Raw genomic sequence first — 114996 nt, 5'->3', positions numbered from 1 at the left:
ATGTGATTGAATGTATTGTCCGTTAACTATTTTTTAGTTTTATAAAATTGAATAATTTTTTGGTAGAAAATCTAAAAATTGAATATGTAATATATATATATTTTTTATTTTTTGTATAATAATAATTGAAGTGAAAATATTTTTTTATTTATTTGTTGTAATTTTTATTTGATCAATGATTTTTTTTAGCAAATATATTGTAAATTAGAATTAAATTATATTATGTTATATAATTTTATAATTAATTATTTTACTAAATTTATATAGATAAAAATTTTAAAAAGTAGATTGACTTGTAAAAATGACAAAAGAAAAAAAATCAAAACTATAAGAAAAATAGCAAGAATTTTTTTTTTTTTTAAATAGTAAGATTATACTGAAAACATTAAGGGGCTAATTGGTAGTTAATTCAAAAATATAATTTTAGAAAATTATTTTCAAATCAAATGATTTGAAAATAAAGAAAACAACAATTTGTTGTTTTCTCTTTTGCTGAAGGATTTTAACTTAGTTTTCAAAAATGGTTTTTTTTATTTTCTAAAACAAGTGTGCCAATCAAGTTTTCAATGTTGTTTTCATTTTTTAAAATCTGAAAATGATAAAACTGTTTTTGAATCCCCTACCAATCACACCCTTAGTTTCTTATGCATATATATGTTTTATTGTATTCAATTAGGTTAAAGAATTGAACTTATTTTCTCTCGTGGTACTCTTCTTTTCTTGATTTTTGTATTATTATTGTTGTTATTTTAAAAAACAATATCACATTAATATGTATGTAATGTTTGGGTGCACATTTTGAGTGCACATATTATTAGTATATTATATTATAGATATTTCCATTATTCATTGGTTGATTTGATTTACGACAACAAGATTCACCTATAATCATTAATACACATAACATACAAAACAAGTACCAAGAAGACAATATAATAGAAATTAACAAAAAAAAAAACATAATTAGCACAAAATATTTATACTGGTTCAGATCAAGAACGAATCCTACATACATTTAATTTGAGAATTTCACTATGCTTCGCTAATAATCAAAGATGACAATATACACTCTCACAACAGCTGAAAGTATCAATACTACTAGGGATGGAAAAATGGGGCAGTGGGTCGGGGCGGCTTTTCCTCGGTTTGTTCGGGTAGAATTTGGGACGGGGCGTCGACTCGCCCTGTTTACTCTTATTGTTTTTACAATCAATAAGTAAAGATATCAATTTTATAAAATGAAGTATAAATTTGATTGTAATTTTTTTTTTCTTTACAATCAATTAGTAATGACATACGTAAAATACATGTCTAGTATAAATTTACATGTAAATTTGATTTACGCCTAATAGTTTTTTAATATTATAAACCTCATAGTTTATAATAGAATAAAAATTCAAAATGAAGTTCTAAAATAAAATTTATAAAAAGCTCAATTAATTTAAAACAATTGATAAAGATATATGCTAAAAACTTTCATTTTTTTTGAAATATAAGTAAAACCAGACCAGGTATAACCCGCCCCGACTCATTAGAGGCAAGTATGACCCGACCTGCTTCAAAACACTTATCGGGACGGGGCGGGACAAAGTCTTATAGGGTCGGAGCAAGTCTCTTACGGGGCAGGACCGACCCTCCCCATTTACACTCCTACACTACAATGCACTCCTCCTAGTTTGTCATCGTGATGATCTAAGTTGTGGGGTTGGTAGAAATAATTTGATAATTAGTTTAATGATTTAATTATGTTTTATAGGAATTATTATTAGAATTTATACCAAAATATATAATATGCCTAAGGTTTAGTCAGATATAATACATAAATTTATATTTTTATAATTTTCAAATTTTGTGATGGTATTGTAAAATAACATTTTATATAATTTCAATCAAATTTCTTGCAACTATCTTAATAAAAATCTCAAAATATATTATGTAAATTCAGGGTATAATATGATATACCATATTATAGATATATAATAATGATTTGATTATGGTTGATTAGAATAATAATAATTCTTAGGCCAAGTTTGGATTAGCTTTTTTTAAGCTACTTTTAGCTTTTAGAATTAAAAAACACTTTCGGGAGTGTTTGGATAAAAAAGAAAAAGTTTATTTTTAATGGGAAATTTGAGTTTTTATGCTTAATGAGGGGTTCTAAGTAAAAAAAATGTTAGGCATTTAAATCATTTCAAAAAAATGCCAATTCTTTTGACAATACCCAAAATACCCATCCAATAATTTTTTTCATCCACTTCCTCTTCTCTCTTCTCTCTTCCCTTTCTCTCCCTCAACCCATTCCTCTCAACTTTCTCTCTAGAAAAAAAATCCATGGGTAAGGTAAAATATAAGAGAACTCAATGTAATAGCAAATATTCCTCACTTAGGACACTAAAATACTGCATTTCGAATAAATCGGGGCATGATTTTTGGGTTTTTTTTGCTATTTTTTTTTTCAGATTTGAAAATTTGAAATCTGCAGAAAATCAACGTGGTTCAATGGTGCTCGATGCCAGCTCGATGGGGCCTTCAAAATCAAGATTTTCATGAAAAAATCGATGGTGGTTCGATGGTGCTCGATGCGATTCTTGCAAGATACGTAATTTTTCACTTGGGTGTCCGTTTGGGGTGATTTTTTTTATTTTGGATATTTTTTCAAGATCTACACGTTTGAGATGTGTAACACATTTGGGAAATGTAAATCTTGAAAAAAATGCAAAATGAAAAATGCAAAACATACCTTATGTTCAAGATATGTTTTGGTATGTTTTCAAGTTCTAAACTTTGAAAATGTATATGTGAACATCTAAAACGTGTAGATCTAAAAAAAATACCCAAAATAAAAAAAAATCACCCAAAACGGACACTCAAGTGAAAAATTACGTATCTTGCAAAAATCGCATCGAGCACCATTGAGAAACCATCGAACCACCATCGAGCAACGTCGATTTTTTCATGAAAATCTTGATTTTGAACGCCCCATCGAGCTGGTATCGAGCAACAATCGAGCAAAGTCAATTTTCTACAGATTTCAGAGTTTTAGATATGAAAAATAACTCAAAAATCATGCCCAACTCGATGGTTGCTCGATGGTGTTCGATGCCAACTCGATGGAGAATTAAAAATCAAGATTTCATGAAAAAATTGACGTTGCTTGATGGTGGTTCGATGGTTGCTCGAAGGTGGTTCGATGGTGCTCGATGCGATTCTTGCAAGATACATAATTTTTCACCCGATTGTCCGTTTGGGGTGATTTTTTTTTTTTGTTTGTATTTTTTTGAGATCTACACGTTTTACATGTTCACATACACATTTTCAAAGTTTAAAACTTGAAAACATACCAAAACATATCTTGAACATAAGGTATGTTTTGTATTTTGCATTTTTTTTCAAGATTTACATTTCCCAAATGTGTATATACACATCTCAAACGTGTAGATCTTGAAAAAAAAATACCCAAAATAAAAAAAAAATACCTCAAACGGACACCCGAATGAAAAATTACGTATCTTGCAAGAATCGCATCGAGCACCATCGAACCACCATCGAACTACTATCGAACCACTATCGAGCAACATCGATTTTTTCATGAAAATCTTGATTTTGAAGGTCCCATCGAGCACCATCGAACCATGTCGATTTTCTGCAGATTTCAAAGTTTCATATTTGAAAAAAATCGCAAAAAAAAACCCAAAAATCATGCCTAGATCTGTTCGAAATGCGGTATTTTAGTGTCCTAAGTGAGAAATACTTGCCACTACATTGAGTTCTCTTATATTTTACCTTACACATGGATTTTTTTTCTAGAGAGAGAGTTGAGAGGAATAGGTTGAGGGAGAGAGAGGGAAGAGAGAATAGGAAGAGGAAGAGGAAGTGGATGGGAAAAATTATGGGAGGGGTATTTTGGGTATTGTCAAAAGAATTTGCATTTTTTTTAAATGATTAGAAGGCCTAGAATTTTTTTGATTTAGGACACCTCATTAAGCATAAAAACTCTAATTTCCCTTTTTAATTTAAAATGCATTTTTTGAGAAGCTAGGATTTGTAGTTTTTTTTAAAAAAAAAAACTTTTTTGAGAAACTATTTTCTAAATTAGAATACTTTTATTATTTATAATTTACTTATAAAAAGATCTTTTTTTATTGATATCCAAACACTTTTGTTTACCCAAAAATGGCTAATGATGACGTGGCAAAGATTTCTCACACGTGGCAAAATTGAAGAGCAAATGTGTTGTTCGGCTGTCGACCAGAGGCACACCGCATCGTCAGGGTTAATTTTTTATACAACCAGGCTGATCGTGAAGCCTGATTTATTTCCTTCTTAAGTTGTAATCTTATAATACCAGCATTGAATATTTCTTTATTATTATCCTTGATAAGCGGTTATTAAGGAAAGATAAAGCCCATTGGCCCATGTAACTCTCCTTGAGCTTATAAATATGCATGAGATAGCTCAAGGAAGGAACTTTTTTCTTTAGCCTTTTGCTTAATATTGATAGAGAGAGCTATAGTGATTGTTCACCGTTCTATTGTAATCCTTTCAAGGTTTATGAAACTCAAAGAACCCTAGTTCTTTGATCACGATTTTAAGGTTCAATAATAACAATACACTAAGTGGACGTAGGTCATTACCAATCATTGGGGCCGAACCGCTATAATTCCTCGGTGTTTTTTCCCTTTCCATTAGATTATCTTTTCAATTGTCGTTTCATACTTTGTCGTATATTTGACTCCGTGTCGTTGGCCAATTCGAGGGTCAACATTTTGGTGCTTTCGTTGAGAGTTGGAATCAAGCTTGAAAAAATCTAATGGCGAAAACATCCAAGAGGACCGGACAGGCCGCTGGCGCTGCATCATCCCAGCCTCCTCCCCCAAATGTGGCTGAGGATGAACCACATTTGGAGTTTGATGAGGAGGAGATAGATTCTGAAACATTGAAGGCAACGCTGGGGGTGTTGCAGGATGAGCTGGCCAATCTGAGGGCCAATCAAGAGAATGTTGTTGAGACAATGGCGTTGCAGCAAAGAGAAATAGAACGCCAGCGTCAGGAGCTGAGTGAACGGCAAGCTGAGATGGATTGTCGGCAGAGGGATGTCATGGCCACCCTTGAAGCAGCCATCCAGCTGGCTAGGAATCAGGCTGCGCCAGCCTCCCAGCCAGATCAGCCACCAAACGGGCCGCCTCAAAGGGGTCCCAATCCTAGTCCTCCGATCAAGCCAGCGAGCCCTCAAAGGCTGGAGCAGCCGCCTATGGCTCAGGATGATGTCCCACCTAGGGATCCTGAGCAGCAGCCTCCATCTTAGGCTGGTCGAGGCAATCCCCAGCGCCCGAGGCAGAATAGGGCCGAGCAACCGCCCCGCAGCCCTAGATGCCCAGGGGATGAAGAGCTGAATCTACCGAGCAGGGGGCAGCGTCCTTCTGCTAACATGAGGAACTCCAAGATAGGCTCTGCGGTCAGGGGCCCCCCACGGCATAACAATGCATGGGGACCCACCGACCAGCGCGGGCCTCCCCCTGACACTCGAGAAATGCCAGCCCGAGGAGGCAATAGCGTGAATAGTCGGTCACGCCATAGTCAACCATAATTCAGAGATGGCCATGACTACAATGAAGCCGATTTCGGCAGAAGATATTCTGGTCGGAGAAACGAAGAAAGAGGTGGAGGCAGGAGCCCCCAACTTAGAGAGAACCGACCAGCGGGCCACAACGCTAGGGGGCAGCCCAGGTAGCAGAACGTCTTTAGTCGACTGGGAGCCAGCGAGCAGAGACGAAGAGACGATGATCTGAGGGACGTACTTAACGACTGCCGTGAAAGGCACGATGAGTACGCTCCCCCGGCACCAGTGGCCCCAGCAATCCCAGAAGCTGTTTAGGCTCAGATCGATGCCCTGAACCAGGCGGTGCAGCAGCTGGTCGGGGGGTGAACATCCCATATTGAGTACGATCGGAGGAGAGGCACCCCCTTTGTACAGAGGATTGGTGTGGCTGAAACCCCCAGTAAATTCAAGATGCCGACACTGCCAAATTTTGACGGGTATGGAGACTCGGTATCTCACGTTAATAAGTTCGAGATACAAATGGATATACAAAAGGTGTTAGAAGATGTCCGCTGTTGCATCTTCCCTGCAACACTGTCTAACACCGCCCAAGAGTGGTTCTTCAAGTTCCCTCCTGTTAGTATAGTAGCATGGGAAATGTTCGTAAAGGAGTTTTACAAACAGTTCTATGCGGGCCGCGTACACCCCACTGAGGCCAACCAGCTAGTCGAGATACGCCAGAAGGAGGGAGAGCCCTTGAAGGAGTATGTTCAGCGCTTCATGCGAGTTGCAGCTGGAGCCAAGACTATGGGCGATGAAGGTAAGATGATGGCCCTAACTGCTGGGGTTAGGCGCCATTCACCCCTTTGGAGCAGCCTTAGAAAGAATGGGGTAAGGAGCACCGAAGAGTTCTTAGATCGAGTTGATCAGTATATCAAGCTCGAAGACGCGATTGCCAACGAAGGGAAATCGCCAACGAAAGACAAGGGGCCCAAGGAAGAACCCGCCAAAGCCGCCAACGGGTCGGAAAAGCCCAATGGCAACGACAAAGGCAACGGGAATGGCAACGGAAGGAACGGGGGAAAACGTGTGAACAATGAACCCTCAACTTCTGAGAGTAAACGCCCCAAAGGTAGCCAATACGAGCCAAGATTCACCAAATACACAGCCCTTGTCGAAAGTCGAACTGAGGCCTACCAAGCGACCAGCTCAAGCGTTCCTTATAAGCGACCCGCAGCTATAAGGAAAGATATCTCCAAGAGAGATACGACAAAGTTCTATCGTTTTCACAACGACTACGGGCACGACACCAACGAGTGCAATCAGCTGAAAGACGAGATTGAGTTCCTGATTAGGCAGGGACATTTAAGAAGATATGTGCGAGCCGCATGAGGGTTTCAGCGAGAGGCTCAAGGTGGCAACGAGCAAGCGCCAATCCCGTGAATAGACTCAGATTTGATAGATAAAATTTTGTTAATATGATCAAACTGTCATCAGTTATTGATTAGTCCGTTTTTAGCATAGTTTTAACATGTGTTTAGGGTAAGTTTGAGTCATTTTGGTGGAGTGTTATGCGGTATTATGCTTGTTTTGGTATGTTTGCAGGAAATAGGAGAAGAAATTGTGAAGTTTGGGAAATGACTGAAAAATCAGCTGAAATTGGGAAATTTGTGCTAAAAGTTGACAAGAAGAAAATAGAAGACTTATTTGTGGAGATAATTGTTCGTTTTGGAGTTTGGAAACAAGTTTTTGGAAGAATTAGAGGGGTCGCAGCGCTTGAATGAAGAGCGGCGGCGCAAGGGAGAAACAGAGAAGGCAAATTTCTAGAATTTTTGAAGGGTCGCGACGCCTGAGGGAAGCGTTGCGGCGCTCGCTGAAGTCAGAGAAGGGGATGCGCTAGGCATAGACGCGCGCCGCGGCGCTTGGATGCTAGGGCTGCGGCGCGTGTGGCTGATCGTGACTTTCAGAAGTGTCAAATTTGTTAGATATTTTAGGGTTTTTGTTTAAATACGTTTTAAGAGTTAATTATTCTATTCTATTGATAATTAGAAGTGTGGAGAAGTCATTAGAGGCAGAAGGAGAACATTGAAGACCTAGAGTTTGATTTCTTATTTTCTTCTGTAATCTCTTACTGGATTTCATGTTCATATTTAATTTGATTGATTTCATTATGTCTGCTTTGAACTAATCTTGTTATTAGGGTTTTAGTGGATTCTTCTTGAAACTTTTGATATCTTAAATGAAATTTTCCTGAATTTCTTTCTTCTGCTGTGGATTATTTATCATATGCTTGTGAATGTTTGATCATCATTTACATGTTTATATGATTTTAACCTAAACTCTGAAAAGAGAAGGATAATTATGCTATAGATAAATAATCACAATTTTATATTAGACGAAAGTACTTTTATGAATTGTGTAGTTTAGGGATTATGTGTTTAAAGCCTGCAATATATTGATTTACCACAGAGACGTAGGAATTAATATATTGTAGAGAATTATAGATCCTAACAAGACTATAATTTATAATTGTAATCTACTACCACAATAGAATTAAGAAATCTTGAGAATTGGTTAGAAATCATAAGTGGATGGTTGATGATACTAAAGCCCTAACTTTTGCATATATTGAATTAAATCAAATTTCATCTCTGCATTCCTTTTAGTGCTTAGTAGGTTTCTTAATTTTAGTAATAATTATTTTATTTATCAATCTGAAATTATTATTCAAGTCAAATAGAATTAGAGGTTAATTATTGGTATTTAATATCAGTCTTCGTGGGATCGACACTTGACTTATCATATATTTCTTGATTAGACCGCGTATACTTGCGTATAACTTTTTGGCGATCAGTTATATGTAATTAAGTAATTAAATTTAAATTTGGAACTTACATAATTGACAGCAGTTTGATTAAATTGGTAAAATTTTATTAATTAAATTTGAGTTTAGGGTATCAAATATGTACGATTTTAAAATACAGGGTACCATATGAGCATTATTGAAAATAGAGGGTACCAAAATGATACTTTGCAAAAACACAAGGTATCAAATGGTTACCTACTCAATTAAAGATAATAATAATAATAGTTATTATTATATATTGCAGGAGTTGATAGCTTGGAAATAGACATGGATCAGCAAAAGGTGAGAGTGAGTGGATACGTTGACCAAAGAAAAGTGTTAAATGTGGTGAGAAGAACAGGAAGAAAGGCTGAGTTTTGGCCATTCCCATACGACAGTGAGTACTATCCCTACGCCTCCCAATACTTGGACGACTCCACATACGCATCGTCGTACAACTACTACAGACATGGCTACAATGACTGTAACGACCCGAATTTGCTAATCAGGCTTAGGGGCCTTGATTAGTGTGCCTGGGGGGCAATAAGTGGGTTAATGTGCTTATATGTGAATTTATGTATTTATATGATTATGATGCATGTTTAATTGAGTTAAATGTGCATGTGGGCCCCGTCTGGATATTAGGGGCATAAGTGTGATAAATGTTGTATATATGTGATATGTCTGTATAGCATGATCCGAGACAGTTCTGGGGAGCGGGTAGCCGGAGTGTCACAATGGGGTTGAGATTCGGACTCGGGGCGAGTCGAGGGGTAATTTGGGTATTAGATGAGTTATGGGGTTATCGGGACGTGAAAATAAATATTTGAAGATATATTTGAGGATAGAATGTCTAGGCGGGAATATTAGGGAAATTTACCATTTTGCTCTCGAGGACGTTTTGGTACCCCGAGCCTTGAGGTAACCTTTTAGACTTAAGTCAAATAAAACAAAAAAAAGGGAAGTGTTTAGAAACTTGAGAAACCGACCCATATCTCCTTCTTATTGAAGATAGCTCTTGTTTTTCTCTCTCCTTCACTCTGTAAGACAAAACTCAAGAAGAAACTCAAAGGAATTGCCTAGGAATTAAAGGGATTTCAGCTGGGATACTCTAGGAACTTGAAACTTAGGGATTGAGGATCAAATTCAGGGACAAATCTATGTAAGGTAAGCTCTAATTACTAAGGTTTAGTCTTAAATTTCTGCTGGTTTTAGGGGATTGCATGTTAGCTAAGCTTGATTTATCTTTGGGTGTTTTAGCTGAGTTTTGGAGCATATTTTAATGAGGTTCTGATGTTGTTTTTCTGCTGGAATAATTGTGCTGGATATCTAGGAATGTTAGCCAAGTTTTAGGATGAATTGGCTTGAGGAAAGGTTTAGAAAATGGTGTGAAAATCTGGGTTCGGTGTAGAGCGCCGCGGCCCGCGTACGCGTGCGGCCATGGGAGGCCGAGAAGCTCATGCGCATCGCGGCCCGTGTGGGGGTCAGTAAGGTGCTAGCCTCTGTTTCGAGGCTAGCCGCGACTCTTGTGGGTGGGGCCGCGACCCTTAGTGCCAGTTTGAGTTTTTAGGGTATTTTAGGCTTGGGAACTCAAGGGGGTAAGGCTCAGGATGGATTTTGTCAACCCGGATTGATAGAATTCAAGGACCCGGAGGTTAGGGTTATGGCTCGAAGTTATTTATTGGATTAGAATTTGATGGATGGACATTGTTAATGTGTTGTGACTAGGGTTTCGGCGAGGCTCACGTTAGAGGACTGTGCTCGAGGCATCGGTGCTTAGAAAGCTCGGAACTCAGGTAAGAAAACCCCTGTTCCCATAGAGCTTGTGTGCAGGGCTGAGCCCAATGTGTTTAAATGGAATTGATATGCAGGGTCGAGCCCAACATGTTAGAATTGCAGGGCATAGCCCTTTATCTGTTTATGCTAGAATTCTGTAGTTGTTGTTATATCTTGTATGATATTATGTGAGTGATCGGCAAGAGCCGGGAACGGTGTAGACCGAGAACGGCATCAGGCACGTTGAGTGCAAGGCCGAGAACGGCAAGGGGCCGGGAGCAGTGTTGAGCACGTGGAGTGCGAGTTTCCAGTGCGAGTAACTAGAAGGATACCTGGGATATCCTTACGGCATGGTCCGCGAACCCATGGCTTGGTAAACGCCTGGGATGGCTAGGCCGTATGTGTTTAGCCGTTGGTGGCCTGTTATTATGCTTGACTTATGTGTTGCATATGTTATCTGTTTGTGGGTTTTCTTGCTGGGCTTCGGCTCACAGATGCTCTGTGGTGCAGGTAAGGGTAAGGAGAAGATCAACCAACCATGAGTACAGCAGGCGTGAGGCGGCGTGTACATGTTTGGCCAGCCTGGCTGCCACAGCCAGAGGATTTTGGAAGATGCTTGTAAATGAACTTAGATTTTGTCGTTTAGCCGACTTAGTACAGTTTTTATGTTGTAAATGTCTCTAAACTGTATTTTGGGATCCCAAGTGTAAACTTTTATATTTATCTATGGAAACTATTATTTCTTGAGTCTTTTCTTTGTTTATGGCTTGAGTACACTATTTGATTTTAAACCTTGATTAGCGAGTTAAAAGCACGTTTTTAAACTCACTTAGTAACGGCTCTAAGGGAGTAGGGCGTTACAATGAGAGTGTTCGTGGCTACTTTCCCGACCAAGCCTACCAGACTGTCGATGATCACACCGTTCATCTCTTTAGCGATAACAATGTTCATGCTTATTGCATTATTATGTGATTAATTAATTAATAATAACATTTTTGGGATGAAAAAAAAACAGTCTCCTATCATGTAAAATATATAAGGAGCTTTTTTTATATATATACTTGTTTGGTTTGAATTCTGTGTTTTGATAAGTTAGTTTTTGGATCCTGTATGTTTGTAAAGTGGTTCAAAATAATAGACCCCAGAACCTGATTTCGATTAAAAATTTTGGACTAAAATCATAAATAATTCACCAAACTAACAACCCAGAACAAAAACAGAATTATTCTACTTGACAACTTTGTTGTTATGTTCAATTTTTTATTCATCAAATTTGGTATCATTCTGCCACTCTTGCAACATTCAAGAAGAGGCAGGGCTCGCCAAGCGCCGACCTACTCTCCCATCGCGAGAAGCCAAATGATCCCCAGATGACCGCGTCAAATAAAAGAGCCCTAGCCAATCGCCCTAACCAGACGCCCAAGACGAACGAACACACATCACAAAGATCTGCTAAAGTCGCCCTCAGACGTAGCTGATCCTCGAGCCTCCTCGCCGGTCGCCAGTAGCTAGTTGCCGGTCGTCGAAACACCATTCAAATCACACATTTATTATTGTAAAAGTTTGTTTATTCTTAATAAAAGATAAATATTGTTTTAATTTCTTATGTAGCTAAATATTTTCTTTATAAATAGAAATAATAATTTTTTAATAAAAATTAAAATTATGTATTATATATTATTATAATAATGGTATTTTATAATATTTAAATTTATATTAATATAATTATTAAATATCGTTGGCATATTCCTATAATCTTGAGAAATTTGCGGCATTAATATCTCTTCTAATTTTAAAAGTCTAATAAACCTTTTCTAATTTTAAAAATATTACAAAAAAGAAGTAACAATGAAAAATTTAAAGAAATTTGAACCCTAGATTTGGGCTCGAAATTTAGCCCGTATTAGAAATCAGGTTGGCAATATGGGCTGGCTCGTCAAAAGCGTCTCAGCCTGGTCCGAAGATATCATGTTTATGGGCCGTGTTAGGTCTGATTTATTAAAACGTGGGCCAGTACGACACGACCCACGTTTTTATATGAACCGGCACGATATGACCCATATTTTTCGGGCTTTTTATATGGGTCACGAATTTACAGATATTGGTATTAATGCTGCAAATTTTCCAATTTCAATTCAAAGTTTATTTTTGTAAAAACGTCATATGTTTTAGGATGATGTTGACATGTGTCGTATGACTCGCACTTCTCAATTTGTTGTCGTATTTACCAATTTGTTGTCGTATTTAGTCAAAGTTGCAGAGATGGTAGGTAGTGGAGTAGTAGTTGTTAAGTCCGCCAGAACAAGGTAGTTCGTTCAACTACAAACTCATGCTCTTCTTCAGAAGCTCCTCCTCTCTCCTTCGAAACTCTCTCCACTTTCTCTCTCTCCAATCAATCGCTTGCTCTTCCTCCATTTCCATGGCCGCCACAGGTTTTGCTCCCAATTCTTATCATTCTATCTAATCGAATAATTGTTTCGTTGCACAGAAAACCTCTCATTCAATTTATTTTCCTTTCTCAGTTATGGAATCCGAATCGCCATGCACATTGGTTCTACATGGTAAATCCACGGCGGAGAATGATACTGCCAAATCTCTTAAGCACAATAACACTCTGAAGCTCCCTGAAAACGGTGGCGTTTCAGTTCTTCTGCACTCGGAGTTGGATAAACCTTTGGAGGAGGACTCGTTCGGAATCGACTCGTATATGAATTCTCTCTCAACCTATAAGTTTGGAAGGTTTATCCTTTGGTCTCCGCGGTTATCTTCAACGCACGACGTTGTTTCTCGGTGAGTTTTTCCTACTTTCAAATTTTCAATCTTTGTTTATTCAATTCCTGTTTTGGTGGTCAGATATTGAATTCTGTTTTAGTGGTGGACAGAAATTTCGATGAGATTCCGACGGGTTCGGTTTGTGTGGCTGATATTCAGTACAAAGGGAGAGGTTTGAAATGTTAATTGATATTGTTTTGTTTGATAAAACGAATGAAAATGGGTAAAGAAGTAACGAAAGATGTTAATTTTTGCAGGGCGGTCGAAGAATATGTGGGAATCACCTAAGGGTGGTCTACTGTTCTCTTTTACATTGCAGATGGAGGATGGACGAGTTGTGCCTCTTGTTCAATATGTGGTTTCTCTTGCTGTGACAGAGGCTATTAACTATCTTTGTGATAAAAATGTAAGTTTTGACCTTGTAATCATGAAACTGAAATGCCTAATCTTTTGATGATGAAATTGATAGTTGGTTTATATGCAAATTCATTAGTAAACATGGTAATGTATTGGCTTAGATGAATCATTTCAGCGTGTTCGGACACTTTGACCTCCTTTAAGGGCAATATGACATCGGGCTTGCTTAGCAAACTATTTTTTTTTTTTTTTTTTGGTTATTCTTTAAGTTCCTAATCAGCCAAATATGAAACCTTTCGGATAAAACCTTTAGTATCTATATATCTGATTGAGGTTCTCAGATTATTTAGCTATAGGACTCTTTGTAAGTTATATGCTTGGGCCATTCATACCAGGAATGATCAATTATTTCGCATTCCATGAATGTTGGATTGTATAGCTTTCAACTTGATATGCTTGTATACTTATTTCAGGGTTTACCATGTGTTGACGTTAGAATAAAATGGCCCAATGATCTTTACTTGAATGGCCTCAAAGTTGGAGGAGTTCTCTGCACTTCAACATATAAGTCCAATAAGTTTAATGTCAGTGTCGGTAAATGAACTCTTCCTATGTGCAAAACTATCCATTTAACGCATGCCACCACAAACCTAAAATGTTCTTTTCTTTATAAGTTTTATTACCTACTTTTTATTATTAATTTTTAGGTGTCATCACATGCACTCCATCTCAACAAGAAGACAAAAATAAATTGCATAGTTTTATTTGCACTTGCACTTGTACTTGCAGGTATAGGTCTGAATGTTGATAATGAGAAACCGACAACATGTTTGAATGCATTTCTTAAAGAGCTGTCTAGTTTGGATTACAAGTTCAGAAGAGAAGATATTCTTGCTGCCTTCTTTTGCAAATTTGAGAAGTTCTATGATATTTTTATAAGTCAAGGTAATCCATCGTCATGTCGATTTCATCATCAAGTCTATTGTTTCAATAAGTGATATATCATTTTTTACAAGTCAAGGTAATCTATAGTCATGTAGATTTCATCATATTATGCAGGCTTCCAGGCGTTGGAGAACTTATACTACAAAACATGGCTGCACAGGTGAAAAATCTTGATCATTTCTTTCTTTTCAAATTTAGGCTGGGTTCATAATATTATATAAATGCACACTACCTTTTTTCAGTGTATGTATTTGTGGACATTGGAGCCCAAGAGGCCTGGTTATAAGTTGTAATAAATCTTAGTTTGAGGATAGAACTCAGGTTCAAGTTTCTTCATTTCACCATTTTATCTCATGTGGCATTGGACCTCAATGTGTGAATTTTGTTCTTTACATTCTTGATGTTATGCTTACTCGGTAACCAACATAAATTGTAAATTTAGGCATTCTTTTCCCTTGTGTGGTCTGCATAAACTGAAGATTGGAGATTGAAACCGAATAGTTTGTTGTAACAGCATCATCAACTCATTTTATTTTTCCACTAGTAGCTTGTTTTGTGCTTTTGTAGTCAATGATTTTGTATTGTGTGTGCAGCGGGCAGAGGATTATTGTACAGGAAAAGAATCAAGACCTCGTGGTAGAAAATGTAGTTACAATTCAGGTACACTTTCAACAATTACATATGGTATTAGCATTTACATTTTGTAATTTGTCTTATCAGTGTCTAAGTTCAAAATAGATTTCCTTGAGTATTGTGTTTTTAGCATCTAAAAGTATGCATCACTATACAAGTGTACTCACACATGCATTTCTCTTTTGTAGGGTTTGACCTCCTCAGGATACTTGTTAGCTGTTGGAGATGACAATCAAATGTGTGAACTTCATCCTGATGGGAATAGGTACCCTTGTGATTTCATCTGAGCTCTAGTTAACTTTATCAATTTCATCTCGTTACCCTTTGGCACCACAGAACACTCTTCACAATGATGTAATTGTTTGTCATCATGATTTCCAGTAGATATGGACTTTAGGAAAGTTCTCCAAGAAAACCAAAAATTGCTAAAAGAATTTCCGAGCTAAGAATCTTGAGGGTTATTCAATATGCCATGAAAATATGTTCGTAATGCCCTAGTGCATAATGGACTTTTTGATAAACAAGGTTTCCTAATATTACTTTTACTAAAGTAGCAAGCAAATATTATCTATATTTTCTGTTCCAAGTTTTCGTTGTGGTCCTAAGGTGCTGACTTATAAGAGAGAATGTTTTAGTAGTATTGGGTATGTAATAAAGAGAGTAGTGGGGCGAAAGGAGAGAGGTATGGGAATTTTAGTGGTTTGTTAGGAGAGGCCAGGCTCTCGAATCTCTAGCGGTGGTCCTTTCTTTATTATTGTTTTTCCTTTGTTCGAGTAATACAAGCTATTTTCCTAATGGAACTGCTATTATATTAAGCTTCAGATTCATATTTGTTCTTGATTAATTGCAGCGTTGTGACTATTGGGTACTGTTAGATACGTAACATTATGATTATGATCATGATCTCGGCATAAGTAAAATCATGACACTATTTTCATTGTGCATATGTAGTTTTGACTTCTTCAAAGGCCTGATTAGAAGAAAGCTTGAGTGAGAAAACATCCATGTACAACTTCAACCATTCTGCTAAAATGTGGCTGTCTCGTGTGCTCTCACGTTTTCAGTTTATTATGTATGGTGTCCATTTATTTTGCTGGAATATTATATGTGTATGTGTGTGTGTAATTGGTTGATTAAGGACACAAGTTTCGGGTCTAAGATATCAGTTTATCATAGAAATGTAGTTATCAGTCATTTTAAATATGTTTAATTAAAAACTTAATATTTAATTTATTTTTCATTGTCGAAAAGGCTCCCTGATCAACATGTTAGATTTGATTTATTAATTAATTTATTCACTTTTGTTATCACTATTAAAATTTTGTGAATTGGAATGGTGATGATATATTATGTGATTCTAGTGTAAGTGGAGTGGTCTTGTGATAGTTGGAGTTGTGAGAATATTTGATATGAAGTTGGTTATGTAAATACGTTAATTTAATATAGAGATTCCCACTAAATTAGATCCTCCCATTGATATATTTATACCAATGAGGACATGGTAAAAATGCCAAATGAAACAATGTGTGGTGGAAATCCATTGAATTAGGTCAAACAATGTATGAATATTACTAAGGATAGTAAGAAATAATCATATATCATTTGGTTTACTGAAATTATGGAAATTGAATCAACTTTTAATTCTAGGAATACAACCGCAATTGATGCAATCCAATATTAAGTCTCTTATAATTCAATTTAATAATATTAACCCACAATATGTGCCACCTAAAATACAAAATAACAATATTCTATAAAATATGACTCTGTGGTTAGTTTTAATTACACAGGTTAAATCCAAATGACTCGTTTAGCGAGTTAAGTACTATTTAAATTATACAGTGTAACAGTTTTAGATTAGGAGGACGTTACATTAATGGTTGACGTTACAATATCTACCAAGACAGATTCAGTGGGATTTGGAGCATACTTTCCTTTGGAAAAACAAGTATTGGCGGCTTTATCAAAACATCTATTAGGTAACTTGGAGTCCGGTTATCTTCGGTTTAAACTCATCTTGAGCTTTTAAAAAATTTATGTTAATTTCTTTATGGGTACATAGGAACCCTAACCAAGGGAATTACCTTGTGTTAGGGTTGTTGTGTTTGAATAGTGACCTTACTTAAATTCTTGTATTTGGATAGTGGCCTTACTTAAATTCTTTCTCTTTTAATTATTTCATTTTTATTTTTTTCTTTTGGATTTTATATCTTAAACTCTTTTGGTTTGTTATACAAGGGTTTGATAAGCCTTTCAAGAAGCTCGGGCACTATTAGTGGCACTTATCCGGGCTCAAAGAATATGACTTAATTTTATGTAGTTTCTTTTCACTCTCTATCTCTTGAATTGGCGCTAAACAATAATTCAACCTACAAAAATGAACTAGGAATAAATTGTTCCAATATAATAAAAGTTTTATTGGCTAATTCTTCGAGTATATCTTTTTCTCATGTTGGTCGTAAGTTTAATATAACGACTCATGGATAAGCTACGCATGTCTTTTGGGCTGGACAATAAGTTTTGCTTCCTCATTCAATTTATACTCTATTTTTATTGTAATCTGAATAGAAATAAAATTTATGCTAGCTAATTGTAAATAGTTGTAGAAATTGATAATCAAAATGGACAACTTTAACCATTCTCAAGAAACTCGAAAACCAAAATCTCCTAACTTGTTTTGACCTTTTGGTTATTAATTAAAAACTTGAAATAGTAAAAAAACAATTAAACCATATAATATTACAGCAAAAAATTTCATGTTCAGCATTAATTTCAAGTCTTCTTTCTTGTGGAAGCTCTCTTACTAGTTCCTTCCATTAACTCCTAAAACAATCCTAATCCTAATCAAAATATGATTATATTTTAAATATCATTAGAGATAATAATAATAATAATAATAATAATAATTATTATTATATTATTATAGATATTTATGTATGTATATATGATACAAAATATATGGTTTGCATTATTTTTTTTAGTAATAAACAAAAATATACATTAAATATTTATCTCATAAAGAAAATATTTAGTATTTTTTTTCAATTTTAAAATATTAATCCAATTAGAATGTTCTTTACATTAGCATAAGAAAGCCATTTCCTTGTTGATTGGTCAATTTTTTAAAGAGTATATGATTTAGTAAACTTTTTTTGTCCGAAAGTGACATATTTGAACCTTATTTTCGGTACTGCAAATTATTTGAAATTTTCTTAAAATTTGCAGAATATTCTAAATAACTACAATGTACACGATCATAAAAAAATTCGCCAAAAATACTTCCCTAACCAAAAAACACCAGAAGGGTACACCGATGTGCCCCTTTTAAAGAGGTGTATCTGAGAATTTGCCAAAAACAGAAATGGTAAACTAGCAACTCAAATTCAAAGTCCATGGCCTTTAGCCAAGTAAAACTGATATTAATTCAAAAAGAATAAACCAAAAATGAAACATATAATGGACTTACCAGCACAAACAAACAATAGGAGTCATTTAAAGTCAGACACATAATCTTAGTGTAAACACACCAGAGCCACAGCAGTCAATCAAGACTAGCTACAATCACACAAGCCACATCTTTAGTGGGTTCAAATTCAATAGCTTTGTCAAGAGTGAGTGTCTTTTAGTTATAAGATCAAATTGCAGAACAGGCCATTCATTGTTTTTATCTAGCTAGCTAGAGTGGATTTGTCAATAGTCAATGAAAACGGAAAGTGAAATCAACATCACAATTAATTATTTCAAACACTCGAGCACTTGCCATATATTAGTGGAGCAAATTAAACCTCTGTTTGGCTTTTTTTGGCCTAAGAATAAGTTGATTCATAGAAAAAAAACCCCTGTATCTTTGACCATCTCTATCAGTTAAATATACATACTCTACACTAAGTTCTATTGTAAGGACTCTCAGTGTTTACAACATGTGAATAGTTCCTGTGAATAGTTTTCGATGTGATTTTTTTTTTATGACAGTGTATATTGTAGCTATTTAGAGTATTCTGTAAATTTTCAGAAAATTCTGAATAGTTTACAGTACCGAAAACTAAGTTCATTGTTGCACGCGTGACTAAGTTTTTTTATGCGTGTGGAAAACAACATATTTGAACCTAGTTTTCGGTACTATAAACTATTTAGAATTTTCTAAAAATTTGCAGATACTCTAAATAGCTACAATATACACGGTCATACAAAAAATCACGCCAAAAACTGTTGATAGGTCGAAAAACACTGAAAGCACGGACTTAGAGTGAATCACTATACAAGAATTATCCTCCTGTATATATATATACAAATACACAGAGTTTTTCATTTCCTAAAATACCATGAATCCATAGAAATATATGGTCTTGGCTGTATATTTACTAAGCTAACATCAACCCATCACAGATAATCATCGCTAACAGCCAAATATATATATATATATATATGTCTGTATGTATGTATGTATGTGTGTATGTGTTTGGATATAGACATTATTGTTCCGCTAAACGATAGTCAACTTCATTCTCCAAATCTTCTTGATTACTGACACTCAATACTCAAGTCTTCGTATCACAGCGCATTCACACAGTCTACAAGTACAAGACTTGGAAAGATTATATATTTATATATTCGTTCTTGGAAGCCTTATGATCCCATCTTAATTAACTTCTTGCCAGAAATATGAATAGATTTACTCAAACTGCTGTGTTCTTGGTGATTTTGCTCTACTCAAACTCAGGAGAGGTTAGAGGAACAAGCTTGATCAGATGCAAACAAGTTGAAAGAGAAGCACTACTCAAGTTTAAAGATGGTCTGGATTCTACTCCTCTTCTTTCTTCCTGGGGCAGTGAAGAACACAAAAGAGAGTGCTGCAACTGGGTTGGAATTCACTGCCACAACAAATCTGGTCATGTCACCAAGCTCCACCTCTCTCCTTCAACTTTTGGTGAAAGTGATGATGAGTACTACACATTGCCTCTTTCAGGTAAATATATCAGTTCTTCATTGGTTGAGTTGCAGAATTTGAGATATTTTCAGCTCAGTCACACTGAGTTGAATGTCACATTCCCAAGTTTTATTGCTAATCTCACCAGACTATCATACCTTGATCTTTCTGCCAACTTCATGAGTGGGAAAATCCCACCTCAGTTTGGAAACCTTTCAAGGTTGCAGTTTCTTGATCTTAGCTCTAATAATTTGATCATAACAAACTTGGATTGGCTTTCTTCCCTTTCTTCTTTGAGACAGCTTGACTTGAGTGGATCAAACTTGAGTGAAGCCAAGAACTGGATTCAACCAATAGGCAAACTTTCTCACCTAACAAATTTGAAGCTGAGTGGTTGCAGTCTTCAAACTCCAACACCTCCATTTCTGTCCATTTTGAACTCATCAACATCTCTTTCCAGTCTTGATCTTTCTTTGAATGAACTATCTGTTTCTAGTCAACAATGGTTGTATAGCTTCATGCCCAACCTTCTCCATCTTGATCTTACTGGTAACAAGTTGAGTTATCTTCCACAAGATTTTGGAGATTTGACACCTTCTTTGACATACCTTGATCTTTCTTCTAATCACATAGAAAGTACTATTCCAAATACTTTTGTAAACATGACTTCCCTTGAATACATTTCCCTTAGTGGTAATCTCTTAAAGGGTAACATTCCTAATGGTTTTGGGAACATGGTTTCACTCACATATCTTGATCTGAGTTTTAATCAGTTAGAAAATTCTATTCCAAATGATTTTGGGAACATGACTGCCCTAGAATCTATTGATCTTACCTTTAACAATCTCAGAGGTGAAATAACCAGATTTATTGTCAAAGAAACACAACTCTTATCTTTGACAGAGCTGTGGCTTCAGTCAAATCAATTGCATGGACTTGTGCCTGAAAGTATTTCCAGTCTGAGTAATTTGGAGATTTTGGATCTATCTGTGAACTCATTTGAAGGTGTGATTAGTGAAGCTCATTTCTCAAACCTCTCAATGCTATATCATCTGGATTTATCATCTAATAAACACCTGCAATTCAATGTCTCATCTGACTGGATTCCTCCTTTTACTTTACAAAAGCTTGGGCTCAGGAGCTGTGAGCTGGGGACTCAGTTTCCAAAGTGGCTGAAAACTCAAAACAGCCTCTGGCAAATAGATATCTCCAGCTCAGGAATCTCACAATCCATACCTAAATGGTTTTGGAATCTCACTACTTCATTATCTTTTGTGAATGTTTCTAACAACCAAATTAGTGGAGCTATAGAGGAATTTCACCCATCAGAAATGAGATTTGATGATGTTGATTTGAGCTCAAATCTCTTTCATGGTCCAGTACCAATGTTTCTATTCAGAGTGAGAACATTATATCTTTCCAAAAACAAATTCTCAAGTCTAAACTCCATGTGTAAAATCACTTATCATTACTTGAACATTCTTGATATCTCTGATAATCAATTGATTGGAGATCTTCCAAACTGTTTGTCAAAACTCAAAGACATAGAATATCTCATTCTGTCAAACAACAAGCTATCAGGAGAAATTCCCAGCTCTATTGGCAACTTATCATTGATTAAATCACTGCATTTGAGTAACAACAATTTTAGTGGGAAACTGCCTTCTTCCATGGAAAAATGTGGAGAATTGCAGGCTCTTGATGTTGGACAAAACAGATTCATGGGGCCAATACCTTTGTGGATAGGAACAAGTCTTCAAAAGCTTGTTATTCTCAGCTTCAGATCCAATCATTTTGATCAAAACATGCCCCTAAATCTCTGTCAATTGCTGCATCTTCAAGTGTTGGACCTTTCTTTCAATAACATCTCTGGAAGCATACCAAGTTGTATTGGTAACCTTAAATCAATGAAAGTAAATGAAGGTCTCAGTTCTATTTTTCTCAGAACTAATACTTATGCTTTCAATAGTACAATGACAGACTATAGTGAACAACTTTTCTTGACTTGGAAAGGAACTTTGTCTCGGTATGAAAATACTCTTGGACTTGTGAAGGTTATAGATCTTTCTAGCAACATTTTGACAGGAGAAATTCCAGCAGAAATCTTTGAGCTCAATGGTTTGGTGTCTTTGAACTTGTCAAGAAACAATCTAAGTGGAAAAATTCCTACAGAGATTGGTCAGTTGGTTTCTTTGGATGCTCTTGATTTGTCAAGGAACCACTTTTCTGGGAAAATTCCTTCGAGTCTTTCGAAAGTGGATCGTCTCAACACATTAGACTTGTCCAACAATAACTTGTCTGGGAAAATTCCAACAGGCCCTCAACTCCAAACTCGAGATGAAGCTGCGTATGTTGGGAATCCTGAACTGTGTGGATCTCCACTTCATAAGAAATGTTTAGATGAAGAAGAAGAACATCAGATTCAGGTTGGTGATCATGTAGAAAATGAAGATGATGAGTTTATAACCATGGGATTTTTTATCAGCTTAGCACTTGGTTTTATTGTTGGATTTTGGGGTGTCTGTTTCACTTTGATCTTCAACAAGTCTTGGAGATATGCATTTTTCAAGTTCTTGGATGTAGAAAATTGGATCAAACCTAATAGGAGGAGTGTTAAGGCTAAGAAGGTAAACATATGCTCATTTCCTTTTCAGAACTTATTTGATATTATTCTTTTTGTTTTGCTTATATATTCATCTCTGGCAAAATACCATTTTGGTATATGTGTTTTTTTCGAATATGTGATCGGTTTTTGTGTTTTGTTAAATGATAATTTTTATATTATGTTTTACGAAATGAATCAAAATAGTATTCTAGACCTGATTTTAGTAAAAGAAAAATTAATTATAAGATCAATTCTCGGATCGTTAGTGATGCGATGGCTTCAGAGAAGCAAAGAAAGTGGTCGAGGGACTGAAAATGAAATATTATATTTGAATTTTTTTTGACTAAAATTGGGTATAAAGTATTTGATCTATTTTGTAAAAGTTTGAATTGTCATTTAACAAAACACAAAAGTTGATCACGTATTTGAAAAAAAATCAGTAGTCTTTTTCGTTTAGACAACTTACTTGTGAAGATTATGCATTTTGTAGGGGACAAAACCACCTTCATTTATGGAGAGTTCAACATTTGTGGAGTTTTCCTCAAAATAATTTGTAATGTCAAGATTATTATTTTGGATATTTTTAGTGTAATTGTAGTACTATAATCTGTAATAGCTTTATCTCTGTTTTAGATTGTTCTATTGAATGTTGCACAAACTCATTTTGAGTATTGTTTACTTGTAATGTAACAAGTTTTTCTCATAATATTATTTCTATGTTTCTTTCTTTAAATTTTTTTTCTTTTGTCAAATCAACACTTTTTAAAATACATTAAAGAATATAGAACTTTTCAAAAATATTTAAACAATTAATGTAGAATCTTTACAATACAAAAATACTAGCTTTCAATAACTATTTAGAAATTTATATGGTAGGGGATTCAAAAACAGTTTTATTGGTGAAACTTTTTTGTGTTATCAAGTGAACAGTTTTCAGCGATATTTTTTTTATGATCATGTATATTGTAGTTATTTAGAGTATTCTACAAATTTTCAGAAAATTCTAAATAATTTATAATGCCGAAAATTAGTTTAAAAATAAGTTATTGGATGCGTGATTAATTTTTTTACGTGCATAAAAAATAACATGTTTTAATCTAGTTTTCGGCACTATAAATTATTCGGAATTTTCTGAAAATTTGCAGGATGGTCTAAATAACTACAATATACACGATTATAAAAAAAATCGAGCCCAAAAATTATTCCCACAAAAGAGCCATTTTTAAAGCCCCTTCCTATAATATTTATATGATTTATATCAATAAAATTTTATTATTATAACAAATTACACTTAATCCAATAATATTTATAAAATACCAAAAAAAAATTATTAAAAATGCTCCTAAAATAATAATAGGAAGGAAGGAATCTGACTACCGGCTATGGAAGCGCCACGGGGACGCCATTTACTCCGGCCTTTACTACACTTCTCCCCGCCATGGATTCTCCAAAGCCTTTAACTTTCCTTTTCCTTTCTCTTCTTCCATTCAAACCCTTGTTTTTCTTTTCCATTTTCTCGGGAAAATCGTGATGAGAGTTACACACAAATGGATCACTACGAGGTACTGGGCCTGAGCAAGAACGCGAGCAAGGACGAAATCAAGGATGCGTTCCGGCGATTGGCCGTCAAGTTTCATCCCGACAAGCATTCTGGCTCCCCCAAGGCGGTCAGAGACACCGCCACTCTCAGATTCAAGCAGGTCTCCGAGGCTTACCAGGTCCTCAGCGACGATCGCAAGCGGGCCGAGTACAATTTCCGATCCCGGTATCAAAATTCTGGCGCCACTGGTAATCACTATGGGTATGGTTATGGTTACGGTCATCACAATTATGGTAGCGAATATCGACCCGGTTCAGGTTCTGGTATGGGCTCCAATGGCTTCGTTTCCAAGTTTGAGAATGTGCTTCGCTACTTAACCACGAGAGCGTTTCTTCTCAATGCCGCCTTTGCTGGGTACGATTCTCACTCCTTCAAAGTTTATTTTTTTGTATCTTTGTGAATTGGGGTCAGATGTTATCTTATTCTAGTGTTTGTGGAATGGTTTTGTGCTGAATTGTATGAATACTTTGTATGAGGCTAACAAAATAGAAACCACCCACTTATCAATTACCTTAATTTTATGATGAGATTCCAATGAAATTAGTTTAGAAACATGAGATATTGAAATTTGACATATGAATGATTGGAATGAATAGCTGCTTATTATGTACAATATGAGGAGTGAGTACATGGTAAAAAGGCTAAATGAAACAGTGAGCACTGTGGAAATCTTTGAGTTTGTTATTGATTATAGTTAAGAATAAATTGGGTTTGAGGTGATAGTTTGGCTTAGATCAACCATTGACTTGGAAGTGACTCTGTAACTTAAGTCTGTACTATTTGTAGAGTGAAATGATTGGGTTTATAGAACATAGTTAGTGGTTTGACTGCTTGTTGTAAGCGCTAGCATGAATTCCTAGTTGGAACTTCTCTTCCCATTGGTAGCTTAGGTTCATGATTTGTAACAAATGGGCTTGGAGAATATTGGAGGCATTATATTTTGTGTTGAACTTTCTTGTTAAAACTGTTGATGCACCGAGATGTGACATTTCTGTTTTCATATTTCACCTTAAATGGGCCAATTTTTTTCTGATCAACAAGTTTCAGCATCACATGCAAGATTGTTTTCACTCGAAATTTGCACTTATCGCTTTCATCACAACTTTATTCCTTCATGCAATTTGATATCTTTTCCTTGTTAAGCTGGTACAATTTCCAGTACTCAGAATGAGAAAAGTTGAAGGGCACCATTTGTACTGCTTTGCTTGCTTTTCAAGTATATTTGATATTTTAAGCAATTATTAATACTCTTGTTTGTTTGACTTAGTTGTTGAGAATCATTGTGCTAGTTTCATTTCATTCAAGCCTCATCTTCTCTTTCTCCATTAAGACTATTTATTCTTCGTACAAGATTTGCGATTCTGTACTATTTCTACAAGAAGTTATGATCGTCGTTTGGCAAATATTTTCTGAACATAGTTGAAGTTTGAGTTGATTTATTAAGTCAGCCTTGACATATATTCATGTTTAGGCTTTGCTAAGCTGAACTACAGAAATAAGCTTGTGATTTTCTTATCTTACAAGTCTTAATTCACTCTGCAGTTTTATGAATGCTAATGTGAACTCTATTTCTTCTATTAAATGTAGTAATGAATTTCAGCAGTTCATTAGTTGGATAAGTTACTGATTTTAAGAAATTAATTCTGTATACATTCAGTGCTTTACTTGGTGGGATGTTCGTAATCGATATGGGCAAGGATGCCTTGTGGAAGACGCGTAATTCTGGGGTATGTTACTCTGCGCTCAACTTGCGTTGCTTTACATTTTACGTTCCAGGTTGTTGATAACGAACTAAGAAAAAATAGCATAGCAATACATTTTGACTTATCCAATTTTTATCTTGCCTTGTTGTTTTATGTGTCACGATCACCATCCTTGCATGGTACAGGCCAAGTGCCCAACTTCTCATTCAGTTTCCATGTTCAACGTTGTCCAATTAATCTCTATATAATTCGGTTGTCTCTTAGGCTGTTTTTGGTTTTATAATATTCTTTAACAGCATAGTACACTCAACCTGATTGAATCTTGTTTCTTTTCTTTGTTTATCTATTGTTGTGTTCAGAAATCTTTTGAAGAAACCATGGAGTCTATTGAGAAAGCCAAAGCTCAGAAGAATAAGACATAAGATGGCTTCCATTTCTGTTGTTTGCTTTCAACTTTTGGCTCCTTTCACTGAGATAATGACATACAAAGATATACATGAAGATGATAAACATCAATAGCATAGACTATAGAGTGTAAACTACAATTCTCTATATTGTATAATTTTTTCTATAAAACTGTAAAAGATTTGTTTTTGTAAATCTACTAAGTGTGCATTCAACCCTCCAATTTTCTTGACCTTAGACTTATTCATGTAAATAGATTATACCAGTTTATGCTATTACTCAGAAGTCAATATTATACCATCTTTAACTGTACTTTTTTTTTCTTTTTCCTATTACTAAAAATTGGAACAGGTGTAAGCTTTGAGACGAGGCATTATCCCAATAGTGTCTCTTGAACTAAATTCATCTAAATTTCAAAATGTTACTTTACATTTCTCAAGACTATGAACAAAGATGACCTATTTTGAGAACTACTCTTTTATTTTCTCTAGGTCAATGGTACCGAAACTGATCTGAATTTTTTCGGGTTTCAGGTATTTTTTGGTTGAGCTGGGCCTGCTGGGTTTTGGGCCAAAAATACCATTTTTTTCAAATATACTATTTTTTTCAGATTTTTTTTAAATTTCGGTCGGGTTCAGGTGTCATCCGAACCCAAAATTACTACATTTTAAACTCGAACCCAACCCGATATATTTTGGGTTCGGGTCGGATTAAGCCCAAAATGAATGGGTTTTCCAAAAATTCGGGTTCTCGAGGTTCGGGTCAGGCGGGTTTTAAAGTTTTGCGGGTCAAATGTTCACCCCTAGTCAATGTTGCTTCTTTCACTGTTGTTTTACCAAGAATGGCCTGTATTAATATCATAAAAATGTGAGATACTTGTAGAATTTACATATCAAGAAATTGTTCCAATTAACTTACATCATAACAATGGTTGATTGGACTAGGACTACTTTTTTTAAAGTTTATGCAAAATAAATGGCTACCTGTAAACTAAAAACAGGAAATAGTACCAAAAACAATCAAACCATTACAACATAAATTTCAGATGCATTTCAAGCCTTTTTTGATTTCTTCCTTGTGGAAGCTCTCCTACTAGTTTTCAAATGAGCAGCCTCAGCAGCATAACTTCTGAGCTTCTGAAGAATTCTTCTTTCGCAGATTCGAAGCATCAAAGAATGGTACAACTTCTTCTCTCTTACGCAACAACACCTCTCTAATGCTTCAATATCATCCTCTAATGAATTTGAACCATAAAGACTCTCCCTAATGTTTGTAACTGACAAAAGAGCATTGCCTACACTTTTGTTCACGAACATGTCTCTGCTAGGTTTTGAAGTTCCTTTCAACAGTTCCATGCCCACTCCTTTCATCAACTGATCTCTCGAAAAAATCACAAATTTCGACACTGCAGAATTCAACTTGTGATATGCATCCTCTGGTAACACCATAATGTATAACAAAATTAGTAGCTCTATTTCAGGCTCTCCATCAAACGAGATCTCGAATTTTTCGTCGTCTTGGCAGTCACATCCAGAGAAACCCATCTTTCTCCACAGAGATAACCTTGTACTAGAAATTAAGGATGAGCTCCATTCGAGTACTATTTCCATGTCGATGTTCACTGTGTCATATGGGTTATCAGGCTCTGTAAATCCATACATTTGAAGTAGTGCAGCATTACCCAATGGGCCATAAGTGTTATAAACCTGTAAATTTCAGTACAAACAATAGGAACTCATGTGGTATACCATAAGACCAATAAGTTGATTTGAGATCTCGCTATCAACCTTAAAAAAAGTAATCTTTCTCGATAAAGTTGGTTGATTGGGATAAAATTGTATCCCTTTGAAACCGTACATGCATCTTTTGATGCATACGGTTCAACACAAATTGCGAAAAAAAAGAATCAATGTGTAGATTATAGTTTTTTTTTTTTTTTTCATCGCAGGCCCTGTCGAACTTGTAATAAAAGAGCTCTTTTTCTTTCATTTTGTAAAAAAAGATGAGTTTTGGTCTGTTTATGTTTCTATTTATTTATATATTTCTTTTCTATAAATAGAAAAATAAACAAAAAAATTCACTAAACTTATAAACAAACTTATCGAACTATCTTCTCATTGAAAATCATATACATCTTAGTGCAATCACACCAGAGCCACAGCAGTCAATCAATGCCAGCTACAATTATGTTACTTAGTTTAAGCTGAAATACATTAGCTAAAGAGCAGCACGACCTCCTCTACCATATAAGTTTAGCCCTTCATGAAAGACAAACCAACAAATCCTAGATATTCCATGATTTCAACAGCCGAATCTTGTGACAAGAATTATGAGGTTCCATCTAAAAACTAATTGGTGATTAGTGGAGCTACACATGTTCTTATTAATAGTTCAATATTCTTACACATATTCCATGTGGGACACCATAGTCTAATATCCCCCTCAAGATGGTGGCGATTTTTCGCTCACCAATCTTGAATCACCTGATCACAAGTGGCCCATTTTGTCAGCACGCTTATTTTTTTGGATCTCAAGTGTCTTTTCGCACTATGCGGATCTCGTGCGGCTTGGCTCACTCTTTTGGATCGGTGTGGATCGAATGCCCTCAATGGAATTGGCTCTTGATACCATGACAAGAATCATGAGGTTCCATCTAAAAACCAATTAGTGATTAGTGGAGTTACACATGTTCTTATTAATAGTTCAATATTCTTACACATATTCCATGTGGGACACCATAGTCTAATATCTTGTAACATCAAATCCAAAATAAATAAAAACAACCCCTCACGTTACACAAAAAACATAGGAGAAAACTCACCTCAGATCCAGCTTTGACATCTTTAACCATAATCATCTCCATAGGTACAGGCTCATCCCCCCAGTCAGAGGGGAAGTCATCTGTGGGAGAAATCGGAGTTGGCTCCAGTTCATATTTTTTGTCATTGTAAGCATAGGTATAGCTATGACCATTCATTTGGCCATCGTCAGCTTCACTATCAGATTCAGAGTCAAAAGTAACAGATGTGAAGTGTACATCCTCAGCGGCTGTTTTATGATTAAAGCTGGAATATGATACAAGATGTTAAACTTAAGTATTGTTATAACTTACGTGCATGTATGACATCAACAAAAAGGGTATTGAAATTTGACATTAACATTAAACTTACAGGTCAACTAAAGGGACCATTCCAGCACCATGAAAGTCATCATCAATCATAAAAGACCGAGAATGAACGAGAGATTTAGCAGCAAAATAGTCTTGCAAGCCAAAGAAGCTGGGATCAAGCTGACAAGATTCCGATTCCAACAGAGGCAAAATATCCACTTCCCAGTCCACACACATAAGAACCTGTTCTTCCTTCACCGTCTACCTACATCTATCTACATATCAAAGCTCTGTATTTTCTAAAAAAACACCATCAACACATTATACAAGATCTTCTGCTTTGGTAAAAAGGGACACACATATAGAGCTGTAAATACGGGCCGGACTTTTGAGCACGGCACGGAACCGGCACGAGCCCGGGAAGCACGAGCACGACACGGCACGAAAAAATATGGGTTTGGGCCAGGCACGGCACGACACGGGCTTAGCACGGCACGGCACGACAAGCCCGAAGGCACGACACGATAAAAAAGCCGATATTTTGACATTAATAATCATAATAAATTTTTATTTGTTAATAATTAATAAATTAAAATGATAATATATGTCTTATTTTTCTCAATGTTTATATTTTTATAATTATATTAATTTATTTTAAGATTTGTTAGTTAAATTTTTAGCATTTATTAGTAGGTATTAAAATTCTGATAATTATCTTTGATATAATTTTGTGTAAAATATTGTTAAAAATTATATAAAAATATCTAAAATTATAATTTAAACAAAGAAATGTATTTAGTTTGGTGGTAAGTTCATTGATGGTTAAAGAGGAGGTGGAGGGTTCAATTCTCAATCTTTACATTTTTTAGCAAAAAAAAAAGTTGGCCTAAAAAAGTTGGCCCGAATATAGAAAGTGGGCCGGCCCGACACGGCACGACATGGGCCGTGCTGGGCCTACTCTTTCAAAAATAGGCTGGCCCGGCCCGGGTCGAATTTATCGGAGGCACGAAAATGTGGGCCAGGCCAGGCCGGCCCACATTTACAGCTCTCACATATGCATGCATAGATAACATAATCTACAGTTCAAAGACTTGCATTTTCCTAAAACACCATCAACCATTACACAAAATGGCATTTAGTTTGGTAGAAACGAAAACACACATGCATAGATACATAGTCTACACTTCAGAGTTTTGCATTTCCCTTAAACTTCCTCAACCCATTGCAGAGGATGGTCTTGGATAAGTAAAATTGCACACAGAGCTGAGAATTCCCTAAGCCAACATCCACCCATTACAGATGATCATCTCTAACAGTCAAAATATATATAAAAGAGCATAGATACATAGTCCACATTTCAGAGTAATGCATTTCCAAAGACACCATCAACACATTGAAAAATATGGTCTTTGGTAAGTTAATATACATATCAGAGCTGTATATTGGCATATCTCCTAAGCCAACACCAACCCATATATCACAGAAATATTTGTGTGATATACATACACTTACAGATATAATTATTATAATAAAAAACGTACCTTGCGGAGCTCGGTACCGCAGAGTAGGGTCTTAACTTCTTGTGGAGTCCAAACGAACGGCAAGCATTCTTGGTAAGGCAGGACATTAAGATAAGGGGCCCAAGGGGAGCGCTGGCCGAGGCTCCTCTCGTACATGATGGCCACCGAGAGGGCGAGGTTGCCATCTAAATAGGAAGCTTCGATGAGGTCTCGGGCGCCAGTGGTCTGGACGGTGAGACAGGCGAGCTTGGGGATGGTGGCCACCACGTCACCTTCGCTGATGTCGCGGAGAGCTGTAACGGATATGCCTTGAATAGGGCAGTCGCAGATTTGGAGGGCGTCGCTGCAGTCTATCCCTTGGGACTTCATCCACCGCTTGAATGCCGAAACTTGTCTGGTAGTGGTGGCGGCGGCCATTGATGATCGTTTTAGTCTAATCTAACCAAGCAGGTTTTTGCGAGGGGTTTTTGAAAAATAGAATGTCGTTTCTTGGGATTTACTGTCGTTTAATGGTCATTTAGTTTTGTCGTTTTATTAATTGGATGTCGTAATATATTAGTAGATATTTTGTGTGATTATGCTCGTGCGAATTTCACTATTGGCCATCATATTATATTATATTGCGAAATTCACAAAAATATTTAAAATTTTAAAAATAAAATACTAATAATACGAGATTTAGAAAAAAAATATAAAAATACATGAGAGTATAATCATAAATATGGAAAAAAAATTAAACAAAATTTACAAATTTACAACACTAATTTTTTTTTTAACTAAAATTTACAAGTTTGTAACCATATGTTACAATTATCGGCATTTTAGTAATTTTATAAAATTCTTTATTTTCCTTTTTTTTTTTTTAATTTAGATTGCTATGTGTAATTTTTCATATTATACTTATGAATTTGGTTCTTAGTTGTTTTTTTTATATTTGCGGCGAAAGTATCCAAATTATTATGTTTGTAGCATTTAAATACCAAAATTATTTTTTTACCAGCAAAAGTATATTCCGTTCATATTTTGTTGCATCTGTCTACTCTAACTGTTAAGTGCATTTGTAACATATTGGTGAAAGTACCCACTTAAATAAATATTCTCGGTGAAAAGACATAATTTACGACATATGTGTGGCAAAAGTATCTTAAGTTATGAAATGTTTACGGCAAAAGTACATAAGTTATATGTAAATTTGACGTCAAATGGTAGACTTAGCGGTAAAATAAACAACTGTAACAAAATATTGATGAAATGTATTTTCGCCAAGAAAAAAAAACTTAGTACTTAAGTGGTATAAACGTAATAATTTAGATATTTTCACCGTAAATATATTTTTTAATTAAATCTCAAAAAAGTAATTACTAAAATGGTTTAATGTAAGTCAGATCACAACTTTATTCCTTGATGGCATTTGATATCTTTTCCTTGTTAAGCTGATACAATTTCCAGTCTTCAGAAACAGAAAAGTTGAAAAGGGCACCTTTTGTACTGCTTTGCAAATATATTTGATATTTTAAGCAATTATCAATACTCTTGTTTATTTGACATAGTTGTTGAGAATCATTGTGCTAGTTTAATTCTATTTGACATAGTTGTATTTTTTGTATAATTTGTAAAAGATTTGTTTTTGTAATCTACTTAGTTTGCATTTAACTCTCAAATTTTTTTGACGTTAGACTAATTCATGTAAATAGATTATGTCAGTTTATGCCTTTTTTTTTTTTTTGAAAAAGAGACAGAGGTCAAAGGAGGTTTTTTTTTTTGAAAAAGAGACAGAGGTCAAAGGAAGTCTCCTCTCAATAACATTAAGAGCTCTCATTTATGGTGGAAGAATACCGTAGTAACAAAAAAGAAACAAGGCCTGAGGAAAACCCTACCCTAAAAAAATTTTACGACCACAAATACACCCACTCTCTACACAAATCTATAGAAAAAACTCCCTCAAAACCTTTCGATCTATACACTCACGTTGCAACCCAAAACCTAATTTTATCTCAAAGAGAGTCCACAGAACAAGATGACTCTTCCAAAAAGTACAGTTAGAGATGGTAAAATATTGACTTCTGGATAACTAGCATAAACTGATTATCATCTCTAGTTATCCGGAAGTCAATATTTTACCATCTCTAACTGTACTTTTTTTTACTTCCTATTACTAGAAATTGGAACGGGTGTAAGCTTTGAGACTAGGCATGCATGATCCCATTCCCAATAGTGGCTTTTGAACTAAATTCATCTGAATTTCAAAATGTTATGCAGAAAGATAACCTATTTCCTGTAATATAATAAAAATGTGAGATAATTTAGTAGAAATTACATGTCAAGAAATTGATCCAATTAACTTAAATTATAATGAAATAAGAGAAATTAATATTTCACTGGCATAATAATGGTTAACTGGATTAAGACTATTTTTGAAGTTTATGCAAAATAAATGTTACAACTTCCCAGTTATATGCACAAGAGTCTAGCATAGCAGCCTGTAAATTAAATATTACTTTAAATTTACAATTTTTAAACTTAAAGTTGTAAATAATTGTAGAAATTGATAATCAAAATGGACTCCTTTAACTATTCTAACCAAACTGGAAAAACAAAAATTCCTAACCTTGTTTTGGCCTTTCAAATTGAAAAAATATTAATTAAAAACACCAAATAGTACAAAAAACAATCAAACCATTACAACAGAAATTTCAGATGCATTTTAAGTCTTTTTTAACTTCTTCTTTGTGGAAGCTCTCCTACTAGTTCTCAAATGAGCAGCCTCAGCAGCATAACTTCTGAGCTTCTGAAGAATTCTTCTTTCGCCAATTCGAAGCATCAAAGAATGGTACAACTTCTTCTCTCTTACGCAACAACACTTTTCGAATGCTTCGATATCATCCTCTAATGTGTTTGAACCATAAAGACTCTCTCTAATATTTGCAACTGACAATAGAGCATTGCCTACACTCTTGTTCATGAACATGTCGCCGCTTGGCTCTGAAGTTCCTTTCAACAAAAACATGCCAATTCCTTCCTTCAACTCCCCTGCCGAATTCACAGAAGTTGACACTGCAAAATCCAACTTGTAATATGCATCCTCTGGTAACACCATTATGTATAACAAAATTAGTAGCTCTATTTGGGGCTCCCCATCGAACGAGATCTCAAAATATTCTGAGTCCTGGCTGTCACACCCAGAGAATCCCAATTTTCTCCACAGAGATACCCTTGCTCTATTGTGTCGGCTAGAAAATAAAGATGAGCTCCATTCAAGTACTATTTCCATGTCGATGTTCACTATGTCATATGGGTTATCAGGCTCTGTAAATCCATACCTGTGAAGTAGTGCAGCATTACCTAATGAGCCATAAGTGTTATATACCTGACAGAAGAAGAAAAGGATTAAAAAAACTTAAAATGTAAAGTACCAAAACCAAACTAGCAACTCATTTTCAAAGTAAAACTGATATTAAATAAAAAAGAATAAACCAAAATGAAACATGTAATGGACTTAACAGTACAAACAAACAATAGGAACTCATGTGGTATTTTCATTAGTTATAGGCTAATGAGTCATTGAAAATCAGACGCATCTTAGTGAGATCACACCAGAGCCACAGCAGTCAATCAAGGCCAGCATGGCCTCCTCTACAATTATTTGCTTAGTTTAAGCTGAAATACAATAGCCGAAGAACAGCATGGTCTCCTCTACCATATAAGTTTGGCCTTTCATGAAAAACTAACCAACAAATCCCAGACATTCCATGATTCCAACAGCCAAAGCTTGTAACATCAAATCCAAAATAAATAAACACAACCCCTCGCATTACACAAAAAACATGGGAGAAAACTCACCTCAGATCCAACTTTGACATCTTTGACCATAATCATCTCCATAGCTGCAGGCTCCTCTCCCCAGTCAGAAGGGAAGTCCGCTGGAGACTTCCTCCCTGAAGGAGTGATCCCTATATCTGAATCATCTGTGGGAGAAATTGGAGGAGTTTGGTCCCGTTCATATTCGTTGTTATCGTCAGTTTCACTGTCAGATTCAGAGTGAGAAGAAACAGATGTGAAGTGTACATCCTCAGCTGCTGTTTTATGATTAAAGCTGGAATATGATACAAGATGTTAAACTTAAGGATTGTTATAACTTACTTACTTGTCAGATATCAAAAAAGATGGTATTCAAATTTGACATTAAAATTAAACTTACAGGTCAGCCAAAGGGACCATTCCAGAACCATGGAAGTCATCAATCATAAAAGACCGAGAAGCAATGAGAGTTTTAGCAGCAAAATAGTCTTGCACGCCAAAGAAGCTGGGATCAAGCTGAAAATATTCCAATTCCAATAGAGGCAAAATACTCTCTTCCCAGTCCTCACGTATAAGAGCCTGGTCTTCCTTCACCGTCTACCTACATCTATCTACATGTCAAAGCTCTGTGTTTTCTAAAAAAACACCATCAACCCATTATACAAGATGGTCTCTGGTTTGGTAAAAAGGAACACACATATGCATAGATACACAATCTACATTTCAAAGTTTTGCCTTTTCCTAAAACACCATCAACCCATTACACAAAATGGTCTTTGGTTTGGCAAAGACGGACACACACATGCATAGATACATAGTCTACACTTCAGAGTTTTGCATTTCCTAAAAATCCCTTAACCCATTGCAGAAGATGGTCTTGGATAAGTAAAATTACACACAGAGCTGTGTATTTCCTATGCCAACATCAACCCATTACTGATGATCCTATCTCTAACAGTCAAATATATTTACAAGTATCATATACATGTATATGTATACTCAAAGATGCATACATAATATAGATATAATCGTATAAAAGAGCACAGATACATAGTCCACATTTCAGAGTTAAGAATTTTCTACTACACCATCAACCCTTTGAAAAATATGGCTTGGGTAAGTTAATTTACATAACAGAGCTGTATATTTGTATAATTCCAAAGCCAACATCAACCCGTCACAGATAATCCTCTGTAAAAGCCAATATATATATATATATGTGTGTGTGTGTGTGTGTGTGTGTGTGATATACATACACTTACAGATATAAATGTCTAAAAAACACACCTTGTGGAGCTCGGTACCGCAGAGGAAGCTGTCAACTTCTTGTGGAGTCCAAACCAACGGCAAGCATTCTTGGTAAGGCATGGCATTGAGATAAGGGGCCCAAGGGGAGCGCTGGCCGAGGCTCCTTTCGTACATGATAGCAACTGAGAGAGCGAGAGTGCCATCGAAAGAGGAAGCTTCGATGAGGTCTCGGGCGCCAGTGGTCCGGACGGTGAGACAGGCGAGCTTGGGAATGGTGGCCACCACGTCACCTTCGGTGAGATCGCAGAGCGCTCTGACGGAGATGCCTTGAAGAGGGGAGTCGCAGAGCTGGAGGGCGTCGCTGCAGTCGACCCCTTGGGACTTCATCCACCGCTTGAATGCCCGAACTCGTCTGCTGCTGCTAGTGGTAGTGGTGGTAGTGGCGGCCATTGATGATCGCTAAGTCTAACAAAGCAGGTTTTTGCTATGAATATGAAAATGACCATTGCTGTCGTTTTTCGTTGTTTACTGTCGTTTTTTCTCATGTGATGTCGTAATACCATATTAGTGGATATTTTTGTGCTAGTGTTCATTTTTATATGACTTGGGTTCTTAAAATTATTTTCTAGTTCATGAAAAAATATATATTAACTTCTGAGTAACTAGGATAGGCTGACATAATCTACTATCATAAATCAATCTCAGGTCAAGAAAATAGGAGAGTTACATACAAATTAACTATGTAGAGATTACAAGAACAAATCATTTACCCTTAATAAATATATATATATATATATATATAAATTCTTCTACAAGGCTTAACTTTAAGTTAATTTTCACACGCCCATACTTAATTTTCAACCTTAAAAAAAAACCGATACACACGCCCATACTTAATTTTCAACCTTAAAAATGTACTAGACAGATTATTTTCTAGACTAATTTGATAATGTCGGCTCCACACGACACGATGCAGTTGGTTCGGTTGAGCGGTTGAGCTTGACTGAGATTGTTAGAATGTGGTTTTATGGGGTTCATAGTAAGAAATATTTTTCTCTAACTGAGATCACAGAGAGCTAAGAGATGAAGCAAAAGAAGAGCTCACCAAGCGTGTAGCAGCGGAAGAACCACCGGCGTCATTAGACTACCGGAGTTGTAGAAGATGAAGAAGGAGAAGCCATTGTTGATCGTCTCGAGCTCTCTGTATTATTCATAGGCAAAGAAACACAAGAGCTGAGCACAGCTGGGTTCTAACAATCAACTTCATAACATAATCCTAAGGACTTGAACAAACTCACTCAACACCAACAAAATATACATATATATATATATTGTGTAATAATCCAATAATCAAAGAGTGGGGACATTTTGTTGATTGTCTTCGTTTACTACTTTTGTGAGCCAAAAGAATAAGATGGCATTTTGTTGAGCAGGATCAAAACCACAGTATATAGTTCTGCAAAACTCGTCAAGAATTGGAAAAGCTGCAGCATTTACCAGTTGGTAAGAAGTCTTTAGAAAAAAAATGATCCAAAATACGAACAAGAGCCAGCCAAGAAGAGGGAGGAGCATGCACAGTAGCAGTATGGCGGTCAGAGTTCCAGGCAAGAGGCAAGAGGCTTATTTAATGAATTGGGCATGATCTTAGCCAAAACTAAATAAATTACAATTTACCTACATAGTTAACATTGGCACACATTCACCTATAGAGTAAAATAACTTACTTCATTTGCTCAGCTTCCTTTTCATCCAACCAAGTCTTTAACTTTTCAGCCTCACTTAACACCTAAAAATTCCTCAATATTAAGTCATATAAAAACTAATTTCTGGCATTCTTAAGAGTCACAATACAACTACAATATATTCATAAAACAAGAGATTATAAACACCCAGGCTGCCAGAGTATGATTCAGCACCTCATCAATTTTCTCTTTAGGAAGCCAAAATTTGTTAGTCTCCCACTTGTGCACAATCTGTGAACAAACAGAAATTGCATGGGGAGGATCAGTACAACATAGCAACAGTAGAAATCCATAAACTTATACTACAACACCTAGTGTAGCAAATGTAAATTTAACGATGTCTTTCAACATATGCAATGTATATTTGGTCTTTCTCTAGGTGCAGCAAACAGAGAATGAAACTTCTAAAGTGAAACAAGATGCTTATCAACCGAATAATCCATATGAAAATATTGAAGGCTCGACCAACTTATCATAATAATGTGAAGTGTATAATATTTGCACTCTTCACGCTTGTAATATAAAGGAGCCGTAATCTTAATAATTTGCACCCAAATCTCTTGAACCAAGAACAAACACACTACTAGAATTTTGAATCAGAACCTGGCCCTCAATAATTTTGATATGAATATTAATTAAAGACTGCAAAAGTTGGACTCTGAAATGGTTTGTACAAGGCAATATAACAGCATAATATTTGTCCTTTGATAGGTTAATGGTGTCCATTGGCCCAAAAGCTGAAAGTCAGCAAATCAAAATAGAACATAATTGCACAGAATATAGAACGAAATGAAATATTGAAAAACATAATTGAAGCACCACTAATAAGCAATTCATATTAAGAAGCATAAATCTATCAAACCATTATAAATTTAAAAACCAAATCAGGAACCCTAATTTTAACATGAAAGCAAATTCTATTAAATGTGAAATTGTAAATTAAATTGAGAGAGAAAATAAACCTGGTTGGAATAGAAAAAATGGATATATATCTCAGATCATTGTACGTAGTCCTTGTGAAAACGAGAGTTTATAGAAGAGACAAAACAAAAATGAAGAAACTCTGCTGCAACTGAGAAAGAAGAGAAGCTTCAGTCCGTGAACTTGATCGACGACGATGCTTAGCCGGCAACGATGTTCAGCAAGCGAGGTGTAGATCGCCGGTGGAGATCCGATTCAAAAATGTAAGAGAGAGAGAGAGAGAGGGGAAAGAGATGAGAAAAGAAAATTGTCAGTCATAACAAATTATAACAAATTAGAGTAGTAACTAAATATCAATTAGTCATTGCAACTAAATATACTTTAGTCAAAACAATATAGACGATATATATGTCTTGTCCTTTGACATGCTCGTAGTGGTCTGTTGTGGTTGTCGGCGGTCTACCAATATTTTGAGTCTGGGTGCGTTAGCAAATGGCGTCTTCAAGCAGGGAGGCGGTGGAGACATTAGCGGATGACTGGAAAAACCTGCATATCGGTGATGAAGATGATCGAGGGGTGGCGTTTGAAGGAAACATAACAAAGGAAGATGAGGTTGATATGCGTTGGTGCCTGGTGGGACGTTTGCTTTCTGATAGAGTTTCAGACTTTGAATCTGTGCGTAATGTAATGGCGTCTCTGTGGCGTCCAGGCATGGGTATGTGTGTGCGAGAGTTGGAGACAAATCGATATCTGTTTCAGTTTTTTCATGAGGTCGATATAAGCCGTGTTCTTGAAGGTTCGCCTTGGACTTTTAATAAACAGCCTCTGCTATTGGAGCGTCTGAAGGAGGGTGATGATCCGAGTACGATTCCGATAGAAGCTTTGGAGATATGGGTCCAGGTCTACGACTTAAGGGCGGGATTCAAATCGGATCGTGTGTTGCAAGCCTGTGGTCAGTTCATCGGTAGTTTTGTGTCCTCATGCCCCAAGAATTACACGGGTACTTGGAAAGAATTCTTACGTGTTCGGGTTCGTCTTCACGCAGATAATCCATTAAAAAGACGAATGAAAATCTTCACATCAAAGGAGGAGTTTTTCTGGGTGACGTTTAAATATGAACGACTGCCCACATTTTGTTTCATATGTGGTAAGATTGGTCATTCCGAACGGTTTTGTCGTAAACTTTTTGAAGCAAGGACAGAAGATATACCGAAGCCTTATGGTCTCTTTTTGAAGGCTCCTGAAAGACGCTCAAACAGGCAGATAGGAGCAAGGTGGCTACGGGACACGGTGGAGAGGCTGCCAGCACATGTCGTCGGGCGGAGCAACCAGTCGGCGGAGAGACCTTCGGGGGTCTTTAATGGCGCGGATTTTGTGGAGAAAACGGGACAAACTGCTCCATTAAGTGAGGAGATCGTGGGGGCTATTAAGAACGTGGAGAGAAATCAGGGAGTTATATCCAAGGATCCTGTAGTAAATATATCAGATAGCATGGTTATTGATGATACAAGTCAAACTGATGGTTTCTGTTTTGTGGACCCGAAAAGAAGGAGAGTCCAAGAGGGTTTAGGAGTGGGTCCCACAGATGGGGTTATTTTGGCCCATGAGTTACAAAACGTAGTGGGCCATGAGTTACAAAACGTAGTGGGCCAGGATTTTAATATTCATATGGGCCAAGATCACCTTACTCATGTGGATCACGACAATCACAATGTCCAAGAGCTGATAGTTTGAATGAGATACATAGGCACATTGTGGTGAAGGATGGGACTCCATCGCACGCAGGCATCGTGGAAAAGCAGGTGAGCATAGGGCCAGACAATTCCTTGGGCCAGGTGGATTGTGTTGTGACTGACCACACAGAAAGCAGTGTCCATGCAGCAGTGGCTCAAAAAAACGGCGTTGGGGCGAGTACCACTGGGTGGTCCCGCCTATCATTATGAGCATTTTGAGTTGGAATTGCCGGGGGCTTGGGAACCCTCGGATTATTCAGTTCCTAAAGGAGTTAATCCTCCAAAAGAGACCCATAGTATTATTTTTATGTGAAACGATGTGTAAAAAGGAGAGGATGGAGGTTGTTAGTAAGGCATTGGGGTTTGAAGGGTGTGTGGCCGTAGAAGCGGCGGGGCATAGTGGGGGCTTAGCGTTGATGTGGACTAATCATCAGGCGATCCAGTTACTCAGTTTTAGCTCTAATCACATTGATGTTGAGATTTGTATAGCTGGACATCCTAAGTTTCGTTTGACTGGATTCTATGGCGAGCCTCGTCGTCAGTTACGTCCTCAATCATGGTCGTTGATTCGTCGATTAGCGCAGGTGTCACTCTTACCTTGGTGTGTTATTGGAGATATGAACAATGTGTTGTCTCAAGATGATAAGAGAGGTGGTAGAAGTTATCCGGCCTGGCTTGTGCAGGGGTTTCAAGATGTAGTGGCTGACTGCAATCTGTTAGATATGGATTTGATGGGATATCCTTTTACGTGGGAGAAGGGTAGAGGCACTCAGAATTGGGTTGAAGTTAGACTGGATAGAGCTCTTATTTGTGGTCGTTGGCAGAGCCTTTTCCCTCACGCTAGATTGGTTAATATGGAAGTGTCGCTGTCTGATCATACCCCCCTTTGGCTTGACATTGGGCTCTCAAAGAAGAAAAGCTTTGTTAGAACATTCAGATTCGAGAACGCTTGGGCCAGGGAGCCTATGTGCCGTCAAATTATTCAGGATATTTGGTTGCGAAATCAAATGGACCCTCTTTATCCTAAAATCAAGTGTTGTAGTACGGCGCTGGCGGAGTGGGGTCGCAATATAACTGGCTGTTTCAAAGAAAGAATAACCCAGTGTAACAAAATTCTGAGGCAGATCAAGGGTAGAAGGGATGAGGAAGCTGTAGTGCGGTATAAGGAGGTACATGCTCAATTATTTGAGGTCCTTTCACAAAAAGAAGTTTACTGGAAACAGCGGTCAAAGCAAATGTGGCTCCAAGCGGGTGATCAGAACACGAAATATTTCCATGCTTGGGCAAACACAAGAAGGAGAAGGAATCAGATTCGGTCTCTAAAGGATGTTGAGGGCAGGTCAGTTGATTGGGACAGTGGTCTGGATAAGCTTATGGTGGATTATTTCTCAGAATTATTTACCACGTCGGACACTTGCTGGGATAGAGTCATCTCAGGCGTTCAGGGGCAGATTTCAGAGGAGTTGAATCATACTTTGATGGCTACTATTGACAAGGACGAAGTGAGAGCAGCCCTTTTTCAGATGCACCCAGATAAATCACCAGGACCAGATGGGTTCAATCCAGGCTTCTATCAGAAATACTGGGATATTGTGGAACCTGATGTTTTGAGCGTTGTGCAGGGCTTCTTTGAGCGTGGAGTGTTTGATGACCATCTGATGGAGACTAATATTGTGCTGATACCCAAAAAGTCACAACCTGAATCTATGAGTGACTTAAGACCAATTGCCTTGTGTAACGTTATATACAAGATTGTCTCCAAGGTGCTGGCTAATAGGTTGAAGATTGTTCTGCATCATGTTATTTCTGAGTCTCAGAGTGCCTTTATCCCAGGAAGACTTATTACTGATAATATATTAGTATCTTTCGAGGTGATGCACTATATGAAGAGGAAAACGGTGGGGCACAAAGGAGTGATGGCCATAAAACTAGACATGAGTAAAGTGTATGATAGAGTGGAGTGGGGTTTCCTCAGAGCTATGTTACACAAGATGGGTCTAAACGAGCACTGGATCAATCTGCTAATGGTTTGTGTTAGTAAGGTGCAATATAAAATCACGACGGAAGGCAAAGAACTGGGTCCCATTATTCCCAGTAGAGGGCTTCGTCAAGGGGATCCTCTATCACCATATTTGTTCCTTAAATGTGCTGAAGGTCTATCTGCCCTCATAGCTGACTTTGAGCGACAAGGTAAAATTAAAGGGTGTAAAGTGGCAAGAATAGCCCCAGTGATTTCCCATATGTTTTTCGCAGATGATGCCTATTTATACTGCAGAGCAACACAGGAAGAGGCTACTCATGTCATGGAAGTCCTGAAATTATTTCAGATGGCATCTGGTCAACATGTTAATTTACATAAGTCCTCAGTGTTCTTTAGTGCTAACACAGTTCCAGATATGAGGAAGGATATTTGCTCTATTTTGAATATGAATGAAGCGTCTGATAATACTATGTACCTGGGATTACCAAATATACTAGGCAGGAGGAAGAGTGCAATTTTGGGATTTCTAAAAGATAGGATGCGTGCTAAAATTCAGAGTTGGGAGAGCAAGTTTTTATCAAAAGCTGGTAAGGAACTTCTTATCAAATCGGTGGCCCAGTCACTCCCATCGTACGCAATGAGTGTATTTCTTATTCCAGTGGGTTTGTGTAAGGATATGGAACAGCTTATGTGTAAGTTTTGGTGGAAAACAGATTCCAGGAACAATCGTGGCATCCATTGGCAAAACTGGGATAAACTATCGATACATAAATCTAAAGGAGGAATGGGGTTTAGGAGTCTTCATGATTTTAACTTGGCTTATCTAAGCAAGCAGGGGTGGAGACTAATTTGTAGACCCCAAAGTTTGGTAGGTAGGTTGTTCAAATCAAGATATTTTGCCAATGGTACTTTTCTCTCAGCCGAACTTGGGAGTAATCCAAGCTATGTGTGGAGAAGCATGTTTGAAGCTATTTCTCTGGTTAAAGATGGAGCCCGAATGAAGGTGGGTAATGGTGGTTCAATTCGTATGGGCATAGACCCTTGGCTGCCGTGTGAAACCCATTCTACACCTAGGGTGTTGGGTTTTATGCCCTTATAAAACCATGTCGGACATGTAGCATGATTTCATATTATCAATAAAAGTAGTAGAAATCATTTAGTTTGACAACCGTGTTGCTTGCTTGTTTTATTACATGATTATTGAAATAATACAAACATTTATAAAATCCTGAACATATGGATAGTTACAATTATAGTGACTAGGTCACAGTGGATTATAGTTGTAATTATATGTTCAAAAGAACGAGTCCTAAGATTAGATCAGTGCATTGGATTTTCACTGATTAGGCAATCTACGATATGATCTACTTACACATTCAGGGTGTGATGTCTTGTCCAAGGCATCGACCAAGTAGATAAGATCGGATGTATTTAGTTATATCGGACTAGGACCGATATTGATTATTGATTGATAAATAAGTATCGTTGTTATCAAATCTAATCAATGTCACAACGTTGACCATATATTAAGCCGATCTTAATTCTGAGTGATAATATTCTGCTAATTATATTATTTAAATCTTTTGACTTGTTCGTTACCAGCTTACCCTACGGTCTAGCCCATACTTACATCTTGGAGATTTATTAGTGTAATTGAGTGGGAGTATTATTCATAGATACGAAATCTATAACTTCTGTATGAGAAGTGAAAAGATGATTTCCTTAATTGCTTTGTTCAAAAAGTTAAATGATTGAGATCTCATTTCTGTGATTAAGTTCACGAAAATATCATTTATAAGGAACTTAGTGGGAGTTAAGGATAAAATACTGATGAGGGGTAAAACGGTAATTTGCACCCGGCTCGTTAGTAAGTCATCGATAGAGGATTGACTGATTGTAATGGTTATAACAATGGATAACGTATTTATGGTTTTGAAAATACGTTCTATGAATTCAAGAGTTCAATTCCGAGTCTATTGTGGAGTCACGATGAATTAATAAGGTAGTGAAATTATTCGTAAATAAATTCACGGTAACTTGTTGGAGCTTGATTTCATGGATCCATGGTCCCCGCATCACCTTTGAGTAAATCATCTAGAATGTCTCAATTAATTGATTTAATTATCAATTAGGATTTTTAAAGTTGACTAGGTCAATTTTGGAAAATTTACAAAGATATGAGATTTAGAGAATAAAAGAGAATATTTGGGTAAATTTATTAATATTGATAAATTGGTATCAATATAAATAAATAATATTAAATCAAGTTTCAAATTATAATTAGTTAATTTGAATAAGGATTTAATTAATTAATTAAAAAATAAATAAATAAAAGGTTTTGAATTTAGGCCCAGTTGGGATTTAAATTCAAAATAAAGAGATTGGGCCCAAGTTCATTTATGGCAGCCCAAAGCTTTTAGTTTTGTTTATTATTTTTAATTAATTTAAATTTAAATAAATCCCATTAAGTTGCCTATATAAGGAATATGATATCTAGGGTTTTTAGTAGCAAGTCAGTCTCAGTTGATTTGGGTAAGTGAAAACCTAGACACTCTAATCCTTTCTTAGCCACAATCTCTTCTTCTTTTCTAGATCTCTATCTCATGTGTTGAGAGCCAGCCCACACTAGTTCTAGGTTGATCAAAGGCTTGGTGAGGAAGACTGTGTTGCTGATCTTGTTCAATCTCTTGATAATACTCTGCTACAGAATGGAATCAAGGGTTAGAGAGATTGAAGGATGGAGTTGTTCCAGTTCCGCTGCGTAATGTAAGTTTTTACTTTACTTTGTATTTGTATCAATTTCATAGGAGCATGTTCTAGGAATTTGCATGTTTGTGTTGATAATATGTAAATTGCATGAAAATAAATAAAGATCCTGCAATTAGTTTTTCCTACATAGGGGTCTCCACGATTCTTTGAAGAATAATCTGGTTAAATCCCTCTTGGATCCGGTCACGAAGGAGTGGGATAAAGACTTGATACTGGACCTATTTCAACCTGAAGACGCCTACCTTATTCTGAGCATTCCCCTTAGTACTAACACAGATGATACATGGTATTGGGCTCTTGAAAAGTCAGGCAATTTCTCAGTCAAAAGCTTATATCGGCTCTTGCAGGAAAGAAGGGAAGATGCGGCTATGGCGGCACACGCAGATCTCTGGGTTAATTTATGGAAGCTTAGAAGTCCTCCCAAGGTGAACGACTTGCTTTGGCGTGCATCAACAGGTTGTCTCCCCACAAGAATGCAGCTTAGCCTGAAGCATGTTGATATTGAGAGGAATTGCCCTTATTGCCCCTCTGAACCTGAATCAATTACACATTGCCTCATCAATTGCCCCTTTGTTCAGAATTGTTGGAGACGTTCTGGGCTGGCTGTTGAAAGCCCCTTCTTGGGTTCGTTTGGAAACTGGTTAGACCACTGCCTGCGCGATAAGGATGAGAGTGAGTGTTAAAAAATTGCCTCTCTGCTATGGAGTATATGGCGTACGCGTAACAACCTGGTGTGGCATCATAAAAAGATGTCTCCAGCTTCTGTTGTCTTCTTGTCCAGCTCAATGCTTAATCAGTGGATCCAGGCACAAAACAAGATTGAGGTGCCACTTGCTGCTTTCTTGACTGATGCAGATGGCGCAGATACATGGCACAAACCATCTGCTGGAGGTATAAAAATAAATGTGGACGCAGCTACTTTCTCCAATCTTGGCTCTTTCAGCTATGCTTGTATTGCTAGAAATGAAGCAGGGAATCCTATTGAGGCAATAACTAGCTGTAAGCAGGGGTCAATGTCTCCAGAACTAGCAGAGGTCATGGGGATCAGGGAAGCCTTAAGTTGGATCAAACAGAAGAAATGGTCGAATGTTACAATTGAAACCGATTGCCTACTGGTGATACAAGCTCTGCGCAGCAATGCTACTATGCCCTCTTACTTTGGTGATATTGTATTCGAATGTAAAAGATTGAGCCAAGTGAGTAGTAATATTTCTATTGTTTTTGTAAAACGGTCCGCAAATAAGGTGGCTCATGCGTTAGCTCGAGCATCTTATGTTCCCGCTGATCGTATTTTTAAGATGGGGGAGATCCCATCCTCTATTATGGATGTATTGTTAAATGAAGTTTGAGAATAAAGATTTTGTTTGATAAAAAAAAAATATATATATATATATATATATATACTTTAGTCACAACAAAATATTGTAACATTATAAAAATTATAGATTTAAAATTTTTTATTATTGCCACAAATAATTTCTTGATAATTTGTCACAAATTATGACTATAAGTATAGGTTGAGTTTGGTAAAAATTTTGGTGTTGTTTGGTAACTATTAAAAAAACAATTTTTTATTTAATTAATTAGAAATTTGACAATTAAACATAAAATAGTGTTTGGTAATTCTATTTTTATTTCTTATTTTTTTAAATTTTAAACAAAATTTATTAAATTTTGAATTTTGTTTGTAAACAAAATTTTATGTTTTTAAAAAAACATAAAACAAAAATATAATTTTGTTTTTAAATTTTTTAAACTCAAATAAAAATATATCTTTGTTTTATGTTTTTTTACTTTTATAAAAATAAAAATGCGTTTGTTGTTTTCTGTTTTTTAAAAATAAAAATAAAAATGTGTTCGGTAACTTTTATTTTTATTTTTTGTTTAAAAAATAAAAAATAAAAAACATGTTTGGTAAATATTTGTTGGAATGTTTATTTTTTATTTTCTTTTTCTAAACTAAAAAATAAAAATATTTTTTGTGACTAGTATTTATTGTTTTAAAATAAAAAATAAAAAAATAATAGAAAAAAAATTATATTAATAATATCCAAATAATCTCAATTTCAAAACTTAATATCTATAAAAAATATCTTACTAACAAGAATATCTATGAACTAACACAATCGAATACTTGATTAATTAAGTAACTTTAATTAAGATAATAATAAGGTCTAATTAAACCAAAATAAGACTCTCGTGACTATTGATTTGGATATTCAATACAAAGCAATTATATCCTCTCATACACTTGAAATTGTTGACCCATCTAAGAGGCCCAAAAACTCTTCAAAATTAACTTGTTGGCCTTTTATTTTTAAGGCATTTTCTTTGCCCTTAATTTTAAACTCTTGTAGACCCTTTATTCCATAGATCAAAAAAGGACTAGTAAACCTTGTGCTGTTCCATAGAAACAAGTTAATGGAATGCTTTTCTACTAATATTATTATCATTACTTCTTCCAAAATAGTTCATATACAGCTGAGCCTATACAAAACAAGGCAAACGACTATGATACTCATTGTTTAAGCCGTTGCATAATGGTGCATACAAACTCTCTAACTAAGAAGAAAAAAAATCCAAAGCTGATTAGTAGTTTGGCTTCTCTAACATCATGGTGCCATTGTTCAATTGTCCATGGCCATTTTCACCTTCTTTAATAACACCTACGGAAGTGAGTTGGCAAGGTTTGACCTCTTCCAACATATGAACTACTGTTCTCACACTACAAGAAAAAATGCTTTTAATTACACTGAAAATGTGTTATCAAATCATACGATAACACTTTCTGATGTGTTAAGACCGACTATGTTATCGTACGTCAGGGTACTTTACATAACACTTTATCAGTGTTATACAGATGCGCTATTGTACTGTCAACGATAACACAATTTCTATGTTATTTTAATATATAGATAAGTGTTGAGTTATGTTATTTAGTATAACACATTATTTGTGTTATACTATACTTTAGTATAACACGTGTTATATTAGCTTAGAGAAACATAATTTTTTTTGACTTACACAAAACTAGAAAAACAAATATGAAAGTTGAAGCCAAATAAGGTAACATAAATAGATTTTTATTAATTACTCAAATGTAATTACAATATTTAGTCTACTAGCCTAGGCTTAAGAAATCATATTACAACATACTTTATGCCCAATTCAGATTCCTTTATCACTAAATACAAAACAAGAAATGTATACAAAAATTAGTGAAATACATTCTTCCATTCTAAATGCCTCAACTACAAATGTTGTCAAGAATTGCTCCAAAGAAATCATCTCAATATACCTGCACATTGTAAAAAAAAAGTCATTTTATTATTAAGAACATAAGACTTAAGCTAATTTTGTTTGAAAATGATTTCAATTAAAAAATAATAATAAAACAGCAAGATGACTGTAAATCTTTTTTTTTAAAAAAAAAAAAGAGAGATGACTGTAAATCTTCAAGAAGCACTGTGGCTCAGCAGCTAAATGTGGATCCTATATAAGCATGAGGTTCATGCATCAGAATGATTCATATAATTTATAACAAAAAAATGATGAAATTGTCAAGTTCTCCAATATGTGAAAAGCAAATAAAATATATATATATACATATAGGTGTGTAGACAAGAGCCAATGGACGCGGACAGAGGAAACAAAACTGAATAAAGTGGTCGCTAGATCAGCTAATTGTGCAGTACCAAATTACATATTGCATGAAACAGAAAATACCTCCATGGTCTGGAAACTTTTTCAATATAATGTCCGCAGCCTTCAACCCCTTCTTATACTGTTTTGTCTCATAAGATTTCTGAAAGAAAAATATGAGATTTAATGAACATTTTGGCAAAAAAAAAGGAGATGGTATCAACTGGATTATGTAAATTAAATTGCCTTTTGCCAGTTAAAAAAAATTATGTGATTTACCGCGTGAACCAACACAAATAGGTAGTACAACATAACTATATAGTAAATACACTGGCAGCTTACTGCAGCAGCCATTCTTTATCAATCCTAAATGAATTTGTTCCTAAAATACTAAAGCCATACAAGAATTTGAATTGATATAATACAAACAATCAAGCTCGTTGGACTTTAATATCGTAGCTAAGTTTTCAGACAATTTTAAAATCTGAACTTAAACCAGAATCAAATGGATAAATATAAAAAATCGACATTAGCATGATAACGCCACGAGTCTGACTTCATTGTCCTTGTTAGGTTCACTAGATAGTAGATAATCTAGTTTTGAGTGCACGAAATAAGAAGTACGCTAAAATTTAGAATCTATCTACTACATTACATCAACTACCAAATATGAAATATAACATTAAAAAATTCTCTATAACCACTACCCAGTTCACATTTCCACTTCTCTATATTCTCCCAGTCAAACACACAATTCTAATAACTAGTCCAATAAAAAAGTTCAAAACTAACGCTTAAATAAGAAGAAAAAAATCACAAATTTGAACATTACGATCCTTCCCCCACTATGCACTTCCGCCGTAATAACCCAAAATTATATTCGATTCGCCAAAATAAACCATACCCAATTGATTCAATCATTTATTTTGTAATAAAAGCACAAAAGCGATCATAAATATCAAAACTTTTCCATGTCTGTCAATTCGTCCAGTATTCAAAAAACAGAACAGAAGTGAAACAATCAACAAACTAGAGTCTCTTTATCTCTCATCAATTTTTTTAACTTAAGCCTCAAAAGTTAAATAAAGCTGTAATATAACAAAGATAACTTTCAAGTATAATTTAAGCCTCAAAAGTTGCAGATAGTGCTAATCATGAGGTATTGATATTAGAGTGTGTAATGCTCAGATAGACAATTCTTTAAAACCAGAAACATTGAAACAAAGTTGTGTCATGCAACTCATATAAAAACAGAATCACTAAAATTGAACATTTATAGCATAAGAAAGAAAATGAATTAATGATATTGTTCGTGAATAGTTCAGTTATACAAGACAAGAAGACCAAATTCAAACCATAGGCCAATATGTGATTGCAAATGACTAGGGCCATGTTACTGAGTTGTTAACTTTTTGGATAGTAAAATGTCTTATGATAACAAATGACTCTGTACATGAATATTAATGCTTTCTTTAGTTTCTTCTTCTTTAGACTATAAGTATCTAACTTTAAAATGTTTCTATATCTGTAAGAGAGCATTGCTCAAAATACAATATTTTAATAATGAATAATAATAATAATGAAAGAGATCCAGGAAAGAAAATGATTTCTCTTTTTTCATCACTAGACATTTTTATGCTTCATTTGCTTAAAGTTTAAGGATAATCTTGATAAAATATATTTTTTATTGTCTAATGAATTATCCAGAAACGAATTGTTTGTTCATTTTCTAACTCATGGATCATGATACTACTTACTTAAAATTCAAAAAATTGAAACTAATCATGCCAAAAATAAAATAAAATATCTTGATGTCACTAATCGATCATAATGAATATATTCAAATATTTTACATATCTTTAATTTTACTTGGGATAAGTTATGCTCAAGTTTTTCACTAAGCTAATGTTTACTTGTGTTTTTTGTTAGTCAATTCTTTTACCACTTTTTGACAAAACTGAAGGGAAAAAAAACAATTGAGACTGACCACTAAATTTTAAGTCGATCATAATGCATAACCAAATCAATGGGATTATTCTATTTGTAATGTCTTTCTCTTTTCTCTTCATACAGTCACTCTTACAAAAATAATGGAAAAAAAAAATCAAAGAATTAGTTTCAAAATCAATAAAAACAGACCAAATCTGATCGCCTTTCACTAAATTACATTTAAAACATAAACACAAAGACCTGTAACCAGTTGAAAAATCATTCTGTTAATGAATGAAAACATGAACAATATAATATATATAGCAGATTACTAATGAATTATTTATACTAATAAGACATGAAAAATCATTCTGTTGACAAGACATGATTCACTTCTGAAAGCACTAGTTGTTAATATTATTTAGTTATGTTAGTTTGTCTGCTGAAGAGTTTGTTATATGGTAGTTAGTTTCATAACTACCCCCTCTGTACTACTCATTCTCTATATAAATAAAGCTCTTGACTAACTCTCTTTAATGAGTTCAATTTAGGCCCCATGAAAGCTGAGAAAAAAAACTGGTCCATGCACTATTTTACCAATCCCAGGAAACATCATTTCATTGTCATGACAAGAATCAAATTGAGGTTTTGCTGATCAAACTATTAAATTTGGTTATAGTTACAAGACAGGAGTACCTGTGTGGTGCTGCGAGCAACCCCGTCCCATTTGTTGTAAGTGTTTCTGATGTTTTCTTTCCATACTCCAAAATCCATACTACAGAAAAAAAGAGAAACTGTCCAACAGTACATGCAAGCTGTTTTTGCTGGAACTGCTTCTTCAGGTACTGCCTGCATTCATACTTGTTACTTGTTTTGCCCTTCTTATTCAACACAGATAATGTTTTAAATTGTTATATCAGCAGATGAAAACTTAAAATATATGATTAAGCATGCTATATATGTTGACATTAAAGGTAACTAAATAAAATGAAGAATAATGACTATAAAAGCTATAATCTCCAATAAATTGCAGAGGTAAAACAATAACATAATGTAAATAATCCCTCCAGCCATCAAAACTAATATTTTATTAACTGCTCATGAAGATTTTACATTAGATCTAGCTCTAGCACAATTTTTTTTTATTTACTTCAATTAGCATTAGCAAAATTTTGACACATACAAAAGTTTCATTAGAGAATTAGATGGTGTGAGTGAATTTCTACATCAAAAGCCCACACCCTCACTAAGTTTAACGTTTAAAGATATGTGTGAGACTTTCTTTTGTCCCCAACAAACAAACAAATATAAAAAACATATATATTCACTTTATTGCCACAATTAGAAGGAATTGACAAAAAGAAAGAATAAAATCGTAAGCACAAAGAACTAAAGCAATGGTCAAGTTGGATTTAGGATTAAGGATTGATTTCTCTGTATTTTAAATACCATGTCAAAAAAAAATCATTCTACTAAGCAAATTGAATATAATGTAACCTAATTCTACCTACAAAGAAAGGCCATCAATACCACATCACTATCATCCTTTGCAAACAAACACATAACCCAAACAAAAAAAAAAGAACTCAGTAATTTCAAAACTAAATAAATACTTAAAAGATAAAGGGAAAAAAAACCAAATTGGAAGAGAATGCTGCTGACTTTTCTACATCTTTTTTTCTTTCTAAATTAATATATTCATTTGTAGTATAGGAGGAACTCGCGAGCTAATACATACCAACCCAATTTGAAAACTAACTAAATAAATGAAAGAATGTGAGAAAATTTTACAAAATTATTAATGTCTTTCTTGACATTCTGATTGTCCTGAATATACAAAGAAATATCTCTTCAGCAATATCAAATAAACAAGAATAAATGTCTTTCTTGACATTCTGATTGTCCTGAATATGCAAAGAACCATTCACTTAACAAGAAAATAAATAACAAACCAAATTATAAATTCATAATCATCAAGAAAAAAGCACAAACTGAATCACATGCATTTCGAAGCTACATAGTATCCCATCAGTTCAATCACCAAGTGGAATTTCTTTCGAGCATTCCAATCTACAACAATACAATTCTCATTGACATAGTTAACTCAATGAAACCTTTTTTTACATATAATATATATTTATAAAATCATAAAAAAACCTACACATGATTAATGTAATCGAGTTCCAAGAAAATCCATGAAACATGTTAAAATTAACACAAGAATAAGTCCATGAGAATCAACACATTAATATATGCCATAGAAGAATGCAAATCTACCAGGCTGTTACAGTGTCACTGATTTGACCAAATCATGTGATAGGCCACCGATCACCTATGTTTACTCTAGGAAGTATAAGGGTAAACGTGAGGGTGAGCAGTAGAGAATAAATGTGAGCGGAGTTAGTTATGAGAGAAAGGTTATTGTAAGGGAGGGTGTACCTACTGTGATGGGGTAGGGATATAAAAGGGGGACTTGTCTTAGTTAAAGGTGTGAAAAAGTGTATTCAGTAAGTGGGAGGGACTAGGCTCTCGGACACCTAGACTTCAATATATATCATTCAATTTTTCTCTGTTCTGTGTTGCTTTTTTTTCTAGTTTGTTTGTTGTTTGGTTATCTGAAATTGCAGGGAAGTCTATCAAAGTGGTATCAGAGCAATCCGACTTCCATGGGACCTAAGAGGGATTCACAGTTTGACAATTTGGAGGTGAGGCTGGAAGAAATTCAGACGGGAGTTCAAAGGGAACTGCACGACGTCAGAACTGAATTTCAGCAATTCCCTAAGGAATTGGAATCGTTGAAGCAAGAAGTGCAGAGGTTGCCGGCTATGGAGAAGAAGATGGATTATCTGGTTGCACATCTGACTGTGTTGTTGCAAGCTCAGGGGAATCAGCAAGCCAATCTCACAGGGGGAAGTCGAGATCGATCGTCTCGGGCAGGGGACGAAGGGCCATTGCGAGATACTGTTCCGTGTCCTACGGGACTGCACAGCCCACCACCGCATCTGGAATCATCGCCACCGCCGCCACCAGTGACCACCATGGACGCCGGCCAATCCGAGGTGAATATGGGCCCAGATTTTCGCCCCCTTCGCATGGAGTTGCCCTTGTTTTCGGGGGAGAATCCGGATGGGTGGGTTTATCGCATTGAGCGTTATTTTTTACTCACTCGCATGACTGAAGCTATGATGTTGGAGACGGCCATAGTCAGTTTAGATGGAGATGCACTGACTTGGTTTCAGTGGGAGAATCAGAGGCGTCCTATTACTTCTTGGGCAACTCTGCGGAGGTTGCTCATCCTTCGATTTAGAGCAGCTCCGATCGGGTCTCTGTCGGAAGAGTTCCTTTCTGTGACCCAGCAGTCGACGGTGAAGGAGTACCGTGCGAAGTGGGAGATCCTAGCTTCACGTGTTCCTGACGTTCCAGAGCACATCTTGGAGGGAAGCTTCATGCGTGGGCTGAAGGATGACATCAAGGCTGCTCTCCATATTTTACAACCTCTAGGCCTGGCCCAAATAATGGAAACAGCCCAGAGAGTTGAGGACGGGCAACAATTGTTTATGGCAGGCCCACACCCGAAGCCCAGTTTGCAGAAATCAGGCCCAAATTTTAATCAGAATTTTAGACAAACCCTAACTGGTTTGTCTACACGATCTATGCCGCCAGCCACTCAGGGAGGACATCACCAATCGTTTCCAGCAGCCACCAACACCAGGCCGACCACCACGCCGCCGTTGAGATCGCCGCCATCATTCCGCCGTCTCACGGAGGCCGAGTATCAAGAGAAGAAAGCTAGAGGAATCTGTTTCAAGTGTGACAAGAAATTCTATAGGGGGCATGAGTGTGACCAACAAGCATTACAGATATTGTTGATTACAGACAAGGAAGATGGCGGGGGCACAGAAGAGTCGCTGCCACAATCACCGGATTCCGGCGAAACAGAGGTGGTGGAGGAGACTTTGGCAACGCTATCTCTTAATTCTTTGGTGGGCATTTCCTCCGCCCATACCTTAAAATTGGCGGGCCACATTGGGCAGCGACCAGTGACGGTGTTAGTTGACAGCGGCGCCACTCACAACTTCATCTCCATGGATGTGGTGTCTCAAGTGGGCATGCCGATTACAGCTACAACCTGCTATGGTGTATTGCTGGGTACTGGGGGAAAGGTGCGAACCGAAGGTGTGTGTGCTCAGGTGGAATTGGATTTGGGCGCAGTACGGGTGGTGACTGATTTCTTGCCTTTGGAGTTGGGAGGGGCAGACGTGATCTTGGGCATCAAGTGGCTGGAAACCTTGGGAAATATGCAGGTTAATTGGAAAACAATGGATATTCGTTTTGAAATGGCAGGAGTGTGGGTGACGCTACAAGGAGATCCGAGTTTGTGCAAATCCCCTATTTCCCTTAAGGCGATGATACTGTCGGCAGAGAAGGAAACTCATGGGTTCTGGGTTCATTTTGGGCACGTGGCCGTGGGACAGGAGGTGGACACTCAGCAGCTGCCACCGATGATTACAGATTTGTTGGACCAGTTTCGTCAAGTTTTTTGCACACCAGTGGGGTTGCCTCCTAGCCGTGGGCGTGAGCACACTATCACCCTTAAGGCAGGGTCGGGACCGATTTCCGTTAGACCCTATCGTTATGCACAAATTCAGAAGGATGAAATTGAGAAGTTAGTGCGCGAAATGCTCAAGCCGGCATCATACGCTCAAGTACCAGCCCATTTTCTAGCCCGGTTTTGTTAGTAAAAAAGGACGGGAGCTGGCGTTTCTGCGTTGATTATCGGGCCTCGAACAGAGACACGGTGGCTGATAAATTCCCTATTCCGGTGATCGATGAGCTCTTGGATGAGCTTTATGGTGCCACGGTCTTTACCAAGTTAGATCTCAAGTCGGGCTATCACCAAATTCGAGTCACATCCAAGGACGTGGAGAAGACAGCTTTTAGAACTCATGAAGGTCACTATGAGTTCTTAGTTATGCCTTTTGGGTTGACAAACGCGCCGGCCACGTTTCAAGCCCTCATGAATGACGTTTTTCGGGAGTACTTAAGGAAATTTGTTCTTGTGTTCTTTGATGATATTTTGATCTATAGTACGACTTTGGAAGAGCATACCCACCATCTTCACTTGGTCCTAGAACGCCTACAGCAACATCAACTCTATACCAATCAAAAGAAATGCCTATTTGCTCAAGAAAAGGTGGAGTACTTAGGTCATATTATCTCTGCCCAAGGAGTTTCAGCGGATCCCAGCAAGATTTCAGCCATGGAAACGTGGCCAACACCCAAGAATATACGAGCATTGAGAGGATTCTTGGGCTTGACGGGGTACTACCGCAAGTTTGTGAAGGGTTATGGTGGCATAGCAAGACCTTTGACGGACCAATTGAGAAAGGATGCCTTTGGATGGACACAAGAGGCGGAGGAAGCGTTTGGTTGTTTGAAGGCAGCGATGTGTTCGGCACCGGTTTTGGCACTTCCCAACTTTTCCGCACCAATTGTAGTAGAGGCGGATGCCTCGGGAGGAGGTTTAGGGGCGGTTCTTATGCAAGACAGCCGCCCTATAGCTTATTTCAGCCATGCTTTATCACCAAGAGCTAAGGCCAAATCGGTCTATGAACGGGAGTTGATGGCGATTGTGCTTGCTATTCAAAAATGGAGGCCGTATTTGTTGGGTCGGAAATTTTTAGTGCGCACGGATCAAAAGAGTTTGAAGTTCTTGTTGGAACAAAGATTGGTGGCAATGGAACATCAAAGGTGGCTTACTAAGCTCTTGGGTTATGATTTTGACATTCAATACCGGCCCGGATTGGAAAACAAAGCTGCTGATGCTTTGTCTAGAGTGTGCAATGACGCTGCCTTGGCTGTCATTTCAGCACCTAACTTGATCTCCATTCCCGATTTGCAAGCACATGTGGCGACGGACCCAGCCTTAGCGAAGATACTTCAAGAACTGTCCCTAGGGAGGCCGTGTGGGGGTTTTTCACTGGTGCAAGGGTGTTTGAAGTTTAAAGGCAGATTGGTTCTTCCTTCATCATCTCCTTTCATCCCTCTCCTTCTACAAGAGTATCATGGCAGCAAAATAGGGGGTCATTCGGGGGTTTTTAAAACGTTTCAGCGGCTGTCAGCGGACTTATATTGGAAAGGAATGCGTCGGGATGTTCAGAAATTCATCACAGAATGTTCGATTTGTCAACAACACAAGTACCTTGCTCAGACCCCAGCGGGTTTGCTACAACCGCTGCCTATTCCGGAACAAATTTGGGAGGATGTTTCTATGGATTTTATAGAAGGATTACCGCTGTCCAACGGGTTTGATTCAATCTTAGTAGTGGTGGACCGTTTAAGCAAGTATGCCCATTTTATTTCCTTGCGTCACCCATATTCAGCAACTACTATAGCCGCTGTTTTTGTTAGAGAGGTGGTGAAATTACATGGGATTCCAAGATCTATTGTCTCCGATAGAGACAAAATATTCCTCAGTCTTTTTTGGAAGGAACTTTTCAGGTTGCAGGGCACGGCGCTGAAGCAAAGCACGGCATATCATCCTCAATCGGATGGCCAAACGGAAGTGGTTAATCGCTGCCTAGAGACGTATTTGCGCTGTTTTGTTAGCCTCAAACCCAACCAGTGGGTACGTTGGCTCCCTTGGGCAGAATACTGGTACAATACATCTTTTCACTCCTCCGCTGGCATGACTCCCTTCAAGGCAGTATACCACAGAGATCCACCTCCTTTGCTGCGATTTGAGCCTGCTAGTACGCGTGTTTCAGAGGTAGAACAGACTTTGCAAGCACGGGATGATATTCTGTCCTTGCTGAAACAAAACCTCCAGCGAGCTCAGCAGAAAATGAAGCATCAGGCAGATAAGAAACGGCGGGATCTTCAATTTGCAGTTGGCGACATGGTTTATGTGAAGTTCAGACCGTATAGGCAGCGAAGTTTAGCGAAGCGTAAGAATGAGAAGCTGGCGCCCAAGTATTTTGGTCTGTACCCAGTAATTTCCAAGGTTGGGGCAGCAGCGTATAAATTGCAACTTCCTCCAACAGCAACTATCCATCTCGTTTTTCATGTTTCTCTTCTTCGCCCAGCCTTGGGACCAAACCAGACAGCAACACAAATGCCCGCTGCAATGACTGAAGAGCTCGAATGGATGCTGGAACCAGCGGCTGTTTTGGAGGTCAGACCCGGCACCAACAAGGAGCAGCCACAAGCTCTCATTCAATGGCGTAACCTCCTAGTTTTTGAAGCAACATGGGAAGACTTCGACGTCATACAACACCAGTTTCCTCATTTTCACCTTGAGGACAAGGTGAAGCTTTTAGGAGGCGGTATTGATAGGCCACCGATCACCTATGTTTACTCTAGGAAGTAAAGGGTAAACGTGAGGGTGAGCAGTAGAGAATAAATGTGAGCGGAGTTAGTTATGAGAGATAGGTTATTGTAAGGGAGGGTGTACCTACTGTGATGGGGTAGGGATATAAAAGGGGGACTTGTCTTAGTTAAAGGTGTGAAAGAGTGTATTCAGTAAGTGGGAGGGACTAGGCTCTCGGACACCTAGACTTCAATATATATCATTCCATTTTTCTCTGTTCTGTGTTGCTTTTTTTTCTGGTTTGTTTGTTGTTTGGTTATCTGAAATTGCAGGGAAGTCTATCATCATGTTCTGCACATTCTTTCACTGAAAACCTCACCATATATCCTACCCTAGAACTTTCCTTTTTTTTTTTTTTCTATCATTTGCATACATGCACACGATGAATTACTTAAGATTTTGATAGTTTAGTATTCTACTAAGTTGTAAACTCAACATTCAATTTCGGCAAGGAACAGTCAACAGTATATGTATTAAAAGAATGATCAGCCATTTCAAAACAAAACAATATCTGAATATCATATTCTTGGATCTGTATCATAGAGAATAGGAAGCTACCTTTGCTAGTATATTATTGAGAAGGTTATTGTGGTGAATCTTTGAATCCAAATTCTGGTAAAAAACAAGGGAAAAACTGAGTCAGCAGAACAGATTTATTTATTGATATCTCAGAGTACTAAAAAAATACTGTACAATATATTAGGGTAACCCTGAAATGTATACCACGTAAGAGACAATTTTACTGCAAGACATACTGTCAAGGCTAGCCAAAAGTAGGAGAATAATTGATAATGTCTCTAGGTATCAGGGTGTTCAATACAAACCTATTAGTTGAATCCTTAACACTTTATTTCCTAAATTTTGTATATAAGGAACAACAGAGCATAACAATACTTCTACTACTTGTCAGTCTGACATCCACTACTGGACCACTTTTGAAGTTTTATGATTAAACCTTCCTTGTAACGTTAATAGTCACGAGCTTGGTATTCTCAATTGAATTCCTAGCATCTAATTTTGCCATTCCACACCACCAAAACCCAGGAAATAAAACCCACAAATGCAGAGATGAGGATTAATTTTTGGTCGGACATTGAATAAAATCCAGAAGAGTAGAACAGAGACATTCAAAATTTTAGAAATATGATTCCGGAGTCACCAGGTCTCTCATTTGCACACTTATTCATATCAGATGCAGATGCTTAATTTCACTGATATTCAGTCATGCATTGTCACAGTTGAAGCCTAAAACTTTCACTCGAAGGCTAACCAAATGTACCTTGCCACTTTGTTACGTTCAGGCAGTAGAAGCTAGTTTTGTGAATTTGAACCCCCACCACTAACACACACTCACCCCTCAACCAATCACTTGAACTATCATCAAGTGGCATCTAATTTATTTCTTCCTTATTTACTGAAAAACAAAATTACATCAAATAGGAAGCAGAAAAGCAGCAATCTTACATTTGGAGAATTACTACGAGTAGAAGCAGTGACCAGAGTTATACCATGCATATTATCATAGACGGGGTTTCCATTCGGGAAGCACTGCAAGTTTAATAAAAATACTAAGCACAGAAAAAGATGTATCTAAACATAGTTCATCGCATTGTCACAGCAAATAGGAATATTTTGAAACAGAGAATAATGATTTCTCCTAGTCAGCTGAACAATTATAACCAATTTTGAAGGTAAGTACTGATGGAAATGTAATCAGAAGTCTAATACACATGTATATGGGAACTTACTAAAAGGTTAACTATTAAGTGGCACAAGAGTAGAATATCGATTTACCTATTAGTGTGCAACCATAGAGATTGAATGCTGGACTCATGCCAGAAGTAACCTGAAAAAGACATAAATATTGGTAATCATTAAAAACAGATATGTAGACTGAGTGCATCCTAAAGAAATATAAGCTAGATAAGATTTTTAGATCAGTTAGAATAAATTTAATAGAAAATGATGCCTTTGTCCCACTCAGAGGTGTAATACCAGTCAATGATCAAGTGAATGTGCTCATCCTATGACCATCCATAGATAAAGCAGACACGAACAAGGTTGAAATTTCAGAGTGGAAGTTCTTTACCTACCACCATTTAATTTTATGGTCAAAAGATATCTAGCTTAAGTGTTTACTAAAACTCTACTGGTTTAATGCTGACAACCCTCATAATGCACCTGATGACCCTGCCAACAAGCGGTACTATTGTAGTAGTTTTAATCAGTGAATACACAAAAAATAGCAACTATGACTATGACAGCAACAACGATAATAACAATTATTATTATTATTATTATTTGTAATGTTGATAATCATAGTATGAGAATAATATTCCAATGGTAAATCTCTCTTATCAACTCATGTGCACAACGAACTGGATTAAAGAGAAAGGGGGTGAGAATTTCTCAGCATACCTTCTTGCCACGCGTTAGACTTAGCCTGATGTGTGTATTATCAAACATACCATTTCATTTCGAATAAGAATTCTAAAGATGGCTTCTTTGACCTGCAATTATACACACATACTGTGCTGGGATGAAGCAACGAGTTTTCTCAAACTTAAGGCAAAAATAAATGAAGCAAATTCCTTTTTATTAAGCCCATGCATGATGTGTATTCACCCTAAATTATTCTGAATCTTTTTCAACTCTTTGAAATATTATATTGAAAAAGTAAGAGGTTAAAATAGGTTAAATGATATGATTCCTTTTTTTAATTGAAAAAGAAAAAAGTACTTTAATTATATTAATTATATTAAAATATATTACAATTCACTTTTCGGAATTAAATATTTAATTCTAATTTTTGAATGGCAGTTCCAAAAAAACATACTTCTATATCAAAAAAACGGATTCGTAAAAATATTTGAAAAAAGAAAGGATATTGGGCAGCATTAAAAGCTTTTCCCCCAAACAAGGATTATAGAACACATCCACACAGACCAATGTCCCTCTAACACACATTCCATTATTGTGCAGTATTGAAATAACAATGTCCCTCTAACACACATTTCGCCGAACAGTTTATGGGCATTACTTAACTGCCTCAAACAAGGATACGTAATCAACGTCTAATTTCAAAACCTAGAGTTGGGAGTTAATCATCTTCACAATTTTCTCAAAAAATATATAATAATCAATTATCATAGAAATACCTCAATCAAAACTTTGGAGAAACCAATTCAAATAAGAATGATAAAGAACAGACCTTCTGCAAGCGAATAGCTCGATCCGACTTCGGTGTCGTGTGAGGGCTTGGGTCCGCGTGGTCGAAGCTTCGATGGCCTCTGAAGATCCCTAGCCGGCGCGTGTAGGGGAAGGTAGCGGTCGGTCTCCACAAAGACAAAGGTGAGAGAGAAAGAGTGAAGGAGAGAGGTCTGGTGGGAGAAAGAGATCCGAGAGAGAGGAGAGAGAATGATGAGGAAAAAGGAGAAGCAAATGAATTGGCCCCAAATGAAATGAAAAAAAAAACTAAGTGTAAGTGGCGGGATGGTTTTATTATTACCGCCCTATTTTCATAAAGTGGCCCATACTCTACCATAATACTTTTTGATGAGTTTATATTCATGTGTTATGGAAATGGGTATTTAGTGTAGTGGCCTCAAGTTAGTTTGTCAAAGTTTGATGACTAATGACATGGATATTCATCATTTTTGATGAATACATTCTGGTGTATATTTAGGTCATTTAGGCTTCAAGTTAGTTTTATACACAAGTATACAGGTTATTTAGGCTTCAAGCAAGTTTTATGTATAAGTATATTTGGGTTATTGAAGTTTAAAGTTTTATCTACTGGACTTGATTCACAGTGTTAACCTTGTATTTTTTTTTTTCAATGGTGCTTTTGTAAGAAATATTTTCTGTCCATACTTAAAGATTATATGCCGCCTAATTGAGTTTTGGTGCATCTTTCTAAGTACATTTAGTGTTTTTTTTCTTTCCAAAATTTAGCTTATAGGGACAGATATACTTTTAATATAGAAGAAAGGAAAGATGAGATAGTATTTAGGAACATGACTGGGCCTCAAGTTAGTTTGTCAAAGTTTGATGATTAATGACATAGATATTCATCATAGGCACTGTGTTTCATGAACATTGCATTCTGAATCTGTTGGTATGGGCAGTGAGGTGAACTGAAGTTGACACCCTACATAGGCACTGTGTGTTTCATGTGTAGCTGTTTTGTGGCTGTGAATATTTATTTGTTTAAGTCTGGAAATATACTCTATCTACAATATCTTCCCAACCTGCCAGCCCAGACAACTTCTAATACAAGTCTTTCTTATTGGAGGCTTATCTAAATGCTTATCTAGTTATCTTATTGGAGGCTTATCTAAACACAAGTCTTGACCACCATTTTTTTGTTAATTCTGCTGGTTTATTTTCTATCCATTTAATAGTCTCTAGTTCAAGAGATTCTAGTGTTATTTTTAATTTAAAAATCAGATTCTAAAATGATAGCCACTAACTAATTGGGTTTGGATCAAAGACAAGATTTTAGCTTGGGTTATGGCAATTAAATCTAATCTATACATATGGAAATAATGAAAACAATATGACTAAATGAAAAATTTAATCTATACATATAATGAAAAATCTAATCTATACATATAAAAACTTACCTAACCATCTATCAATACCAAGTCAAAAAATTCAAACAACACACAATAAGTTTTCTTTCTTATATCACCGCAGCACACAAACAAATTTTCCAGAACCTACTTCTCTAATACACACAAGTTTTCAACCTTCCGTTATCACCGCAGCACACAATTTTAATCTTAGAATCTACTTCTCTATGGATGAATATTTAAGATATTCAAACTCCTCTTAACAATTTTAAGATATTAATAATAAGAGTTAAAAGAACAAATTATGTACCTCTTGCAAATTAACTTTGCAATGCTCCTTGCCAATTGGATCCCCAACCTAAAGAATATAATCAATACTTAAAAAGATTAATACAAAATTAAAATTTGTCAATAGATATTAAAACATCCTTTGAAATCCAAAATTTATCTAATTCGATCTTAAAATTTGGGGATAAAGGCATTTACTTTAAAGGCATTTTAAGTATGACTTAGTATATTCAGTATATACTCTGGCTGAAATTACAGAGAGAAATTGAAAGAGTAAAGGCTGAACTGAAATTTAGAAGTGATAACCAAAATCTAGGCAAAGTAAATGAGAAATGACCAGCAGGGAAAATGAGTTCATCAAGCGTAGCTAATGAGTGAAAATGAGAAATAACCAACATAATATAAGCAGTAAAAAAGAACTTAGAAGTGATATTCTTTCAAGGCAAAGTAAATGAGACAAATTCATCAAGCGTAGCTAAAAATGAGAAATAACCAGCAGAATGTAAGCAGTAAAAAAAAGAGCTTAGAAGTGATATTCTCTCTAGGCAAAGTACAGATATAAAGATTGTAAGAACCCAAATGGTTTTTTTTAACAGACATGCTTTTCTTCTGTAGTGCCACAATTCGAAAACATTGGCCCCCATCTCACCCTAGCTTGTCACAGTAGTTTTGGTAAGGAAAGAATGACATTTTAATAAAACTTGGCATTCCCAACATTTATACCAGTATATTTCAGAGCAAAAAATCAATCAAAGTATCTTGTCTCAAGAACAGTTCAAAATAGCAATCAAAATATGATCTTTAAACATAAACGGGTAAATATGCCCAAATAAAAACTCAAAATAAACTGGTAAAGTTGATAAATGAACTCAAGAAAAGTACTTACTACTTCTAAATGGAGGGAAGCTTCTTGGTCTCTCTCTCCAATTGCTGACTCAATTATTGAAGATTTTTGCTAAATTAAATAAGCTGAGATAAAACAGTTGCACCACTCCATCACAAACCAATCATAATTACAATTTAAGTACAAATTAAGTTACAAACTCATGCATCACAAAAAATATATTGAATATAAATCCATATACATATATAATTGATAAATTACTACCTATTCACATGAGATTTTGGTCCCAATGAGCCCAGGTGTGACAATTGTTATGCCAATGATTGAACCAACTTCATTTCTCAGTGTCTCACAAAAATGCTGCCTTGCTTGCCTAAGTATATATAACAGAGAATACTATAATTTACACACAAAAAATAGGGCATTCTACGGTCCCAAACATTAAGCAAACTCTCATATAGATTAAAGACCAAACATATTAATGGTAAGAGTATCACATGCACCCAAACATTTTTCATGGACAGCTTCTCTGTTCTTATATCAGATAAAGTATAATAAAATTAAACAAATGAAAATCCATAAAAATTAATTATTCCCTTCGCTCATTCACTTGTATCAGCATACATAAAATAATTTCTATTTAAGAAAGCCACTGTGTAGAATAATTAGAGTAAACATATCTTTCTAGTGTTGTTAGAAAGCTAGCTTATAAAGTTAGTTATGGTAGTTATATCCTACACATTGTATAAATGTTCCAGCTGTCTTATAAAGCTAGTTGGGTACTGTGAGGAAGAAAAAAAACTCAAGAGAAGAAGAGTGAAAACAGAGAAAAAAAGCTGAGAAAAAACCTCCAATTGTTTTCAAACAGTTCATTTTTTTTTTGGGCAACTAATTCAAATAAGGCTAAGGCCCATATATATATATAAATATAAATAAGCTTCTTCTCATTAAAAAACTGTGTTCTTTCTTTGTTTTATTTTTCTGTTAAGTTTTCTATGTGTTTGTTAATATTACTCTGATATTGTTATTAAGTAACAAAGTTTCAGGATCTTGAAACTGGAAAACAAAGGGTTTTCCTTCAAAATCAGACACAGGTTTCATGATCAAGGATAGAAGATCAAGATCCTAACATTTATGCAGCAAGAAAGTCAAAGAATGAAGTAGATGAGGAAAACCAAGCAATCAAGATATTTACCAATAGCCTATCAAGAGGTGAAAGCTGCCATAAAATATGGCAGAGATGTGATCTCCTTTGATGATTACTTACTGTCACCAAATCATCAAGGAGAGGTATATGGAAATGACAAGAACTTGATTTTCAATTCCAATATGCTAAGTTGTTTGTTTTTTTTTTCTTCTTATTTAGCTAATTTCTAATTAAATGAACCTGTTGATTCTAAACTTGCAGACTTTTAATGCACACAGTGAGAGGCATCAAGAATCACTCTGCTGCAAGCTTCATGGCTTGTCAACCTCTTACTACAGTGTGGATACACTGTCAAAATAGTCACTGTTCGAGACCTCAGTTTGTATTCTATTCTTTATCAATAAAATTTCAAGGGTATATTTGTTTGGTTTCAGATGTATTTATTCAAAGTGTATATTTGTGGGTTGTGTTTATGAATATTAATGGTACAGATGATTCAAAGAAAATGCAATACAGTTCTGTACACAGTATCCAAGCAGTTGTTTCAACTAGTGTGGAAGATATTGTCTAGTTGGACATGTACTGTACACAGTTCAAAGGTTATGAACAAGTTACAGCAACTCTACCCAACTTTGAGCATTCCTTAACAGTAATTCTTTCTCTTGTTATACTTACAAAAGAAATTTAGGCTGGTTTTTTTATGTTGTTGGTTAGTTTTATGTTGTTGTTAGACTTCTAAGCACTGTAACTAAATCTTCCAAACATAAAGGTAAATAAGAGAATGAAGCCAAAGAAACTGCACCAAATTATCAGCATCAACCACACGTTTTATCTTTGAAATCTTCTGTTTTTTTCTGCTATGCAAAACCGTACACATTCCACTAGACAGACACAGAAACAGAAACAAACAAAAACTCAGAAAAACAAAATGGAAAACATATGGGGACAATACTAAATTCATGTAGATGGATGCATCTTTGGCAAAAGATAATTTATGAGCAAAAGTAAAGCTGGAAATTATAGTATAAAAATAATTGATAAGTTAAAAACCTGGCACATATTTGTATGTGTTCATGCAAATGTTATAAGAAACCTATTTATATAAATTAAAGTTGATGGTACCGTACTAAAAAAAAAGTATATTTGCATATGTTGTAAGAAATGTGCTTGAATTCAATCTGAATATAATGCAGAAAACATGTAGATGGCTTGCCATTATTCTATCACTTTTATAACAAATACATATATAGATACATATGAGAACAAAAGACTTTCATTTATTAAAGAAACAAGCAATCCATAGCATCTAAACAAGAAATGTACATAAATATGCACCTACCAAAAAAAAAAATCTGGTTTATTTTAATGGAACATTAGCAACAATAGCTAGTTTGAATGAGAACCTTTTTCATAGCACAAATCCTATAATTTGTAGATACCTGGAGGTTTCAGAATGCCCTTTTTATTAAAGAACTACATAAAAAGAGATCAATTACCAAAAATATAGTTACCAAAAATTACATGAACCTGTCAAGGGACAACAAAAAGCTTCTCCTTATGTGGCAAGGAGTATAGAGAAAGTTATGAGAGATTTTCTGTGGGAGGGAGCAGATCAATCGAGGGTCGATCATTTGGTTTCTTGGCAAGAAGTCTGTAAGTCTCGAAGTCATGGAGGGCTGGGTATTGGGAATATTGAGAAACGAAACAAGGCCTTTCTTATGAAATGGTTGTGGCGCTTTCCTTTAGAAAGAAAGGCTTTATGGTATAAGGTGGTGAAGAGTAGGTATGGATTAGATGAGGGTCATTGGGATACGGGAGGAGGAAGAAGATTGTCGGTTCGTGGTCCGTGGAGGGATATTGCGGCATTGTATGAGGAGTACAGGAAAATGGTTTGTTTTAAGGTGGGGAAGGGCGATAGGATTCGGTTTTGGGAGGATGTTTGGCTTGGCGAAGATACATTGAAATCTCGCTTCCCGGATTTATTCTTGGTATCCATGGCAAAGAATTGTGCGATTAAAGATTTGGCAGTCTTGGGCGGGGAAGCGAGAGGGGGGGCCTTAGGTTGGAATTTGCGGTTCAGAAGGAACTTGTTTGATTGGGAGGTGACTAATTTCGTTCAATTGATGGATATGCTTCAGGTGGTGACTCTCCCATCGATTTTGGAGGACAGAAGGATTTGGAATCCCGATACCAGTGGAGTTTTTAATTGTAAGTCCGCCTTCCATTCCTTGAGCTATGCTCATTTAGGCCCTGAGTTGGATTGGGCAAAGTTTTTGTGGAGGAGTGTTGCTCCGTATAAAGTTAAATTGTTTGGTTGGTTGTTATTCTTGGATAAGGTGAGCGTTCATGAGAATTTACAGAGGCGTAGACCTTTCCATTATCTTTCGCCGAATTGGTGCGTCTGCTGTAATAATGAAGTAGAATCAGTTCGTCATCTTTTCTTAGATTGTCTCCTTGCAAGGGAGGTGTGGGTAAAAGTACTGACAGAGTTCGGGGTCTCTTGGTGTATGCCTTCTTCTTGTTCTCATCTGTTCCTGTGCCATCTGGGGGGCGGGCGAAGGATGGCTCGTTTGTGGCAGAGTACGGTTTTGGCGATTTATTGGGCAATTTGGCTGGAGAGGAATAGTAGAATCTTTGAAGATGTCTCTTCTGTAGTGGACAACCTTTGGGATAAAATCAAGTTCTGGGTGGCAACTTGGGTGTATAGAACGACAGACTTTGACGGTTTGTCTTTTTTGGATCTTTGTAGGGAGTGGAGTAGTTTATGGGCGCATTAGAGTTTGTTCAGTGTGAGTCCTTGGGTGTTGGTTTGTCAATGTTTGTTTATTTTTGTTCGTTTGAGTTGTTTTTTATTGTCACCACGGTATTCCTCCGCCATAAGTGAGGGTTCTCAATTTATTTGAGAAGAGGTCACTCTCTGACCTTTGTCTCTTTTTCAAAAAAAAATACAGGTACCTATTTATTAAAAGCTAAACTAGAAAGGTTGTTAGCCAAAAACATAGAAGGATATATGGAAAGAAGTGTTACTATCATCTTCCACCACTTCAAAGTCTCAAACAAGTCAAAGCACAGATTCTAAAACAATGCCTCATTTCTCATTTCAAACTAGAAACCCCCACTTTTTCTTGATTTTTTCAATAACTTTTCTGATGTGATATTTATTTTACACATAAGATTATCAATGCAATTTTCAAACATGCTCAATTATTTTCTGTTATAAATATATATCTTATATAAAAAGTATGAAGGAGACAAAACAAGGGCCATCTAAAACATCATCATAATAGTTGCATATACCTCCTTGGAACTGATTTCAGTTCGTCAAGAATTGAAACAACAAGATTTTTTATCACAAAAACTACAAATACTAATTACACTGTTAGTGTAACTACGGATCATATCACAAGAACTACAAAACCTTGTTGTTGTGTGTGTGTGTAATTATTTCTGGGTATAAAAGTAGAGTAAACTTAGATCAACTTATCTGAAACCAGCTGAAGGTTACAGAGAGTTGAGCATATATATCCAACTTATATGTATTACACATAAGAACACATTCACCGTATAAGTAGTACACTTGTGAGATCAAAAGAAAGAAATTGGAGTAAAATATCTGAAATAAAACTGCAAGATTTCTTTTCTTTGTTCAAATGAAAATACTGTTCATAAATACAGAGTTTACATTGCCAAACATCATCATGGAAAGCGTTCACAGCAAGAAAGTGGTTCCATAGAGCCTTCAAGTATATATATATAACTAGATGCTAATTGTTCTAGGCTCATAGTTTTTGGGAGGTATCCCCTTCGTAGCAGTCATTTTAGCTTCGGATAAAAAAAAAACGCATAAAGCACACATGTGCTTCCATAGGGATGAAGTAAGTGGTTCCATAACAGTGACAAATAAGGGCTTTATCTACCAAATCATAATACAAGCAGTACATGAAACAAAATTTAAGCTGGGAAACCTAGAAAAATAGATTATTAGACTAGAAAAATGAGATTTGAAAATAATGAAGACTTATTTAAGCAACGTCAGCACACCCCTATTAAATGTAATAAGGTATAATGAAAATGGGTCAAAAACAAAATCAATAAGAAGTCTAAAAGAAATGAGAGAAAGAAGAAAGATTAACCTTTTCCAAAATTTCCATTTTGTTTCATTTTGATAGAGAGATTTTCAATGCTTCGTGAATGTGAACCCACAATATTCTGAAAAAATGAAAGAACTCTCAGATTTACAAAGTAATAAAATTAAATTAAGTCTCCACAATACAATAAATTACAAAATTAACACAGTCAAATGCTTTCAACATTTCATTTTTCTGTATGGTTGGCCATGTATACCAAGCAAATCTACTCAAATCGCCATGGTTTTCTCAACTAACCTACTAACTACTAAGAGATCAAAAATCAAGTTTAAAAATTTCTTACTGATGTGTCTCCAAGTAATTTGAGCTGTTCTTTGAGGTATTTTGCTAAGCTAGACTCAATCTCCTTATCCTCTTTAGATAATGGACCTATTAACCTATAAAAGATAAAATAGTTACACTAGATCATACTTTAAAACAAGATTTTAATATATATATATATATATCAAATACACACCAGAACTTAGCAAGTGACGAAGCTGCCTAGATTCAACATTTTCCAAAATGGCACCAAGTGAAGAGTAGGCTTCGGCCATTAATTCACAACCGCATTAAGCTTGTCACGAGAGATTTAGGTAATGAGATGAGGGAGAGTAGTGAGGGAAATGTCAAAGATTATATTTTTATAGATATATATATATATTCAGAAAACAGGGCTTATTAATGCAGTGATTCTCAAGATAAATGTAGTCAAAATTTCAAATAAAAAATTATAGAGAAGCAGACTTTACCATATATCTTGAGATTTAAGCTGGCTCCATTTTTTTTTCTTCGTCGAGGCTCCAGTAGGTCGATCTGAGAGTGGAGGTGGTTCGGTCCGAGAGAGGAGGAGGAGGAGGTGGTGACAAGGTTGAGTCTTTACCAGATAAGCTTGAGTCTTTACTTGTTTTCCAGCTAGGGGACGGGAAATGGGTACAGCTAGGGGACAGGAAATGGGTATAGCAGGAAGAGAAAGAGAGAAGGAAAATGAGACAGAAGAGATGAAAAGGGAGTCTACTATAGAAAAGACTTAGGCATATTTTTGGCGCATTTTTTTTTCACTCACTTACCGCGTGTGACTTGCTCATATACAATAATACTTTTTTAATAGTATTATAATGATGTGTTATTGAAATGGGGTTTTGTTGTAGTGTCATGGAGGGCCTTAGAGTTGGAACCTGTGATGTACAATGCACTGCAATTTTCAGCACTTTAAGGGCATCTTCTTTTTGAGCCTCTGATATGGTTGAGTCCACCAAATCAGTCACACTCTCTTGGCTCTTGAATTTTCTATAAACCCAATGAACTGTGTCCTTGTTCTCTCCAAACTCTGGCTCCACTGGCCTCTTTCCTGTGACCAACTCCATTAACACCACTCCAAAGCTATAAACCTCACTCTTCTCATTGATTTTGTAGGTGTATGCATACTCTGAAAAACACCAAAACAAAAACAAACTTATCAATGGCATAACATAACATACTTCTACACTTGTATATATAAAACAATTGGTAAAAATAGACTCTGCAAAATAATTTATTTTCCCCAATTCAATAAAAAAAAAGTTAATTATTTCCTGGAGCAATGTAGCCAAGTGTCCCAGCAATGACATGAGTCCAATCCCCACCTGTTTGAACAATCTTAGCCAGTCCAAAAACAGCAATCCTAGGCTTCCAATTCTGGTCCAACAGAATGTTACTGCTCTTAACATCTCTATGAATATTTGGCCTCTGACAGCCATGGTGGAGATACTCAAAGGAATATTGGACAACTCAAGGAAGCATTACCCTATTATGAAAAAATTATGGAGAAATTGTCATTCAAGGTAACAGGGTTTATGCAAAGTTTGGTTCAAAGTTCCATAATTAAATCTACATCCACCTTAAACAACTTCATGAAGTGTATAATAAATATAGAACAAAGCTAGTAGCACATGCAGATAGTTGTTTGTTGTATAGAGAATTAAAGATGTTATAGCTTTACCTTAAGTAGATTATTATGACATATAGTGGGAACAACTATGTATGATATAAGCTTTGTTTGCTGTGTATGATTATGTGCACAGGAGTTGGGGAACACTATTCATAATTAAAGTGTTTGCATGTTAATAGGCTTTCTCTTTGGTTGGACATGAGAATGAGATTACAAGAAGGTTGTAACTTACTTTGTCTTGCCTGTCAGGGTTACAAGAGACTTGAGCAGCTCTACATTGATCTTGTCCGCAAGTGCACTTTTTTATGATATCAAATCAGACTTATCCTTTACATACATATAGATGGAGTTTATTGGCTTCAAAGTCAAGATGTTCTTGATCTGCAGTCAAGGAAAACAAGACCCAAAACAATCTTTGTTAGTAATTGAGAAATTACATTAGAAAAATACACATAATTGTTGTGATTGGTCCACAAATAGCTAACTAAGTTTTCAGACTATTAAGTCAGTTTTTAACTCCAACATCATCAAATCGAATCGAACTTTAAGCAAATTCAACAACAAAAGTTATACAGATAATTTTAAAAAAATAAATATCCTCTTAATCTATCCAAATGCTAATCAAACTCATGGCAAAAATTAAATAAAATTTCAAAATTCATTACTTCAACTTTCTATATTCAAGCTATTTGAAAAAATAAGTACAGGGGGGTTTTATGATTTATCTCAAAACGAAAGAAAAAGTGAAAAAAAAAAAACTACTTTGACCGTCCTGGGGAGTCCAGAATCGTCGTTGAGCTTCCGCTGGAGGAAGTCCGAGAGCGAAATGCTCGACCCTTTCTCCAAACCTTCCTTCTGAGAATCTTCTTTCGGAACCCTAAAACTAGAAATTCCATAACCACACACAAACAAAGAACGAAAATCAAATTGAAAACTAATAATAATAGAAAAAGAAAACAAAACTGAGTTAGTCTTACGGATTGGAAGAAGGGGTGAGGAGTGAAGAAACGATAGAGCGTTAGCCAACTACTCTGAAAGGAGTTTGCTTCGATTTCATTACTAAAATTTCAATGGTTTTTTTTTCCTTATTAGCTACACAAACCAGAGAGAAAATGGAGGAAAATCACAAACCCTAATCCCAAACAAAATCAGAAAAAGAGAAGAAGAAGAAGAAGAAATCATATGAGGAACAGACGTGTAAGAGATGAGAGAAATAAGAGAGCTGAAGAAAACTTGGAGAAAGCTAGGAGAAGCCATTGAAACTTGAGAAAGCTCTCTCTGCACGAGCTTGGGAGGGTTGAAATAAAAATTGGTTTAAAAAAATTTTAAAAATATGAAAATGGTGTTTTCAAAATTTTTAAAATTTTAAAAAATTAAAAATAATATTAACTTACCGAACATGTTTTTCAGTTTTGTTATCAAATTTTTTATTATTTAATAAGAAAACTATTTAAAAAAAAATTACCGAACAGGGCCATTTAGTGACAAGTATTTTTTTGGTTGTCACTCAACTAAATATCAAGTTTTTTTTGTAGTGACACCAAATTCGAATTATATATTGAAACTTGGATAGAATGAAAGGTCTGTGATATATAAAGATCAAAAGAGATGAGCTGAGTATTATTCATAGGCAAAGAAATACAAGATGAGTTCTTACAATCAACTTCATAACATAATCCTAAGGACTTGAACAAACTCACTCAACACCAACAAAATATATATATATATATATATAATCAAAGAGTGAGGACATTTTGTTGATTGTCTTCGTTTACTACTTTTGTGAGCCAAAAGAATAAGATGACATTCTGTTGAGCAGGATCAAAACCACAGTATAAAGCTCTGCAAAACTTGTCAAGAATTCGAAAAGCTGCAGCATTTACCAGTTGGTAAGTAGTCTTTAGAAAAAAAATGATCCAAAATACGAACAAGAGCCAGCCAAGAAGAGGGAGGAGCATGCACAGTAGCAGTATGGCAGTCAGAGTTCCAGGCAAGAGGCTCACTTTTCTTACATCATCATCATCATCTTGGTCTTGAGGATCTTGGTCTTGGGCAGCAGTTTCTTTGGACCAAGCCAAAACATAGAGTAACAAAGCGACCAAAACTGTTGGCATGATCCTATTGTGTTTTACGAAAGGGGAAGAGCTTTCTGATTGAAACTTCATTTGGACTAAGGTAGCCATCATGGTTATGCTGAAGACAATCATCTTGTGATACGACATTTTCTGTTCTCTCCCAAAATGGCAAAACATCAAGAGACTTTAATAACTAGATGAAGAAGAGTTAGTTAATTTATAATATTAAATAAAAGATGAGTTTCCGGCAAGTATTAAATAAATAAAAAGTTTGTTAAAGACATGATTGGGACATAGCCGCACTTACGGAAATCAGCTATGTATTAAATCTTTTCAGCAACCTTAACCTGGGCCCAGTCCAAATAAAGACATGATTGGAATAGACCCGCGGTAGGTAGCGCGAAAGCAGCTACCGCGGTAGCGGTAGCGGTAGCGCGGTAATCAGCCATGAATTAAAAAGTTTCCAGCAAGTATTAAAGTCTTTCTTTCCGGCAACCTGGGCCCAGTCCAAATAAACTAAAGTCCAAATAAAAAGTCACGCAATATAATGATATTATAAATTATAAATTCTTGCTGGTTTACTATATACTCTGGTTTTGATCCTGCTCAACAAAGTGTAGTAAACGAAGACAATCAACAAAATGTCCTCACTGTTTGATTATATATATATATATATACTTTTTGTTGGTGTTGAGTGAGTTTGTTCAAGTCCTTAGGATTATGTTATGAAGTTGATTGTTAGAACTCAGCTGTGCTGAGCTCGTGTTTCTTTGCCTATGAATAATACTCAGCTCATCTCTTTTGATCTTTATATATCACAGACCTTTCATTCTATCCAAGTTTCAATATATAATTCGAATTTAGTGCCTCTACAAAAAAAACTTGATATTTAGTCACAACTTTTTAGTGACAACTAAAAAATACTTGTCACTAAATATACTTATAGTCATAATTTGTGACAAATTATACTTTAGTCCCAACAAATTATTTGTGGCAATAATTAAAAATTTTAAATCTATAATTTTTAAAAGATTACAATATTTTGTTGTTACTAAAGTATATTTAGTTGCAATCAATAAATTTTTATGACTAATTGATATTTAAGTTACTACTCTAATTTATTATGACTGAGAATTTTCTTTTTGTCACATCTGTTTCTACATTTATGACTAATTTTTTTTAAATAAAATAAAATATATATTTATAAATAAAACAGTAAATAAAATAGAACAATATGTTTGACCCAATATAACGATTGTCTTATAGCTGAGTCATGAGGTCATCAAAATAAAAAACATGTATAAATATATATTCAAAATAGTGTCAAATTGGATGACCACTCTTCGATCTTTTTGCTCACGTGTATTAAATAAAACTAAGTTCAACAAGTAGGGCATGCATATAATATTAAAAGTTTATACAAAAACAACTAAAATGAAAAGAAAAAAAATTGAAGAATACGTCAGCAAGTTCTGTTAATAAATGGGTCTGTACAAGAAAACTGTTTGATTGGTACGGAATGTAATAATAAAGGTGAGAAGAATCTAAAAGTCTTTATATGTTTAGTTTAAATTTTGAGAATAAGAATGTATAGGGTATTCGATATAGAAAGGATATTGTCCCCTCGTATTTTGACTTTTCTTACATACATTATAGTTGAGAAATATGATTGGGTGAGAATATTTGAGTGTGTACACATATATACTTTATATATTATTGCTCAAGAAACATCAATAAAAGAGTGTACACATATATACAAAAGAAAGATTTTGTACAACTACTAGCCTAGAAAATAAAGGACTAAAATAAATATACATTAATAAACACAATAATAGTTAATTAGTCTTAACAGCCCCCCTCAAGCTCATTGGTCTGGGAAGTACAGTGAGCTTGGACCTTAGTGACAGAAATCGTAGAGCAGGTAAAGGCTTGGTTAAGGCATCCGCAATCTCCTGAATGGAAGGTGTGTGACGAATAGTGAGACGTTTGGCAGCAACTTTTTCACGGACAAAATGAAAGTCCAACTCAACATGCTTAGTTCTAGAGTGCAAAACAGGATTGGAACTCAGATAAGTAGCACCAATATTGTCGCAGAGTAGTACAGGAGGCGAAGACAATGGGTACTGCAAGTCAGAAAAGAGAGCCTGCAACCACAATAGTTCAGCAGTGCCATTGGCAAGACTCCGATATTCCGATTCCGTGCTGGACCGAGAGACAACCCGTTGCTTACTAGAAGACCAAGAGACCAAATTCAGTCCATGAAAAATACAGAAGGCACTTGTGTTGCGCCTATCATCCGGGAAGGAGGCCCAATCAGCATCTGTATAACATAGCACACTAGAATCTGTCGAGGATTGATAGTGAAGGCCATAATCAATAGTACCCAACAAATAACGTAGTATTCGCTTGACCGCAAGCCAGTGGACATCAGTGGGCGAATGCATAAATTGGCAGGCCTTATTGACCGAGAAGGCAATATCAGGACGCGTCAAAGTGCAGTACTGCAAGGCACCAACAATGGACCGATATTGAGAGCCATCAACAAGAGGCACCCCGGATGAAATGGATAAACTCTGAGAGGAAGACATAGGAGTGGCCACCTGTTTAGAATCCAACATTTGAGCACGGGCAAGAAGGTCCATGATGTACTTGGACTGACTAAGATGAAGACCAGTAGGAGTGTGCTGAACCTCAACACCCAAGAAATAGTGCAGATCACCAAGATCTTTAATAGCAAACTCACGACCCAAAGTGGTAAGCAAGGCTGAGATATGAGAGGCATTTGGGCCAGCAACGATAATATCATCAACGTAAATAAGTACAACTATATAACAGCCAGGTTTGGAAAGAACAAACATAGAAGAGTCGGAGTGAGAGCTAAGAAAACCTTTTGCCAACAAAGAAGAACTCAGTTTAGTATACCAGGCACGAGGTGACTGCTTCAATCCATAGATAGATTTGTCCAATTTACAACACAAAATCAGGGTGTGTAGAGTCAATGAAACCCGGTGGCTGAGACATAAAAACAGCTTCGGTCAACTCACCATGAAGAAAGGCATTTTGCACATCTAATTGGCGAAGACACCGACTATGTTGTACAGCCAAAGAAAGAATGATGCGGATTGTAGTAGGCTTTACAACCGGGCTAAAGGTTTCAAAATAATCGAGGCCCTCCGTTTAACTATATCCCTTGGCAATCAAACGAGCCTTGTTTCGATCAACCTCACCATTTGGCTTAAGTTTCAACTTATATACCCACTTGCAACCAATAACATGAGAGGCTTCACTGGCAGGAACCAAATGCCAAGTCTGATTTTTATGTAAAGAAGCAATTTCAGCTCTCATAGCATGTAACCACACCTCAGATTTAGCAGCCTCACGATAGGAAGTGGGTTCAGGAGGAGAGGCAACATATACACTCAGTAACAAGCGAGGTTTACGAATGCCAGCTTTAGCTCTTGTCACCATAGGATGCAAATTGGAGGGGAAGGGAGCTGGAGGTGGCAGAGCAGCCAAGGACTCACTTGGCGGAGGCGAATTAGGGAGACAAGAAGGGGTGGGAGGGATAGAAGGTGAGGAGGAAGAAGAGGCAGAAAGAGATGAAGTGATAGAAGGAGGGGACGAAGAAACAGAAGGAAAACGAGCAAGAGGAAAAGGGATAGGGGGCACGGATGAAGGTATAGAAAAGGAGGGAATAGAGGAAGAGGAAGGAGAAGAAGGGAAAGAGTACTCATTGAAAATCACATGACGGGAAACATAGACACGACCAGTAGCACGATGGAGGCACAAATAGCCTTTGTGCTGAGAACTATAGCCGATGAAGACACATTCCAAGCTACGAAACTGAAGCTTGTTTTGATTATAGGGGCGTAAGAAGGGAAAGGAAGCACACACAAATACACACAGCTCGGAATATGAAGGATGCTTACCATACAAGGTAAGATAAGGGGAAGAAAAGGACAACACAGAATTGGGCAGTCTATTTATCAGATAAACAGCAGTGTGAAAGGCATGGTTCCAAAAAGTAAGAGGGAGAGAAGAGTGAGCAATCATGGCAAGCCCGAGTTCAACAACATGGCGATGTTTACGCTCGACACGTCCATTCTGAGCGGAAGTATGTGGACAAGAGAGACAATGAATAATCCCCAAACTCTGTAAAACTTTGCTTAAAAAGAGAAATTCCCCACCCAGTCGGATTGGACCATTTTAATCTTACGAGAAAACTGTGTATCAACCATCTTATGAAAATGTAAAAAACTATTGTAAGCATCATCTTTTGAACGCAAAGCATAATACCAAGTAAAACGAGTATGATCATCAACAATGAGCAAAAAATAATTAAACCCATCAATAGAGGTAACAGGGGAAGCACCCCATAAATCCATGTGTATTAAATCAAAAGGAGCAGTAGCTCTTGAGTTTGACAAATGAAATGGTAATCGATGACTCTTGGCCATTTGACATGAAGAACAAAATGGAGCAGAGCTCAACTTTGGTTTTGCAAGGTTACATATATCTAAAACTTTGTTAACAATAGTAAAAGAGGGATGGCCCAAACGTTGATGCCAAATAGAAGAGTCGGATGTGCGTGTGAGAAAGAGCTGTGGAGACGAGGCATGAGTAGAAGAGACTGGAAGGACGGGCTGGGTAGACACACGATATAGACCACGGTCAAGTAGACCCTGAAGGAGAACTTTCTTGGTGACCCGATCCTTCACAAGGAAACAATGAGGATAAAATTCAACGTAAGCAGAATTGTCACGACACAGTTTAGTAACACTTATGAGACTATGAGAAAGAGAAGGAGCACGAAGAACATTAGATAGAACAACAGAAGAACCAGCAGAAAGTAAGCGTGTATGACCAATATGAGAAATAGGCAATTGCTTACCATCACCAACAGTCACTTGCTCAGAGCCAGGATAAGGAGAAGCAAGGTCCATCATGTTGAAATCTGGTGTGAAATGGTGAGTGGCACCAGAGTCCATATACCAAGAAGCATCCAAAGACGCGTTAGCAGGAGGAGTAGAGGAAGCATCGGTATAGTTGGTAGGCAGAGAATAAGATTCAGAAGATGGAAGATATGTGTTTAGATTGGTGGGAGAATGGGAAGGGTGATAAGAGAAATTGGCTCTATGATAACAGACAAGTGCAGTATGACCCATTTTACCACAAATCTGACATTGGTTACGAGAGGGAGTTGAGGAGGAGAAGGGACGCCAAGGACCCACAGGTCCAGGAGGCTTACCCAGAACACTAGAAGAATGAGAAGGAGGAGAGGGCTTGGGGACAGGAAAGGAGTTTTGGGGATAGGATCTGGGTGAAGAAAAGGGGTTGGGAGGAGATGATTTGTGTGGATAAAAGGGACGCTTGGGTCGATTGGCGTGGGCCAAATTTGCTTGAGTGAGATCCAAAGTGTCAACAGCATTCTGGGACTGAATCATAGCATCAAAACTTATGAGCAGACTGTGTATAGTAGCAAGAGATGGTTGATCCGTTCGCATCTTCAGTGATGTAACAAAGGGATTGTAGTCTCGGCCAAGCCCACCGAGAAGGGCAATTATGTGGTCATTACGAGAAACGGGTTCACCGATAGCAGCAAGACTATTGCAAATAGTCTTTAGTTTCTGAATGTACGCAATGATGGTGAGGTTGTTCTTCTTCAAACTCTGCAGGGCCATTCGAAGTTCACTAAGGCGAGACATAGTGACAGCCTCAAAGTATTCGGCCAGAGCAGTCCAAATTTCAGCTGCAGTAGTATAAGAGACAATCTGGGCAAGCATATTATCTTATAAGGAAGCATAGATCCAGGACATAAGGAGGCGATTATATCGTTGCCACAAGGTGTAGGCGGGATTGACCAAGTGGTTCGTGGGTGGGTCAAGAAACTTCTTCGGAGCAACTACGGTGCCGTCGAGATACTCATCCAATCTTTGCGCAATGACCACATGCAAGAGTTGATTCTTCCAGATCATGTAATTATCGAAATCCAATTTCACTGCAAGAGAGTGATTGAGAGAGGGGAAGGTAAACTGAGAAGTTGTAGAACCAGCTGGGGAAGACAGAGAAGGTGGAGCAATAACAGTAGGAATGGAAGACCCAGTGCCAGAATTGGGTGTCTGTTCATTTGCCATTGAAGGATCGACTGAAGCTCTGATACCAAGTTGAGAAATATGATTGGGAGAGAATATTTGAGAGAATTCTATTTCTATATATTATTGCTCAAGAAACATCAATGAAACAGTGTACACATATATACAAAAGAAAGGGTTTGTACAACTACTAGCCTATACACGTGTAAGCTCAATACAGAAGTACTAGAAAATAAAGGACTAAAATAAATATACATTAATAAACACAGTAATAGTTAATTAGTCTTAACAATTATCATCATCTTCTTCTGCTTTTCTTACGTTATCATCATATTCTTCTGCTTTTCTTACATTGTCGTTATCTTGTTGTTGATGAATCTTGTTGATACTTCTAGTGATGGTGATAGATACTTCAAAGACATTTTGTTTTTATTCTACATGACATGTCATTTGGAAGACTTTTCTTTTTTGTTTTTTAAGGTTGTACTTTGTTTAAGGGAAAGGAATTGAATGAAATGCTTTTTTATTCCATAGAATTGTTTGATTGGTAATTTGAAAAAAAAAAAAAAGAAGATTTTTCAATAGAATTGTCACTACACATTTTGATGAAATTGTTATTACACTCAAATTTGGTGAAAAAACTATTCTATTCTATCATTTACATTATTATATTATTAAACAAATATATTTTTATATTAATTACATTATGACCCTTTATTTATTTTAATAATATTTTTATTATATTTGAAATAAGTCATTCTTTCATATATATATTATATAATATTTTTTTAATAAAATGTGATAATAAAGTTATATATACATTCTTAATGGTAATATATTGATTAGTGGTGAAAAATATACATTTATTGATTTTAATGGTCAAAATAAATTAAGTTTTAATTAATATTTTCAAAGAAGTAATATGATTTATTTTACAAATAAAAATATGTGATTATGATTTAATTTATTTTGTTTTGTAGGATTTAATTGATATTTTTGGCACTTGAAAAAAAAAACCAAATAAAATTAAAGAAACAAAGAAAATGTGGCAATTTTTGAACCACAAGGCACAATCCGAAGGCCCAAGCCCAGCAAAATCTATTTTTTTCTCCTTGCCCAGCCACCAAGTGTCATTGTCCAAGTGCGCCAAGCGTCCTCTGCCAGCCAACCGCCAGCCGCCACCTGGGGAGCCCCTGTCGCGCCACCTGTCCGCCTACTTCAGCATCACCAAGCCCACCACCAACCCAATATACCCATCAACTCTCCTAGCCTCCTTTTCCCTTCTCCAAGCCATTGACCCAGTCAACGTAACACTCCAGCCAGCCACCTGTCCAAGCCATCTTCACATTGAAGTTTCGTCCAACCCGTGGCTTCCATTCCTGCGGCCCAATGTAAACCATCAGCCCATTTGCCTCCTCCAGCAGCTGAAAGCTCCCTCCAAAGGCCCAACGCAGCTGAGGCCCAACTCGCCTCAACCCAGCCGCCCACGTGGCGCCTCCCCATTGGCTGGGAATAGGTCAAAACCCACATCTGCCACCAGCCACCTTCAACTCATATTGTGTGAGTATTGGGCCTTGCAAAATTACCATTTTGAGCTTTAAAGCTCATCTTTTTTTGTGCTTTTGAAAAATGGCATTTTGACCATATACCAAAATAGCTAGGTTAATATTTATAATAAGTGTTAACCGAGATTTTCGGCAACTATATTAATAACTATTATTTAATGAGAATTATAATGAAAGCAGAAGATTAACACGAGGGTTTTACGTGGTTGGGGCGTTAACTAGCCTTAGTCCACGAGTCTATATTATTAGAGCTTGAAGAAGTTTTTACAATAGAATGTCCCTCTATATTTTGACAGAGTCACTGTATCTTCGGTGAAGAGAGAGATTTTACAGTGTTCAGTAGCTTGTATTTATAGGCTTATGGGAACACCGGATCTGGGTCGAGTACGACCCGGGCCCACCAGAGAAATGGATACTCTTGGCCTTCTTAGCGGAGGCCCAATACAAAAAGTTACAACGCACACGAATTCCAGACCAGCTAAGGCCCAATAAGTTGACTCAAGAACTATATCTCACTCGACAAAACGGTGCTTTTGGTATGGACATTTCGAGTTACGAGGCAGATTTAGGGGACAAGACCAGTAAGAGTACTTGGTAGCGCAGACCTGAAACAACGGCGTGCAATCCCGAGGTGGCATTTTCTGTTATGTAAGTTAATTTACATAACAGAGCTGTATATTTGTATAATTCCAAAGCCAACATCAACCCATCACAGATAATCCTCTGTAAAAGCCAATATATATATAATGTGTGTGTGTGTGATATACATACACTTACAGATATAAATGTCTAAAAAAACACACCTTGTGGAGCTCGGTACCGCAGAGGAAGCTATCAACTTCTTGTGGAGTCCAAACCAACGGCAAGCACTCTTGGTAAGGCATGGCATTGAGATAAGGGGCCCAAGGGGAGCGCAGGCCGAGGCTCCTTTCGTACATGATAGCCACTGAGAGAGCGAGAGTGCCATCGAAAGAGGAAGCTTCGATGAGGTCTCGGGCGCCAGTGGTCCGGACGGTGAGACAGGCGAGCTTGGGAATGGTGGCCACCACGTCACCTTCGGTGAGATCGCAGAGCGCTCTGACGGAGATGCCTTGAAGAGGGGAGTCGCAGAGCTGGAGGGCGTCGCTGCAGTCGACCCCTTGGGACTTCATCCACCGCTTGAATGCCCGAACTCGTCTGCTGCTGCTGCTAGGGGTAGTGGTGGTAGTGGCGGCCATTGACGATCGCTAAGTCTAACAAAGCAGGTTTTTGCTATGAATATGAAAATGACCATTGCTGTCGTTTTTCGTTGTTTACTGTCGTTTAATAAGCATTTAGTTTTTGTCGTTGTTTCTCATGTGATGTCGTAATACCATATTAGTGGATATAACCCATTTGTGTCAGTGTGTTAATTTTTATATGACTTGGGTTCTTAAAATTATTTTCTAGTTCATAAAAAAATATATATTAACTTCTGAGTAACTAGGATAAGCTTACATAATCTATTATCATAAATCAATCTCAGGTCAAGAAAATAGGAGAGTTACATACAAATTAACTATGTAGAGATTACAAGAACAAATTTACCCTTAATAAAAATATATATACTACATTGATATATATATATATAAATATATTATCTTCATGTATATCTTTGTATGTGTCATTATCTCAGTGAAAAGGAGCCAAACGAAAGCAATGATGTCGTTCTATATAGGATATATAATAATGTCGTTTTCTTAAATTAGTGTCGTTTTCATGAATGATGTCGTTTTCTCAAATTTGCGCCATTTTAAAAATTTTGTCCAGTATTAAACAAAAATTCCTTCGTTTTTGACCCGATGTTTGTTTTCTTAAAAAAAAAAAAGAATACTATACATACGCTCATACTTAATTTTCAACCTTAAAAAAGTACTAGACAGATTATTTTCTAGACTTATATATACATTGATATATATAAGATGATGTAGCAGCGGAATAACCACCGGCGTCAGTAGACTGCCGGAGTTGTAGAAGATGAAGAAGGAGAAGCCATTGTTGATCGTCTCGAGCTCTCTGTATTATTCATAGGCAAAGAAACACAAGAGCTGAGCACAGCTGAGTTCTAACAATCAACTTCATAACATAACCCTAAGGACTTGAACAAACTCACTCAACACCAACAAAATATACATATATATATATTGTGTAATAATCCAATAATCAAACAGTGGGGACATTTGGTTGATTGTCTTCGTTTACTACACTTTGTTGAGCAGGATCAAAACCACAGTAAATAGTTCTGCAAAACTCCTCAAGAATTGGAAAAGCTGCAGCATTTACCAGTTGGTAAGAAGTCTTTAGAAAATAAATGATCCAAAATACGAACAAGAGCCAGCCAAGAAGAGGGAGGAGCATGCACATTAGCAGTATGGCGGTCAGAGTTCCAGGCAAGAGGCTCACTTTTCTTACAGTATCATCATCACCATCATCATCATCATCTTGGTCTTGGACAGCAGTTTCTTTGGACCAAGCCAAAACATAGAGTAACAAAGCGACCAAAACTGTTGGCATGATCCTATAGTGTTTTACGAAAGGGGTTACGAAAGGGGAAGAGCTTTCTGATTGAAACTTCACTTGGACTAAGGTAGCCATTATGGTGATGCTGAAGGCAATCATCTTATGATACGACATTAGGAGCCCCTGCGTTTGCTTCTGTTCTCTCCCAAAATGCCAAAACATCGAGAGACTTTAATATATGCCAAACAAAATTGCCTTAATAGAACTTTCCGCACGTATTTTGACTTTTCTTACATTATCATTATTCCCAACATCTGTCATCTTGCCTCATCTTTTTTCGAAACATAAATCTATAAAGGCATTTTCATTTTATTCTACATTAAGCACTTATCATTTGGAAGACTTTTCTTTTTTTTAAGGTTCTTATCAGATTTTATTTTACTTATTTTTACATGATACTTTGTATTGTTATCATTTGGAAGACTTTTCTTTTTTTTTAAATTCTTAAGGTAAAAATGAATTGAATGAAATGCTTTTTTATTCCATAGAATTAGAATTGTTTGATTGGTAAATTGAAATAAAAAAGAATTTTTCAATAGACTTGTCAAACACATTTTGATGAAATTGTTATTACACTCAAATTTGGTGGAAAAACTATTCTATTCTATCATTTACATTATTATATTATTAAACAAATATTATTTTTATATTAATTACATTATGACCTTTTATTTATTTTAATAATATTTTTATTATATTTTTCATATATATTATATAATATTTTTTTAATAAAATGTGATAACAAAGTTATATATACATTCTTAATGGTATTATATCCTTTTTTTTCTAGTAGGTATAACTTGGAGATTTATATATTTTAAACAAGAAAAATACTATGTGCTCAAATTATATATGTGTATATAATATAAATATATATTCTTTTAAGAAGTCAGGTTAAAATTTAAAATTATTTAAAATATAATATTAATTTCAAATTATTAAAATTGATATATGTATATATATCTTACTAAGATTTAAAATAAAATTAGATTTCATGAAAATTTTAATAAAATAAAATCTATCTTTCAATTAAGTATAATTTTTAAGTATTAATGATATTTTATTGTACTTTTTTCTACAAAATATTTTTGTTTATAAGGATAATTTAATAAAAAAAATATGATTTAGAATAAAATTGATAATTTGGTATATAATAAAATTAATAATAATTTATTAAAAATTATTTGTAAAAATAAATGTATTTTGGTCAAAATAATACGTACAAGAATCATATATGTTCAAGAATCTAGCATAGCAGCATGTAAATTAAACATTACTTTAAACATATATTTTTAGTTTGAATTTAAAATTAATAATTAAATAAATATGATAATCTCTAGTTATCAATATTTATCTAATTTTTTACAAGATATTTATTTAATTAGAAAATTTTAACTTTGCTTTTCGATTATATTTTTTTATTTTGATAATTATAATATTTAGGAAAAATACTAGTTTGGTCCATATGTTTTTTACAAATAGTATCTTATACTTAATGTAATATCCAAGTAGCTCAGTTACTTAATTGTTTGCTATTTAGTTATGACATATTCATTAATAGTGTTAATTTAAAATAATACTTTTAGTTGTGGTATTATTTTAATTAATTTTATAAAAGTGAGATGATTGCATAGAATTCTAGCTTGTTAGATAAATTGGTATCAAGTTATTATGTCTAGTTTAAGAAAAAAAATGGTTGAATAAATTATGGAGAATAGATTTTAAGTTTTATTTAGTTGTTAGTAATTTTCCAATTATATAATGTTAGTCATGTAGTGACTACCTCAGATCAAAGTTATATATACTTTAAAATTGAAAAATATAACTTTATTTTGAATAGATGATAGTATGATATAGTTATTAAAATATTTAAGTATTTGACCTAGTCAAATGTGGCAACTAAAATAACAATGATAACTAAGTAAGTAATTGGGATATAAGTAGTTAAGAATTTCCGTATGTGAAGGCTTTTGTTTGAGGTTAGTATATTGATAGATTAAAAAAGATATTTGTTGTTATTATAGAGAGAGAGTTCGGTGAGTAGAAGTTGTTAAAGAATGATTTTATATAAAAGAAAAAAAATATTATTTAAATGTTTATATTATAAGTTTAGCAATACTCTAAAGATATATTTATTGCTATCAAAGAAGTTAAGATATTTTAGGAATTTGAAATGTGTTCATAAGAAAGTTGTTAGGCTATTAGTCTATAAAAGGGCCTAGTGGTTGAGATGCTTAGAAGCATTTTAGAGTGGCAATAAGAGTTCAAAGTCTAGAAGGAAGAAGGGAAATGAATGTGGTTTAAAAATTCAATCTTCTCATTAATGTAATGTGGATGTAATGTGGAGGACTCGTCATAGGATAATTAAAGTAAGATTATTCTTGTATCTTTTATGTTTTAAATAATTTTGTTAGAATGACACTAATGAGATCTTATTAATGCTAGATTCAAGTGATAGTGGTCAATAGCTGAGGTGATCATTTTTTTTTCTTTAATTCTGAGATAAAGAAAATTAGATAGTTTAGCATTATGATCCAGTGTATGATATAGTTTATTTTTGTATGACTTAACATTTTAGGTTCAATAAATGAGTAAGTGTGTCTGGACTTAAGGTGTCCAATGATGTATGACGGACTATGTCCAGTAGGCTTGGTTGCCAAAACTCTATGACGCAGGCCGAGGCTCGTCTCGTACATGATGGCCACCGAGAGGGCAAGGGTGCCATCGAAAGAGGAAGCTTCGATGAGGTCTCGGGCGCCAGTGGTCCAGACAGTGAGACAGGCGAGCTTGGGAATGGTGGCCACCACGTCACCTTCGATAATAATATGTTTGGTATTTTTATAAGGGTGCTACATTTTTTTTAATACTTTTGATGAATGTATTAATATTGGACATATTAATTGATATATGATTGTTATATCATTTTTGTGGCCCTTCTAGTATGAAAATTTTGAGAAAATCAACCTGGAAATTTTGGCCGCAAATTTCCCTAATAAAATTGAGTCAAAGATGTGGAACCTCTTAACTTTAGTTGACCTTTGGAAAAAATTCTTTAATAATAAGATGAGCCAAGTCCTCCGTTTATAAATATGGGAAATTTTATCACAGGGGTTTCAAAAAGATTCCTACCGCTCAGATTTTTGTATATTATCAATTCGAAAATAGTTTTTGGTATGATTTTTTTATGATCATATATTTTGTAGTTGTTTAAAGTATCCTGCAAATTTTCAGAAAATTATAAATAATTAATCATGTTAAAATTTAGGTTCGAAACAGATTATTGCACCCGTGACTATATTTTTTATGCATGTGAAAAACAATACATTTGAACTTAATTAATTAGAAATCGGAGAGAGAATATTTATGGTTGGGAAAAAAAAAAAAGCTTCCATTAGCTATAGTTGTACTACTGTGCTATTTGGAGTTTAGAGACATTTAATCTCTAATGCATGATCGAGTGTGTATATATCCACATATACACAATTCATCTATTTATCAGTAAGTATATACTATGCATATGTTTATACTATATAGAATATACTATACATTTGTATTAAGTAGGGGTGAGCATCTAAACCGGCAAATTACGGCGACCAACCCCACCGTACCACACTACATCGCAAACTGCGGTGTCAAAAGTGGAATGACTTGGTATGGTTTGTATCTTAGCTATACCGCGCGGTGGGGTGCGGTACGCGGTTTGGCGTTGTGAAATTTTGGTTTGCACCATACCGCACCATATACTTACAAATATATTAAAAAAAAATTAAACTTTACACATATATATACTATTTTTTAGTAACCTAATATGAAACTAAGAGCCCACTTAAATTAGGGTATAACTTTATTCTCTAACACATTATACACAACAATAACTTCTTCCTCTCTCATCTCATTTGCGCCTCTTCTCTATCACCATATCTATCTCACACATTTTTTAACACTCACACTGTGAAAAATCACCCAAACCACACCGCAAAAAATAATTTGGTTTGGTCGGTTTGGTGCAACGAAATCACACCGCACGATGTGTTTTAGCTACTATACCGCATTTATAATGTAGTATATTAAAAAAAGTTCAAACTGCCAAAACTACACCGTGCGCACACTAGTATTAAGCTAGATAGATATAAATTCGATATATTCCACCGTTGTCCCTTTGACATCGCCTCGCTCAATCTTGACTGAAACCCAGAAAATTTCAGATATATGGAATGGGTTTGTAACGTATAAGTAACTCTTAATTAAAGAAATAGACTTTTTTTTGACCAAAGTAAGTTTTAATTAAAGATATGGTGTGTGTCAGCTTATTTAATAAAAAGAAAAAACTTTCTGTCAGATTGTAACATATAACTACCTCTTAATTAAAGATATAGATTGTGTGTCAATATAAATATTTTGTTTTAGAAAAACTTTGTTCTGAATTTCAGATGGGACCGTGTGTCAGGTTTTCTTTTTTTTTTAAAAATATATTTAAATACCGTAGCTACGAGGACCTTCGTAAGTTCCCCGAATGTAAATATCACAATTCTTTTATAAGAGTTTCGCTTTAAGCTTTATTGATAGAGTTTTTAGTGTTTTTTGACTCATAAATAATTTTTAGTACGATTTTTTTATGACTGTGTATATTGTAGCTATTTAGAGTATCTGCAAATTTTTAGAAAATTCTAAATAGTTTTCAATACCGAAAACTAGGTTTAAACATATTGCTTTCCACGCGTATAAAAAAAATTCGTCACGCATGTAACAACATGTTTGAACCAAATTTTCGGTACTGTAAACTATTTGGAATTTTCTAAAAATCACGCTGATGCTCTAAATAGCTACAATATACACGGTCATAAAAAAAAATCGCGCCAAAAACTATTCAAAAGTCGAGAACACTGAGAGCTCCACCGGTAAGACTTAAAGTAAAGCTCCTATAAAATAATTTCCCAATATTAATTTATAAATTTAGATAAAATTAGTTTTTTCTAAAAGTTAAAGTTAATATTACAAAATATTTTAACATTTATTGTTTTTTGCTTTAATGAGGACTTTTATTCTAAAAAAATCGCGCTAAAAACAGTTAAAAAGTTGATATTAAAAAATAGGAATAAGTGTACCGGTATGCCCATTGTTAGATGATGCACTCTAGATTCATCCATATATATTTATAAATATGCCAGTTGAGGTTTAAAATTAAATATTGATGAGCATGGAAGGAAAAGTCATATATATATATATATATAAAATAGTGAAATTGTAGTGAGCCAAGATAAGAGTGAAATTGGAACGGTCGGCATGCACCCAAAAAGTTACTAAATATATTGCTATACCTATAATTGTAGTGAGTGAGGAAGTATCTCAGGTTGTATTAAACATCTTAAGGTGCCTAAAAGCAATTCCAATATTGACTGCTCTATTGGTTACTCAAAATCGATACTAGTTCACAATTCAATTTAATAATAATATATATGGATTATTGCTAATTAATCGTGAGAAACCATCTAATGTGTTATTGAAACATTAAGAGTGTGTTTGGTATGGGGTAAAGTAAATGTGAGAATGAGTATCTAAATTCTTTCTTATGTTTGGTTTAAATTTTAAATGAGTAAAATTAATAATTTGTGTGGGCCCTACATATATTTTAAGGGTAAAGTGAACCCTTTTGTACACAAGAGTTTCATATTACCTCCATCTTAAGCATATTTACACTTTCATAGACAATTCAACTACTCAAAACAAATATCCCCTAAGGTGCTTAAAAGCAACTCCAACATTGATTACTTTATTGGTTACTCAAAATTTTAAAGACATCTCAAAATATGATTTCCAATGAAATCAAGATGAGTCGAGCTGGGAACGCGTTCAGTTTCTCTAATTTTTTATTCTCTCTCGTCCACATCACTCTTAACAACATTTTCTATAAAATACTCCAATACTAAATTAATCCAAAAATTATAAGTCACATAAATATTTAATTTACATATAGAGAGGCCACGAGATACACTAAAAGGGCCATTAAAATTGCCCAAAAAGCAACACTAAAGAAATAATATAATAGAAAAGAAAAGGTTTGATTTAAAAAAAAATTCAAATCAATTGTGGGGCCAAGTACATTTAAGAAAGTTGCCTGGGTCATTTGCCAATTCTGACTACTTGAGTTGTTATTAATTTCCACTTTTAATATTTTATTTATTTGAATGTGTTTCTTTAATTATTTTGTAGAGAAGTGTTATGCACAGTCAAGCTATATTAAAACATGTATTATTCTTCAAAAGACATTTATTACTCTACTTTATATATACAAATGTATATATGTTGTCTCATTTTTCTTTATTTTGTCTTTTTCTTAAATTTTTTATTCAACATTTTATATCAATATTTTTTATTCAACATTCACCTTTATTTATTCTTTCGATCTTATGTATACAAATGTATACGTTGCCTCATTCTTCTTTATTCTTATTTTATTTTGTCTTTCCCTTAAATTTTTTATTCAACATTTTTATGCAACATTTTATATCAATATTAAATACACAAATATAAATGTAAATATTTACATTAATTTATTCTATCGATCTTATCTTGGCTGCTTGACATCTTGACTTAGAGCTTGAAGTTTTTCTTCTTTTATTTTAAATATTAAAAAATATATTTATCCTTTTCAGCGCATAATTTTTTATTTTTATATCATCCACTATTTTTCTTTATGATATATCTGATTTATTTATTTTTCTTTGTTTAATAATGGAATGTGTGATAAAATTCTTAACCTGTTAGCAGGTCAAGACAGGGTATCAGGTATCAGTAAGGTCATTGCAGCATTTGAGTATTGTATAATGGAAATAAGAAAGCATCGCGATGAGTTTCACGGTGGAGCTGCCCAGGAAAGTGGGTCAGCATGATTGATTTGGGCCATTGTGGATCAGTGTTGTGAGTAAGTGTATTTTTGTCTGTAAGAATAAGTGATACAGCAGATCAGTATTCAGATCTCTATGTGAAAGTGATAGTGCGCCTTCATGAAAATTTAATGTCTGTCTTATCAGATGAAGATTTTATTGTTACTTCCAGGTTATGGAAGGGTGAGGGGAAGGCGATGAATATATGGATGGAATTCAGTACAGTTCATTGTTCTCAGGCTGATCATAATCAGAGGGAGAATTGTCAGAGTTGAAAATGTACCTTATGAGATAAGGTATGGTAGAACATGTTCGTCACCCATTCACTGGAATGAGATGGGTGAGATGTTATATCTGGATCATGAGATGGTTCAGGGGACAATTAAGATTATTAGAGGTGGGAGCTTGGATGCTCACTTCTCAGAGTAAGTAGAAAAGAGCTACTGAATTGAAAAGTAGGAACATGGAGTTCCAGGTAGGAAGTTGTGTCTTCTTAAAGAATCACCATGGAAAGGGGTGATGAGTAAAAGCAAGTTGAGCCTAGATTAGTATGACAGTTTGAGTCCTGGATAGGACTGGTCGGATTACCTTTTGTTGGGCCATAGTTTTGCTCTGACGGTTGTACATTGTATTATGTATTTCCATGCAGTGGACATGGGTTGAAAGAACTCATGAGTTGAGTTATGAGAATTTGGGAACTAAAGTTAAGTTATCCTATAAAGAATAGCCAGTTTGGATTGTAACAGAAAGAATAAGGTTCTGAGGAACAAAGTATACCTTGCTTTAAGGTATGTTGCAGAAACAGTGACGTCGAGAGAACGACCTGGGAAACTGGAATCAGTTGTGCGAAATTCATATTCCGGCAGTTTAGATAAATTTCGAGGACGAAATTTCTGTAAGGAGGAGATATTTGTAATGCCCCAAATTTCCTAATAAGGTTTAGGACCTTGATTAGGAGGCCGGGATGGCCATAATTGATTTATTATGCTATTTGATGATAATATGCATGTGTTAGGTGTATTAAATATGCATGTGAACCCATTTGTGATTAATTGGGTGATTTTCATATTTTGGCCATTTCAGGCATTTTTGGCATATATGTGAAATGGGCGTGGTGCTTTGTTCTTATTTGGTTATGCCAGGGTTACCCAGCACAAGACGATCCTAGGAGGTAAGCTAGTGGGAAAGTCACAACGGGATTTAAGCTTGACTTTGAGTAAGTCAAGGGGTATTTAGAGCATTACCGGGTTATTGGGTAATGAGAATTAATATTTAGTGATAAATTGGGAGTTAGTAAGATCAGGGGGAAATTCTAGAAGTTTTGACTATAATATCCCCGGGGGTGTTTTTGGGACCCCGAGCACTAGGTTTTATTGGAAGCTACTTAAGCTTGAAGTAACCTTTTAAAAGAATAAAAAGAACGTTCTGTACGTTCTCTCTCCCTAAAAGTTCTCTTTTCGTCTCCCGATCGTGTTTTTGAAGATAACTTGAGTTCTAGGACTCAGATTCAAGCGAGGATTGAGGCATAGCGATCCTAGGAAAGATTAGAAGCTTATTAGCCGGGGGATTTAGTTGGAAACAACTCAATCAGAGGTAATTCAAGTTTAAGCTCTAAGTTTTTAAGCTTGAATTGGACTTTGTGAATCGTTGAGTTTTTAGTTTGTTTGAGCTTCAGGTTTTGATGGTTTTGGACCATTGGGAAGTTTGGGAACTTTGATTTGATGATTTGGAGATGTTTTAAAAGTGGAAAAACGAAGAAAAGTGGCTGGTGCGAAGTTGGGCCGCGGCCCTGTTCTTAGGTGCCGCGGCCCTAGCTTGAAGAAGATGGAGGAGGCTCTGCCAGGGGGGCGGGCCGCGGCATGGCCATGTAGGGCCGCAGCCCTTAAGGGAAAAGTTGCCCAAAAGTGTGTTTTTGTGATGGAAACTTAGCCCTAAGGGCCTGGGATCGATCCTACTACATAGTTAAGTGGGATTCGATGTCTTGGAGGCTTGGGTTGGGTTTGGAAGTATTTATTTATCCATTTTGATGAGGTTTTATATTATGGTTGTGACTAGGTTATCACTAGAGGCTTGGAATCGGGATCGTTCTTGTGGCTCGTTTGTTGGTAACCTGTGCTTGGACCCAAGGTAAGAAAATTGCACCCCATGTGTGACATGCATGGCTATTATTGATGCATGTTGGATGTTTAAATGTAAACATTGATAGTATAATGAATGCTTGCAATCTTGCTCATTTGCATATGATTACTATTGAGGCATGCTGGATGATTAAGTGTGATGCATGTGATGCACGAGAAAAATGTGATTAGGGCATGCCATGGATATCGAATATGAGATTGGTCAGAGCTTGAGTCTCTGTGTTTGTGCATGATCATTATTATGCTCGTAATTGTTAAGTAAGCATGTTGAATGCCTCATCTTTGGATGTGTGACATATGATATATGTTTGGTAGCAATGCTTACTTGTGCATGGTACTGACTCATTAGTCAGAATTGGCAAAGGTGTTAGTATCAACTGTGAAGCTGTGACTCATTAGTCAGGTTCGGCAGTGGTACTGGACACTGGTCACATAGCGCTGACTCATCAGTCAGGACGGCCTTAGCGTGTTTCACGCAAGCCAACAAAGATTAGATCTAATCGACTTTCTGCATTGGATGACTCAAAGAGCATTAATATCGGGCCGACCTCAAGTTTGATGAATATTATAAACGCTTGTGTGGCTTACCCATCAGTCACTCATTTGTTAAAATAGAGACTTACCCATCAATCTCTCATTTGTTGAAGGCTAGTGGCTTACCCAGCAGCCACTCTTCCATTTGAATTAGTGACCTGCTTGTCAGTCACTCAGTATGGTTTACCAGAGCCTTAAGTGATATTCACTCATCTGATCAGAGCTATAAGCTCTGTATGATCATTTTGATCATCATATGCATGGCTTTGGGTGCTGAGCCCCGTAGTGACTTGCTTGTTGGTCACTCAGCATGGTTTACCAGAACCTCAAGTGTTGAGACACTCATTTGATTAGGATCGACTGTGTAATGCCCCAAATTTCCTAATACGGTTTAGGACCTTGATTAGGAGGCCGGGAGGGCCATAATTGGTTTATTATAGTATTTAATGATTATATGCATGTTTATATGAATTATATTATTATATGATGGTGAATGCATGCATATGGGAGAATTTATTATTGTGAGGGTATTTTGGTAATTTGGCCACTGTGGGCGTAATTGTATATTTTGGGTGCATGGTTGTGATTAATTAATATAGTCACATTATAAGGTGGATTGGTTCGAGCTATTTGACATGAGACAATCATGAGATGTAAGTGTTCGGTCTAGTCATAATGGGTTTAAGTTCGGGGCTCGGGGTGAGTCTCGGGGTGAATTTAATGATTAGAGCATTACCGGGAATGAAAGGGTAATGGGATATGATTTATTGGTATTTGGGAATATTGAGAATAGCGGGAATTGGAGAGCGTTAATTATAATTAACGAGATAGGCGGGAAAAGACGATTTTACCCTCGGAAGCTTTTAGAGGGATTTATTTGGCTTAAGGGCATTATGGTCTTTTGACCTTAAGGATTTATATCAGTTTTTGAGAGTTTAGAAGACTGTGGAAACAGAACAAAACAGGGCCATCCTCATCACTTCTCCTTCTCTCCCGTACAAGCTTCTTCCTTCACCCTTTCTTTGAATTTTGAGAGCCCAAATTGAGGAGTTAAGCTAGGAAATCAAAGGTGGGAGCTTAGGAATTTGGTTCAGCCATTGAAGGAGGTTCAAACTCGGATTTGAGGTAAGTCCACCCATAAGTTTCTGGTTTATACTCTGTTTTGGGTTTAAACTTTCAGCTTGTGATTTCATGGTTAATAGTTGGAATTAATGGAAGTTTAGTTGATGTTTAATTTGGGTTTTGATGTGGGTAAGTTGTTGATAATGTTTTGTGGTTAAATTGGGTGTTAGGTTGAGGTTTGGAACTAGTTTGAAGGCTGGGTTCTAAGGGAATATGCAAGGGAGGTCGAGCTGGTGCGTTGCTGATTTTTGGCTGATCTGGGTAATGAGCCGCGGCCTGGCTTTTGTGTGCCGCGGCCTAAGGTGGCTTCTGAGGCAAATATGCCTCTGTCAGGGAGATGAGCCGCGGCATGGCTGTGGTAAGCCGCGGCCCATCAGGGCATTTTTGGCCGAAATTGTGTTTTTATCTTAGGGATGCTTACCATAGGCCTCGGGGTTGATCCTAGTACCCGGTTTAGTGGGGATTGATGTCCCGGAGGCTAGATATTGGTTTGGGAACTTATGTTGATCATTTTTATTGATGATACCTTATATTTGGTTATGACTAGGTGACCGCTAAATGACTAAAAGTTGATCGTTCTCAAGGGTCGTTCTTTTAATCGTTCTAGCTCGACTTTGAGGTAAGAAAACTGCACCCTGTGTATATGTGACATGCATGGCTATTAATGATGCATGTTGGTTGATTATTGAGTATGACATGCATGGCTATTATTGATGCATGTTGGTTGATTACTAAGTATGACATGCATGGCTATTCTTGATGCATGTTGGTTGCTTATTGAACGTGACATGCATGGCTATTATTGGTGCATGTTGGGTTGTGGAATATTATGCATATGATGCATGAGAAACATGTGATTAGGACATGCTTTGTATATTGTGTATGATATCGTTCAGAGCTTGAGCCTCTGTGTTTATGCATAGTCCTAATTGTACTAATACTTGTTAAGTAAGCATGTTGAATACCTTGTTTATGGATAATAGACATGTGATATATGTTTGGTGGCATGGCTTACCTGTGTATGGCGCTGACTTATTAGTCAGAATCGACAATGGTGTCAGATCCGTCTGTGAAGCTGTGACTTATCAGTTAAGTTCACAACGGGCTGGACACTGGTCGTGTTTCACTGACCCAAGGGTCAGAAGTGGCAGTGCGTTGTAAACGCCGGGCCAAATGGAGATTAAATCTAATCGAGGTCGGCATTGAATGAATCATATGGGGTATTAATGCTGGACCGACTGGAAGTCAATGAAAACTATAAGCGCTTGCCTGGTCTAAGACTAGATGATCATCAGCCAAGGTATATGACCCCGGTGACTGTTTGTCACATGGCTGGGGGACGCTATCCTTAGTTACGACTCTAGGGTCGAGAGGATGGTTATGTTGGTGACTAATCACTATGCACCTATCCTAACCAAACTTATGAAAGAATCACTTATCAGTTGAGCCCTGGTGACCCTATCGTCACATGGCTAGAGGGAGATATGCTCATTATTGTGACTTTTGGCTATTGTCACCTATCTGTATGGACCGTTGGTTCCGAATGGTTATTATGGTTATTGTTGATATTATATCATGTTATATTGTGTTTTCTTACTGGGCTTCGGCTCACGGGTGCTATGTGGAAAGGCAAGAGGAAGCTGGACCATCCTTGAGTTGAAGAGCTTAGGTGATGATGTGTACATATGCAGCTGCTCGTCCTCCACGACCGAGGTTTAAAGTGGAACTAGGGTTGAACCCTGTTTTGCCGCTTAGAACGGTCTATTGTAAATATTTTCTGTAATAGACTCTGAAACTTTATTTTCGGGATCCCAATGTATATGTTAAACGTTCTAGTGAAACGTTACATCCTAACCAAAGTTTTTAATCCCTAAACCGCTAATCATACTTAGCTCACGATTTTGGCCAATTGACTCGGTTAGCGAGTTTAGCACTATTTACAAGGCACACCGTAACGGTCCCTGGAGTTTGGGGCGTTACAGAGTGGATAGTCCTCCAATCAGAAGGGCATGATTTCTTATCCTGGATACCCCAGCATTGTTTGAATTCAATTGCATGCTTGAATAAAGCTATGTTTGCTAGGCATACCAGATATGATATGATATCATGATATGACTGTTCATGAGCATATGAGTTTTCTTGCTGGGCTTCGGCTCACGGGTGCTTTGTGGTGCAGGTAAAGGCAAAAGGAAGCTGGACCATCCTTGAGTTGGAGAGCTTAGGTGATGACGTGTACATATACAACTGCTCAACCAATACTTGGGCGAGGTTTGAAAGAGGAACTAGGGTTAAACCCTGTTTTGCCGCTTAGAACGACCTGTTGTAAATATTTTCTTGTAATAGACTCTGAAATTATATTTTTTGGATCCCAATGTATACAGTAAACGTTCTAGTGAAACGTTATATATTAACCAAAATTTTTAATCCCTAAACTGCTAATCATACTTAGTTATACGTCTATGGCCAAACGACTTGATTAGCGAGTTTAGCACTGTTTGCAATGTGCACTGTAGCGGTCCCTGGAGTTGGGGTGTTACATATACATTAAAAAAAGCTTCAATCACTTGATAAAAAATAAACTATCACACAAATTTATAATAAGATAAAAAAAAAAGATATGTATGCATTTATTATTTTTAAATAAATATGATTTAATTATTTAAATTATCATAAAATATCTTTAAAATATTCTATTTTAATTTATTTATGTATTTATTTTTGTTAAAGTTTATGTTTGTTCTAATTTTTGAATTTGGTAGTGACAACTAAAAATTATATATTATATGTTTAATAATATTAAGTTTGTGTTTAATTAAATTTTATTTGAGTTATTAAATATATGGTTTTATTATTTTTAAATAATTATTATTGTAAAATATCTCAAAAATATCCTATTTTAATTTGGTTAATTATTTATTTTATTTTATTTTAAGTCATGTTTACAATCTACCATTAAATATAAGAATATTCTGTTAAAGTTAATAGAAAAAAATATAAAACTGTTAAAACCAAAAATTTCCGTTATCTACACATTTTTTACATGGAAGAGATATATAATACTTTAAGTAGTTGAATATTATTGGAATTTTTAGACAAACAAAAAGTGAAAATCATTCATATATACTAATTCTTTGGGGAATTTTCCTATAGGGGCTTCACTTTAAGCCCTATTGGTAGGGCTTTCAGTATTTACAACCCATGAACAGTTTTCAGCGCGATTTTTTTTATGATCGTGTTTATTGTAGCTATTTAGAGCTTCCTGCAAATTTTCAGAAAATTCCGAATAGTTTACAGTATCGAAAACTAGGTTCAAACATGTTGTTGCACGCGTGACTAATTTTTTTTATGCGCGTAGAAAACGACATGTTTGAACCTAATTTTTGGTACTGTAAACTATTCAAAATTTTCTGAAAATTTGCAGGATGCTCTAAATAGCTACAATATACACGGTCATAAAAAAAGTTGCGCCGAAAACTGTTCACAAGTCGATAAACACTGAGAGCCCTACCAGTAGGGCTTAAAGTGAAGCCCCTATAAAATAATTGTCCCTAATTCTTTAATACTCTTCAAAATTTAACAACTTTAAGTTTTTTTTTTTGACAAATAGTAATTTTTCCCAGTGAATTATAATCTCGTAGAGTTTTCCCTCTTGAATTATTTTTTGTGGCAAAAATTCCCCCTGAATATTGGAAGTCATTGCAAATATATCATTTTGTTACATTCACTTCATTTTTCTATGCAATTTGTTGTATAGCCCATGTCACATACATAATTACAGTACGAATGTCTATTTAACTAATTGAAGTTAGTCGAAATCGATATTATCGACGTTAAACATGCTAAAATTAGTTCTAAGAATGCAGATACATATTCTCAAAATTTCTCATTATACCACTATATATATGTATGTATTTGCCTATTAGGATTGTCGAATCACGCCACATTAGTGTTATATGAGCAAATTGTTTTAAAGAAATGAATGATATGCAATATAAGAGATACATTTACAATAGTTGCCATAGTTTAGAGGGATTTTTTGTCACGAAAAAAAGTTCAAGGGACAAAACTCTACAAAAGACCATAATTCAGGGGGAAATTTTCCTATTTACCTTTTTTTTTATTTATTAGGAAGACAAAATAACACGAATTTTGGCTAAGAACATTCCGAGCAGCGCCTCTAAGTTATTATTTAAAATACATTAGTAAAATTTTATATTTCATATTTTACAACAAACCATATATTAGCTTCTCTATATAATTTTTTACATCACTTAAATATTATAACCTTAAATATTTTTATTAGTTAAAATACTAATAAATTTAGATAGAGAAAGAAATAGAAAAAATTATTTAAAAGAGTTCTTAAAATTCTATAATTATAAAGAAGAAAATAAAAATATAAAGAAACTTTATTTTAGAGAATTGGTTTAAATGAGTAATTGGATAGTAATTCTAACAATTTTCTTTAGAAATATCCGTACGCACATAGTGCTCTATTACATATATTTCTTAATCCAAAGTCAACTAATTAAGTCCCTGTTTAAAAGAGCTTATGCTTCTACTATTAGCTTTTCAGGAAGCTCTTCCTGAGAAAGTTGCTAAAGCTGGCTTCTGTTAAAAGCGTTTTTTAAAGGTAAAAATTGAAACTCAGTGGTTATCCCACTAACAGCAGAAGTGCTTTTGAAGCTTTAAAAGAGTTCTTAAAATTTTAAAATATAAAGAAAGTATATTTTATAGAATTGGTTTAAATGAGTTATTGGATAGGAATTCTACCAATTTTCTTTAGAAATATACCTACGTTACATAGTGCTTTATTACACATATTTCTTAATCCAAAGTCACAAAAGTTAACTCACTAAGGTCATGTTTGGCTGAGCTTCTGCTTTTGCTTTTAGCTTTTCGGGAAGCTATTCGTGATAAAGCTTTATGTCTTCTGTTAAAAGAACTTTTTAAAGGTAAAAGCTGAAACTCAGTGGTTATCCAACCAACATCAAAAGTGCTTTTGGAGCTTTAAAAGTGTAATGCCCCGGATTCCCTAATGTGGTTTAACGGCTGGATTTGTAGGCCGGGAGGGCCATAATTGTTTAATTTTGCCATTTAACGTGTTTATGCATGTTTATGAGAATTATGTTATAATATAATGTTAATTGTATGCATGTCGATGATATATGTGAGACCACATTATGATGTGGGTTTGTTCGAGCTGTTCGACATGAGACGATCGTAGTTATTGATTAGCGGTTTAGTCACAACAGGTTTAAGTGTCGGGACTTGGTTTGAGTCTCGGGGTGATTTTGATGGTTAGAGCGTTACCGGGAGATAAAGGGGTAACGGGATGTGAATTATTGGTGTTTGAGATTATTGAGAATAACGGGAATTGGAGAGCGTTAATTATGATTAACGAGTTAGGAAGAAAGTACCAAAAATGCCCTTGGGAGTCTTTAGAAACCATTAATTGACCTAGGGGTAAAATGGTCATTTCACCCCTAGGATAGATATAACCTTATTTAGCTGAAAAAGGTGATGGAAAAACAGAGTATCTTTGAGAGTTCTCCCGTACCTTCTTTTTCTCTCTGTTCTTTGTGGTTTTTGAGCCAACTTTGAGGATTCTAGCTTGGGAAGCAAGCCTTGGAAGTTTGGGAGTGTGTTCCACTATTGAAGAGCTTCGTAAGCCAAGCTTTGGGTAAGTTTCTAACCATAGTTTCTCTGGTTTGCTCTGTTTTAGTTTTGTTTTGCAGCTGAAATGTTTAGGGTGAATTCATGGGCTTTGTTGGGAGTTTTGGCTAGGGTTCCCATGCTTGTGATGTTTGGGATGTGTTGGGATGGTTTTTGGGTTCATTTGGCATCAAGAATAGACTTTGGAAGCTTGGGAATCGAGTTAGAATCGAAGGAGATGAAGAAGGTCGGTTCAGGGAAGTTTTGGGCTGGAGGTAGCGCTACAGCGCCCACCCTAGGGCACTATAGCGCTCCTCAGGAGGGTTTCTGGCACTTGGGCGGTTCTGTGTTTAGCGCTCTAGCGCTACCCTGTTCCTTCCAAACCCCGTTTTGAGTATTTTTAAGGGTTTTTGACTTGGGGTTTCAATCCTTAAGGCCCGGGATCGATTCTACTCACCGTGTGGGCATGTTTCGAGGTCCCGAGGATGGTGCTTAGGTTAAGACCCTATTATTGTGGATTCTCATTAATGGAGGTTATAATTGGTTGTGATTAGGTAACCGCTAAGGAGCTAAAAGACCGATCGTTCTCAGGGGTCGTCTTTATCATGCTTCTCGCTCGAACTTGAGGTAAGAAAACAGTGTATGGACACAGTTGCACCCTGTACAGGTATATGACATGCATGGTTTGATATTGGGGCATGTTGTTTGTTATATGTGAACGTGGATTGCATATCAAATGCTAATGATTGCTAATCACCTGTTTAAGACACTGACTAGTCAGGGACCGACTCTAAAGTCAATGATCACGCGTTGAGTGGCTCTATGGCATTAATGCGAGACCGACCTAAGGTCGAAGAAACTTACAAGCGCTTGCCTGGTCTACGACCAGATGACTATAGCCAAGGTATATGACCCCGGTGACCGTTTGTCACGTGGCTAAGGGACGTTGTCCATAGTTTCGACTCTAGAGTCGTGAGGAAGGTTATGTTGGTGACCAATCACCATGCACCTGTCCTGAACAAACTTATGAATGAAACACTTATCGATTAAGCCCTGGTGACCCTATCGTCACATGGCTAGAGGGAGCGATGCTCATTACTGTGACTTTTGGCTATTGTCACCTATTTGTTGGACGGATAGTCCTGGATGATTGTTGGACTGATAGTCCTGAATGATTATTATGATCATTGTTGATATTATACCGTATCTTATTGTGTTTTCTTGCTGGGCCTTGGCTCATGGGTGCTACGTGGTGCAGGTAAAGGAAAGGAAAAGCTTGGCTAGCCTTGAGTGGAGAGCTTGGGCGATGTGATGTACATACAGGGCCGCTTGACCGCCACGGTCGAGGAGTTCTCAGAGGGACTAGGGGTTTACCCTATTATTGCCGCTTAGGCCGGCGGAGTTTGTAAATTTGAAACTGTAGCGACTCTTTTGTAATACGAACTACTTGTAAACATTTTAAAAAGCTCATGAGCAGTTTATTTACTTAATGAAATGTACCATTTCCTCTTACTGGTTTTCCACCTTAACCTGATAATAACACTTAGATCACGTTTTTAGCCAAAGGACTCGGGTAGCGAGTCAAATTTCCGGTTCACCGTTCTCCGTAACTGTTCTGGGGTAGCCAGGGCGTTACAAAAAGAGTTCTTAAATTTTAAAAATATAAAGAAAGTCTATTTTATAGAATTGGTTTAAATGAGTTATTGGATAGTAATCTTACCAATTTTCTTTAGAAATATACCTACGTTACATAGTGCTCTATTATGCATATTTCTTAATCCAAAGTCACAAAAGTCAACTCACTAAGGTCCTGTTTGGTTGAGCTTCTGCTTTTAGCTTTTCGGGAAGTTCTTCCTGAGAAAGCTAAGCAGAAACTCAGTGGTTATCCAACCAACAACAAAAGTGTTTTCGGAGCTCTAAAAGAGTTCTTAAAATTTAAAAATATAAAGAAAGTCTATTTCATAGAATTAGAATGAAGGAGTTATATATTTCTAACAATTTTCTTTAGAAATATATGTACATAATGCTATATTTCGTCAACTAACGACAGATGAGGTGATCATCTCTAATACAGCCAAAAGATACTTACATACATACAAACACACATAATCGACTCTCTGCTCCAATAATCAAACTACTTCAACAAGGATATTAATATTATTGTCTTCCATAGGATGAAAACCACCATATATTCTTCTTCTACAAAAATCCTCAAGAATTTGAAAAAGTGCATGGTTTACTTCATAAACAGTCTTTAGACAACAGAAGATCCAAACTAGGAGAGAGAGGCAGCCAAGAAGAGGGAGTATAATGCACAATAGCAATATGGAGGCAAGAGCTCCAAACAATAGGCTGACTCTTCTTAACAAAACGACACCTTCTTCATTGTCGTTTCTTCTTCTTCTTCTTATTATTATTACATCTTCTGGTCCTCGTACGATCTCTGTCGCCCAGGCCAAGATATAGGCCAGCAAAGCAACGACAAATATTGACATGATCCCATATTGGGTTTCGAAAGGGGAAGAGCCTTTTGATTGAAACTCGACTTGGATTAAGGCAGCTAGTGTAGTGATACTGAACACAATGATGCTATGATACGACATAACTATTAACTTAGGTTTTCTAGAATAATTCAGAGAGAGAGAGAGAGACAGTATATATAGACCCAATGACAGAGCCAAGTGGGCAAGACATTTTTGTAAATATTTTATATTATTGTGAAGAATACTAAAAAGAAGAATGACTCGATATTGACTTCAGCATTTGTATATAGGTTTTCTGGAATAATTCAGAGAGAGAGAGAGAGTATATATAGACCCAATGACAGAGCCAAGTGGGCTAGACATTTTTGTAAATATTTTATATTATTGTAAAGAATGCTAAAAAGAAGAATGACTCGATATTGACTTCAGCATATGTATATAACATATGGGAACTTCCAGAGTCCCTCGATTCTATTGGGAGGACTTAGTCCTTCACTAAATATGAGTAGTTGGATGTGTGCATTTTTTGTATTCAACGGCTGGATTTAATCTGAAGGTTTTGGGTGTGCAAAAATACTTAAATACCTCATATGTGTACCCAATAACCGGCTACCGTTTATCTTCGTGTTAATTGCATTTTTTTTTTCAAAAAACTTATGAAAACTGAATCAGTTTGTTTCCCTCCCCCGACTAACCGAACAAGGTTATTCTCCTCTCCAACTCTGATAAGGACTGTTCAGTTTCTCTGTCTGAAGAACAAGGATTCACATTACTTAATAAACTTGAAAATGTACTCATGAATTCTTTCCCCTTGGACTTTATTTTGAGTTCCCACTCCAAAGAAAATGAGATACAAAGCCTTGGCCACCCGCTCCCCCGCAATGACGGCCGAAAAGATCGAGGACTCTCACAGGCCTCGTTCCCTCCAACGGGTCGATCGTCCCAGGAAAATGACCATCAAAAGTGATGCAAGCCCAGTGGAAGAGGGCGTACAGCCACAGAGTGTGGAAGGTGGCAAACTCCAAGGGCATCCTTCCACCACCCAACCATGGCGTAAGCGAGGTAAATACTTTATGTAGCAGTTGCCATTCCTCTTGCTAAAGAACGTCTTTTTTAAAAAAAAAAAGAGAAGAGGGTAGTCAATGCACGTTGGGTTAACTTTTTTTTTCACATACTGATATTTCTGTTTTTTTGTTTGCTATAACAAAGGATGACCCCGGAAAAATCCCATCCCTGCGACTTCTGTTCGTGCTGGACGGGAAAAGTCAAATGCAAAAATGGTCCCTTCCTCCTCTTCAGACTCAGAGATATCGGACCCTGAGATTTACATGAGTAGGAGTACATTCCAGAAAGTGGCTTTCAGCATGTTGTTCAATCTTCGAACGGACATTGACGAGATAAAGAAGAGAAGGTTTTGCCATTGTTGCCAAGGGGCCAAAATGAAGAGTGTTGACTTATTCAGGGAAAACTTCTTACGTGGCTATTACATATACCAATATGCCCAATATTCATGCAAAATAAAAAGCCCATGCAAAAATTAACTATTAAATGGTAATGCGGTGTGTCATTCAATAATTAATACATTTAAAAAAAATTATTATTTATATTAAAAATTTGCCACCACATTATATTCATTTCTTATACAGCATAAAAAAAATGTAACAGCTTTAGTTTTTGTTACGTTATTTTATTATACATTTGTCTAAGTCAATTATAATAGTTACTTAGTACCAGTCAAATAGTTATGTGTCCATAATCGTAAATAAGTCACAACCCTTACCTATATTTACTATAAAACCCTCAACTGTACTATTTATTGGACCTAAAATTACGCTTCTACCCTCACTTATTTAAACAGTGCCAACTAAAAAAATACAACCGGTTATACCAAGTCAAAATACTCAAAAGTTAACATTTTAATATCAATGTACATTTGACACTTGGCAAATTTCTGGGCCTCACATAAAGGACTTAGTCCTGTGAGGGACGCTAGAATTTCCCTATATATATTTATATTTTTTGTCTTCTTGTGGCGTTTAATTGTTAACTTTATTTTTGTTTATTTTTTGTTGTTCTTCTTTTTAACTTTGTCGCTTTTTCTATCACGTATAAATTTCTATAAAAGAACATACAATTTTAAATAAAAATAGGGTAGGTAATTATTTAGTATCATGTGTTTTTGCAAATTATCATTTTAGTATTCTTTATTTTCAATAATGTTCATATGGTACCCTGTATTTTAAAATCATACATATTTGGTACCCTAAACTCAAATTTAATTAATAAAATTTTACTAATTTAATCAAATTGCTGTCAATTATATAAGTTCTAAATTTAAATTTAATTACTTGATTACATATAACTGATGACAGTTTAATCATATTGACAAAATTTTATCTATCAAATTTGAGTCTAGGGTATCAAATATGTATAATTTTAAAATACAGAGAACCATATGAGCATTATTAAAAACAGATGGTACCAAAATGATACTTTGCAAAAACATAGAGTGCCAAATGAGTAAATTCCTATAAAAATATCACTCAATTATTAGTTGAATTAGAGAAGAAAGTAATAACTTGCTGCCATTGATAAAGACAGCTTTTCACCTATATTTGAAATCTATCTATTTTTTTTTAAGCAATATGAGTTATAAGTTTTTGGACAGCTTTTAGGTGCAGGCTTTGAAAACGTCCTTATGCATGGTATAGTGTTGTTTTTAGGGAAAATACTAGTTTAAATGTTGTGTTTTTCTCAAATATATGATCGGTCTTGTGTTTTGTTAAATGACATTTTAGACATTCTATTTTACAAAATAAGTCAAAATAGTAGTTTATACCCAATTTTGGTAAAAAAAATTCAAATATAAATTTTCATTTTCAACTTCTCGACCACTTTATCCACTTTTCTGAACCCAACACATCACTAATGACCTGAGAATTGATATTATAGTTGAAAATATTTTGACCAAAATCAAGTCTCGAGTACTATTTTGATCCATTTTGTAAACCACAGAGTCTGAATTGTACTTTAACAAAATATAATGATCGATCGCGTATTCAAGAAAAACACAAGAACCAAAATAGTATTTTTCCTTATTTTTATTGTATTTTGCTAAAGTCCATACGCACGAGAAGAATACGTTGTACTCTTTAACTAGCTAATGCATGTGTGCGCTGCACGAGCATGAGTGAAGAAGGGACCTGGAGGCGTGAGACCGGGCACAAAAGAGGAAAAAAGGGTACTTGAGGGCATGGGGTGTGACGAACCTAAGGTAGGGTACGTCCACCACATACTCGTAATTCTAGGGTTTACGAGTATGTTAGGCACTTGACCAAATGAATTAATTAAAAAAATACTAAGAAATACAGAAGAATTTAAAACTTTTATATAAACTTATTAATAGAAATTATTACACGCATGAATACTATAAATTTAATGTATCCATATGAAAAACTCTAAACCACTATTGCATTGCTACTGAGTCCGTGCTCCACAAGTTGCTCAACATCTAAAGCCACACCTGGAAAAATGTTGGAAAATAACATAATGAGCTAACGCTCAGTAAGAAAATCTCATGCATACACATACACATGAATGTCGTGAGTTTGTAGTGCACATATACTAATATGTTGACTTATATACTTATGCATTTCATTTATTGCTCATGCACTTTCAAACTTTACTTTTATGCTCTTTCTTTTACTTTCACATTTTTATGGGCCCGATTTCACTTGTGCACACTGTTTGATTCGGCAAATGCCTGCAGGGCTTATAACACATATCATATAGAATCTCATGGGTTCTCCTCCGGCTAGCCATCATCCCAGCTAGGCTCATCATAACGCTCATTTCATCGTTGCCATAGCTGCCATACTTATTACACATATGGAGGTGAAAGACGGGGCAAGCATATCTGAATGGTCAACTCTGACCTAGCCCACACTAGTGGGCAACCACTATAAGTCTTATAGACCTCCGTCTTCTTCATTGCACTTACTTAATTGCTTCATCGAAACAATGGCACTCTTTTTAAACATCTTATTATCACTTTGCTTAAGCCTTGTGTCATTAAAATGTTTAATCTTTACATAAGACTTTTCAAGGCATTTCATAACTTTTCTTATATTCTTATGCATGGTCTTATATCACATAATAATGTATCACATAACTGTACATGCCATGCATACATGTAGATGTTGAAATGCCAATGTTCATGTTCATGATTCATGTTCGATGGTATTCAATCAAGGCATTGTATCACATCTCATATAACTCAAAACATCTTTAGTCATAATACATGAAGCTTTGGGTTGGTGGCGTTGTTATACCTTAACGTAGAGCTATGGCTCAGGTCTAAGGTTTCCAGCCTAAAAACTTAAACGCTTCATATATCATAACATATAACAAAATCATGAACATAAAATTAATCCACATATTCATCAACATAAGAACACATACTTGCACATAATTCATATCAATCTTAACCAAGTAAGACAGCTTTCACATATCACAAAATTTCTCAATTACATATCACACAACACCATTATGATATTCATATAACCATTCTTCACATACTTATCATATGCATCATCATCATTTCATACTTAACTCATCAGATATACACAATCAATACAGCCATGCATCTTACACTTAAGCACAAAAAGGTGAGATTTACTTACCTTAGGTCCTTAGCTTATTTTAAAACTGCTCACCAAGAGTCAATCAATCAAATCCATACAAATCCTATTCAAGGTACATCATTTATTAAATTCTATCAAAATCGTAAATATACACTATTGATAGTGTATATTAACAATACCAGAAACTATATAAATGATAATAATAATTATTATCATCATAATGCAGATAACTCTTCATATAAAACCATGCTTTAAACCTTGATAATAATAACAACAACAACAACAATAATAATAATAATAATAATAATAATAATAATAATCACAACAACAATAATAATTATCGTCTATAAATAAACTTATTTCAATATTAATAACAAAATACTTCAATAACAATACGTATATGAATGTATATATTCAAATAGTCATTTTATAAAAGAAATCATATTTTTAATATAAAATTGTAATAATCGATATAATGATAATAATATAAATATTTATATTATTATTAATTAGTCATAATATCAATTCCAGTGATATAATAAAAATACATTCTCCAGAATTCACTGGTCTTACAAAATATCAATAACTGTAAGAAACTGATATTTGATATTATTTTAATAATCAAATATTAACAAAAATATTAATATATAAGAATAATTGTTAAATAATAGGTTTACTATAAATCACACTTTTCACACACACACATATATATATATATGAAACTATATTCTTGATTTACTTAACAAAATAATAACAATAATAATTAAAATTACTTAATTATAATAATTTCCATATTAATGGAAAATCAATTAAATATGTATTTTTATAATTTATTTAATATTTTCTAGAAAATTGGACAGCACAAAGGCTATAAAATGGACAATCCCAAAATCAAAACTTATATAAAAAATACATATATATATAATCTCAGACAGCCAATATAATTACAGAAAAATATTCAATATATCAAGAATATATAATTATATACTATAAATACACATAATAACAATTAGTCTAATCCTTAACAATATAGGTCAAAGAATTTATACCACAATGATCGGGTTCCACAACAAGTCAAACGATGATTTTCTGAGACTCAAAACGTACCTCGGAACCTCGAACACTAAGTTTTGACCGTCGGTCTACGGTGGATCGCGGTGGCTCGTGGTGGGCCCACCACCCAACTATTGTAGATGTAGGAACAAGTTATTGGGTTTTGAATCCCACAACACGAGGAACACGATGGTGGTGACGGATCGGCAAACGGATGCCTGAGGTGGCCAAATCGCAACTTTGAAGTCGCGGGGTGGCCGAACTTAAATCGACCAGTTGATGTGTTTAATCGGCGAGTGAGCTCTAGATTCCTGCGAGGTTGATAGTTCGGAGGCCTCTGAATCCAACGGTCCGGCGCGCGGCTATAATTGGTGATCGCCGGTGGACGTTCGGTGGTCGGGCAGACGCACGCACGTGAGAGAGAGAGAGAGAGAGAGAGAGAGACTTGGTTAAAATGCTGAAGCCTTTTCTTTTTTTTTTTTTAAATTTTTATTTTTTTTAAATTACACTTGGACCCAAAATACTAAAATTCTTTTCAAATAAGCCCTTTAGCAAAACTTTCTTAATTTTATAAAAATCTCCAATTAAAATTATATGACATTTTGGTCCAATACTTGACTACTCAAGTTTCTCTCTCTTTAATCTCATTAAAAACATATTTTAAACACTATTTCTCAAATTTGTAAACTTGTACATTTTATGTATTAAAACTCTGATTTATAATAAAAAATGTATTATGAAAATGTTGGATATTACATGGGGCTACATTTTATAAGGTTACTACATTATTTTAATACTTTTTATTAATATACAAAGGCTACTTAGGATTCTCCACCCCCCCCCCCCCCCCCCCGAACTATTACATATACCAAATCGTGCCCCCTCAGTTTTTAAGCCCGTTAAAAATTCCCCCCGAACTATTGAGTGTGTTGAATTGTGAGACTTCCTTCCAGTTCCGTTCAATTTTCATAACGGAGCTGTGATCTGGCAATTACCCCTACCATGTGGCCTAACACGTCAATAATTGTTGATAAATTTATTGAAAAATAATACAAAAAAAATAACCCTAGTTCTAATCTTCCAATGGCGGCCTTAACTCGTCTATCCGGATCTAATTTCTCTCCTTCCATGACTTCCCTAGTAAGGAGTCCTTAGCTTCATCAGCTATGGCATTGGACCATAATCTCAATTTCCCATTTGACCATTCTTCCTTCGCTCGCAACCTCAATCTCGTACGTAAAGATCCCAAGGATAGAAACGTCCAATGGGTTTTCCTGGGCTGCCTCGGCGTTGGCAAAGGTACTTATGCTAGCCGCCTTTGTAACCTCCTCGGCGTGCCTCACATCGCCACCGGTGATCTTGTCCGCGAAGAGCTCGCCTCCGCTGGTCCCTTCGCACAACAGGTTTGTTTATTTTTACTTAAATCATATACGTTCATTGAGTTTTGAAGCTTGTCTGGAAAACTAATCAACTAGACAAATTGTAAAGCTGATCAATTAGTCAAATTATGAACTTTGCTAGAAAAGTTATAAATTTTCTAATGGGATCGTTTAGAAAGACTGTGATCACTCTCGATCCAATTGTTAAAATAATAAAAGGCCAATAAATACTACGGACGAAGGAGTTCTTTTTTGCTTAATTTCTAAGCTTTAACCAAGTTTTTTTTTCTTCTTTTCTGTCATTATCAATTGGCTTGGTAAGAAAGTAGATTATTTGATGAATGTGAAGGTTTATTCAGTATGCTTAATGTAATGAAAAATGTATTTAATTTGAGACAAGATAAACCTTTGTTTTAGTATAGAACTAGGGTTATTTTTTGTATTATTTTTCAATAAATTTATCAACAATTACTGACGTGTTAGGCCACATGATAGGGGTAATTTCTAGATCACAGCTCCATTATGAAAATTGAACGGAACTGGAAGGAAGTCTTACAATTCAACACACTCAATAGTTCGGGGGGGATTTTTAACGGGCTTAAAAACTGAGAGGGCACGATTTGGTATATGTAATAGTTCGGGGGAAAAAATCCTAAATAGCCATATATAAATATTGGATATTCATTGATGATTGTTTTATGATTTTTTTTTTTTTCAGTTGTGGTGGATCTTTACTTAAACCCACATGATATAGATTTTATTATGATTACCTTAATTCCAGAAATTCCCAATCAGATGAAGAGAGAGTAAGTAATACTTTGCTTTGTGAAAGTATTTATGAAAATTTTGAGGTAATCACCACAAGTAAAAATATTGCCACTTTTAATCAACTTGGGTCTAGACCCATTAGAAATGAGTCAGAAATGTGTAGCATCTTATGGGTGTTTGTTTTGAGTAATTGAGTTGTTTTGGAAAGTCTAAATGAACTTAAGATGGAGGTTGTACGCCCTGATTTTCCCATGGGCTGTTAGCGGGTTGAGATACGGCTTAATCATGTCTACCATGTGGACATCCCCAAGACCGGAGCTGCCATCGTAAGATCCTACCTCTTTAGCTCGAGGTAATCTGAAGGTTCGCCAAGATTACTTAAGGACTGAGTCTGGACTCTGAAGGCCACAGGTCGAGGGAAGCGTCCAGCTCATGGTACGAGCTAGAGTTGGAGGCTGTGACCTTTTATAAAGTCAACCACGCAAGGTAAACGTGCATATATCAGACATCATGTGTCTGATATATCCCTGACTTCTCGAACACGCCGCATGAACGTGCGTATTCAGACACCCACGACTGGGTTGGGCCATGCGGCCCATTATCCCCCTCATCTATTGATTAGACCACACTTCATGTGTCAAGTTTTAGGAATTCATCATGAATGTCACAGAGTTGACATGATAGGTAAGAAGGTCACGGGATGACCTTCTTACCAACTCCCAAGTGCCCTCTCCTATAAATATAAAGACTCTGGGAGTTGCAAAGGGTTGGATTCTATTGTGTAAGGAAATACCTTGTAAAAGAATACCAAGCATATAGCAATAATATTGACTGGTGGAGTAGAAGGATTTTAACATTTGAACCACCTAAAAAATGTGATTGTGTCACCAATCCATTTACAAAGATCATTTATCAATTTCTGTAACGCCCTGGCTACCCCAGAACAGTTACGGTGAACGGTGGACCAGAAATTTGACTCGTTGCCTGAGTCCTTTGGTCAAAAACGTGCTCTAAGTGTAATTAACGGGTTAAGGTATATAAAACCAATAAAAAGGAAATGGAGATTTTACTACAAACTGCTCTGCAGAGCTAAATAAAACATTTACAAGAGGTTCTCAGTACAAAAAGGTCACTATAGTTGTACAGTTACAATCCCGCCGACCTAAGCGGCAAAATAGGGTAAACCCCCTAGTTCCTCTGAGAACTCCTTGGCCGCGGTGGTCAAGCGGCCGCATATGTATACAACACCACATCAGCTCTCCACTCAAGGCTAGGTGAGCTTTTCTTTCCCTTTACCTGCACCACATAGCACCCATGAGCAAAGCCCAGCAAGGAAACATAACACTTTTCATAAACATTATCAAATGATTATCATTATAATCACACTGAGCATAAAGCTCAATCAAATGAGTGAACATCACATGAGGTCCTGATAAACCACACTGAGTGACTGATAGGTAAGTCACTAATTCAAATGGAAGAATGGCTGTTAGGTAAGCCACTAGCCTTCAACAGGTTCTGGTAAACCATACCGAGTGACTGACAAGCACGTCACTGTTTTCAAATGGGAGAGTGGCTGCTAAGTAAGCCACTAGCCTCCAAGCGCTTATTTCATTCATCGACCCTCGGGGTCGGTCTGACATTAATGCTCTTTGAGTCATTCAATGCTGATAGTCGATTAGATTCAATCTTATTGGCTTGTGTAATACACGCTAAGGCCGTCCTGACTAATGAGTCAGCTCAACATGATCAGTGCCCAGTACCACCGCCGAACCTGACTAATAAGTCACAGCTTCGCAGTTGATACTAGCACCTTTGCCAAACCTGACTAATGAGTCAGTACCGTGCACAAGTGAGCAACATATGCTAAGCATTCTATATTCAATCCATGTCCACATTCTCACAATCAACATGCCTCATGAACATCCATGCATGTCACACTTGGGGTGCAGTTTTCTTACATTTGATTCGAGCTAGAATGAACAAAAGAACGACCTTTGAGAACAGTTTAGCTTTTAGTCCTTTAGCGGTTACCTAATCACAACACATATGGGATACCATCAATAATCAAGATAATCAAGGGTTCTCAAACCATTATCTAACCTCCAAGAGATCAATCCAAACTAATCCAAGTAGCAAGGACACTCCCGAGGCTTAAAACTAGGTTCCCGGGGTCAAAACGAGCAAACGGGGCGAAAACAGGGCAAGGGCTGCGGCCCTAGCACCTTGGGCCGCGGCCCCCAGGGTTCCCAGAGGCTAGGGCCGCGTCGCCTAGCGAGCACAAGCTCCCCACCTGCTTCTTCAAAGAAGGGCCGCGGCGCCTCAAGAACAGGGTCGCGGCGCTCCACTCTGGGCCATTCCCAACCGCGTTTCTAACACTTCAAAGCCTCCAAAATCATCCCTAAACATTCCCCAATCATCAAAGCAAAGTTCCCAAGCTTCCCCATACATCAAAACCCTCAAAACCCAAGGCTCAAACGAACCGAAAACTCAACAATTCACAAAATCAATTCAAAGCTTAGAAACTCGGAAAAACTCAAAACTTAAACTTCGATTACCTTCAATTGGGTTGTTTTCCGTCGAATCCTTCGGTTAAGAAGCTTCTAATCTTCCCTAGGATTGCTATGCCTCGATTCTCACTCGATTTCGACTCCTAGAACTCAAGATTTCGTCAAAAAGGCTTAAACGGTAAAACAGACTTTGAAAATGGAGAACGGAAGGTTTTCTTATCGTATGTTCTATCTGATAAGCTACTTCAACCTTAAGTAACCTCAAATAAAACCTAATGCTCGGGGTCTCGAAAACACCCCCTGGGACATTATAGTCAAAACCTCCAGAATTTCACCCTGATCTCAAATATTCCCAATTTATCATCAAATGAACATTTCTATTACCCCAAGATTGACCCCATTATGGTAAAACCGCTAATCCCCTAAAAATAACCGTCTCATGTTGTTTAGCTCGAATATATCTCCATAATAATGGAATTTCATTCACAAATCAAGTTATGCACCCAAATACACAAATTACCCTCAACGGGCCAAATTACCATCACACCCCTGTAATGAGAAATATGGACTCACATGCATGCATTTCACATCATATCATAATATAATCAACATATACATGCATTTAGTCAATTAACAACATATTTAAGCAAGTATGGCCCTCCCGGCCTACTATTCATGCCGTTAAACTCATCGGAGAATTCGGGGCATTACAATTTCGGTTCAATATAAACACTAATCCCTTCCTCTTATCTTCTTAATTACCCGTTGACAAAGAACAGCGTCAACAGAGGTAGTATTAAATTCTTGTGTACAAAATGATTCACTTTACTTTTAAAATACATATGAGACCCACATAAATTATTAACTTTACCCCCTTAAAATTTGAACAAAACATATGAAGATTTTTAAATTCTCATTCCCACCTTACTTTACCCCATACCAAACACCCCCTTAATAACTTTAGTTAACACTAAAAAAAATGATTTAATAAGATGAGTCATGGGAGTGAGTTGACTCGTTGCCGTTCGAGAAAGGGTAAGGACACTACTAGTGCCCAAAACTACAAGTAGTTGATATACTATTGTTGGTGTAATATAATATTGAGTCCCACAGATTTAAATTTAATAAATATTATAAAGTATCACTAACCAACCATAAGGTGCCACTTCATGTGGTGTTGGATACCTTAAGATGTCAAATATCAACACTCTTAATGCTTGCTTTCTTAGGAAAAATGAGTAATGCATCAAATGTTTACTTTGCTTTTTTTGTCTTTTCGATGACAAATTGTGTCTTTTATACCACCCACACAACACGGCAGAAATTTCTCACATTTCCTTCCAACTTCCAATTAGTCATATTTTAATTAAGGATAAAATATTTTTCTCCTTAACTATAGAAACTGTAGACTTTTGTCCTTTATTCTTTTGTTTAGCAAAAAATACATCCCGAAATATAACACTGGTAGATTTTTGTCTATTTAACTACCATGTCATCAAATTGTTATTATTTTGAACTGAATGGGCAAAAGTCTACAAGCACTATAGTTCGTAGGGTATTTTTGCCAAGCAAAAAAAATTGGAGGGCAAAAGTTTACAAGTGTTATAGTTCGAGGAAAAAAAAATATTTTTTCATTTAATAAATAATAATAATATTTTAATGATTTTTGATAAAAAAAAATGTTACTAATTTGTTGATATTTAATTTGATAAAAAAATATATTAATAGACATATTATAATAATGACACAAAATATTGAATTTATCGAATGTCGCAAAAATAAAATTTTCATTATCAAAACATATATATAGTTTTGTAATTATATATATAGGGTAAGACTACGATATTGACAGTATTTTGTCAATACCGGTATTGATAAAAGTTGGTTTCGGCAGTTGGATAGTTATAAATTCTAATTTTTCAGTATCACAGTGTATATTGTAGTCATTTAGAACATCCCGCAAATTTTTAAGAAATTCAGAATAATTTAAGATGCTGAAAATAAGGTTTAAATAGTCAAATTTTCCACGCGTGCCTCTTTTTGAGTGCACCACAACAAGCTGTTTGAACCTTGTTTTCGGCACCGTAAATTATTCAAAATTTCTTGAAAATTTGTGGGATGTTCTAAATAACTACAATATACAATGTGATATTGAAAAATTAGAATTTATAACTATCCACATGCTGAAACCAACTTTTGTCAACACCGGTGTTGACAAAACACTGTTAACACTGTAGTCTTACTATATATATATATATTAAGTAGAAGCAACATTTAATGCATGCTTGCTTAGTTTTAAAATTGTAAGCATTGTCTATAATTTTAATAAAAAATTGTTCATTATTTTAAACAAAATATATATTTATATCAATAATTTTTACATATATAACATCTAAACACAAATATATATTTATATAGCTACATAACATATATATAAAATACAATCATATTTAAAAATAAATTAATAATAGAAATAAAATAAGCATAGAAAAAGTCATAGGGTAAACAGTAGTATACAATCATTAATTATTTTTAATTTATAATATATCTCACAATATCCTTTAATAAATTTGATGAAGAAAAAGAGCTCAAATCACTTGATAAAATACAAACTATCACACAAATCTATAAGATAAAAAAATGATATATATGCCTTTATTATTTTTAAATAAACATGATTTAATTATTTAAATGATCATAAGATATCCTATTTTAATTAATTTATTTATTTTTATTTAAGTTTATGTTTGTTTAAGTTTTTAAATTTGACAGCCACAAC

At 35.8% G+C, this 114996-nt stretch overlaps 6 protein-coding genes across 21 annotated transcripts; 3 read left to right on the top strand and 3 right to left on the bottom strand.

Annotated features, from left to right (window-relative positions):
* Positions 1–12435: 12435 nt before the first annotated feature.
* On the top strand, positions 12436–16100 carry LOC133824856 (biotin--protein ligase 2-like). Of its 2 annotated transcripts, none has more exons than XM_062257863.1 (10): positions 12436–12592; positions 12683–12950; positions 13043–13104; positions 13190–13338; positions 13763–13883; positions 14079–14234; positions 14349–14394; positions 14828–14894; positions 15056–15132; positions 15819–16100. In XM_062257863.1, the coding sequence occupies exons 1-10, from the start codon at positions 12490–12492 to the stop codon at positions 15859–15861; spliced, it is 1092 nt and encodes a 363-aa protein (XP_062113847.1). In that variant the 5' UTR covers positions 12436–12489; the 3' UTR covers positions 15862–16100. The 2 variants fall into 2 exon arrangements, with proteins under 2 accessions (XP_062113847.1, XP_062113848.1); XM_062257864.1 differs by having other exon boundaries at positions 14330–14394.
* A 3236-nt stretch (positions 16101–19336) lies between these two features.
* On the top strand, positions 19337–23132 carry LOC133824853 (receptor-like protein EIX2). The gene is made up of 2 exons (XM_062257859.1): positions 19337–22421; positions 22890–23132. The coding sequence occupies exons 1-2, from the start codon at positions 19530–19532 to the stop codon at positions 22947–22949; spliced, it is 2952 nt and encodes a 983-aa protein (XP_062113843.1). The 5' UTR covers positions 19337–19529; the 3' UTR covers positions 22950–23132.
* Positions 23133–23737: 605 nt separating this feature from the next.
* On the top strand, positions 23738–26419 carry LOC133824857 (chaperone protein dnaJ 72). The gene is made up of 3 exons (XM_062257865.1): positions 23738–24353; positions 25657–25726; positions 26062–26419. The coding sequence occupies exons 1-3, from the start codon at positions 23947–23949 to the stop codon at positions 26122–26124; spliced, it is 540 nt and encodes a 179-aa protein (XP_062113849.1). The 5' UTR covers positions 23738–23946; the 3' UTR covers positions 26125–26419.
* Positions 26420–26943: 524 nt separating this feature from the next.
* On the bottom strand, positions 26944–31275 carry LOC133824855 (ribosomal lysine N-methyltransferase 3-like). The gene is made up of 4 exons (XM_062257862.1): positions 30758–31275; positions 29278–29477; positions 28929–29172; positions 26944–27813 (listed from the first exon to the last, which is right to left on the bottom strand). Exons 1-4 carry the CDS (start codon positions 31151–31153, stop codon positions 27160–27162), a joined length of 1494 nt encoding a protein of 497 aa, XP_062113846.1. The 5' UTR covers positions 31154–31275; the 3' UTR covers positions 26944–27159.
* A 1901-nt stretch (positions 31276–33176) lies between these two features.
* Positions 33177–81802, bottom strand: LOC133824854 (ribosomal lysine N-methyltransferase 3-like). Of its 2 annotated transcripts, none has more exons than XM_062257860.1 (4): positions 81314–81802; positions 34935–35131; positions 34577–34829; positions 33177–34103 (listed from the first exon to the last, which is right to left on the bottom strand). In XM_062257860.1, the coding sequence occupies exons 1-4, from the start codon at positions 81725–81727 to the stop codon at positions 33441–33443; spliced, it is 1527 nt and encodes a 508-aa protein (XP_062113844.1). In that variant the 5' UTR covers positions 81728–81802; the 3' UTR covers positions 33177–33440. The 2 variants fall into 2 exon arrangements, with proteins under 2 accessions (XP_062113844.1, XP_062113845.1); XM_062257861.1 differs by lacking the exon at positions 81314–81802 and adding an exon at positions 35822–36256.
* Positions 47993–72105, bottom strand: LOC133824858 (uncharacterized). 14 transcript variants are annotated; one of them, XR_009888588.1, is made up of 20 exons: positions 71756–72105; positions 71541–71661; positions 71011–71159; positions 70474–70634; positions 69601–70277; positions 69327–69425; positions 69153–69246; positions 68855–68930; positions 63839–63947; positions 63617–63699; positions 62753–62800; positions 61080–61248; positions 60287–60378; positions 59864–59957; positions 59663–59714; positions 59333–59416; positions 58427–58480; positions 51196–51348; positions 48655–48733; positions 47993–48226 (listed from the first exon to the last, which is right to left on the bottom strand). XR_009888588.1 is itself a non-coding variant. In XM_062257866.1 (7 exons), the coding sequence occupies exons 3-7, from the start codon at positions 59381–59383 to the stop codon at positions 48213–48215; spliced, it is 351 nt and encodes a 116-aa protein (XP_062113850.1). In that variant the 5' UTR covers positions 59384–59416; positions 59663–59714; positions 59864–60265; the 3' UTR covers positions 47993–48212. The 14 variants fall into 14 exon arrangements, 1 of the variants encoding a protein (XP_062113850.1); XR_009888587.1 differs by lacking the exon at positions 59864–59957 and having other exon boundaries at positions 69601–69787; positions 69919–70277; positions 71756–72103; XR_009888592.1 differs by lacking the exon at positions 59864–59957 and having other exon boundaries at positions 51196–51344.
* Positions 81803–114996: the final 33194 nt, after the last annotated feature.

This window comes from Humulus lupulus, chromosome 3 (assembly GCF_963169125.1).
Source record: "Humulus lupulus chromosome 3, drHumLupu1.1, whole genome shotgun sequence".
NCBI lineage: Eukaryota > Viridiplantae > Streptophyta > Magnoliopsida > Rosales > Cannabaceae > Humulus > Humulus lupulus.
Note: the sequence above shows the minus strand (reverse complement) of the source record. Positions and strands in the feature narration are given on the sequence as shown.

Coding starts and splice junctions, on each gene's coding strand:
- LOC133824855 (XM_062257862.1), bottom strand. CDS start 31,153: ATGGCCGCCGCCACCACTACCAGACAAGTTTCGGCATTCAAGCGGTGG. Junction 29,478..30,757: donor GCGGTACCGAGCTCCGCAAG/GTACGTTTTTTA, acceptor AGATGTAGGTAG/ACGGTGAAGGAAGAACAGGT. Junction 27,814..28,928: donor ATGTCAAAGCTGGATCTGAG/GTGAGTTTTCTC, acceptor TGAAATTTACAG/GTTTATAACACTTATGGCCC.
- LOC133824856 (XM_062257863.1), top strand. CDS start 12,490: ATGCTCTTCTTCAGAAGCTCCTCCTCTCTCCTTCGAAACTCTCTCCAC. Junction 14,395..14,827: donor TACAAAACATGGCTGCACAG/GTGAAAAATCTT, acceptor TTGTGTGTGCAG/CGGGCAGAGGATTATTGTAC. Junction 15,133..15,818: donor CTTCATCCTGATGGGAATAG/GTACCCTTGTGA, acceptor GTGCATATGTAG/TTTTGACTTCTTCAAAGGCC.
- LOC133824857 (XM_062257865.1), top strand. CDS start 23,947: ATGGATCACTACGAGGTACTGGGCCTGAGCAAGAACGCGAGCAAGGAC. Junction 24,354..25,656: donor CTCAATGCCGCCTTTGCTGG/GTACGATTCTCA, acceptor GTATACATTCAG/TGCTTTACTTGGTGGGATGT. Junction 25,727..26,061: donor GGAAGACGCGTAATTCTGGG/GTATGTTACTCT, acceptor TGTTGTGTTCAG/AAATCTTTTGAAGAAACCAT.
- LOC133824858 (XM_062257866.1), bottom strand. CDS start 59,383: ATGCATGGTATAACTCTGGTCACTGCTTCTACTCGTAGTAATTCTCCA. Junction 58,481..59,332: donor CTCGTAGTAATTCTCCAAAT/GTAAGATTGCTG, acceptor GTTTTTTACCAG/AATTTGGATTCAAAGATTCA. Junction 51,349..58,426: donor TCAATAATATACTAGCAAAG/GTAGCTTCCTAT, acceptor GTATGAATGCAG/GCAGTACCTGAAGAAGCAGT.
- LOC133824854 (XM_062257860.1), bottom strand. CDS start 81,727: ATGGCCGCCACTACCACCACTACCCCTAGCAGCAGCAGCAGACGAGTT. Junction 35,132..81,313: donor GCGGTACCGAGCTCCACAAG/GTGTGTTTTTTT, acceptor AGATGTAGGTAG/ACGGTGAAGGAAGACCAGGC. Junction 34,830..34,934: donor ATGGTCCCTTTGGCTGACCT/GTAAGTTTAATT, acceptor ATCATATTCCAG/CTTTAATCATAAAACAGCAG.
- LOC133824853 (XM_062257859.1), top strand. CDS start 19,530: ATGAATAGATTTACTCAAACTGCTGTGTTCTTGGTGATTTTGCTCTAC. Junction 22,422..22,889: donor GGAGTGTTAAGGCTAAGAAG/GTAAACATATGC, acceptor TGCATTTTGTAG/GGGACAAAACCACCTTCATT.